Source organism: Struthio camelus, chromosome 5, assembly GCF_040807025.1.
Source record: "Struthio camelus isolate bStrCam1 chromosome 5, bStrCam1.hap1, whole genome shotgun sequence".
In the NCBI taxonomy this organism is placed as follows: domain Eukaryota; kingdom Metazoa; phylum Chordata; class Aves; order Struthioniformes; family Struthionidae; genus Struthio; species Struthio camelus.
This window is the reverse complement of record NC_090946.1, coordinates 13,009,998-13,145,011: the sequence shown is the minus strand read 5'-3', so window position 1 is coordinate 13,145,011 and position 135,014 is coordinate 13,009,998.

Sequence of the window (135,014 nt, the reverse complement as noted above, 5' to 3'; positions counted from 1 at the left end):
AGGTAGAGGAGCTCTGGGAAATGGCCAGCTTCTCTGGGCCTGCCGGGGCTCTTGCTATGGCCCGCACTGGTGGAGGGCTGTAGGGAGGGAGCGGGGCTGTGAGGGGACCTCAGCTCTCTGTCCATCTGTGCAGGAAGAGGCATGGCAGGAGGATGAAGGCAGGGCAGTGGGTGGCTTGGTAGAGACAGGGAGGAGGCTCTGTGCCCTGCTCAGGGCCTCCGGAGGTTGGGCCTCAAGGTAACACCCATTCAAAGGGAGCGACTGCCGGCAGCCTTTGCTCTTGATGCTGAGGCCCAGCCAAGGTGGGGAGGGGGTCAGCATTGCCCTCCCGCAATGACTGGTCAGGTCAGAAATCCACACCTGGGCCACGCTCTGGACCTGGTCGTGCAAGTGGAAGAGGAGGAGGAGCAGGCTCCTCTGCACTTGCTTCCTCATCAGTTTTCTTGTGGTGCCCGCTACCATTGTCATCGTATCTTTCAGGAGGTTGATGGAGAGGTTTCTGACGCAGCCGGACTCCTGGTGGGAAGGAAGAGGAGAGGAGCTCAGCCGTGGCTGCTCTCAAACCACAATGGGCAAGGGGCTCAATGTGGCTGGAGCAGCCTGGGCTGGCCATCCGCATCAGATCCCGGGGGACCCAGCGGGTGCCCGACTGTCCCCCGAGCCTTACATCATCGAAGAGTGGCAAGAGTTTCTCAGCCAGCTGCGGAACGATGAGGCTGGCCCTCTGCCCGTCCAGGAGATGGATCATGCTGCTGAGCAGAGCTAGGGCCTTCTCGCGGATGTCCGTGTCTGCGTCCTGCAGGCTCTCCATGAGGGCTGGCAAGAGGGCCTGCATTTTCCTTGCCTGTGGGAAAGGCAACTTCCTTAAGCACAGCATTCCTGTGACTGAGGTGGTTTGGAGGTGGCTTGCTTGGTGCAGGGCTGGGGTCTGCCGCCGGCACCGGTGCCTTTCTCCTTGTGCAGCAGAGCCAGGGCCCTGTCCCAAAGGACTCCCAAAGTGGGCAGAGGAAGAGGACAGCTCCTGAGTTGTAAGCTACTGAGTTACCCAGCCCCTCCTGCCCAGCCCCAGGCCTCTGGCATGGCTTCAGCTGGCTGTCCCCGCTCGCTCACCATCTCGGGTCTCTCCCACAGCCTGAGGAGGCCCCTGAACACCAGCCTGCGCATCACCGAGCTCTGGCTTTGCAGGTATCTCAGGAAGAGGTTCAGGATGTGATGGTCCTCTCCTCTGAGGTCAGCACAGCCCAGCAGCTGAAACACACACAGCAGTGGCAGACTGACAAAGCTGCAGGACTCCCCATATCCTGCAGTGCTGGATCCAACCACCAGCTGAGGGCAAGGCCACCAGACCCGGGCAAGGGCCAGCCTGAAGGCAGCAGTGGTTGCGAGAGCCCCTGTGGCCCTGTCCTGTGCCTCAGGGCACGCTGTGCAGCTAGCTCGCTTGTTCCTCCAGGCCTGGCCACCAGCTGCAGCCTCTTACTGTCATGCCTCTGAGGAGCAGTTGAGTAGGGAGAGCAGGCACAAAGCAGATAGATGGGAAATACAGGTAGTGGCAAGCATTCCCCCACCAGAAATGCACCGAGGTACTGCTCGGAGTGCACCCACCACCCTACTCCATTCATTGCCACCCACGGTGCAGTGGTGGGCACAAGAGAGCAGAGTGGTTTGAGGCACCCCAGAGATGCACCGCTGGCCGCTGAGCTCACCTCGACGAGGAAAGCCATAGCAGGGATCTCATGGGAGGGCTTCTCCCTGCTGAGCAGCTCTAGCAGGTGGTGGAAGATGTAGGCACGCTGGGGCCTGGGGGCCTTCCTCATCTCTCTGGCAGGGGGAAGAAGGTAGTGTTGGCCTTGAGCAGGGCAGGCCAACCTCTTGTGGGATGGCACTGCCCAGTCTAGGTGTTCTCCCACAGGCCAGGCAGGGTGAGGCCATGTTTGTGCTCAGCTCCAGCAGCATTTGTTTTGCCACCGCACCTTGCCATTAGAAAGGCAGTGCCCAACATGAGGAGGCTTGTTTTGGTGGAGGAGGCTGGAGAAGCTCCCTTCCTGCCCTGAAGTCTGCCTTGCAGCACAGCCCATGTCCTGCGCACTGTGGAGTCATGCCCCGTGCCCCCACCCCGCGGGCTCTTGCAGTGTTCCCCTGTGCCTCCTGCCCCTTCCCTGCTGGGCTGCCCGGGGTGGGGGTGGGGGAGGCGACTGCTGCTGTGCATCACCCTCTTTTGTGCCTGGTAACACCAGCTCTCCTCCAGGAGCTCTCAGAGCTGGGCTGTGACAGAGAGAGACCCCCCCCCCCACACACACACACCCACCCCTTTGTCGTTCCCCTGTGCCATCCCTCAGTGACAAGGGCTGAGAGTGCAGCTCCTTTGTGGAGAGCTGGGGCCGGCCTGTCAGCCACGAGGAAGGGGATTGTATAGGGCGTCCCATCAGTGGGGAGAAGGGCTAGGGGAGAGCGGGGAGGAGGGGGCTCTCACATGGCCAGCAAAGCCACTCCGCAGTGGTGGGTGGCGGCAGTGAGGAGCATGTCCCAGGCGCCCTTGCTCTCCATGGCAAGCACTTGGCTCTTGTAGTTAGCCCAGCAGAGCAGTGCTTTCATGGCCTCTGCTGCGCACCTGCCCGCAGAGGAAAGGCCAGGTCACCCTGGGAGCCCTGGCCTTGGCTCCAGGTGCAGGGCAGAGGTGGGGGAAGTGGGAGGCAGTACCTGGTGGGGCTGGAGGCAGCAGGCTGATGCTGTTGGCATTGCCCCCAGAAGACAGCAACCTCCTCTGGCATCATCTCGAGAGCGAGGGAAATGCGGAAGAGCAGTGCCAGGAGGAGTTGGGGGAAAAAGAGCTTCACCTCCTGGGGGCAGAGGGGCTGATGGAGAATCTCGTGCAGCGCCCTGGTTGCCTGCAACAAACCCCCAGAGACGGTTGTCAATGATGAGACGGTGTTGCCCTGGCCGAGCTTGGGGCGTGAGGCTCAGGCGGTGCCCTGCGCCCCAGCAGATGCAGCGCAGTGTGCGCGTGGCCTGGCTGTCTGGGCAGGGCTAAGTCATGGAAGCTCTTGAGGCTCAGCTCCTGTTTGTGACATGGGCCCATCGAGCCTCCCTGCGTGGGCATGGACATCAACCTGGGGGGGGGGGGCGGCTCTCGCGTATCTCCTGTGTCAGCCCTTGCAGCCTGCTTGGGCTGTGCGTGGGCCCTGCCTGGCCCTGAACCCGGTCCCCACCGCTAAGCCTGCCCCTAACACAAGCTTCCAGCCTGCTGAGGAAGGCCAGGAGATGCAGAGACCCAGGAGGCCAGAGAGCTGCCCAGGCAGGCCTCGTGCTTGTGCGCGCAGGGCTCCAGGCGGTGCTTGGCAGCCCAGTGCACTGGCCCAGCAGAGGCTAGACGCTGGGCAGAGCCCTGCTGGCCATGGCCCTGAGGTGTGTGTGCCCTGTGGGAGGTGCCAGCTTGGGGAGCAGATGGGGAAGGCGAAAGGGAGCGCTGCCTCTTGCCTGGGGAGGCAAGCGCAGCCCTGAAGGTGATGGAGGCCTCGCCTGGAAACTCACAGCCCACGAAAGGATGCCCGCGTTGTTGCTGATGCAGGCGGATGTCTTGTCCACTGGCGAGTCCTCCAGCAGCCTCAGTAGTTCGGGCAGCACCTTCTCTGCAGCGCCGGGCTCCGAGACCATCACCCGCCACATGGCCTTGGCAGCGCTGTAGGCCCCGAGCGCTCTGTCAGCAGGCTGCCTTGGGTGCGCCGTGGCCTGGCTGCCCTGGAGGGCCCAGGCTGGCCACCAGCCCTGCCTCTGCCCGCTGCCCTTTGCTAGCAACAGCCAGTGCGCCCTGCCCTACCAGCAGCACGTGGCCGAGCTGCAGTTCCTTATGGGGCAGGCAGGCACCAAGGTAGCCAGGCTCTGCGGCTCACTCGAGCAGCGCTCCAGGCAGGCCTGATCACCTCTGCCTGCTGCAGCCCTGGCTCATGCACCAGCACTGGGGCCAGTCCCTCAGCAGGGGTCCTGGAGATCTCCACCGCTCTGGTAGCCCCCATGGCATGAGCTCCCAAGGCTGCTGGGCCCCAAGCCCTGCAGGCAGCTGAGCCCCGTACCTGTTGCATGCTGGCGAACAGTACAAGAGGCTCAGGACTGCCTCGTGAGGGTGTGCGCAGGTCAGCTCCAGAAGAGCCCTGTTCACGCTGTGCCGGGCAGACGCCTCTTTGATGGCCATCAGGCAGCTGCACATGCACCTCATGATGTTGGCCACCTGCAGGGCACATGGCATGGAGGGAGGCATTTCTCCAGCTCCCACCGACAACTGCTTCCCTTCCCACCGCTCCGTGCTGGCCTCAAAGGCTGTTAGGTGCCTGGGAGGGAGACCTGCGTTCAGAGGAAAAACAATGCCCTGCAGGGCTCGAGCCCCGGCCATGCCAGCCGCAGGCGACTTACGTGCTTCAGCTGAGAGGCGTCCTCTGTCACCAGCACATCCAGCATGTGAGCGGCTGCCTGTGTGACAAAGGCACTCGAGCAGCTCATGGCCCTGATGGCTACGACAATGAGATCTGCTCTCTCCGAGGCCTGGAGGTATTTTGCAAACATCTAGAGCAGAAAGGAGGCAGGGAAGAGAGAGGCATCACACGCAGTGCCCTCGTGCTGCTGGCTGCTGCTCAGCTGAGCAGTGAGAGCGGCTCTGGAGAGAAGCGTGTGGCAGTGCTGGCTCTGTGCTGCCAGGAGAGCCAGGAGCAGGGGTTGAGCTGGGCTGGGTGATGGCCCCAGGCAGGAAGTGGGCGGCTGGGCTCAGGGTGCCCCTCTGCTGCTGCTGTGGGGAAGCAGAGCTCTGGTGGGGGGGGAGGGGGCCAGGCCACAAACTTGTGGCTAGTCCATGCTCAAGAACAAGGCGAGCCCCCTGCCCGATGACGGCAAGCACCCGTTAGTCCCCCTGTCAAAGGGTCCCTCTGTCCATCTGAGCATCGTGCTGACCCCACGGCTGGCAGTCCCAGCAACGGAGACGCTCCTTACCGCGGTGATTTCCCTAACGTCGTTGGGCGGTGAAAGGCGGCTTTTTGCCTCTTCCCTTTCCTTTTGGATCTGCAGGTGCTTTGGGCTATCGTGGGACAGCTCCATGCCTGGACAGGAGGGGAGACACAGGGCAATTAGGAGGGAGGATGGTGACTCAGAGGTGGTACCCTGCAGGCCTCAGCGAGAAACGTTGCTGGCAGAGAAAGCAGGCGTGCCAGAAATGGATGGGGAGCAGGCTTTCCAGGGAAGTCCTGGGCCTATCGCAAGGCAGGTGGGAGGGGAAACGGCTTTTAAGACTACCACAAGGCAGATGCGTTTGAGCAGCCGTTCTAGTAGGAAGCGAGACAGAAGCCCTAAGAGGAGCAGGGGCTGCTGAAGGTTTTCCAGCCCGTTGGTAAGCAGGCGAGGGATTCCAGCAAGGCAGCTGACGGCCCTGCGTGAAGTCTAGGAGGTGGCTGCTGTTTATTAAGTAGTGTGTGCATGCCCCCTCTCTCCCCAGAGAGCTGGCTGCAGGTCACATCCCCCATGGCCTCCTGCTTACGGGCCCGCTACACCGAGCCTGGGCTCTGTGGGCCCTGGCCTTTACGCAGTGCTTGCCCTGCGCCTACAATGCAGGAGTTTCTGGCGCTTTGCTGCTGCTGCGGAGAGTGGCTGAGGCAGCACGGTGTCTTGCCTGCCCTTGCCTGGCTCTGTGCGTGTGTGGAAGGACTCAGCCTGCGGCCGCTTCTCTTACTTTCTTCCTGTAGGATGAACATGTACAGGTGATGAAGAGCTTCTGCAGCTCCGTGACTGGTGCCTTGGTCCTGGCAGGCACAGCACAGGATGACGTGTCCCACCAGCCCGCCCAGGATGGAGAACTGCTTCCTTCTGCAGTCGTCAGGGCCGTCACTGCTTCTTTCCAAGGGCGAGCGGACCTGGGGGAGGGAGGCAGGGCTGAAGGGTGCTGCTTGCCACCAAAGCCCCGAGGCCACGTTTAAGCCGTGACTGGACTGCAGGTGAGCGGGAGCTGTGGCGGGCCTACCAAAGGGGCTGGGCAGGGAGGGCTGCCAGAGCTGTTGGGCCCACAGCGTGTGCCCAGGGCAGTGCTGCCCTGCCCAGGGCTGTGAGCAGAGGTGGCGTCTGAGAGAGCAGGGCCTGCAGAAGGAAGGCCACCGAGGCATGGCCAAGAGCATAGCTTCAGGGCAGGGCCTTGCTGAGTGCCCTACCTTGTAGCCAGGCTTCCCTTGGAGGCAGCGCGGAGCTGCAGAAGGCTCCGGAGCACCATGGAGGGGTGATGGAGTGGCTGGAGGTTGCCTGGACCTGAGGCGGCTTACCTTGAGCAAGGGAGGGATGACCAGGAGCTGCATGAGCTCGGCAATGCGCCCCACAGCCCTCTGGCGCGTGGCTGCTTGCTTGGACCGGAGGAAGGGCAGCAGGACCTGGGAGGAGAAAAGCTGCTGGTCTGCGCGGTGACCTGCCAGCTGCTGCAAGTGAGGCAGCTCTGCTGATGCCCGGTCGGCTTTGCCCTTCAGCTCCTGGGAGCAGGAGCAAAGCCTGTAAGTGGGTTCTTGCCTTGCGAGTCCCCCCCAACTAGGGACAAGTCCCCTCGGCTGAGCGGCTGGAGCCGGGCAGGCAGCAGGCTCCCGTGGCTCCTGCAGCCTCTGCTGCTTGCCAGAAAGGGCCCGCTGGGCCCTCCTGTCGCGGAGGGCCAGGGGTTAGGGCTTTGCCTTCCCCTGCAGGAGTCGGGTGGGCAAGAAAGGACTCTTGACTGCAGCCAGGAGACACTGGGCTTGCAGAAGAGCACGGTGGGGAAGCCTCGCTCCCCCGAGGGAGACGCTCCTCTCCCTGCAGCATGCTCTCTGCCCCTAGCGCTGCGGGGCCGAGCAGAGGGAGGTCCCCTCCAGAGAGTCCCTTTGTTTTGGGGTGAGAAACAGTCAGTCCCTGTGAAGGCCACTCTTTGCGTAAATGCCACACCTGCAGGATGTTCTGCAGCTCCAGGAGAGCAGGCGAGAGACATGTGAGCACCAGCGCCTGCAGCATGCTGTCCAGGGCAGCCAGCGTCTGCAAGGAAGACAGAGGCTTGTGGCACTTCTTCCCTGGAGCCCCCTGCCTGCAGGAGAGGGGCTTGAATCCCTGCAGCCTGAGGGGGACACCCGGGGGCCCTGCGGTGCCCGGGGAGAGGCTTAGGGCAGAGGAGCTGCCGCACGAGGACCAGCTCGGCGACACTACACGGGGCCATCGGCAGGGCAAGGGGGAAAAGGCACGAGGGTGGGGAAGCCGCGCTGCAGTGCTGCTCTGGCTTGGAGCTTGCGTTCATCTCTCGGCACAGAGCAGCCGGGGACCAGCCCAGGGGGACTGTCGGGCTCTGCAGCCCTCGGCCAGGGCGTACCTTGGAGTAGAGGGCAGCCTGCAGGCTCTGCATGTGCTCTGTGGGAGGAAGGAAGAAGACCGCGCAGAAGCAGGACTGGAGGAGGCTTGTCTTCTGGTTGCCATCTAGCACCAGCTTCGCTTTGCTGCAAGGAGGGAGAGGCGCTGCTCAGAGCCGGGGGCTGACAGTGGCACCTCCAGAGCTCGTGGGTGGCAGAGCCTATGCTGCTAGGGGTGCGAGGTGGGGAGGCCCCTGGGGAGGCGCCTCTTCCTCCTGTGATGCTGGCCCAGGGACAGAGGACGGGCCAGCAGCATGTGCCCGATACCCTCTGCAGCTCCTGCCTCAGCCTTCGTGAGCAAAGTCCAGAGACACTGGACAGGGCCCCGGGGCCCTCTCTGCCCTCCCGTCTCCAGCACTGTCAAGGCCCGTGCAGGGGAGAGCAGAGGCCCCGCAGACGCCTCGCTCAGACTGCCCCCGAACGGGAGATGCCGCCCAGCTGCAGCTGGTGCTGTCAGGTCCGTAGGCTGTGGAGGCCTTGAGCAAGGCAGGGGCTGGGGCAGCTACCTCATTGCAGCGATGGCGAGGAAGGCTTGCTGCCGCACCGCAGTGCTCAGCTGCTCCACGGGCTCCTCTCGCAACAGCACCTGGAGAGCGCAGCGAGGACACGGCGTGGGAGCTGTCAGCAGCCAGCGAGGAGCCTGCCAGGCTGGCAGAGCCCAGGTGCCCCCGTCGCACCCCAGCGCTGGCACCCAGGGCAGCCCCCTCGTCGCCCCGCTCTCGGTGGCTTCTGGAGCCCTGCAGTGGGCAGCGCTGCGCTCACGAGCAAGGGCTCCCCACCTTCCCACGCTCACGCACCCCAGTCCTGGCCTCCCTGGTGTGCCAGTGCCCGGCTAGGCTTGCCCACTCCCCCAGGCCCCGGCCTGCGCCCTCACCTCGATTGCCTTTGCCAGATCCACCCTGCACAGGAAAAGCAGGACCCGCAGCAAGACATCGGTGCTGGCGCCTCTGCAGAGGGTGCAGACGTCGGCCAGAAACTGCAGCTTCTCGGCCTCTTCCTGGCAGCAGCAGGACGAGAGAGACGGAGAGCATAAGTGCGCCAGAGGCATGGGCAGCAGCACCGGAGCGTTTGCGGCCACGCAGTGGTGCGTGGCGTGCCTCTACGGGAGCAGCTCTGCACAGCCAGCAGCCCTTGCGGGGCCGCCTGAGCGTTGCACGTGCAGGGGCCACCCACCAGGAGATGCAGGCACAGCCCAGGCACAAGTGCCTGCCGTTACCTTGCCTCCGCTTCGCAGAAAGGTGCGCATGCTTCCCAGGGCTTCCTCCTCTCCTGGCAGAAGCTGCCCTAGATGTGACCAAGAAAGAGAGTGGGCAGAGCTGTCGGGGCTGGCAGGAGACAGGGACCAGTTGAGGCCTGTGCCCAGCTATGGGCTCGCAGCCCCCGGTCCTGCCCAGCCCAGGGGTGCCCACTCACTCACCTGGCTGCAATGGCTGGAGCGAGCACTGCTCCGGCTGCGAGCTGCTCCCTGAAGGGCCTCCATCCTCCTCCTCCTCCTCCCAGGCAACCCTAGTGGAGGTGGAGGGTCCACCCTCCTCCTCGTCCTCGTCCTCCTCCTCCTCCTCCTCCTCCTCCTCCTCCTCCTCTTCCTTCTCCTCCTCTTCCCAGGCCCTCCTGGGGTGGCTCTCTGAAGGGCCTCCGTCCTCCTCCTCCTCCTCCAAGGCTTCCTTTGGGTGCCTGGGAGGTCCATCCTCCTCCTCCTCCTTCAAAGCCACCCTAGGGAAGCTGATGGAGCCATCCTTCTCATCCTTCTCCCAGGCCACCCTGGGGTGCCTGGGGGGTCCATCCGCCTCCTCCTTCAAAGCTGCCCTAGGGCAGCTGATGGAGCCATCCTTCTTCTCCTTCTCCCAGGCCACCCTGGGGTGCCTGGGGGGTCCATCCTCCTCCTCCTCCTTCAAAGCCACCCTAGGGCGGCGGACGGAGCCTTCCTTCTTCTCCCAGGCCACCCTGGGGTGCCTGGGGGGTCCATCCTCCTCCTCCTCCTTCAAAGCCACCCTAGGGCGGCGGACGGAGCCATCCTTCTTCTCCCAGGCCACCCGGGGGTGCCTGGGAGGTCTCCTCTCCATCCTGCAGGGAGGAAGAAAAGGGGGACGTTGGGAATGGAGGAGCCTAAGGCCAGGCCTGGCACCTGGAAACAGTTGCACTGTCCCCCTGGGCTTAGCAGACAGCCTGGCTGGAGAAGTCCGAGCCCACGGCTGTGGCTTTTCCATGCGAAAGGTGTCATTTGGAAAATGCCCGCAGGCTTTGCCAAGATGTTCTTGGAAGGAAAACCTTTCGCTAACGCCACCAGCAGAGGGTGGTTCCCTGCGGGACATTGGCGTCCCCCTGCCTGCTGCAGGTGTGCTGGGCCCTGGCGCCAGCTCTCCTGCACCTTAGCTCCAGCCCCACCCCATCACCCTGCCTGCTCCTTCCTCTCCTGGCCATGGCCATGGCCAAGGGCCCCCTTGAGGCCCTGGGGAGCTGCTCAGCCCCAGCCCCAGCCCTCTTACCCAGGTCTGAGCTGGGGGTGCCTTGGGGAAACGCCTCGCACTGCGGGGCTGCCCGGGACGACAGGGAAAGACATCGCGCGCTCAAGGGCTCCTTCAGCAGCCCTGCGTGCTCCTTCCTTTCCTGTTGCCATCCTCCCGGACACTGCCTTGCTCATGCCATAGTGGTGCCCAACAACACCATGGGGCGCCATGGGGTCACAAAGGCCCCTGCTGTGACCCGCCGCCCTAGGGAGGGGCAGGGCACATCCCTTCAGGCCCGCACGGCTGCCTGCCCCTCGGCCACCTCTGTCTGCCTCTGCACCTCCATGGGGCTCTGGTCACAGACTCACAGAGCGGTGGAGGTTGGACGGGACCTCTGGAGATCATCTAGTCCAACCCCTCTGCTCCAGCAGGGTCACCTAGAGCGGGTTGCCCAGCACCCTAGCCAGATGCCTTTTGACTATGGCCACGGATGGGGACTGCACGACCTCGCTGGGCAGCCTGTTCCAGCGCTCCGTCACTCCCACAGCAAAGACGTTTGTCCTCATGGTCCGACGGACCTGACTGTGCTTCAGTTTGTGCTCACTGCCTCTCCTCCTGTCAGTGGGCCCCTCTGACAAGGCTCTGGCCCCATCCTCTTGACACCCTCCCTTCAGATATTTCTACCCATTGGTCAGATTCCGCCCCCCCCCCAAGTCTTCTCTTCTCCACGCTGAACAGGCCCAGCTCTCGCAGCCTTTCCTCCTATGCCCCCATCCCTTCAGCATCTGAGGAACCCTCAGCTGCACTCACTGCACTAGCTCCATGTTTCTCTTGTATTGGGGAGCCCACCCCTGCACCCGGGACTCCAGGCGAGGCCTCACCAGGGCTGAGGAGAGGGAGAGGATGACCGCCCTCAACCTGCTGCCAATGCTTTGCCTACTGCAGCCCGGGAGATCGTTGGCCTTCTTGGCCACAAGGGCACGTTGCTGCCTCGTGCTCAACTTGCTGGCCACCTGCACTCCCAGCACCTCACTCCCCAGCCTGTACTGCTGCACCAGGGTGTTTCTCCTGCAGGGCAGGACTCTGCCCTTCCTTGGCTTGAACTTCATGAGCTTCCCCTCTGCCCATCTCTCCAGCCTGTCGAGCTCCCACTGAACGGCGCTACAACCCTCCAGGGTTGCAACCGTACCTCCCAGTTCAGAACAGCCGCAAACTCGCTGAGGGTGCACGCTGTCCCTTCAGCCAAGTTTCTGAGGAACAACTTGAACACGATTGAAGCCAGTATCGACCCCTGGGGTACCCCACTCGCTATGATGCACTAAGGCATCCAAAATAACTGTAGCTGTCTGCCATGCAGATAATTAAGATGATCCCCTAGGATAGGATTTAAGATTTACATCTTAATTTGGGGGGGTGTGCGTGTGTAAAACCGCGTGGGAGCAGGAGCCCTTTTCTATTCACTAGGGACATAGTCGTTAAGGTCAGTGTTATCTCGAGAGCTATTCACAACGTGCCAAGTGGACACACACTGTTTGGTCAGCTTGGTCTGCCATTTTCCTGATGTACCAAAGCCAATACACAGCCTAAATAAGACCCCCCCCATCTCCAATCATTAAAGGAACAAATGCAGTAAATACCGGTGTTTTTTCTTGGGGAATGTGATGTCATTTTTTCCTACTATTCCTAATTAGGCTCGAAGCAAAAAGAAGAAGAGAGAGTGTTTCCAAAATAAAAGGAGTGTGTTTATTTTATGTTTTTCTTGAGGGAGTAGTCAAAGAAGCTGTTGTTCTCCTCACTAGGCAATGACTTCTTCGTGTCACCGTGCCTCACCTGAGGGGATCTGTTTCTAGCACCAACAACAACAACAACAGCACAAGTTAGAGCAGCAATTCTACTTCGCTCTCCTGTCTCCACGTGGCCACAAATCAAGCATGCCCTTTAATTTGCTTCCATTCTCCAACCCTTTGGGGCTGAAAGAATACCTCCTTTTCTTCTCTCTTCAAGTATGGCACCTCCTAGCTCCAGCTGCTGTTGAAGGACACTGAGACTTGCCTTGTTCCCCTTTCCCACAGCACTTTGTTCCAGGGAGCTCTCTCTCCTACCTCTCTCAGCTGTCTCTTTTTCTTCCTGAAGAGCCCTCCTCCAGGCTCCCGTTCCTTTAACGGAAAGGGTCATCTCTTTGACTAGTCTGGTCATGCTTTTCTACATCCTTCTCAGTTCCAGGAAATCCTCTGGCACCCCAGTATTTCACAGAGTCACAATTGGAATTCGGGATTTCGGCTCACCACGTGGTGAGAGTCCTTTCCAGATGCTTTGATACACTCCTAGCACACCTGAGACTACATTCAGACAGGATTATCATTTTCCTCCGGTGGCAGACATAACGGCTAGAGACGTGCAGTCCTTCTGCAGTGCCACCGCTCTCTGGGATCGATTGGGTGAAGGGCTCTCTGGAAGGGCCCGTTTTTCTCCACAGCCTAGGGAGGGAGCCCGGAGAACCAGGTCAGACCTTAAGTTTGGCTTCCTAAAGTTAGATGAGATAACTCCACCCCAGTTACTAGCCTAATGGGTTTTAAGACTGTCGACTTCCTATCAAAAAGCCGCTTTTTTTCCTTTTGCCTTCCTTTCCTGCTGTCTGCCTTCCTTTCGAGCCTCAGTTACGGGCACAGAAGATGGGGTTAACATGTCTTGGAAACCACACAGGACGTGTCTAAGGGGAGGAAGGGAAAGGAGAAAGACTGCAACGAGGAGGCCTAAGGCAGATGTAAGGCAGCAAAGATAACGGCAAACTGATACTAGCTCAGCGAGCCCGACACGGGCCTGTACGAACTCAGAGCGGTCCCGTAGGAGCCCGTAGGGCCCAGCACGAGTCCGTTGGAGCCCCTAGGGCCCAGTGCGGGCCCGTACCAGCCCACAGGGCCTGGCACAAGTCTGTATGAGCACGCAGAGCCTGGCGTGGGCTCGTACGAGCCCGTAGAGCGCTGTGCAGGACCGTACAGAATCACAGAATCACAGAATCGTTTAGGTTGGAAGGGACCTCTGGAGATCATCTAGTCCAACCTCCCTGTTCAAGCAGGGTCACCTAGAGCATATTGCCCAGGATCACACCCAGACGGCTTTTGAAGATCTCCAGCGAAGGAGACTCCAGCACCTCTCTGGGCAACCTGTTCCAATGCTCTGTCACCCTCACAGTGAAGAAGTTTTTTCTCAGGTACCAGCCCACAGAGCTCGGCACGGGCCCATATGTGCTCAGCATGGGGGTGTACAAGCCTGTAGAGCCCCAAACAGCTCTGTAGGAGTCCACAGAGCCCCGTGCAGGCCCATGGAAGTCCATAGAGCCCGGCAAGGGCCCACCCGAGCTTGGCGGGGACGGGGGGACAGCGAGGGGGACACTGAGGGGGGACAGCGGGGACCGCGTCCCTGGCGCCGGCAGACCCCGCCCCGCCGCCCGCCCGCTCGGCGGCGCCCACGGCCGCCGGACGCCATCTCCGGCCTCTCTCCGCTCCCTCCCGCCCTCCGCCCGGGCCGCCGCGGGGATTGGCCGGCCGGGCCAGCTGCCTCTCGGCCATTGGAGGGCGCCTGCGCGCCGCCCGCCGCTGATTGGCGCCCCGCTCCCGCCTCTGGCCGGGGGAGGGGGGAGCGAGCGGCCGGCGGCGAAGATGGCGGCGGGGTGGCCGGCTGTGTGGTGGCGCCTGGCGGCGGCGGCCGGGTCCCGTCGCGTCGCGTCGCGTCGCGTCCTGTCTGGTGCGGTGGCGCGGCGCTGCTGGAGAGCGGCAGGCTGCGGGACGCGCGGCGGGTCGTGGCGCAGCCGGGCTCGGGGGCGGCGGGGGGGCCGGGCCGGGCGCGGGGAGGCGGTCGGGGCGGCCGGTCGCTCTCGCCTGGGCAACGCGCAACGGTTGTGGCAGCGCCGTTGGCAGCGCGGCGGGACCGAGCGGGACGTGCGCGATGGTGCCGGCCGCGAGCTGCTGGCAGCACCGGCGGGCGCCGCGGAGGAGCGAGCGCCGGCAGCGGAGCGCTGGGTGTCTGCGGGCGCTGTTTGCCGGCCCGTGCAGCGAGTGCCCGGCGGGCTGCGGTCGGCGCCGGGGGAGGGAGCGTTGGCAGCCGGCAGCCGGGCTGTCCGGAGCGCCGGGGAGGGGGCAGCGCTCGGGCAAGGGCTTCCCTGGCGGCCCCGAGGCGGCCGGGTGGCGCTTCCCGCCCCGCCGGGGGCTCGTCTGCTGCCGGGGGCGGCAGGTTTCCAGCGCGGCTGCCGCCCTCCCTCGGGCTTTCTTCGGGGGCGGGTGTTGGCAGGCTGGTTCCCAGCCCTGTGGGAGCCGCTGGAGCCTGGTGGTGGCTCGGCGTGTGGTGGCGCTGGCGCGGGGTCCTTCCTTGTCTGTCTGTCTGCCCGTGCAGAGCTTTCAGCCTTTGCTGTAGAAAGTGGAATCAGAGCGTATCATTTGGCCAGGGGGAAAAACCATCTCCTTGCCTGTGAAGCGTATAAGTAGAAGATGTGTTTTACTGGCGAGGCTGTTTTGGGGTTTCAGCTGCCTGGGGAGCTGAGAAGCGTAGTGGGAGCTGTGTCCTGTCTCTGCAAGATCTCTGTCTGCTTCCTTTGTGGCCGCTGGGAGCTGATGTGCTCACTGAGAGCTCGGTTGTGTTTCTCGGTTGTGTTTTCTGTTGCCTGGGTCAGCTCAACGTGGCCGCTTTGTCTGTCTGCGGGGGCAACTGGGGCGTGCAGCTCCCGCTGCCGGAGGGCTGTGGGGTGTTTCAGTCCCCAGTAGGTCATGACCAACTGGGTTTCGCTCCCCGGGGCTCCTCTCCGCAGGTAAGGCCAGTGGGAATGTCTTGTGCCAGGGGAAGGGGCTCTCTGGGACAGCTCTGGCTGGGCTGCAGTGTCCTGGAGCGTACGAGGGGCTGGAGGACTTTGGACTTGCTTCTCTTTGGCTTTGCTTTTTGGAGTTGTTTAGCAAGCTCCCGGCCTGGGCTTCCCAGCAACCTGTGCTTGTGGCTGCCCCTTTTTGGGGAGCTGTTGGGCAGTTGCTGCGAAAGGCAGCCCGGAGAGTCTTGGTGTTGCGGAGAGTTGAATTGTGCAACTGTTTCTTGCAGAGTAGAGAACGTGGCGCTGGAAAACGAGGTGGGACATGTCTGCGAGCTTTTAGCTAAGGAGGAAAGCAGTGATTTGGGGCAGAACCTCAAGAGCTCCCTTGCCTTTTCAGGGAAGCCACGGGCACTAATACAGGAGAGGGAGTGTGAGTTGTGTGCAAGAGCTGCTGTTGCTGTGTTGTGGTGCAGTGCCAGACTCGAGAGAGGGTCTCTCCTTTTCTAGGTGTCTGGGCGTCCCCTGCAGCCCACGCAGTAGGAACGATGTGTCCCCTCGGCATTTCTGTACTGTGCCGGCGCCTTCTCCCTGAAGGGAGGCCTCTTGGTGTTCAGCGCTGTCGCCTTGCACACGAAGGAGGAGGAGAAATGGGCCTGAGCTGCGTATGGGAGGAAGAGGCTTTTTGCCCATCCCTGGCACCGCGCAGAGAGCAGCGGCGCTCGGGCTCCTTCCGAGACCTTTGAGGCCTGGTAGGTGCCAGACAAGCTATGGCTCTGGTTTTGATTTATTTCATTATTGTTTTTTCATATTTGGGGCCACTAGTTGTGTGCGTTTCTGCTCTGTTTTCAGCAGGAGCCGTGCTCTGTGGATGCGCTGAAGGCCAGAAGGCAGAGCCGCAGCGCGCAGAGCCCCAGCACCTGCTCCTCGGGGGGGGACGCGGGGTCGGGCCCGAGTGTTGAGAGAGGGGAAAGTGCCTGGTCCTGCTCTTTCTTAAGAGCTCTGTTTTGTTTTCCTAGGTGCTGGTTGCTGGCAAGAGCTGCTCTTTCGTCTCTTGCCCACCCCTCCCGCAGCTCTTTGGGGCCCCAGCTTCAGACTCCAGCTGCACTGAGGAAGTGACCTGCTTTCCCAGAGACCCCCCCCGCCACCCAAAGGAGCAAGAATCCGGCTTTGGCCTTCACGCACCCCTCCAGGAGCTGCCGCAGCAGGAAGGCGGCCTGCGCCTGCCAGCTCGTCCCGCTCCCCAGGAAGCGCCAAGTGGGACTCGGGCACGGTGGCACCGCGCGAAGGTGTTTGGGCTCTGGGCAATAAAACTTGGCGCGAGCCCCAGCTGAGGCGAGGTGCCACGTGCTGTGTTCTGTGCGCGGTCTCTGTTCACGCCTGCTCGCAGCTTGCCGAAGGCTGCGTTCTCCCTGCTCGGGGAAGAGCTCCTGGCTGCAGCGCTGGAGCGGAGAGGGGGCAGCCGGCAGCCGGGGCCATCTCGCTGCAGTAGGTGAGAGCTCCTGTCCCAAGGGGCTGTTTCTCCTGGCCCCCAGGTTGGCCCTTCCTTTGAGCAGGGGCCCTGGCAGCCCAGCTCCAGCCCGGGAGGCAGCGGGGAAGGCCGGGGCGATGAGGGAGCAGCGAGCGCTCCTTGGCCTCAGGGCTTTGTGTGGGGGCAGCTGCTGGGCAGGGCTTTTTTGTGCCCCCACCAAAGCCCTGAGGCTGGGGAGTGGGGGGGTCTGGGCTGAGGCCTGCCCCTGCTGCCCTTAAAGGCAAGGTTGAGAGGCTTTAAGGCTCTTCAAGTCTCTGGGGGCTCTTCAGGGAACTGAAGGAGCCCCCAGAGACTTGCAGAGCCTTAAAGCCTCTCCACCTTGCCTTTAAGGGCAGTGGGGGGCGTGGGGGCCAGGCCTGGCCCCCATTGGGCCACACCCCCCCCCCGGGAGCCAATGGGGGCCCTGGAGGCCCCTGGGCTCCCTAGCCTAAGAGACTTGTGTGGGGGCAAAAAAGCCTTGCTGAATTTCTGTCCCCACACAAGTCTCTTAGGCTAGGGAGCCCAGGGGCCTCCAGGGCCCCCATTGGGCCAGGCCGGCCCCTGCCCCCCGGGGGAGCCAATCGGGTCCAGGCCTGCCCCCGATGCCCACCACTGCCCTTAAAGGCAGGGCTGGGAGACTTTCAGAGTCTTCAAGTCTCTGGGGGCTCTCCAAGTTACTGGAAGAACCACCTCAGGGACTCAGCCCAACTGGGAGACCTGAAGAAGAAAGGTCTCCCAGGTGGGCGGACTCCCTGAGGTTGGTCTTCCAGGTACTTGGAGCTCCTTACTGTCTTCCTCAGTGCCTCCTGGTTCCCTTCAGAGCCCCCAGAGACTTTAAGACTCTGACAGCCCCTAGGGACTTGTAAGGAACGCAGCTGACCTGGGAGCCCTGCAGAAGAGAGGTCTCCCAGGTGGGCTGAGTCCCTGAGGTTGGTCTTCCAGTTACACTGAGGGACTTGGGAAGAAATTAAGGACCTCCAAGCTACTTGAAGAGCACCCTGAGGCTTGAAGACTCTGACAGTCTCCCAAGCCTGCCTTTAAGGGCAGGGGTGGGTGTCGGGGGCCGGCCTCGACCCGCCCGGCTCCCCCGGGGGGCAGGGGCAGGCCTGGCCCCACTGGAGCCGCTCCCACTCCAGGGAGCTGCTCGGGGCAAAAAAGCGCCGCGGCCTCGCTGTGCCTGGGGCGCCCTCGCTGCTCGGCCACGTGCCCCCAGCCGAGTTGACGCCCAAACCTTGGCTGTCACGAGGAACGCCCACGTCCAGCCGCGGAAAGGTCGGGGCCCCGGGGACCTAGATGGCCCCACAGCGGCTGTGGCTGCTTTCTCCACCGCCTGGGGGCCCGGCCGGGCCGGCAACGCTGCTCTCCCTGGAGAGGAGGCTGCTCTCCCCCTTGGGCTCCGGGATCGGGTCCCCGGGGGCCGGGGGCCGGGGGCCGGGCCCGGCCGTCTCGCTGACTCCGCTGGCGCTGCCGCAGGGCCGGGCGGGCTGCAAGGGAAAGACAAGAGCCCTTGGTGGCCCGTCCTCTGCCCGGCTGCTGACGGCTGAGCTGCCGGGCGCTGCCCGGCCGGAGAGGGCTCCGCGGGCACAGGACCGCGGCTCCCTCCTCTTCCTCCTCCTGGTGCTGGGCAGGGCAAGGGGATCGCTGCCAAACTCCTCTGCCTCCTGCCTGCCTGCAGGTGCTGCACGAGCCCCTCCCCGCCTGGCTGGGGTGAAGCCAGCGGGGTGCAGTGTTGGGGGGGGGGGGCTCTGGGGTGCCCCACAAGACAATCCAAGCATCGAGGGCGCTCCGAAAGGCAAACCGAGGAGCCTGGGGCGCACGGAGAAGCGAGCGGCGGGCCGAGGAACCAAACGGAGGGCTCCGAGGTGCTCTGGAAGGGGAAAAACACAAACAAACAAACAAACAAACAACCCACCCCCAAGGCTCTGGGGAGCCAAAAAGCAAACCCCAGGGCTCCAGCACATCCCCACAGGCGAGCAGAAACATCTCAGACGCTTCAAAAGGCAAACCGAAGCCTAGAGAGCTCTCAAAGAGCTACAGCGGGGCTCCAGGAAAAGCACCCGAGGTGGCTAGAGCACCCTGCAGAGCACCCCAAGTGCTCTGGGGTGCCCCAAAAGGCATCTCCTAGGGGTGCAGGGTGCCCCAAAAGGCATCTCCTAGGGGTGCAGGGGCACCCTGAAAGGCAACTCGAGGGGTCAGGGGCACCCTGAAAGGCACTTGGGGGAAGCAGAGCACCACACAAGGCACCCCCCCCATTGCTCTGGGGTGCAAGGAAAGGCACTCCGAGGGGGCTAAGACACCCCAAAATACACACCAACAGGCCCAGGACGTACCTAAAACGACAAGAAATGGGTCTGCGGTGCCCCAAAAGCCGCATCCCGAGCCCTGGGGCGCACCAAAAGGCACAGCAAGGGGACCAGCAGGCACTGAGAAGCACACCAAGGGGTCTAGTGGCCCCCAAAAAGCACACCAAGGGGCCCCGGGCACCCCGGACGGCACACCGAGGGGCTGAGGCACTCCGAAAGAAACACCGGGGGGTCCGCGTGGCCCGAGCAACACAGCGAGAGGCCAGGAAAGCCCTGAAAGACGCGGCAAACACTGCGGGGCGCCAAAAGTGACACCGAGGGCTCCAGGGCAGCCCCAAACGTGCAACGGGGGCACCGAGGAGCACCCACAGCCCCACTCGGGGCTCAGGCTGCACCGAAACGCCCACCGAGGAGCCCGGGGCAGCAGGAGAAAACTGCTGAGGGCGCCAGGCCTCTCCGAAAGGCCCAACGCGGGGCCAGGGGCACCCCAAAAGCCACAACAACCCGCCTGGGACCTACCAACAAGCACACGACATGGCTCTGCGGTGCCCCAAAAGCCACATCCACAGCCCTGGGCTGCCCCAAAAGCCACACCAAGGGGCCCAGCGCACACCAAAAGGCACCCTCAGCACCTCTAAGCACCCCAAAAGGCCCACCAGACATCTCCACGGCACACCCACACGCACCCCGAGGGCCCTGGGCGCACCAAAAGGCACGGGCAGGCACCCGCGACGCACCAACACGCCCACCGAGCTCCCTGGGCCACCAGGAGAGCCACAACCAGGGGCCGCAGAGGCACCACAAGGCACAGCCAGGCCTCTGCGAGCAACCACACGCACCTCACAAGCCCTGGCCAGCACCAAAAGACACCCCCGAGGGCCCAGGACACCCCCAAAGGGGCCACGAGGCCTCCGACGAGCGCCCCAACCCCCTTCCAAGGGCCACCGGCAACCCTAACGGCACCACAAACGCCTCCAGGCAGCCACCGACCCCACACCAAGGCACCCAGCGGACACCACAAAGCACACCCAGGGCTCCCGCTGCCCTCCCAGAGCACACCCATACGGCCGGGCCACCCCCAAAGGCCCCCAAGACGCCAGCGCAGCACCCAGAGGCACACCGAATGCCCTGGGGAGCACCAGCGGGCACCACGAGGGCTCTGGGGCGTCCCCAGAGGGGCAGCGACGGGTCTGGGCAGCACCACGGGGCACCTGAAGAGCCCTGCGGAGGGCACAAACGCACACCGAGGGGTCACGGACGACACAAAAGCACAACATGGGGTCTGGGCACCCCCCAAAGCCACCCCGAGGGGTCGCAGGTGCCCCAAAAGGCACCAAATGACTCAGAGGCACCACAACAGACAGACCAAGGGGGCTGGGATGGGGCCAAAAACCACCCCCAGGAGTGTGCGGCACCCCAGAGGGCACACGGAGGGCCTCGGCCGGGCCACCTCCAAAAGAGCCCCAATGAGACCGCAGAGCCCCTCCAAGCTCGCCCAAGCCTGCAGAGCCTGCCACAAGGCCGTCCGAGCACGCAGAGCCTGATACGAAGCTGTCCAGGCCGCACCCAAAGGCACGCGGAGGCTCCACGGCCGCACTCGAAGGCGCGCGGAGGATCCCCAACTCACCAGAACGACACTCTGACGCTCCCCCATCTTGTAGAACGACACTCGGAGGCTCCCTGGCCGCACCCAAAGGCAGTCGGAGGCTCCTCAGCCTCCTACAACGACACTCCGAGGCTGCCCGGTCTCCTACGACGATCCTCGGAAGCTGCCCGGTCTCCTACGACGACACGCGGATGCTCCCCTGACTCGAAGGCGACACTCGGATGCTGCCCACTCTCCTAGAACGACATGCACAGGCTCCCCGGCTGCACCGAAAGGGACGAGGAGGCTCCCTGGCCGCACCCAAAGGCACACGGAGGATACCCGGCTTCCTAGAACAAAACTAGATGCTCCCCGGCTGCTCCAAAAAGCACACAGAGGATCCTCCGCTTCCTAGAACAACGCTCCGAGGCTCCCCGGTCTCTAGAACGAAGTTCAGAGGCTGCACGGCCGCACCCAAAGGCACGCGGAGCCGGACCGGTCGACTGAAATGACACTCGGAGGCTGCCTGGCTTCCAAGAATGACGCTCCGAGGCTGCCCGGTCTCCTAGAACAACACTCGCAGGTTGCCCAGCTGCACCCAAACGCACGTGCACGTTTCCTGGCTTCCTAGAACGACACGCGGAGGCTCCTCAGCTTCCTAGAACGACACGTGGAGGCTCCCTGGTCGCACCCAAAGGCACACGGAGGCTCCCTGGTCTCCTAGAACGACACTCGGAGGCTCCTCAGCTTCCTAGAACGACATTTAGAGGCTCCTCGGCCTCTTAGGATGACACTCGCAGGCTCCCTGGCCGCACTGAAAGGCAGGCAGAGGCTCCCCAGCCGCACCAAAAGGAACGCGGAGGCTGCCCGGCCTCCTCGAACGACACGCGGAGGCTGCCTGGCCGCACCCAAGGGCACGCGGATGCTGCCCGCTCTCCTACAACGATACTCGGACGCTCCCTGGCCACACTGCAAGGTTCGTGGACGCTGCTCGGTTTCCTGCAACGACACGCGGAGGCTCCCCACTCTCCTAGAACAACACGCCGAGGCTGCTCGGCCTCCTACAACGACACGCCGAGGCTGCTTGGACGTCCCCAAAGGCACACGGAGGTTGTCCGCTCTCCTACAATGACGCTCAAAGGCTGCCCGGACGTACCGAAACATATGCGGAGCCTCCCCGGCCACACCTAAAGACACGCACAGGATCTCTGGCCACACCCAAAGGCACGGGGAGGCTCCCCGGCCTCCTCGAACGACACTCCGAGGCTGCCCGGCCGTACCCAAAGGTAGGAGGAGGCTCCCCGGCTGCACAGAAAGGCACGCGGAGGCTCCCCGGCCTCCCCGAACGATACTCGGAGGCTGCCCGCTCTCCTGGAATCACACTGGCAGGCTGCCTGGCCGGACCGAAAGACAAGTGGAGGCTCCCTAGTCTCCTGCAACCACACTCAGAGGCTGCCCGGCCGCACCCAAAGGCACACGGAGGCCGCCCAGCTGCACCCAAAGGCACGTGAAGCTTCCCCGGCCTCCTACAACCACACTGCGAGGCTGCCCGCTCTCCTACAACCACACTGCGAGGCTGCCCGCTCTCCTAGAAAGACACGTGGAGGCTCCCCAGCCTGCTAGAACGACACTCCGAGGCTGCCCGGCCGCACCCAAAGGCCTGCGGAGGCTGCCCGGACGCTCACAAAGGCACGCGGAGGCTGCCTGGCCGAACCAAAAGGCACGCGGAGGCTCTCCGGCCTCCTACAACCACACTGCGAGGCTGCCCCGACGCACCAAAAGGCACACGGATGTTCCCCAGTCTCCTATACCGACACGCGCAGGTTGTCCGTTCTCAGCTCGGTGGAGTGGTTTCTGCCCCGATGGAGTGGTTTTCGGCCTGATGCAGTAGTTTTGGCCCCGACGCAGTGGTTTTAGGCTCGGCGGAGTGGTTTTCGCCCCGGCGGAGTGGTTTCAGGCTCGGCGGAGTGGTTTTCAGCCTGACGGAGCAGTTTCAGCACCGACGCACTGCTTTTAGGCTTGATGGAGTGGTTTTAGGGTCAGCCAAGTGCTTTGGGCCCTGGTGGAGTGGTTTCAGCCCCGACGCAGTGGTTTTAGGCTTGATGGAGTGGTTTCAGCCCCAACGCAGTGGTTTTCGGCTTCATGGAGGGGTTTCAGCCCCGACAGAGTGCTTTTCGGGTTCGCGGAGTGGTTTCAGCCCCGACGGAGTGGTTTCAGCACTGGTGGAGTGGTTTCAGCCCCGACGGAGTTGTTTTAGGCTCGGCGGAGTGGTTTCAGCCCCGATGCAGTGCTTTTAGGCTCGGCGGAGTGGTTTTAAGGTCAGACGAGTGGTTTTGGCCCTGGCAGAGTGGTGTCAACCCTGACGCAGTGGTTTTTGGCTTGGCGGAGTGGTTTTGGCCCCGACACAGTGGTTTCAGGCTTGGGGGAGTGGTTTCAGCCCTGACGGAGTTGTTTTGGGCCTGACGCACTAGTTTCAGCCCCGACGGAGTGGTTTTAGGCTTGATGGAGTGCTTTTAGCCCTGACGCAGTGGTTTTGGCCCTGGCGGAGTGGTTTCAGCCCCGGCGGAGTGGTTTTGGCCCTGGCGGAGTGGTTTCAGCCCCGACGCACGGCTTTTCGGCTTGGCGGAGTGGTTTCAGCCCCGACGCAGTGCTTTTGGCCCTGGCGGAGTGGTTTCAGCCCCGACGCAGTGCTTTTAGGCTTGGTGGAGTGGTTTCAGCCCCGACGGAGAGGTTTTAGGCTCGGCGGAGTGGTTCCAGCCCCGACGGAATGGTTTTCATGTCAGCGGTGTGGTTTTGGCCCTGGCGGAGTGGTTTTCCACCTGATGCAGTGGTTTTAGGCTTGGCGGAGTGGTTTCAGCCCTGACGCACTGCTTTTAGGCTCGGCGGAGTGGTTTTCGCCTCGGTGGAGTGGTTTTAGGCTTGGCGGAGTGGTTTCAGCCCCGACACAGTGCTTTTCGGCTTCACGGAGGGGTTTCAGCCCCGACACAGTGCTTTTCTGCTTGGCGGAGTGGTTTCAGCCCTGACACAGTGCTTTTCGGCTTCACCGAGGGGTTTCAGCCCCGACACAGTGCTTTTCGGCTTCACGGAGGGGTTTCAGCCCCGACACAGTGCTTTTCGGCTTCACGCAGGGGTTTCAGCCCCGACACAGTGCTTTTCGGCTTCACGCAGGGGTTTCAGCCCCGACACAGTGCTTTTCGGCTTGGCGGAGTGGTTTCAACCCCGACACAGTGCTTTTCGGCTTCGCGGAGGGGTTTCAGCCCCGACATAGTGCTTTTCGGCTTCACGGACGGGTTTCAGCGCCGACGGAGCGGTTTCAGCCCCGACGGAGCGGTTTCAGCCCCGACGGAGCGGTTTCAGCCCCGACGGAGCGGTTTCAGCCCCGACGGAGCGGTTTCAGCACTGGTGGAGTGGTTTTGGCCCCGACAGAGTTGTTTTAGGCTCGGCAGAGTGGTTTTAGGCCTGACGGAGTGGTTTCAGGCTCGGCGGAGTGGTTTCAGGCCTGACGCGGTGGTTTCAGGCTCGGCGGAGTGGTTTCAGCCCCGACGCAGTGCTTTTAGGCTTGATGGAGTGGTTTTAAGGTCAGACGAGTGGTTTTGGCCCTGCCGGAGTGGTTTCAGCCCCGACGCAGTGGTTTCAGGCTTGGCGCAGTGGTTTCAGCACTGCTGGAGTGGTTTGGGCCCTGACGGAGTTGTTTTGGGCCTGACGCACTAGGTTCAGCCCCGACGCAGTGGTTTTAGGCTCGGCGGAGTGGTTTCAGCCCCGACGCAGTGGTTTTGGCCCTGGTGGAGTGGTTTCAGCCCCGACGCAGTGGTTTTTGACTTTGGCGGAGTGGTTTTAAGGTCAGACGAGTGGTTTTGGCCCTGGCGGAGGGGTTTCAGCCCCGACACAGTGCTTTTCGGCTTCCCGGAGGGGTTTCAGCCCCGACACAGTGCTTTTCGGCTTCCCGGAGGGGTTTCAGCCCCGACACAGTGCTTTTCGGCTTCCCGGAGGGGTTTCAGCCCCGACACAGTGCTTTTCGGCTTGGCGGAGGGGTTTCAGCCCCGACACAGTGGTTTTCGGCTTCACGGAGGGGTTTCAGCCCCGACACAGTGCTTTTCGGCTTCACGGAGGGGTTTCAGCCCTGACGGAGTGGTTTCAGCACTGGTGGAGTGGTTTTGGCCCGAACGGAGTTGTTTTCGGCCCTGGCGGAGTGGTTTCAGGCCTGACGCAGTGGTTTCAGGCTCGGCGGAGTGGTTTCAGCCCCGACGCAGTGCTTTTCGGCTTCACGGAGGGGTTTCAGCCCCGACACAGTGCTTTTCGGCTTCACGGAGGGGTTTCAGCCCCGACACAGTGCTTTTCGGCTTCACGGAGGGGTTTCAGCCCCGACACAGTGCTTTTCGGCTTCACGGAGGGGTTTCAGCCCCGACACAGTGCTTTTCGGCTTCACCGAGGGGTTTCAGCCCCGACACAGTGCTTTTCGGCTTCACGGAGGGGTTTCAGCCCCGACACAGTGCTTTTCGGCTTCACGGAGGGGTTTCAGCCCTGACGGAGTGGTTTCAGCCCCGACGGAGTGGTTTTGGCCCGAACGGAGTTGTTTTCGGCCCTGGCGGAGTGGTTTCAGGCCTGACGCAGTAGTTTCAGGCTCGGCGGAGTGGTTTCAGCCCCGACGCAGTGGTTTTCACCTCTGTGGAGTGCTTTTAGGCTTCGGCGGAGTGGTTTCAGCCCTGACGCAGTGGTTTCAGGCTCGGCGGAGTGGTTTCAGCCCCGACGGAGTGGTTTTTGCCACGGCGGAGTGGTTTTAGGCTTGGCATAGTGGTTTCAGCCCCGACGCACTGCTTTTAGGCTCGGCGGAGGGGTTTCTGCCCCGACGCAGTGGTTTCAGGCTTGGCGGAATGGTTTTAGGCTTGGCAGAGTGGTTTTGGCCCTGGCGGAGTGGTTTCAGCCCCAACGCAGTGGTTTCAGGCTTGGCGCAGTGGTTTCAGCACTGGTGGAGTGGTTTGGGCCCTGACGGAGTTGTTTTGGGCCTGACGCACTAGTTTCAGCCCCGACGGAGTGGTTTTAGGCTCGGCGGAGTGGTTTCAGCAACGACCGAGTGGCTTCTGCCCTGTCGCAGTGGTTTCAGGCTTGGCGGAGTGGTTTCAGCCCCGACGCAGTGCTTTTAGGCTTGGCGCAGTGGTTTTAATGGCGACGGAGTGGTTTTAGCCCTGGTGGAATGCTTTCAGCCCCGACGCAGTGGTTTTGGCCCTGGTGGAGTGCTTTTCGGCCTGACGCAGTGGTTTACAGCCTGACAGCGCAGTTTCTGCCCCAGCACAGTGGTCTCAGCCCTGACGCAGTGGTTTTATGCTCAGCGGAGTGGTTCCGGCCCTGACGGAATGGTTTTAATGTCAGCGGAGGGGTTTTGGCCCCGGCGGAGTGGTTTTCCACCTGACGCACTGCTTTTCGCCTCGGCGGAGTGGTTTCAGCCCTGACGCACTGCTTTTAGGCTCGGCGGAGGGGTTTCAGCCCCGACGGAGGGGTTTTCGCCACGGCGGAGTGGTTTTAGGCTTGGCAGAGTGGTTTCAGCCCTGACGCACTGCTTTTAGGCTCGGCGGAGTGGTTTCAGCCCCGACGCAGTGGTTTTCGCCCCGGTGGAGTGGTTTTAGGCTTGGCAGAGTGGTTTTGGCCCTGGCGGAGTGGTTTCAGCCCTGACGCAGTGGTTTTCGCCTCGGCAGAGTGGTTTCAGCCCCGACGCAGTGGTTTTAGGCTCGACGGAGTGGTTTCCGCCTCAACGGAAGAGTTTTGGCCTTGGCGGAGTGGTTTTCAGCCTGACGGAGCAGTTTCCGCCCCAGCACAGTGCTTTCAGCCCCGACGCACTGCTTTTCGCCTCGGCGGAGTGGTTTCAGCCCCGATGGAGTGGTTTTTGCCTCGGCGGAGTGGTTTCAGCCCCAACGGAGTGGTTTTAGGCTCGGCGGAGTGGTTTCAGCCCCGGCGGAGTGGTTTTCGCCTCGGCAGAGTGGTTTCAGCACCGACGCAGTGCTTTTCGCCTCGGCGGAGTGGTTTTAGGCTTGGCGGAGTGGTTTCAGCCCTGACGCACTGCTTTTAGGCTCGGCGGAGTGGTTTCAGCCCCGACGGAGGGGTTTTCGGCTCGGCGGAGTGGTTTCAGCCCCGACGGAGGGGTTTTCGGCTCGGCGGAGTGGTTTCAGCCCCCACGGAGGGGTTTTCGGCTCGGCGGAGTGGTTTCAGCCCCCACGGAGGGGTTTTCGGCTCGGCGGAGTGGTTTCAGCCCCGAGGCACTGCTTTTCGGCTCGGCTGAGTGGTTTTCCACCTGACGCAGTGGTTTTAGGCTTGGCGGAGTGGTTTCAGCCCTGACGCACTGCTTTTAGGCTCGGCGGAGGGGTTTCAGCCCCGACGGAGTGGTTTCAGCCCCGACGGAGTGGTTTCAGCCCCGACGGAGTGGCTTCTGCCCTGACGCAGTGGTTTCAGGCTCGGCGGAGTGGTTTTCAGCCTGACGAAGTGGTTTCAGCCCCGACGCAGTGCTTTTAGGCTTGATCGAGTGGTTTTAAGGTCAGACGAGTGGTTTTGGCCCTGGCGGAGTGGTTTCAGCCCCGACGCAGTGGTTTCAGGCTTGGCGCAGTGGTTTCAGCACTGCTGGAGTCGTTTGGGCCCTGACAGAGTTGTTTTGGGGCCTGACGCACTAGTTTCAGCCCCGACGGAGTGGTTTTAGGCCTGATGGAGTGGTTTCAGCCCTGACGGAGTGGATTTGGCCCTGGCACTGTGGTTTCAGCCCCGACAGAGTGCTTTTCGGCTTCACGGAGGGGTTTCAGCCCCGACACAGTGCTTTTCGGCTTCACGGAGGGGTTTCAGCCCCGACACAGTGCTTTTCGGCTTGGCGGAGGGGTTTCAGCCCCGACACAGTGCTTTTTGGCTTCACGGAGGGGTTTCAGCCCCGACGGAGCGGTTTCAGCACTGGTGGAGTGGTTTTGGCCCCGACGGAGGGGTTTTAGGCTCGGCGGAGTGGTTTTAGGCCTGACGCAGTGGTTTTGGCTCAGCGGAGTGGTTTCAGCCCCGACGCAGTGGTTTCAGGCCTGACGCACTAGTTTCAGCCCCGACGGAGTGGTTTTAGGCTTGATGGAGTGGTTTTAGCCCTGACAGAGTGGATTTGGCCCTGGCACTGTGGTTTCAGCCCCGACAGAGTGGTTTTCGGCTTCACGGAGTGGTTTCAGCCCCGACACACTGCTTTTCGGCTTCACGGAGGGGTTTCAGCCCCGACACAGTGCTTTTCGGCTTCCCGGAGGGGTTTCAGCCCCGACACAGTGCTTTTCGGCTTCCCGGAGGGGTTTCAGCCCCGACACAGTGCTTTTCGGCTTCCCGGAGGGGTTTCAGCCCCGACACAGTGCTTTTCGGCTTCCCGGAGGGGTTTCAGCCCCGACACAGTGCTTTTCGGCTTCCCGGAGGGGTTTCAGCCCCGACACAGTGGTTTCAGGCTTGGCGCAGTGGTTTCAGCCCCGGCGGAGTGGTTTTCGCCTCGGCAGAGTGGTTTCAGCCCCGGCGGAGTGGTTTTCGCCTCGGCAGAGTGGTTTCAGCACCGACGCAGTGCTTTTCGCCTCGGCAGAGTGGTTTTAGGCTTGGCGGAGTGGTTTCAGCCCTGACGCACTGCTTTTAGGCTCGGCGGAGTGGTTTCAGCCCCGACGGAGGGGTTTTCGGCTCGGCGGAGTGGTTTCAGCCCCGACGGAGGGGTTTTCGGCTCGGCGGAGTGGTTTCAGCCCCCACGGAGGGGTTTTCGGCTCGGCGGAGTGGTTTCAGCCCCGAGGCACTGCTTTTCGGCTCGGATGAGTGGTTTTCCACCTGACGCAGTGGTTTTAGGCTTGGCGGAGTGGTTTCAGCCCTGACGCACTGCTTTTAGGCTTGGCGGAGTGGTTTCAGCCCCGACGGAGGGGTTTCAGCCCCGACGGAGTGGTTTCAGCCCCGACGGAGTGGCTTCTGCCCCGACGGAGTGGCTTCTGCCCCGACGGAGTGGCTTCTGCCCCGACGCAGTGGTTTCAGGCTCGGCGGAGTGGTTTTCAGCCTGACGAAGTGGTTTCAGCCCCGACGCAGTGCTTTTAGGCTTGATCGAGTGGTTTTAAGGTCAGACGAGTGGTTTTGGCCCTGCCGGAGTGGTTTCAGCCCCGACGCACTGGTTTCAGGCTTGGCGCAGTGGTTTCAGCACTGGTGGAGTGGTTTGGGCCCTGACAGAGTTGTTTTGGGCCTGACGCACTAGTTTCAGCCCTGACGGAGTGGTTTTAGGCCTGATGGAGTGGTTTCAGCCCTGACGGAGTGGATTTGGCCCTGGAACTGTGGTTTCAGCCCCGACAGAGTGCTTTTCGGCTTCACGGAGGGGTTTCAGCCCCGACACAGTGCTTTTCGGCTTCACGGAGGGCTTTCAGCCCCGACACAGTGCTTTTCGGCTTCACGGAGGGGTTTCAGCCCCGACGCAGTGCTTTTCGGCTTGGCGGAGGGGTTTCAGCCCCGACGCAGTGCTTTTCGGCTTGGCGGAGTGGTTTCAGCCCCGACGCAGTGGTTTCAGGCTTGGCGCAGTGGTTTCAGTCCCGACGCAGTGGTTTCAGGCTTGGCGCAGTGGTTTCAGCCCCGACACAGTGCTTTTCGGCTTCACGGAGGGGTTTCAGCCCCGACACAGTGCTTTTCGGCTTGGCGGAGGGGTTTCAGCCCCGACACAGTGCTTTTCGGCTTCACGGAGGGGTTTCAGCCCCGACGGAGCGGTTTCAGCACTGGTGGAGTGGTTTTGGCCCCGACGGAGGGATTTTAGGCTCGGCGGAGTGCTTTCAGCCCCGACACAGTGCTTTTCGGCTTCACGGAGAGGTTTCAGCCCCGACACAGTGCTTTTCGGCTTCCCGGAGGGGTTTCAGCCCCGACACAGTGGTTTCAGGCTTGGCGCAGTGGTTTCAGCCCCGGCGGAGTGGTTTTCGCCTCGGCAGAGTGGTTTCAGCCCCGACGCAGTGGTTTTCGCCTCGGCGGAGTGGTTTTAGGCTTGGCATAGTGGTTTCAGCCCCGACGCACTGCTTTTAGGCTCGGCGGAGTGGTTTCAGCCCCGACGCAGTGGTTTCAGGCTTGGCGCAGTGGTTTCAGCACTGGTGGAGTGGTTTGGGCCCTGACGGAGTTGTTTTGGGCCTGACGCACTAGTTTCAGCCCCGACGGAGTGGTTTTAGGCTCGGCGGAGTGGTTTCAGCAACGACCGAGTGGCTTCTGCCCTGTCGCAGTGGTTTCAGGCTTGGCGGAGTGGTTTCAGCCCCGACGCAGTGCTTTTAGGCTTGGCGCAGTGGTTTTAATGGCGACGGAGTGGTTTTAGCCCTGGTGGAATGCTTTCAGCCCCGACGCAGTGGTTTTGGCCCTGGTGGAGTGCTTTTCGGCCTGACGCAGTGGTTTACAGCCTGACAGCGCAGTTTCTGCCCCAGCACAGTGGTCTCAGCCCTGACGCAGTGGTTTTATGCTCAGCGGAGTGGTTCCGGCCCTGACGGAATGGTTTTAATGTCAGCGGAGGGGTTTTGGCCCCGGCGGAGTGGTTTTCCACCTGACGCACTGCTTTTCGCCTCGGCGGAGTGGTTTCAGCCCTGACGCACTGCTTTTAGGCTCGGCGGAGGGGTTTCAGCCCCGACGGAGGGGTTTTCGCCACGGCGGAGTGGTTTTAGGCTTGGCAGAGTGGTTTCAGCCCTGACGCACTGCTTTTAGGCTCGGCGGAGTGGTTTCAGCCCCGACGCAGTGGTTTTCGCCCCGGTGGAGTGGTTTTAGGCTTGGCAGAGTGGTTTTGGCCCTGGCGGAGTGGTTTCAGCCCTGACGCAGTGGTTTTCGCCCCGGTGGAGTGGTTTCAGCCCCGACGCAGTGGTTTTAGGCTCGACGGAGTGGTTTCCGCCTCAACGGAAGAGTTTTGGCCTTGGCGGAGTGGTTTTCAGCCTGACGGAGCAGTTTCCGCCCCAGCACAGTGCTTTCAGCCCCGACGCACTGCTTTTCGCCTCGGCGGAGTGGTTTCAGCCCCGATGGAGTGGTTTTCGCCTCGGCGGAGTGGTTTCAGCCCCAACGGAGTGGTTTTAGGCTCGGCGGAGTGGTTTCAGCCCCGGCGGAGTGGTTTTCGCCTCGGCAGAGTGGTTTCAGCACCGACGCAGTGCTTTTCGCCTTGGCGGAGTGTTTTTAGGCTTGGCGGAGTGGTTTCAGCCCTGACGCACTGCTTTTAGGCTCGGCGGAGTGGTTTCAGCCCCGACGGAGGGGTTTTCGGCTCGGCGGAGTGGTTTCAGCCCCGACGGAGGGGTTTTCGGCTCGGCGGAGTGGTTTCAGCCCCCACGGAGGGGTTTTCGGCTCGGCGGAGTGGTTTCAGCCCCGAGGCACTGCTTTTCGGCTCGGCTGAGTGGTTTTCCACCTGACGCAGTGGTTTTAGGCTTGGCGGAGTGGTTTCAGCCCTGACGCACTGCTTTTAGGCTCGGCGGAGGGGTTTCAGCCCCGACGGAGTGGTTTCAGGCCCGACGGAGTGGTTTCAGCCCCGACGGAGTGGTTTCAGCCCCGACGGAGTGGTTTCAGCCCCGACGGAGTGGCTTCTGCCCTGACGCAGTGGTTTCAGGCTCGGCGGAGTGGTTTTCAGCCTGACAAAGTGGTTTCAGCCCCGACGCAGTGCTTTTAGGCTTGATCGAGTGGTTTTAAGGTCAGACGAGTGGTTTTGGCCCTGCCGGAGTGGTTTCAGCCCCGACGCACTGGTTTCAGGCTTGGCGCAGTGGTTTCAGCACTGGTGGAGTCGTTTGGGCCCTGACAGAGTTGTTTTGGGCCTGACGCACTAGTTTCAGCCCCGACGGAGTGGTTTTAGGCCTGATGGAGTGGTTTCAGCCCTGACGGAGTGGATTTGGCCCTGGAACTGTGGTTTCAGCCCCGACACAGTGCTTTTCGGCTTCACGGAGGGCTTTCAGCCCCGACACAGTGCTTTTCGGCTTCACGGAGGGCTTTCAGCCCCGACACAGTGCTTTTCGGCTTCACGGAGGGCTTTCAGCCCCGACACAGTGCTTTTCGGCTTGGCGGAGGGGTTTCAGCCCCGACGCAGTGCTTTTCGGCTTGGCGGAGGGGTTTCAGCCCCGACGCAGTGCTTTTCGGCTTGGCGGAGTGGTTTCAGCCCCGACGCAGTGGTTTCAGGCTTGGCGCAGTGGTTTCAGTCCCGACGCAGTGGTTTCAGGCTTGGCGCAGTGGTTTCAGCCCCGACACAGTGCTTTTCGGCTTCACGGAGGGGTTTCAGCCCCGACACAGTGCTTTTCGGCTTGGCGGAGGGGTTTCAGCCCCGACACAGTGCTTTTCGGCTTCACGGAGGGGTTTCAGCCCCGACGGAGCGGTTTCAGCACTGGTGGAGTGGTTTTGGCCCCGACGGAGGGATTTTAGGCTCGGCGGAGTGCTTTCAGCCCCGACACAGTGCTTTTCGGCTTCACGGAGGGGTTTCAGCCCCGACACAGTGCTTTTCGGCTTCCCGGAGGGGTTTCAGCCCCGAAACAGTGGTTTCAGGCTTGGCGCAGTGGTTTCAGCCCCGGCGGAGTGGTTTTCGCCTCGGCAGAGTGGTTTCAGCCCCGACGCAGTGGTTTTCGCCTCGGCGGAGTGGTTTTAGGCTTGGCGGAGTGGTTTCAGCCCTGACGCACTGCTTTTAGGCTTGGCGGAGTGGTTTCAGCCCCGACGGAGGGGTTTTCGGCTCGGCGGAGTGGTTTCAGCCCCGACGGAGGGGTTTTCGGCTCGGCGGAGTGGTTTCAGCCCCCACGGAGGGGTTTTCGGCTCGGCGGAGTGGTTTCAGCCCCGAGGCACTGCTTTTCGGCTCGGATGAGTGGCTTTCCACCTGACGCAGTGGTTTTAGGCTTAGCGGAGTGGTTTCAGCCCTGACGCACTGCTTTTAGGCTCGGCGGAGGGGTTTCAGCCCCGACGGAGTGGTTTCAGGCCCGACGGAGTGGTTTCAGGCCCGACGGAGTGGTTTCAGCAACCACGGAGGGGCTTCTGCCCTGACGCAGTGGTTTCAGGCTCGGCGGAGTGGTTTTCAGCCTGACGAAGTGGTTTCAGCCCCGACGCAGTGCTTTTAGGCTTGATCGAGTGGTTTTAAGGTCAGACGAGTGGTTTAGGCCCTGGCGGAGTGGTTTCAGCCCTGACGGAGTGGATTTGGCCCTGGCACTGTGGTTTCAGCCCCGACACAGTGCTTTTCGGCTTCACGGAGGGGTTTCAGCCCCGACACAGTGCTTTTCGGCTTCACGGAGGGGTTTCAGCCCCGACACAGTGCTTTTCGGCTTCACGGAGGGGTTTCAGCCCCGACACAGTGCTTTTCGGCTTCACGCAGGGGTTTCAGCCCCGACACAGTGCTTTTCGGCTTCACGGAGGGGTTTCAGCCCCGACACAGTGCTTTTCGGCTTCACGGAGGGGTTTCAGCCCCGACACAGTGCTTTTCGGCTTCACGGAGGGGTTTCAGCCCCGACACACTGCTTTTCGGCTTCACGCAGGGGTTTCAGCCCCGACACAGTGCTTTTCGGCTTCACCGAGGGGTTTCAGCCCCGACACAGTGCTTTTCGGCTTCACCGAGGGGTTTCAGCCCCGACACAGTGCTTTTCGGCTTCACGCAGGGGTTTCAGCCCCGACACAGTGCTTTTCGGCTTCCCGGAGGGGTTTCAGCCCCGACACAGTGCTTTTCGGCTTCCCGGAGGGGTTTCAGCCCCGACACAGTGCTTTTCGGCTTCCCGGAGGGGTTTCAGCCCCGACACAGTGGTTTCAGGCTTGGCGCAGTGGTTTCAGCCCCGGCGGAGTGGTTTTCGCCTCGGCAGAGTGGTTTCAGCCCCGACGCAGTGGTTTTCGCCTCGGCGGAGTGGTTTTAGGCTTGGCGGAGTGGTTTCAGCCCTGACGCACTGCTTTTAGGCTCGGCGGAGTGGTTTCAGCCCCGACGGAGGGGTTTTCGGCTCGGCGGAGTGGTTTCAGCCCCGACGGAGGGGTTTTCGGCTCGGCGGAGTGGTTTCAGCCCCGACGGAGGGGTTTTCGGCTCGGCGGAGTGGTTTCAGCCCCGAGGCACTGCTTTTCGGCTCGGATGAGTGGTTTTCCACCTGACGCAGTGGTTTTAGGCTCGGCGGAGGGGTTTCAGCCCCGACGGAGTGGTTTCAGGCCCGACGGAGAGGTTTCAGCACTGGTGGAGTGGTTTTGGCCCCGACAGAGTTGTTTTAGGCTCGGCAGAGTGGTTTTAGGCCTGACGCAGTGGTTTCAGGCTCGGCGGAGTGGTTTCAGGCCTGACGCGGTGGTTTCAGGCTCGGCGGAGTGGTTTCAGCCCCGACGCAGTGCTTTTAGGCTTGATCGAGTGGTTTTAAGGTCAGACGAGTGGTTTTGGCCCTGGCGGAGTGGTTTCAGCCCCGACGCAGTGGTTTCAGGCTTGGCGCAGTGGTTTCAGCACTGCTGGAGTGGTTTGGGCCCTGACGGAGTTGTTTTGGGCCTGACGCACTAGTTTCAGCCCCGACGGAGTGGTTTTAGGCTTGATGGAGTGGTTCCAGCCCCGACGGAATGGTTTTAGGCTCGGCGGAGTGGTTTCAGCCCCGACGCAGTGGTTTTGGCCCTGGTGGAGTGGTTTCAGCCCCGACGCAGTGGTTTTTGACTTTGGCGGAGTGGTTTTAAGGTCAGACGAGTGGTTTTGGCCCTGGCGGAGGGGTTTCAGCCCCGACACAGTGCTTTTCGGCTTCACGGAGGGCTTTCAGCCCCGACACAGTGCTTTTCGGCTTCACGGAGGGGTTTCAGCCCCGACACAGTGCTTTTCGGCTTCACGGAGGGGTTTCAGCCCCGACACAGTGCTTTTCGGCTTCACGGAGGGGTTTCAGCCCCGACACAGTGCTTTTCGGCTTGGCGGAGGGGTTTCAGCCCCGACACAGTGGTTTTCGGCTTCACGGAGGGGTTTCAGCCCCGACACAGTGCTTTTCGGCTTCACGGAGGGGTTTCAGCCCTGACGGAGTGGTTTCAGCACTGGTGGAGTGGTTTTGGCCCGAACGGAGTTGTTTTCGGCCCTGGCGGAGTGGTTTCAGGCCTGACGCAGTGGTTTCAGGCTCGGCGGAGTGGTTTCAGCCCCGACGCAGTGCTTTTAGGCTCGGCGGAGGGGTTTCAGCCCCGACACAGTGCTTTTCGGCTTCACGGAGGGGTTTCAGCCCCGACACAGTGCTTTTCGGCTTCACGCAGGGGTTTCAGCCCTGACGCAGTGCTTTTCGGCTTCACGGAGGGGTTTCAGCCCCGATGCAGTGCTTTTCGGCTTCACGGAGGGGTTTCAGCCCCGACACAGTGCTTTTCGGCTTCACCGAGGGGTTTCAGCCCCGACACAGTGCTTTTCGGCTTCACGGAGGGGTTTCAGCCCCGACACAGTGCTTTTCGGCTTCACGGAGGGGTTTCAGCCCTGACGGAGTGGTTTCAGCCCCGACGGAGTGGTTTTGGCCCGAACGGAGTTGTTTTCGGCCCTGGCGGAGTGGTTTCAGGCCTGACGCAGTAGTTTCAGGCTCGGCGGAGTGGTTTCAGCCCCGACGCAGTGGTTTTCACCTCTGTGGAGTGCTTTTAGGCTTCGGCGGAGTGGTTTCAGCCCTGACGCAGTGGTTTCAGGCTCGGCGGAGTGGTTTCAGCCCCGACGGAGTGGTTTCAGCCCCGACGGAGTGGTTTTAGGCTTGGCATAGTGGTTTCAGCCCCGACGCACTGCTTTTAGGCTCGGCGGAGGGGTTTCAGCCCCGACGCAGTGGTTTGAGGCTTGGCGGAATGGTTTTAGGCTTGGCAGAGTGGTTTTGGCCCTGGCGGAGTGGTTTCAGCCCCGACGCAGTGGTTTCAGGCTTGGCGCAGTGGTTTCAGCACTGCTGGAGTGGTTTGGGCCCGGACGGAGTTGTTTTGGGCCTGACGCACTAGTTTCAGCCCCGACGGAGTGGTTTTAGGCTCGGCGGAGTGGTTTCAGCAACGACCGAGTGGCTTCTGCCCTGTCGCAGTGGTTTCAGGCTTGGCGGAGTGGTTTCAGCCCCGACGCAGTGCTTTTAGGCTTGGCGCAGTGGTTTTAATGGCGACGGAGTGGTTTTAGCCCTGGTGGAATGCTTTCAGCCCCGACGCAGTGGTTTTGGCCCTGGTGGAGTGCTTTTCGGCCTGACGCAGTGGTTTACAGCCTGACAGCGCAGTTTCTGCCCCAGCACAGTGGTCTCAGCCCTGACGCAGTGGTTTTATGCTCAGCGGAGTGGTTCCGGCCCTGACGGAATGGTTTTAATGTCAGCGGAGGGGTTTTGGCCCCGGCGGAGTGGTTTTCCACCTGACGCACTGCTTTTCGCCTCGGCGGAGTGGTTTCAGCCCTGACGCACTGCTTTTAGGCTCGGCGGAGGGGTTTCAGCCCCGACGGAGGGGTTTTCGCCACGGCGGAGTGGTTTTAGGCTTGGCAGAGTGGTTTCAGCCCTGACGCACTGCTTTTAGGCTCGGCGGAGTGGTTTCAGCCCCGACGCAGTTGTTTTCGCCCCGGTGGAGTGGTTTTAGGCTTGGCAGAGTGGTTTTAGGCTCGACGGAGTGGTTTCCGCCTCAACGGAAGAGTTTTGGCCTTGGCGGAGTGGTTTTCAGCCTGACGGAGCAGTTTCCGCCCCAGCACAGTGCTTTCAGCCCCGACGCACTGCTTTTCGCCTCGGCGGAGTGGTTTCAGCCCCGATGGAGTGGTTTTCGCCTCGGCGGAGTGGTTTCAGCCCCAACGGAGTGGTTTTAGGCTCGGCGGAGTGGTTTCAGCCCCGGCGGAGTGGTTTTCGCCTCGGCAGAGTGGTTTCAGCACCGACGCAGTGCTTTTCGCCTTGGCGGAGTGTTTTTAGGCTTGGCGGAGTGGTTTCAGCCCTGACGCACTGCTTTTAGGCTTGGCGGAGTGGTTTCAGCCCCGACGGAGGGGTTTTCGGCTCGGCGGAGTGGTTTCAGCCCCGACGGAGGGGTTTTCGGCTCGGCGGAGTGGTTTCAGCCCCCACGGAGGGGTTTTCGGCTCGGCGGAGTGGTTTCAGCCCCGAGGCACTGCTTTTCGGCTCGGCTGAGTGGTTTTCCACCTGACGCAGTGGTTTTAGGCTTGGCGGAGTGGTTTCAGCCCTGACGCACTGCTTTTAGGCTCGGCGGAGGGGTTTCAGGCCCGACGGAGTGGTTTCAGCCCCGACGGAGTGGTTTCAGCCCCGACGGAGTGGTTTCAGCCCCGACGGAGTGGTTTCAGCCCCGACGGAGTGGCTTCAGCCCCGACGGAGTGGCTTCAGCCCCGACGGAGTGGTTTTCAGCCTGACGAAGTGGTTTCAGCCCCGACGCAGTGCTTTTAGGCTTGATCGAGTGGTTTTAAGGTCAGACGAGTGGTTTAGGCCCTGGCGGAGTGGTTTCAGCCCCGACGCACTGGTTTCAGGCTTGGCGCAGTGGTTTCAGCACTGGTGGAGTCGTTTGGGCCCTGACAGAGTTGTTTTGGGCCTGACGCACTAGTTTCAGCCCCGACGGAGTGGTTTTAGGCCTGATGGAGTGGTTTCAGCCCTGACGGAGTGGATTTGGCCCTGGCACTGTGGTTTCAGCCCCGACAGAGTGCTTTTCGGCTTCACGGAGGGGTTTCAGCCCCGACACAGTGCTTTTCGGCTTCACGGAGGGGTTTCAGCCCCGACACAGTGCTTTTCGGCTTGGCGGAGGGGTTTCAGCCCCGACACAGTGCTTTTCGGCTTGGCGGAGGGGTTTCAGCCCCGACACAGTGCTTTTCGGCTTCACGGAGGGGTTTCAGCCCCGACGGAGCGGTTTCAGCACTGGTGGAGTGGTTTTGGCCCCGACGGAGGGGTTTTAGGCTCGGCGGAGTGGTTTTAGGCCTGACGCAGTGGTTTTGGCTCAGCGGAGTGGTTTCAGCCCCGACGCAGTGGTTTCAGGCCTGACGCACTAGTTTCAGCCCCGACGGAGTGGTTTTAGGCTTGATGGAGTGGTTTCAGCCCTGACAGAGTGGATTTGGCCCTGGCACTGTGGTTTCAGCCCCGACAGAGTGGTTTTCGGCTTCACGGAGTGGTTTCAGCCCCGACACAGTGCTTTTCGGCTTCCCGGAGGGGTTTCAGCCCCGACACAGTGCTTTTCGGCTTCACGGAGGGGTTTCAGCCCCGACACAGTGCTTTTCGGCTTCCCGGAGGGGTTTCAGCCCCGACACAGTGCTTTTCGGCTTCCCGGAGGGGTTTCAGCCCCGACACAGTGGTTTCAGGCTTGGCGCAGTGGTTTCAGCCCCGGCGGAGTGGTTTTCGCCTCGGCAGAGTGGTTTCAGCACCGACGCAGTGCTTTTCGCCTCGGCGGAGTGGTTTTAGGCTTGGCGGAGTGGTTTCAGCCCTGACGCACTGCTTTTAGGCTCGGCGGAGTGGTTTCAGCCCCGACGGAGGGGTTTTCGGCTCGGCGGAGTGGTTTCAGCCCCGACGGAGGGGTTTTCGGCTCGGCGGAGTGGTTTCAGCCCCCACGGAGGGGTTTTCGGCTCGGCGGAGTGGTTTCAGCCCCGAGGCACTGCTTTTCGGCTCGGATGAGTGGTTTTCCACCTGACGCAGTGGTTTTAGGCTTGGCGGAGTGGTTTCAGCCCTGACGCACTGCTTTTAGGCTTGGCGGAGTGGTTTCAGCCCCGACGGAGGGGTTTCAGCCCCGACGGAGTGGTTTCAGCCCCGACGGAGTGGCTTCTGCCCCGACGGAGTGGCTTCTGCCCCGACGCAGTGGTTTCAGGCTCGGCGGAGTGGTTTTCAGCCTGACGAAGTGGTTTCAGCCCCGACGCAGTGCTTTTAGGCTTGATCGAGTGGTTTTAAGGTCAGACGAGTGGTTTTGGCCCTGCCGGAGTGGTTTCAGCCCCGACGCACTGGTTTCAGGCTTGGCGCAGTGGTTTCAGCACTGGTGGAGTCGTTTGGGCCCTGACAGAGTTGTTTTGGGCCTGACGCACTAGTTTCAGCCCCGACGGAGTGGTTTTAGGCCTGATGGAGTGGTTTCAGCCCTGACGGAGTGGATTTGGCCCTGGAACTGTGGTTTCAGCCCCGACACAGTGCTTTTCGGCTTCACGGAGGGCTTTCAGCCCCGACACAGTGCTTTTCGGCTTCACGGAGGGCTTTCAGCCCCGACACAGTGCTTTTCGGCTTCACGGAGGGGTTTCAGCCCCGACGCAGTGCTTTTCGGCTTGGCGGAGGGGTTTCAGCCCCGACGCAGTGCTTTTCGGCTTGGCGGAGTGGTTTCAGCCCCGACGCAGTGGTTTCAGGCTTGGCGCAGTGGTTTCAGTCCCGACGCAGTGGTTTCAGGCTTGGCGCAGTGGTTTCAGCCCCGACACAGTGCTTTTCGGCTTCACGGAGGGGTTTCAGCCCCGACACAGTGCTTTTCGGCTTCACGGAGCGGTTTCAGCCCCGACACAGTGCTTTTCGGCTTCACGGAGGGCTTTCAGCCCCGACGGAGCGGTTTCAGCACTGGTGGAGTGGTTTTGGCCCCGACGGAGGGATTTTAGGCTCGGCGGAGTGCTTTCAGCCCCGACACAGTGCTTTTCGGCTTCACGGAGGGGTTTCAGCCCCGACACAGTGCTTTTCGGCTTCCCGGAGGGGTTTCAGCCCCGAAACAGTGGTTTCAGGCTTGGCGCAGTGGTTTCAGCCCCGGCGGAGTGGTTTTCGCCTCGGCAGAGTGGTTTCAGCCCCGACGCAGTGGTTTTCGCCTCGGCGGAGTGGTTTTAGGCTTGGCGGAGTGGTTTCAGCCCTGACGCACTGCTTTTAGGCTTGGCGGAGTGGTTTCAGCCCCGACGGAGGGGTTTTCGGCTCGGCGGAGTGGTTTCAGCCCCGACGGAGGGGTTTTCGGCTCGGCGGAGTGGTTTCAGCCCCCACGGAGGGGTTTTCGGCTCGGCGGAGTGGTTTCAGCCCCGAGGCACTGCTTTTCGGCTCGGATGAGTGGCTTTCCACCTGACGCAGTGGTTTTAGGCTTAGCGGAGTGGTTTCAGCCCTGACGCACTGCTTTTAGGCTCGGCGGAGTGGTTTCAGGCCCGACGGAGTGGTTTCAGCCCCGACGGAGTGGTTTCAGCCCCGACGGAGTGGTTTCAGCCCCGACGGAGTGGCTTCTGCCCTGACGCAGTGGTTTCAGGCTCGGCGGAGTGGTTTTCAGCCTGACGAAGTGGTTTCAGCCCCGACGCAGTGCTTTTAGGCTTGATCGAGTGGTTTTAAGGTCAGACGAGTGGTTTAGGCCCTGGCGGAGTGGTTTCAGCCCTGACGGAGTGGATTTGGCCCTGGCACTGTGGTTTCAGCCCCGACACAGTGCTTTTCGGCTTCACGGAGGGGTTTCAGCCCCGACACAGTGCTTTTCGGCTTCACGGAGGGGTTTCAGCCCCGACACACTGCTTTTCGGCTTCACGCAGGGGTTTCAGCCCCGACACAGTGCTTTTCGGCTTCACCGAGGGGTTTCAGCCCCGACACACTGCTTTTCGGCTTCACCGAGGGGTTTCAGCCCCGACACACTGCTTTTCGGCTTCACCGAGGGGTTTCAGCCCCGACACAGTGCTTTTCGGCTTCACCGAGGGGTTTCAGCCCCGACACAGTGCTTTTCGGCTTCACCGAGGGGTTTCAGCCCCGACACAGTGCTTTTCGGCTTCACGCAGGGGTTTCAGCCCCGACACAGTGCTTTTCGGCTTCCCGGAGGGGTTTCAGCCCCGACACAGTGCTTTTCGGCTTCACCGAGGGGTTTCAGCCCCGACACAGTGCTTTTCGGCTTCCCGGAGGGGTTTCAGCCCCGACACAGTGCTTTTCGGCTTCCCGGAGGGGTTTCAGCCCCGACACAGTGGTTTCAGGCTTGGCGCAGTGGTTTCAGCCCCGGCGGAGTGGTTTTCGCCTCGGCAGAGTGGTTTCAGCCCCGGCGGAGTGGTTTTCGCCTCGGCGGAGTGGTTTTAGGCTTGGCGGAGTGGTTTCAGCCCTGACGCACTGCTTTTAGGCTCGGCGGAGTGGTTTCAGCCCCGACGGAGGGGTTTTCGGCTCGGCGGAGTGGTTTCAGCCCCGACGGAGGGGTTTTCGGCTCGGCGGAGTGGTTTCAGCCCCCACGGAGGGGTTTTCGGCTCGGCGGAGTGGTTTCAGCCCCGAGGCACTGCTTTTCGGCTCGGCTGAGTGGTTTTCCACCTGACGCAGTGGTTTTAGGCTCGGCGGAGGGGTTTCAGCCCCGACGGAGTGGTTTCAGGCCCGACGGAGTGGTTTCAGCCCCGACGGAGTGGTTTTAGGCTCGGCGGAGTGGTTTTCAGCCTGACGAAGTGGTTTCAGCCCCGACGCAGTGCTTTTAGGCTTGATCGAGTGGTTTTAAGGTCAGTCGAGTGGTTTAGGCCCTGGCGGAGTGGTTTCAGCCCTGACAGAGTGGATTTGGCCCTGGCACTGTGGTTTCAGCCCCGACAGAGTGGTTTTCGGCTTCACGGAGGGGTTTCAGCCCCGACACAGTGCTTTTCGGCTTCACGGAGGGGTTTCAGCCCCGACAGAGTGCTTTTCGGCTTCACCGAGGGGTTTCAGCCCCGACACAGTGCTTTTCGGCTTCCCGGAGGGGTTTCAGCCCCGACACAGTGCTTTTCGGCTTCACCGAGGGGTTTCAGCCCCGACACAGTGCTTTTCGGCTTCACGCAGGGGTTTCAGCCCCGACACAGTGCTTTTCGGCTTCACCGAGGGGTTTCAGCCCCGACACAGTGCTTTTCGGCTTCACCGAGGGGTTTCAGCCCCGACACAGTGCTTTTCGGCTTCACCGAGGGGTTTCAGCCCCGACACAGTGCTTTTCGGCTTCACCGAGGGGTTTCAGCCCCGACACTGTGCTTTTCGGCTTCACGGAGGCGTTTCAGCCCCGACGGAGTGGTTTCCGCACTGGTGGAGTGGTTTTGGCCCCGACAGAGTTGTTTTAGGCTCGGCAGAGAGGTTTTAGGCCTGACGCAGTGGTTTTGGCCCTGGCGGAGTGGTTTCAGGCCTGACGCGGTGGTTTCAGGCTCGGCGGAGTGGTTTCAGCCCCGACGCAGTGCTTTTAGGCTTGGCGCAGTGGTTTCAGCACTGGTGGAGTGGTTTGGGCCCTGACGGAGTTGTTTTGGGCCTGACGCACTAGTTTCAGCCCCGACGGAGTGGTTTTAGGCTTGATGGAGTGGTTTCAGCCCCGACGAAGTGGTTTTAGGCTCGGCGGAGTGGTTCCAGCCCTGACGGAATGGTTTTAGGCTCGGCGGAGTGGTTTCAGCCCCGACACAGTGGTTTTGGCCCTGGCGGAGTGGTTTCAGCCCCGACGCAGTGGTTTTTGACTTTGGCGGAGTGGTTTTAAGGTCAGACGAGTGGTTTTGGCCCTGGCGGAGTGGTTTCAGCCCCGACACAGTGCTTTTCGGCTTCACCGAGGGGTTTCAGCCCCGACACAGTGCTTTTCGGCTTCACGCAGGGGTTTCAGCCCCGACACAGTGCTTTTCGGCTTCACGGACGGGTTTCAGCCCCGACACAGTGCTTTTCGGCTTCACGCAGGGGTTTCAGCCCCGACACAGTGCTTTTCGGCTTCACGGACGGGTTTCAGCCCTGACGGAGTGGTTTCAGCACTGGTGGAGTGGTTTTGGCCCGAACGGAGTTGTTTTCGGCTCGGCGGAGTGGTTTTAGGCCTGACACAGTGGTTTCGGCCCTGGAGGAGTGGTTTCAGGCCTGACGCAGTGGTTTCAGGCTCGGCGGAGTGGTTTCAGCCCCGACGCAGTGGTTTCAGGCTCGGCGGAGTGGTTTCAGCACTGCTGGAGTGGTTTGGGCCCTGACGGAGTTGTTTTGGGCCTGACGCACTAGTTTCAGCCCCGACGGAGTGGTTTTAGGCTCGGCGGAGTGGTTTCAGCAACCACGGAGTGGCTTCTGCCCTGTCGCAGTGGTTTCAGGCTTGGCGGAGTGGTTTCAGCCCCGACGCAGTGCTTTTAGGCTTGGCGCAGTGGTTTTAATGGCGACGGAGTGGTTTTAGCCCTGGTGGAACGCTTTCAGCCCCGACGCAGTGGTTTTGGCCCTGGTGGAGTGCTTTTCGGCCTGACGCAGTGGTTTACAGCCTGACAGCGCAGTTTCTGCCCCAGCACAGTGGTTTCAGCCCTGACGCAGTGGTTTTATGCTCAGCGGAGTGGTTCCGGCCCTGACGGAATGGTTTTAATGTCAGCGGAGGGGTTTTGGCCCCGGCGGAGTGGTTTTCCACCTGACGCACTGCTTTTCGCCTCGGCGGAGTGGTTTCAGCCCTGACGCACTGCTTTTCGCCTCGGCGGAGTGGTTTCAGCCTCAACGCTGTGGTTTTGGCCCTGGCGGAGTGGTTTCAGCCCCGACGGAGTGGTTTTAGGCTTGATGGAGTGGTTTCAGCCCTGACGCACTGCTTTTAGGCTCGGCGGAGTGCTTTCAGCAACCACGGAGTGGTTTTCGCCCCGGCGGAGTGGTTTTAGGCTTGGCAGAGTGGTTTCAGCAACCACGGAGTGGTTTCAGCCCCGACGGAGGGGTTTTAGGCTCGGCAGAGTGGTTTCAGCAACGACGGAGTGGCTTCTGCCCTGACGCAGTGCTTTTAGGCTTGATGGAGTGGTTTTAAGGTCAGACGAGTGGTTTTGGCCCTGGCGGAGTGGTTTCAGCCCCGACGCAGTGGTTTCAGGCTTGGCAGAGTGGTTTCAGCCCTGACGCACTGCTTTTAGGCTCGGCGGAGTGGTTTTCCACCTGACGCAGTGGTTTTAGGCTTGGCGGAGTGGTTTCAGCCCTGACGGAATGGTTTTAGGCTTGATGGAGCGGTTTTACTGTCGGCGGAGTGCTTTTGGCCCTGGCACAGTGGTTTCAGCCCCAACGGAGTGGTTTTAGGCTTGATGGAGTGGTTTAGAGCCTGACGGAGCAGTTTCCGCCCCAGCACAGTGGTTTCAGCCCCGACGGAGTGGTTTTAGGCTCGGCGGACTGGTTCCGGCCCTGACGGAATGGTTTTAATGTCAGCGGAGGGGTTTTGGCCCCGGCGGAGTGGTTTTAGGCTTGGCGCAGTGGTTTCAGCCCCGATGCAGTGTTTTTCGCCTCGGCGGAGTGGTTTCAGCCCCGACGCAGTGGTTTTCGGCTTCACGGAGGGGTTTCAGCCCCGACACAGTGCTTTTCGGCTTCACGGAGGGGTTTCAGCCCCGACGCAGTGGTTTTCGGCTTCACGGAGGGGTTTCAGCCCCGACACAGTGCTTTTCGGCTTCACGGAGGGGTTTCAGCCCCGACGCAGTGGTTTTCAGCTTCACGGAGGGGTTTCAGCCCCGACGCAGTGGTTTTCGCCTCGGTGGAGTCGTTTTAGGCTTGGCGGAGTGGTTTCAGCCCTGACGCACTGCTTTTAGGCTCGGCGGAGGGGTTTCAGCCCCGACAGAGGGGTTTTCGCCCCGGCGGAGTGGTTTTAGGCTTGGTAGAGTGGTTTCAGGACTGACGCACTGCTTTTAGGCTCGGCAGAGGGGTTTCAGCCCCGACGGAGGGGTTTTCACCCCGGCGGAGTGGTTTTTGGCTTGGCAGAGTGGTTTTGGCCCTGGCGGAGTGGTTTTAGGCTCGGCGGAGTGGTTTCAGCAACCACGGAGTGGTTTCAGGCTCGGCGGAGTGGTTTTCAGCCTGACGGAGCAGTTTCAGCCCCGACGCAGTGCTTTTAGGCTTGATGGAGTGGTTTTAAGGTCAGACGAGTGGTTTTGGCCCTGCCGGAGTGGTTTCAGCCCCGACGCAGTGGTTTCAGGCTCGGCGGAGTGGTTTCAGCACTGCTGGAGTGGTTTTGGCCCTGACAGAGTTGTTTTGGGCCTGACGCACTAGTTTCAGCCCCGACGGAGTGGTTTTAGGCTTGATGGAGTGGTTTCAGCCCTGACGGAGTGGATTTCGCCCTGGCACTGTGGTTTCAGCCCCGATGCAGTGCTTTTAGGCTCGGCGGAGTGCTTTCAGCCCCGACACAGTGCTTTTCGGCTTCCCGGAGGGGTTTCAGCCCCGACACAGTGCTTTTCGGCTTCACGGAGGGGTTTCAGCCCCGACACAGTGCTTTTCGGCTTCACGGAGGGGTTTCAGCCCCGACACAGTGCTTTTCGGCTTCACGGAGGGGTTTCAGCCCCGACACTGTGCTTTTCGGCTTCACGGAGGGGTTTCAGCCCCGACACAGTGCTTTTCGGCTTCACGGAGGGGTTTCAGCCCCGACAGAATGCTTTTCGGCTTCACGGAGGGGTTTCAGCCCCGACACAGTGCTTTTCGGCTTCACGGAGGGGTTTCAGCCCCGGCGGAGTTGTTTTAGGCTCAGCAGAGTGGTTTTAGGCCTGATGCAGTGGTTTTCGTCTTGGCGGAGCAGTTTCAGCCCTGACGCAGTGGTTTTAGGCTCGGCGGAGTGGTTTCAGCCCCGACGGAGTGGTTTTAGGCTCGGTGCAGTGGTTTTAATATCGGCGGAGTGTTTTTGGCCCTGGTGGAATCCTTTTCGGCCTGATGGAGCAATTTCCACCCTGACGGAGTGGTTTTGGTCCTGGCACAGTGGTTTCAGCCCCAACGGAGTGGTTTTAGGCTCGGCGGAGTGGTTTCAGGCTTGGCGGAGTCGTTTCAGGTCCGACGCAGTGGTTTCAGCACTGGTGGAGTGGTTTCAGGTCCGACGCAGTGGTTTCAGCACTGGTGGAGTGGTTTCAGCCCCGACGCAGTGGTTTTAGGCTTGATGGAGCCGTTTCAGCCCCGACGCAGTGGTTTTAGGCTTGATGGAGCCGTTTCAGCCCCGACGCAGTGGTTTTAGGCTTGATGGAGCGGTTTCCGCCCCGACGGAGTCGTTTCCGCCCCGACGGAGTCGTTTCCGCCCCGACGGAGTCGTTTCCGCCCCGACGGAGTCGTTTCCGCCCCGACGGAGTCGTTTCAGGCTTGGTGGAGTGGTTTCAGGTCCGACGGAGTGGTTTCGGCACTGGTGGAGCGGTTTCCGCCCCGACGGAGTCGTTTCAGGCTTGGCGGAGTTGTTTCAGGCTTGGTGGAGTGCTTTTCGGCTTGGTGGAGTGGTTTCAGGTCCGACAGAGTGGTTTCGGCACTGGTGGAGTGGTTTCAGCCCAGACGAAGTGGTTTTTGACCTGATGCAGTGGTTTTAGGCTTGACAGAGTGGTTTCAGCCCCATCGCAGTGGTTTTAGGCTCGGCGCAGTGGTTTCAGCCCGACAGAGTGGTTTTAGGCTCGGCGCAGTGGTTTCAGCCCCGACGGAGTGGTTTTCGGCTTGGTGGAGTGGTTTCAGCCCCCACGCAGTGGTTTTAGGGCTGATGCAGTGGTTTCAGGCTTGGCGGAGTGGTTTCAGCCCCGACGGAGTGGTTTTCGACCTCATGGAGTGGTTTTAGGCTCGGCGGAGTGGTTTCGGCCCCAATGGAGTGGTTTCGGCCCCGACGGAGTGGTTTCAGGCTTGGCGGAGTGATTTCACCTCCGACGCAGTGGTTTGAGCTCCAACGCAGTAGTTTCAGGCTTGATGGAGTGGTTTCAAGGTCAGCCGAGTGCTTTTGGCCCTGGCGGAGTGGTTTCAGCTCCGACGGAGTGGTTTTCGGCCTGGCGGAGTGGTTTCAGCTCCGACGGAGTGGTTTTCGGCCTGGCGGAGTGGTTTCAGCTCCGTCGGAGTGGTTTTCGGCCTGGCGGAGTGGTTTCAGCCCCGACGCAGTGGTTTTCGGCCTGGCGGAGTGGTTTCAGCCCCGACGCAGTGGTTTTCGGCCTGGCGGAGTGGTTTCAGCTCCGACGCAGTGGTTTTCGGCCTGGCGGAGTGGTTTCAGCTCCGACGGAGTGGTTTTCGGCCTGGCGGAGTGGTTTCAGCTCCGACGGAGTGGTTTTCGGCCTGGCGGAGTGGCTTTCGGCCCCGACGGAGTGGTTTTAGGCTCGGCAGAGTGGTTTCATCCCCAACGGAGTGCTTTTCAGCCTGGCAGAGTGGTTTCAGCCCCGACGCAGAGGTTTTCGACCCCATGGAGTAGTTTTAGGCTTGGCAGAGTGGTTTCAGCCCCAACGCAGTGGTTTTCGGCCTGGCGGAGTGGTTTCAGCTCCGACGGAGTGGTTTTCGACCTCATGGAGTGGTTTCAGCTCCGACGGAGTGGTTTTCGGCCTGGCGGAGTGGTTTCAGCTCCGACGGAGTGGTTTTCGGCCTGGCGGAGTGGTTTCAGCTCCGACGGAGTGGTTTTCGGCCTGGCGGAGTGGTTTCAGCCCCGACGCAGAGGTTTTCGACCCCATGGAGTAGTTTTAGGCTTGGCAGAGTGGTTTCAGCTCCGACGGAGTGGTTTTCGGCCTGGCGGAGTGGTTTCAGCTCCGACGGAGTGGTTTTCGGCCTGGCGGAGTGGTTTCAGCTCCGACGGAGTGGTTTTCGGCCTGGCGGAGTGGTTTCAGCTCCGACGGAGTGGTTTTCGGCCTGGCGGAGTGGTTTCAGCTCCGACGGAGTGGTTTTCGGCCTGGCGGAGTGGTTTCAGCTCCGACGGAGTGGTTTTCGGCCTGGCGGAGTGGTTTCAGCTCCGACGGAGTGGTTTTCGGCCTGGCGGAGTGGTTTTCGGCTCGGCGGAGTGGTTTCAGCCCCGACGGAGTGGTTTTCGGCTCAGCGGAGTGGTTTCATCCCCAACGGAGTGCTTTTCAGCCTGGCAGAGTGGTTTCAGCCCCGACGCAGAGGTTTTCGACCCCATGGAGTAGTTTTAGGCTTGGCAGAGTGGTTTCAGCCCCAACGCAGTGGTTTTCGGCTCAGCGGAGTGGTTTCAGCCCCGACGGAGTGGTTTTTCTGCCTGACGCAGTGGTTTTAGACTCGGCCTGGCGGAGTGGTTTCAGCCCCGACGCAGTGGTTTTCGGCCTGGCGGAGTGGTTTCAGCTCCGACGGAGTGGTTTTCGGCCTGGCGGAGTGGTTTCAGCTCCGACGGAGTGGTTTTCGGCCTGGCGGAGTGGTTTCAGCCCCGACGGAGTGGTTTTCGGCTCGGCGGAGTGGTTTCAGCCCCGACGGAGTGGTTTTCGGCTCAGCGGAGTGGTTTCATCCCCGACGGAGTGCTTTTCAGCCTGGCAGAGTGGTTTCAGCTCCGACGCAGAGGTTTTCGACCCCATGGAGTAGTTTTAGGCTTGGCAGAGTGGTTTCAGCCCCAACGCAGTGGTTTTCGGCCTGGCGGAGTGGTTTCAGCTCCGACGGAGTGGTTTTCGGCCTGGCGGAGTGGTTTCAGCTCCGACGGAGTGGTTTTCGGCCTGGCGGAGTGGTTTCAGCTCCGACGGAGTGGTTTTCGGCCTGGCGGAGTGGTTTCAGCTCCGACGGAGTGGTTTTCGGCCTGGCGGAGTGGTTTCAGCCCCAACGCAGTGGTTTTCGGCCTGGCGGAGTGGTTTTCGGCTCGGCGGAGTGGTTTCAGCCCCGACGGAGTGGTTTTCGGCTCAGCGGAGTGGTTTCATCCCCAACGGAGTGCTTTTCAGCCTGGCAGAGTGGTTTCAGCCCCGACGCAGAGGTTTTCGACCCCATGGAGTAGTTTTAAGCTTGGCAGAGTGGTTTCAGCCCCAACGCAGTGGTTTTCGGCTCAGCGGAGTGGTTTCAGCCCCGACGGAGTGGTTTTTCTGCCTGACGCAGTGGTTTTAGACTCGGCCTGGCGGAGTGGTTTCAGCCCAGAAGGAGGGGTTTTTGACCTGATGGAGTGGTTTCAGGCTAGACAGAGTGGTTTCCGCCCCGACGGAGTGGTTTTCGGCTTTGCGGAGTGGTTTCAGCCCCGACGCAGTGGTTTTCAGCTCAGCGGAGTGGTTTCAGCCCCGATGGACTGGTTTTCGGCTCGGCGGAGTGGTTTCAGCCCCGACGGACTGGTTTTCGGCTCAGTGGAGTGATTTCGGCCCCGACGGAGTGGTTTTAGGCTCGGCGCAGTGGTTTTAATATCGGCGGAGTGTTTTTGGCCCTGGTGGAGTCCTTTTCGGCCTGACGGAGCAATTTCCACCCCGACGGAGTGGTTTTGTTCCTGACACAGTGGTTTCCGCCCTGACAGAGTGGTTTTAGGCTCGGCGGAGTGGTTTCAGCCCTGGCGGAGTGGTTTAGGCCCCCAAGGAGTGCTTTTGGCTCCGACGGAGTGGTTTCAGGCTTGGCGGAGTGATTTCAGCCCTGACAGAGTGGTTTTCGGCTTGGCGGAGTGGTTTCAGGTCCAACGCAGTGGTTTTCGGCTTGGCAGAGTGCTTTAGGCCCCCAAGGAGTGCTTTTGGCCCCGACGGAGTGGTTTCAGGCTTGGCGGAGTGATTTCACCTCCGACGCAGTGGTTTGAGCTCCAACGCAGTAGTTTCAGGCTTGATGGAGTGGTTTCAAGGTCAGCCGAGTGCTTTTGGCCCTGGCGGAGTGGTTTCAGCCCCGACGCAGTGGTTTTCGGCCTGGCGGAGTGGTTTCAGCTCCAACGGAGTGGTTTTCGGCCTGACGCAGTGCTTTCAGCCCCAACGGAGTGGTTTTCGGCTCAGCGGAGTGGTTTCAGCCCCGACGGAGTGGTTTTCGGCCTGGCGGAGTGGTTTCAGCCCCGACGCAGTGGTTTTCGGCTCGGCGGAGTGGTTTCAGCCCCGACGGAGTGGTTTTAGCCTCGGCGGAGTGGTTTTAGGCCTTGCGGAGTGGTTTTGGCACTGGCAGAGTGGTTTCAGGCTTGGCGGAGTGCTTTCGTCCCTGGCGCAGTTTTTTTAGGCTTGATTGAGTGGTTTTAGGCTTCAATGAGTGGTTTTAACGTCGGCCAAGTGGTTTTCAGCTTGGCGGAGTTGTTTCAGTCCCGACGCAGTGGTTTTCGACCTGATGGAGTGGTTTTAGGCTCGGCGCAGTGGTTTCAGCCCCGACGGAGTGCTTTTCGGCTCAGTGGAGTGATTTCGGCCCCGACGGAGTGGTTTTAGGCTCGGCGCAGTGGTTTTAATATCGGCGGAGTGTTTTTGGCCCTGGTGGAGTCCTTTTTGGCCTGACAGAGCAATTTCCACCCCGACGGAGTGGTTTTGGTCCTGGCACAGTGGTTTCCGCCCCGACGGAGTGGTTTTAGGCTCGGCGCAGTGGTTTAGGCCCTCAAGGAGTGCTTTTGGCTCCGACGGAGTGGTTTCAGGCTTGGCGGAGTGATTTCAGCCCTGACAGAGTGGTTTTCGGCTTGGCGGAGTGGTTTCAGGTCCAACGCAGTGGTTTTCGGCTTGGCAGAGTGCTTTAGGCCCCCAAGGAGTGCTTTTGGCCCCGACGGAGTGGTTTCAGGCTTGGCGGAGTGATTTCAGCCCCAACACAGTGGTTTTCGGCTTGATGGAGTGGTTTTAGGCTTGACGGAGTGGTTTTAAGGTGAGCTGGGTGGTTTTCGGCCTGGCGGAGTGGTTTCAGCCCCGACACAGTGGTTTTTGGCCTAACGCAGTGCTTTCAGCCCCGCCGGAGTGGTTTTCGGCTTCGCAGAGTGGTTTCAGGCCCGACGGAGTGGTTTTCGGCTTCGCAGAGTGGTTTCAGCCCTGACGGAGTGGTTTTCGGCTCGGCGGAGTGCTTTCAGCCCTGACGGAGTTGTTTTAGGCTCAGCAGAGTGGTTTTAGGCCTGATGCAGTGGTTTTCGTCTTGGCGGAGCAGTTTCAGCCCCGACGCAGTGGTTTTAGGCTCGGCGGAGTGGTTTCAGCCCCGACGGAGTGGTTTTAGGCTCGGTGCAGTGGTTTTAATATCGGCGGAGTGTTTTTGGCCCTGGTGGAGTCCTTTCGGCCTGACGGAGCAATTTCCACCCTGACGGAGTGGTTTTGGTCCTGGCACAGTGGTTTCAGCCCCAACGGAGTGGTTTTAGGCTCGGCGGAGTCGTTTCAGGCTTGGCGGAGTGGTTTCAGGCTTGGCGGAGTCGTTTCAGCCCCGACGGAGTGGTTTTCAGCTTCGCAGAGTGGTTTCAGCCCCGACGCAGTGGTTTTCGGCTCGGCGGAGTGGTTTCAGCCCCGACGGAGTGGTTTTAGCCTCGGCGGAGTGGTTTTAGGCCTTGCGGAGTGGTTTTGGCACTGGCAGAGTGGTTTCAGGCTTGGCGGAGTGCTTTCGTCCCCGGCACAGTGTTTTTAGGCTTGATTGAGTGGTTTTAGGCTTCAATGAGTGGTTTTAACGTCGGCCAAGTGGTTTTCAGCTTTGCGGAGTTGTTTCAGCCCCAACGCAGTGGTTTTCGACCTGATGGAGTGGTTTTAGGCTCGGCGCAGTGGTTTCAGCCCCGACGGAGTGGTTTCAGGCTTGGCGGAGTGATTTCACCCCCGACGCAGTGGTTTGAACCCCGACGCAGCGGCTTTAGTCTTGACGGAGTGGTTTTAAGGTGAGCTGGGTGGTTTTGGCCCTGGCGGAGTGGTTTTCGACCTGACGGAGTGGTGTTAGGCTTGGCGCAGTGGTTTTGGCCCCGACGGAGTGGTTTCAGGCTTGGCGGAGTGGTTTCCGCCCCAACGCAGTGGTTTTCAACCTCATGGAGTAGTTTAAGGCTCGGCCCAGTGGTTTTGGCCCCGACGGAGTTGTTTTAGGCTCGGCGGAGTGGTTTAGGCCCCCAAGGAGTGCTTTTGGCCCCCAAGGAGTGGTTTCAGGCTTGGCGGAGTGATTTCAGCCCCGACACAGTGGTTTTCGGCTTGATGGAGTGGTTTTAGGCTCGGCGGAGTGGTTTCAGCCCCAACAGAGTGCTTTTCGGCTTCACAGAGGGGTTTCAGCCCCGACACAGTGCTTTTCGGCTTGGCGGAGGGGTTTCAGCCCCGACACAGTGCTTTTCGGCTTCACGGAGGGGTTTCAGCCCCGACGGAGCGGTTTCAGCACTGGTGGAGTGGTTTTGGCCCCGACGGAGGGGTTTTAGGCTCGGCGGAGTGGTTTTAGGCCTGACGCAGTGGTTTTGGCTCAGCGGAGTGGTTTCAGCCCCGACGCAGTGGTTTCAGGCCTGACGCACTAGTTTCAGCCCCGACGGAGTGGTTTTAGGCTTGATGGAGTGGTTTCAGCCCTGACAGAGTGGATTTGGCCCTGGCACTGTGGTTTCAGCCCCGACAGAGTGGTTTTCGGCTTCACGGAGTGGTTTCAGCCCCGACACAGTGCTTTTCGGCTTCCCGGAGGGGTTTCAGCCCCGACACAGTGCTTTTCGGCTTCACGGAGGGGTTTCAGCCCCGACACAGTGCTTTTCGGCTTCCCGGAGGGGTTTCAGCCCCGACACAGTGCTTTTCGGCTTCCCGGAGGGGTTTCAGCCCCGACACAGTGGTTTCAGGCTTGGCGCAGTGGTTTCAGCCCCGGCGGAGTGGTTTTCGCCTCGGCAGAGTGGTTTCAGCACCGACGCAGTGCTTTTCGCCTCGGCGGAGTGGTTTTAGGCTTGGCGGAGTGGTTTCAGCCCTGACGCACTGCTTTTAGGCTCGGCGGAGTGGTTTCAGCCCCGACGGAGGGGTTTTCGGCTCGGCGGAGTGGTTTCAGCCCCGACGGAGGGGTTTTCGGCTCGGCGGAGTGGTTTCAGCCCCCACGGAGGGGTTTTCGGCTCGGCGGAGTGGTTTCAGCCCCGAGGCACTGCTTTTCGGCTCGGATGAGTGGTTTTCCACCTGACGCAGTGGTTTTAGGCTTGGCGGAGTGGTTTCAGCCCTGACGCACTGCTTTTAGGCTTGGCGGAGTGGTTTCAGCCCCGACGGAGGGGTTTCAGCCCCGACGGAGTGGTTTCAGCCCCGACGGAGTGGCTTCTGCCCCGACGGAGTGGCTTCTGCCCCGACGGAGTGGCTTCTGCCCCGACGCAGTGGTTTCAGGCTCGGCGGAGTGGTTTTCAGCCTGACGAAGTGGTTTCAGCCCCGACGCAGTGCTTTTAGGCTTGATCGAGTGGTTTTAAGGTCAGACGAGTGGTTTTGGCCCTGCCGGAGTGGTTTCAGCCCCGACGCACTGGTTTCAGGCTTGGCGCAGTGGTTTCAGCACTGGTGGAGTCGTTTGGGCCCTGACAGAGTTGTTTTGGGCCTGACGCACTAGTTTCAGCCCCGACGGAGTGGTTTTAGGCCTGATGGAGTGGTTTCAGCCCTGACGGAGTGGATTTGGCCCTGGAACTGTGGTTTCAGCCCCGACACAGTGCTTTTCGGCTTCACGGAGGGCTTTCAGCCCCGACACAGTGCTTTTCGGCTTCACGGAGGGCTTTCAGCCCCGACACAGTGCTTTTCGGCTTCACGGAGGGGTTTCAGCCCCGACGCAGTGCTTTTCGGCTTGGCGGAGGGGTTTCAGCCCCGACGCAGTGCTTTTCGGCTTGGCGGAGTGGTTTCAGCCCCGACGCAGTGGTTTCAGGCTTGGCGCAGTGGTTTCAGTCCCGACGCAGTGGTTTCAGGCTTGGCGCAGTGGTTTCAGCCCCGACACAGTGCTTTTCGGCTTCACGGAGGGGTTTCAGCCCCGACACAGTGCTTTTCGGCTTCACGGAGCGGTTTCAGCCCCGACACAGTGCTTTTCGGCTTCACGGAGGGCTTTCAGCCCCGACGGAGCGGTTTCAGCACTGGTGGAGTGGTTTTGGCCCCGACGGAGGGATTTTAGGCTCGGCGGAGTGCTTTCAGCCCCGACACAGTGCTTTTCGGCTTCACGGAGGGGTTTCAGCCCCGACACAGTGCTTTTCGGCTTCCCGGAGGGGTTTCAGCCCCGAAACAGTGGTTTCAGGCTTGGCGCAGTGGTTTCAGCCCCGGCGGAGTGGTTTTCGCCTCGGCAGAGTGGTTTCAGCCCCGACGCAGGTTTTCGCCTCGGCGGAGTGGTTTTAGGCTTGGCGGAGTGGTTTCAGCCCTGACGCACTGCTTTTAGGCTTGGCGGAGTGGTTTCAGCCCCGACGGAGGGGTTTTCGGCTCGGCGGAGTGGTTTCAGCCCCGACGGAGGGGTTTTCGGCTCGGCGGAGTGGTTTCAGCCCCCACGGAGGGGTTTTCGGCTCGGCGGAGTGGTTTCAGCCCCGAGGCACTGCTTTTCGGCTCGGATGAGTGGCTTTCCACCTGACGCAGTGGTTTTAGGCTTAGCGGAGTGGTTTCAGCCCTGACGCACTGCTTTTAGGCTCGGCGGAGTGGTTTCAGGCCCGACGGAGTGGTTTCAGCCCCGACGGAGTGGTTTCAGCCCCGACGGAGTGGTTTCAGCCCCGACGGAGTGGTTTCAGCCCCGACGGAGTGGTTTCAGCCCCGACGGAGTGGCTTCTGCCCTGACGCAGTGGTTTCAGGCTCGGCGGAGTGGTTTTCAGCCTGACGAAGTGGTTTCAGCCCCGACGCAGTGCTTTTAGGCTTGATCGAGTGGTTTTAAGGTCAGACGAGTGGTTTAGGCCCTGGCGGAGTGGTTTCAGCCCTGACGGAGTGGATTTGGCCCTGGCACTGTGGTTTCAGCCCCGACACAGTGCTTTTCGGCTTCACGGAGGGGTTTCAGCCCCGACACAGTGCTTTTCGGCTTCACGGAGGGGTTTCAGCCCCGACACACTGCTTTTCGGCTTCACGCAGGGGTTTCAGCCCCGACACAGTGCTTTTCGGCTTCACCGAGGGGTTTCAGCCCCGACACACTGCTTTTCGGCTTCACCGAGGGGTTTCAGCCCCGACACACTGCTTTTCGGCTTCACCGAGGGGTTTCAGCCCCGACACAGTGCTTTTCGGCTTCACCGAGGGGTTTCAGCCCCGACACAGTGCTTTTCGGCTTCACCGAGGGGTTTCAGCCCCGACACAGTGCTTTTCGGCTTCACGCAGGGGTTTCAGCCCCGACACAGTGCTTTTCGGCTTCCCGGAGGGGTTTCAGCCCCGACACAGTGCTTTTCGGCTTCACCGAGGGGTTTCAGCCCCGACACAGTGCTTTTCGGCTTCACGCAGGGGTTTCAGCCCCGACACAGTGCTTTTCGGCTTCCCGGAGGGGTTTCAGCCCCGACACAGTGGTTTCAGGCTTGGCGCAGTGGTTTCAGCCCCGGCGGAGTGGTTTTCGCCTCGGCAGAGTGGTTTCAGCCCCGGCGGAGTGGTTTTCGCCTCGGCGGAGTGGTTTTAGGCTTGGCGGAGTGGTTTCAGCCCTGACGCACTGCTTTTAGGCTCGGCGGAGTGGTTTCAGCCCCGACGGAGGGGTTTTCGGCTCGGCGGAGTGGTTTCAGCCCCGACGGAGGGGTTTTCGGCTCGGCGGAGTGGTTTCAGCCCCCACGGAGGGGTTTTCGGCTCGGCGGAGTGGTTTCAGCCCCGAGGCACTGCTTTTCGGCTCGGCTGAGTGGTTTTCCACCTGACGCAGTGGTTTTAGGCTCGGCGGAGGGGTTTCAGCCCCGACGGAGTGGTTTCAGGCCCGACGGAGTGGTTTCAGCCCCGACGGAGTGGTTTTAGGCTCGGCGGAGTGGTTTTCAGCCTGACGAAGTGGTTTCAGCCCCGACGCAGTGCTTTTAGGCTTGATCGAGTGGTTTTAAGGTCAGTCGAGTGGTTTAGGCCCTGGCGGAGTGGTTTCAGCCCTGACAGAGTGGATTTGGCCCTGGCACTGTGGTTTCAGCCCCGACAGAGTGGTTTTCGGCTTCACGGAGGGGTTTCAGCCCCGACACAGTGCTTTTCGGCTTCACGGAGGGGTTTCAGCCCCGACAGAGTGCTTTTCGGCTTCACCGAGGGGTTTCAGCCCCGACACAGTGCTTTTCGGCTTCCCGGAGGGGTTTCAGCCCCGACACAGTGCTTTTCGGCTTCACCAAGGGGTTTCAGCCCCGACACAGTGCTTTTCGGCTTCACGCAGGGGTTTCAGCCCCGACACAGTGCTTTTCGGCTTCACCGAGGGGTTTCAGCCCCGACACAGTGCTTTTCGGCTTCACCGAGGGGTTTCAGCCCCGACACAGTGCTTTTCGGCTTCACCGAGGGGTTTCAGCCCCGACACAGTGCTTTTCGGCTTCACCGAGGGGTTTCAGCCCCGACACTGTGCTTTTCGGCTTCACGGAGGCGTTTCAGCCCCGACGGAGTGGTTTCCGCACTGGTGGAGTGGTTTTGGCCCCGACAGAGTTGTTTTAGGCTCGGCAGAGAGGTTTTAGGCCTGACGCAGTGGTTTTGGCCCTGGCGGAGTGGTTTCAGGCCTGACGCGGTGGTTTCAGGCTCGGCGGAGTGGTTTCAGCCCCGACGCAGTGCTTTTAGGCTTGGCGCAGTGGTTTCAGCACTGGTGGAGTGGTTTGGGCCCTGACGGAGTTGTTTTGGGCCTGACGCACTAGTTTCAGCCCCGACGGAGTGGTTTTAGGCTTGATGGAGTGGTTTCAGCCCCGACGAAGTGGTTTTAGGCTCGGCGGAGTGGTTCCAGCCCTGACGGAATGGTTTTAGGCTCGGCGGAGTGGTTTCAGCCCCGACACAGTGGTTTTGGCCCTGGCGGAGTGGTTTCAGCCCCGACGCAGTGGTTTTTGACTTTGGCGGAGTGGTTTTAAGGTCAGACGAGTGGTTTTGGCCCTGGCGGAGTGGTTTCAGCCCCGACACAGTGCTTTTCGGCTTCACCGAGGGGTTTCAGCCCCGACACAGTGCTTTTCGGCTTCACGCAGGGGTTTCAGCCCCGACACAGTGCTTTTCGGCTTCACGGACGGGTTTCAGCCCCGACACAGTGCTTTTCGGCTTCACGCAGGGGTTTCAGCCCCGACACAGTGCTTTTCGGCTTCACGGACGGGTTTCAGCCCTGACGGAGTGGTTTCAGCACTGGTGGAGTGGTTTTGGCCCGAACGGAGTTGTTTTCGGCTCGGCGGAGTGGTTTTAGGCCTGACACAGTGGTTTCGGCCCTGGCGGAGTGGTTTCAGGCCTGACGCAGTGGTTTCAGGCTCGGCGGAGTGGTTTCAGCCCCGACGCAGTGGTTTCAGGCTCGGCGGAGTGGTTTCAGCCCCGACGGAGTGGTTTTTGCCACGGCGGAGTGGTTTTAGGCTTGGCAGACTGGTTTTGGCCTTGGCGGAGTGGTTTCAGCCCCGACGCAGTGGTTTCAGGCTTGGCGCAGTGGTTTCAGCACTGCTGGAGTGGTTTGGGCCCTGACGGAGTTGTTTTGGGCCTGACGCACTAGTTTCAGCCCCGACGGAGTGGTTTTAGGCTCGGCGGAGTGGTTTCAGCAACCACGGAGTGGCTTCTGCCCTGTCGCAGTGGTTTCAGGCTTGGCGGAGTGGTTTCAGCCCCGACGCAGTGCTTTTAGGCTTGGCGCAGTGGTTTTAATGGCGACGGAGTGGTTTTAGCCCTGGTGGAACGCTTTCAGCCCCGACGCAGTGGTTTTGGCCCTGGTGGAGTGCTTTTCGGCCTGACGCAGTGGTTTACAGCCTGACAGCGCAGTTTCTGCCCCAGCACAGTGGTTTCAGCCCTGACGCAGTGGTTTTATGCTCAGCGGAGTGGTTCCGGCCCTGACGGAATGGTTTTAATGTCAGCGGAGGGGTTTTGGCCCCGGCGGAGTGGTTTTCCACCTGACGCACTGCTTTTCGCCTCGGCGGAGTGGTTTCAGCCCTGACGCACTGCTTTTCGCCTCGGCGGAGTGGTTTCAGCCTCAACGCTGTGGTTTTGGCCCTGGCGGAGTGGTTTCAGCCCCGACGGAGTGGTTTTAGGCTTGATGGAGTGGTTTCAGCCCTGACGCACTGCTTTTAGGCTCGGCGGAGTGCTTTCAGCAACCACGGAGTGGTTTTCGCCCCGGCGGAGTGGTTTTAGGCTTGGCAGAGTGGTTTCAGCAACCACGGAGTGGTTTCAGCCCCGACGGAGGGGTTTTAGGCTCGGCAGAGTGGTTTCAGCAACGACGGAGTGGCTTCTGCCCTGACGCAGTGCTTTTAGGCTTGATGGAGTGGTTTTAAGGTCAGACGAGTGGTTTTGGCCCTGGCGGAGTGGTTTCAGCCCCGACGCAGTGGTTTCAGGCTTGGCAGAGTGGTTTCAGCCCTGACGCACTGCTTTTAGGCTCGGCGGAGTGGTTTTCCACCTGACGCAGTGGTTTTAGGCTTGGCGGAGTGGTTTCAGCCCTGACGGAATGGTTTTAGGCTTGATGGAGCGGTTTTACTGTCGGCGGAGTGCTTTTGGCCCTGGCACAGTGGTTTCAGCCCCAACGGAGTGGTTTTAGGCTTGATGGAGTGGTTTAGAGCCTGACGGAGCAGTTTCCGCCCCAGCACAGTGGTTTCAGCCCCGACGGAGTGGTTTTAGGCTCGGCGGACTGGTTCCGGCCCTGACGGAATGGTTTTAATGTCAGCGGAGGGGTTTTGGCCCCGGCGGAGTGGTTTTAGGCTTGGCGCAGTGGTTTCAGCCCCGATGCAGTGTTTTTCGCCTCGGCGGAGTGGTTTCAGCCCCGACGCAGTGGTTTTCGGCTTCACGGAGGGGTTTCAGCCCCGACACAGTGCTTTTCGGCTTCACGGAGGGGTTTCAGCCCCGACGCAGTGGTTTTCGGCTTCACGGAGGGGTTTCAGCCCCGACACAGTGCTTTTCGGCTTCACGGAGGGGTTTCAGCCCCGACGCAGTGGTTTTCAGCTTCACGGAGGGGTTTCAGCCCCGACGCAGTGGTTTTCGCCTCGGTGGAGTCGTTTTAGGCTTGGCGGAGTGGTTTCAGCCCTGACGCACTGCTTTTAGGCTCGGCGGAGGGGTTTCAGCCCCGACAGAGGGGTTTTCGCCCCGGCGGAGTGGTTTTAGGCTTGGTAGAGTGGTTTCAGGACTGACGCACTGCTTTTAGGCTCGGCAGAGGGGTTTCAGCCCCGACGGAGGGGTTTTCACCCCGGCGGAGTGGTTTTTGGCTTGGCAGAGTGGTTTTGGCCCTGGCGGAGTGGTTTTAGGCTCGGCGGAGTGGTTTCAGCAACCACGGAGTGGTTTCAGGCTCGGCGGAGTGGTTTTCAGCCTGACGGAGCAGTTTCAGCCCCGACGCAGTGCTTTTAGGCTTGATGGAGTGGTTTTAAGGTCAGACGAGTGGTTTTGGCCCTGCCGGAGTGGTTTCAGCCCCGACGCAGTGGTTTCAGGCTCGGCGGAGTGGTTTCAGCACTGCTGGAGTGGTTTTGGCCCTGGCGGAGTTGTTTTGGGCCTGACGCACTAGTTTCAGCCCCGACGGAGTGGTTTTAGGCTTGATGGAGTGGTTTCAGCCCTGACGGAGTGGATTTCGCCCTGGCACTGTGGTTTCAGCCCCGATGCAGTGCTTTTAGGCTCGGCGGAGTGCTTTCAGCCCCGACACAGTGCTTTTCGGCTTCCCGGAGGGGTTTCAGCCCCGACACAGTGCTTTTCGGCTTCACGGAGGGGTTTCAGCCCCGACACAGTGCTTTTCGGCTTCACGGAGGGGTTTCAGCCCCGACACAGTGCTTTTCGGCTTCACGGAGGGGTTTCAGCCCCGACACTGTGCTTTTCGGCTTCACGGAGGGGTTTCAGCCCCGACACAGTGCTTTTCGGCTTCACGGAGGGGTTTCAGCCCCGACAGAATGCTTTTCGGCTTCACGGAGGGGTTTCAGCCCCGACACAGTGCTTTTCGGCTTCACGGAGGGGTTTCAGCCCCGGCGGAGTTGTTTTAGGCTCAGCAGAGTGGTTTTAGGCCTGATGCAGTGGTTTTCGTCTTGGCGGAGCAGTTTCAGCCCTGACGCAGTGGTTTTAGGCTCGGCGGAGTGGTTTCAGCCCCGACGGAGTGGTTTTAGGCTCGGTGCAGTGGTTTTAATATCGGCGGAGTGTTTTTGGCCCTGGTGGAATCCTTTTCGGCCTGATGGAGCAATTTCCACCCTGACGGAGTGGTTTTGGTCCTGGCACAGTGGTTTCAGCCCCAACGGAGTGGTTTTAGGCTCGGCGGAGTGGTTTCAGGCTTGGCGGAGTCGTTTCAGGTCCGACGCAGTGGTTTCAGCACTGGTGGAGTGGTTTCAGGTCCGACGCAGTGGTTTCAGCACTGGTGGAGTGGTTTCAGCCCCGACGCAGTGGTTTTAGGCTTGATGGAGCCGTTTCAGCCCCGACGCAGTGGTTTTAGGCTTGATGGAGCCGTTTCAGCCCCGACGCAGTGGTTTTAGGCTTGATGGAGCGGTTTCCGCCCCGACGGAGTCGTTTCCGCCCCGACGGAGTCGTTTCCGCCCCGACGGAGTCGTTTCCGCCCCGACGGAGTCGTTTCCGCCCCGACGGAGTCGTTTCAGGCTTGGTGGAGTGGTTTCAGGTCCGACGGAGTGGTTTCGGCACTGGTGGAGCGGTTTCCGCCCCGACGGAGTCGTTTCAGGCTTGGCGGAGTTGTTTCAGGCTTGGTGGAGTGCTTTTCGGCTTGGTGGAGTGGTTTCAGGTCCGACAGAGTGGTTTCGGCACTGGTGGAGTGGTTTCAGCCCAGACGAAGTGGTTTTTGACCTGATGCAGTGGTTTTAGGCTTGACAGAGTGGTTTCAGCCCCATCGCAGTGGTTTTAGGCTCGGCGCAGTGGTTTCAGCCCGACAGAGTGGTTTTAGGCTCGGCGCAGTGGTTTCAGCCCCGACGGAGTGGTTTTCGGCTTGGTGGAGTGGTTTCAGCCCCCACGCAGTGGTTTTAGGGCTGATGCAGTGGTTTCAGGCTTGGCGGAGTGGTTTCAGCCCCGACGGAGTGGTTTTCGACCTCATGGAGTGGTTTTAGGCTCGGCGGAGTGGTTTCGGCCCCAATGGAGTGGTTTCGGCCCCGACGGAGTGGTTTCAGGCTTGGCGGAGTGATTTCACCTCCGACGCAGTGGTTTGAGCTCCAACGCAGTAGTTTCAGGCTTGATGGAGTGGTTTCAAGGTCAGCCGAGTGCTTTTGGCCCTGGCGGAGTGGTTTCAGCTCCGACGGAGTGGTTTTCGGCCTGGCGGAGTGGTTTCAGCTCCGACGGAGTGGTTTTCGGCCTGGCGGAGTGGTTTCAGCTCCGTCGGAGTGGTTTTCGGCCTGGCGGAGTGGTTTCAGCCCCGACGCAGTGGTTTTCGGCCTGGCGGAGTGGTTTCAGCCCCGACGCAGTGGTTTTCGGCCTGGCGGAGTGGTTTCAGCTCCGACGCAGTGGTTTTCGGCCTGGCGGAGTGGTTTCAGCTCCGACGGAGTGGTTTTCGGCCTGGCGGAGTGGTTTCAGCTCCGACGGAGTGGTTTTCGGCCTGGCGGAGTGGCTTTCGGCCCCGACGGAGTGGTTTTAGGCTCGGCAGAGTGGTTTCATCCCCAACGGAGTGCTTTTCAGCCTGGCAGAGTGGTTTCAGCCCCGACGCAGAGGTTTTCGACCCCATGGAGTAGTTTTAGGCTTGGCAGAGTGGTTTCAGCCCCAACGCAGTGGTTTTCGGCCTGGCGGAGTGGTTTCAGCTCCGACGGAGTGGTTTTCGACCTCATGGAGTGGTTTCAGCTCCGACGGAGTGGTTTTCGGCCTGGCGGAGTGGTTTCAGCTCCGACGGAGTGGTTTTCGGCCTGGCGGAGTGGTTTCAGCTCCGACGGAGTGGTTTTCGGCCTGGCGGAGTGGTTTCAGCCCCGACGCAGAGGTTTTCGACCCCATGGAGTAGTTTTAGGCTTGGCAGAGTGGTTTCAGCTCCGACGGAGTGGTTTTCGGCCTGGCGGAGTGGTTTCAGCTCCGACGGAGTGGTTTTCGGCCTGGCGGAGTGGTTTCAGCTCCGACGGAGTGGTTTTCGGCCTGGCGGAGTGGTTTCAGCTCCGACGGAGTGGTTTTCGGCCTGGCGGAGTGGTTTCAGCTCCGACGGAGTGGTTTTCGGCCTGGCGGAGTGGTTTCAGCTCCGACGGAGTGGTTTTCGGCCTGGCGGAGTGGTTTTCGGCTCGGCGGAGTGGTTTCAGCCCCGACGGAGTGGTTTTCGGCTCAGCGGAGTGGTTTCATCCCCAACGGAGTGCTTTTCAGCCTGGCAGAGTGGTTTCAGCCCCGACGCAGAGGTTTTCGACCCCATGGAGTAGTTTTAGGCTTGGCAGAGTGGTTTCAGCCCCAACGCAGTGGTTTTCGGCTCAGCGGAGTGGTTTCAGCCCCGACGGAGTGGTTTTTCTGCCTGACGCAGTGGTTTTAGACTCGGCCTGGCGGAGTGGTTTCAGCCCCGACGCAGTGGTTTTCGGCCTGGCGGAGTGGTTTCAGCTCCGACGGAGTGGTTTTCGGCCTGGCGGAGTGGTTTCAGCTCCGACGGAGTGGTTTTCGGCCTGGCGGAGTGGTTTCAGCCCCGACGGAGTGGTTTTCGGCTCGGCGGAGTGGTTTCAGCCCCGACGGAGTGGTTTTCGGCTCAGCGGAGTGGTTTCATCCCCGACGGAGTGCTTTTCAGCCTGGCAGAGTGGTTTCAGCTCCGACGCAGAGGTTTTCGACCCCATGGAGTAGTTTTAGGCTTGGCAGAGTGGTTTCAGCCCCAACGCAGTGGTTTTCGGCCTGGCGGAGTGGTTTCAGCTCCGACGGAGTGGTTTTCGGCCTGGCGGAGTGGTTTCAGCTCCGACGGAGTGGTTTTCGGCCTGGCGGAGTGGTTTCAGCTCCGACGGAGTGGTTTTCGGCCTGGCGGAGTGGTTTCAGCTCCGACGGAGTGGTTTTCGGCCTGGCGGAGTGGTTTCAGCTCCGACGGAGTGGTTTTCGGCCTGGCGGAGTGGTTTTCGGCTCGGCGGAGTGGTTTCAGCCCCGACGGAGTGGTTTTCGGCTCAGCGGAGTGGTTTCATCCCCAACGGAGTGCTTTTCAGCCTGGCAGAGTGGTTTCAGCCCCGACGCAGAGGTTTTCGACCCCATGGAGTAGTTTTAAGCTTGGCAGAGTGGTTTCAGCCCCAACGCAGTGGTTTTCGGCTCAGCGGAGTGGTTTCAGCCCCGACGGAGTGGTTTTTCTGCCTGACGCAGTGGTTTTAGACTCGGCCTGGCGGAGTGGTTTCAGCCCAGAAGGAGGGGTTTTTGACCTGATGGAGTGGTTTCAGGCTAGACAGAGTGGTTTCCGCCCCGACGGAGTGGTTTTCGGCTTTGCGGAGTGGTTTCAGCCCCGACGCAGTGGTTTTCAGCTCAGCGGAGTGGTTTCAGCCCCGATGGACTGGTTTTCGGCTCGGCGGAGTGGTTTCAGCCCCGACGGACTGGTTTTCGGCTCAGTGGAGTGATTTCGGCCCCGACGGAGTGGTTTTAGGCTCGGCGCAGTGGTTTTAATATCGGCGGAGTGTTTTTGGCCCTGGTGGAGTCCTTTTCGGCCTGACGGAGCAATTTCCACCCCGACGGAGTGGTTTTGTTCCTGACACAGTGGTTTCCGCCCTGACAGAGTGGTTTTAGGCTCGGCGGAGTGGTTTCAGCCCTGGCGGAGTGGTTTAGGCCCCCAAGGAGTGCTTTTGGCTCCGACGGAGTGGTTTCAGGCTTGGCGGAGTGATTTCAGCCCTGACAGAGTGGTTTTCGGCTTGGCGGAGTGGTTTCAGGTCCAACGCAGTGGTTTTCGGCTTGGCAGAGTGCTTTAGGCCCCCAAGGAGTGCTTTTGGCCCCGACGGAGTGGTTTCAGGCTTGGCGGAGTGATTTCACCTCCGACGCAGTGGTTTGAGCTCCAACGCAGTAGTTTCAGGCTTGATGGAGTGGTTTCAAGGTCAGCCGAGTGCTTTTGGCCCTGGCGGAGTGGTTTCAGCCCCGACGCAGTGGTTTTCGGCCTGGCGGAGTGGTTTCAGCTCCAACGGAGTGGTTTTCGGCCTGACGCAGTGCTTTCAGCCCCAACGGAGTGGTTTTCGGCTCAGCGGAGTGGTTTCAGCCCCGACGGAGTGGTTTTCGGCCTGGCGGAGTGGTTTCAGCCCCGACGCAGTGGTTTTCGGCTCGGCGGAGTGGTTTCAGCCCCGACGGAGTGGTTTTAGCCTCGGCGGAGTGGTTTTAGGCCTTGCGGAGTGGTTTTGGCACTGGCAGAGTGGTTTCAGGCTTGGCGGAGTGCTTTCGTCCCTGGCGCAGTTTTTTTAGGCTTGATTGAGTGGTTTTAGGCTTCAATGAGTGGTTTTAACGTCGGCCAAGTGGTTTTCAGCTTGGCGGAGTTGTTTCAGTCCCGACGCAGTGGTTTTCGACCTGATGGAGTGGTTTTAGGCTCGGCGCAGTGGTTTCAGCCCCGACGGAGTGCTTTTCGGCTCAGTGGAGTGATTTCGGCCCCGACGGAGTGGTTTTAGGCTCGGCGCAGTGGTTTTAATATCGGCGGAGTGTTTTTGGCCCTGGTGGAGTCCTTTTTGGCCTGACAGAGCAATTTCCACCCCGACGGAGTGGTTTTGGTCCTGGCACAGTGGTTTCCGCCCCGACGGAGTGGTTTTAGGCTCGGCGCAGTGGTTTAGGCCCTCAAGGAGTGCTTTTGGCTCCGACGGAGTGGTTTCAGGCTTGGCGGAGTGATTTCAGCCCTGACAGAGTGGTTTTCGGCTTGGCGGAGTGGTTTCAGGTCCAACGCAGTGGTTTTCGGCTTGGCAGAGTGCTTTAGGCCCCCAAGGAGTGCTTTTGGCCCCGACGGAGTGGTTTCAGGCTTGGCGGAGTGATTTCAGCCCCAACACAGTGGTTTTCGGCTTGATGGAGTGGTTTTAGGCTTGACGGAGTGGTTTTAAGGTGAGCTGGGTGGTTTTCGGCCTGGCGGAGTGGTTTCAGCCCCGACACAGTGGTTTTTGGCCTAACGCAGTGCTTTCAGCCCCGCCGGAGTGGTTTTCGGCTTCGCAGAGTGGTTTCAGGCCCGACGGAGTGGTTTTCGGCTTCGCAGAGTGGTTTCAGCCCTGACGGAGTGGTTTTCGGCTCGGCGGAGTGCTTTCAGCCCTGACGGAGTTGTTTTAGGCTCAGCAGAGTGGTTTTAGGCCTGATGCAGTGGTTTTCGTCTTGGCGGAGCAGTTTCAGCCCCGACGCAGTGGTTTTAGGCTCGGCGGAGTGGTTTCAGCCCCGACGGAGTGGTTTTAGGCTCGGTGCAGTGGTTTTAATATCGGCGGAGTGTTTTTGGCCCTGGTGGAGTCCTTTCGGCCTGACGGAGCAATTTCCACCCTGACGGAGTGGTTTTGGTCCTGGCACAGTGGTTTCAGCCCCAACGGAGTGGTTTTAGGCTCGGCGGAGTCGTTTCAGGCTTGGCGGAGTGGTTTCAGGCTTGGCGGAGTCGTTTCAGCCCCGACGGAGTGGTTTTCAGCTTCGCAGAGTGGTTTCAGCCCCGACGCAGTGGTTTTCGGCTCGGCGGAGTGGTTTCAGCCCCGACGGAGTGGTTTTAGCCTCGGCGGAGTGGTTTTAGGCCTTGCGGAGTGGTTTTGGCACTGGCAGAGTGGTTTCAGGCTTGGCGGAGTGCTTTCGTCCCCGGCACAGTGTTTTTAGGCTTGATTGAGTGGTTTTAGGCTTCAATGAGTGGTTTTAACGTCGGCCAAGTGGTTTTCAGCTTTGCGGAGTTGTTTCAGCCCCAACGCAGTGGTTTTCGACCTGATGGAGTGGTTTTAGGCTCGGCGCAGTGGTTTCAGCCCCGACGGAGTGGTTTCAGGCTTGGCGGAGTGATTTCACCCCCGACGCAGTGGTTTGAACCCCGACGCAGCGGCTTTAGTCTTGACGGAGTGGTTTTAAGGTGAGCTGGGTGGTTTTGGCCCTGGCGGAGTGGTTTTCGACCTGACGGAGTGGTGTTAGGCTTGGCGCAGTGGTTTTGGCCCCGACGGAGTGGTTTCAGGCTTGGCGGAGTGGTTTCCGCCCCAACGCAGTGGTTTTCAACCTCATGGAGTAGTTTAAGGCTCGGCCCAGTGGTTTTGGCCCCGACGGAGTTGTTTTAGGCTCGGCGGAGTGGTTTAGGCCCCCAAGGAGTGCTTTTGGCCCCCAAGGAGTGGTTTCAGGCTTGGCGGAGTGATTTCAGCCCCGACACAGTGGTTTTCGGCTTGATGGAGTGGTTTTAGGCTCGGCGGAGTGGTTTCAGCCCCAACAGAGTGCTTTTCGGCTTTACGGAGGGGTTTAAGCTCCGACGGAGCGGTTTCAGCACTGGTGGAGTGGTTTTGGCCCTGACGGAGTTGTTTTAGGCTCGGCGGAGTGGTTTTAGGCCTGACGCAGTGGTTTCAGGCTCGGCGGAGTGGTTTCAGCCCCGACGCAGTGCTTTTAGGCTCAGCGCAGTGGTTTTAATGTCGGCGGAGTGGTTTCAGCCCTGGTGGAACGCTTTCAGCCCCGACGCAGTGGTTTTGGCCCCGGTGGAGTGCTTTTCGGCCTGACGCAGTGGTTTACAGCCTGACGGAGCAGTTTCCGCCCCAGCACAGTGGTTTCAGCCCCGACCGAGTGGTTTTAGGCTCGGCAGAGTGATTCCAGCCCTGACAGAAAGGTTTTAGGCTTGATGGAGTGGTGTTAATGTCGGCGGAGTGGTTTTGGCTTGGTGGAGTGGTTTCGGCCCCGACGCAGTGGTTTCAGGCTTGGCACAGTGGTTACAGCCCCGGCGGATTGGTTTTAGGCCCTGGCGGAGTGGTTTCAGCCCCGACACAGTGCTTTTAGGCTCGGCGGAGTGGTTTTAAGGTCAGACGAGTGGTTTTCGGCCTGGCGGAGTGGTTTCAGCCCCGACGCAGTGGTTTTCGGCCTGGCGGAGTGGTTTCAGCCCCGACGCAGTGGTTTTCGGCCTGGCGGAGTGGTTTCAGCCCCGACGCAGTGGTTTTCGGCCTGGCGGAGTGGTTTCAGCCCCGACGCAGTGGTTTTCGGCCTGGCGGAGTGGTTTCAGCCCCGACGGAGTGGTTTTCGGCCTGGCGGAGTGGTTTCAGCTCCGACGGAGTGGTTTTCGGCCTGGCGGAGTGGTTTCAGCTCCGACGGAGTGGTTTTCGGCCTGGCGGAGTGGCTTTCGGCCCCGACGGAGTGGTTTTCGGCTTCGCAGAGTGGTTTCAGTCCCAACGCAGTGGTTTTCGGCTCGGCGGAGTGGTTTCAGCCCCGACGGAGTGGTTTTCGGCTCAGCGGAGTGGTTTCATCCCCGACGGAGTGCTTTTCAGCCTGGCAGAGTGGTTTCAGCCCCGACGCAGAGGTTTTCGACCCCATGGAGTAGTTTTAGGCTTGGCAGAGTGGTTTCAGCTCCGACGGAGTGGTTTTCGGCCTGGCGGAGTGGTTTCAGCTCCGACGGAGTGGTTTTCGGCCTGGCGGAGTGGTTTCAGCTCCGACGGAGTGGTTTTCGGCCTGGCGGAGTGGTTTCAGCTCCGACGGAGTGGTTTTCGGCCTGGCGGAGTGGTTTCAGCTCCGACGGAGTGGTTTTCGACCTGATGGAGTGGTTTTAGGCTCGGCGCAGTGGTTTCAGCCCCGACGGAGTGCTTTTCGGCTCAGTGGAGTGATTTCGGCCCCGACGGAGTGGTTTTAGGCTCGGCGCAGTGGTTTTAATATCGGCGGAGTGTTTTTGGCCCTGGTGGAGTCCTTTTCGGCCTGACAGAGCAATTTCCACCCCGACGGAGTGGTTTTGGTCCTGGCACAGTGGTTTCCGCCCCGACGGAGTGGTTTTAGGCTCGGCGCAGTGGTTTAGGCCCTCAAGGAGTGCTTTTGGCTCCGACGGAGTGGTTTCAGGCTTGGCGGAGTGATTTCAGCCCTGACAGAGTGGTTTTCGGCTTGGCGGAGTGGTTTCAGGTCCAACGCAGTGGTTTTCGGCTTGGCAGAGTGCTTTAGGCCCCCAAGGAGTGCTTTTGGCCCCGACGGAGTGGTTTCAGGCTTGGCGGAGTGATTTCAGCCCCAACACAGTGGTTTTCGGCTTGATGGAGTGGTTTTAGGCTTGACGGAGTGGTTTTAAGGTGAGCTGGGTGGTTTTCGGCCTGGCGGAGTGGTTTCAGCCCCGACACAGTGGTTTTTGGCCTAACGCAGTGCTTTCAGCCCCGCCGGAGTGGTTTTCGGCTTCGCAGAGTGGTTTCAGGCCCGACGGAGTGGTTTTCGGCTTCGCAGAGTGGTTTCAGCCCCAACGGAGTGGTTTTCGGCTCGGCGGAGTGCTTTCAGCCCTGACGGAGTTGTTTTAGGCTCAGCAGAGTGGTTTTAGGCCTGATGCAGTGGTTTTCGTCTTGGCGGAGCAGTTTCAGCCCCGACGCAGTGGTTTTAGGCTCGGCGGAGTGGTTTCAGCCCCGACGGAGTGGTTTTAGGCTCGGTGCAGTGGTTTTAATATCGGCGGAGTGTTTTTGGCCCTGGTGGAGTCCTTTCGGCCTGACGGAGCAATTTCCACCCTGACGGAGTGGTTTTGGTCCTGGCACAGTGGTTTCAGCCCCAACGGAGTGGTTTTAGGCTCGGCGGAGTCGTTTCAGGCTTGGCGGAGTGGTTTCAGGCTTGGCGGAGTGGTTTCAGCCCCGACGGAGTGGTTTTCAGCTTCGCAGAGTGGTTTCAGCCCCGACGCAGTGGTTTTCGGCTCGGCGGAGTGGTTTCAGCCCCGACGGAGTGGTTTTAGCCTCGGCGGAGTGGTTTTAGGCCTTGCGGAGTGGTTTTGGCACTGGCAGAGTGGTTTCAGGCTTGGCGGAGTGCTTTCGTCCCCGGCACAGTGTTTTTAGGCTTGATTGAGTGGTTTTAGGCTTCAATGAGTGGTTTTAACGTCGGCCAAGTGGTTTTCAGCTTTGCGGAGTTGTTTCAGCCCCAACGCAGTGGTTTTCGACCTGATGGAGTGGTTTTAGGCTCGGCGCAGTGGTTTCAGCCCCGACGGAGTGGTTTCAGGCTTGGCGGAGTGATTTCACCCCCGACGCAGTGGTTTGAACCCCGACGCAGCGGCTTTAGTCTTGACAGAGTGGTTTTAAGGTGAGCTGGGTGGTTTTGGCCCTGGCGGAGTGGTTTTCGACCTGACGGAGTGGTGTTAGGCTTGGCGCAGTGGTTTTGGCCCCGACGGAGTGGTTTCAGGCTTGGCGCAGTGGTTTTGGCCCCGACGGAGTGGTTTCAGGCTTGGCGGAGTGGTTTCCGCCCCAACGCAGTGGTTTTCAACCTCATGGAGTAGTTTAAGGCTCGGCCCAGTGGTTTTGGCCCCGACGGAGTTGTTTTAGGCTCGGCGGAGTGGTTTAGGCCCCCAAGGAGTGCTTTTGGCCCCCAAGGAGTGGTTTCAGGCTTGGCGGAGTGATTTCAGCCCCGACACAGTGGTTTTCGGCTTGATGGAGTGGTTTTAGGCTCGGCGGAGTGGTTTCAGCCCCGACAGAGTGCTTTTCGGCTTTACGGAGGGGTTTAAGCTCCGACGGAGCGGTTTCAGCACTGGTGGAGTGGTTTTGGCCCTGACGGAGTTGTTTTAGGCTCGGCGGAGTGGTTTTAGGCCTGACGCAGTGGTTTCAGGCTCGGCGGAGTGGTTTCAGCCCCGACGCAGTGCTTTTAGGCTCAGCGCAGTGGTTTTAATGTCGGCGGAGTGGTTTCAGCCCTGGTGGAACGCTTTCAGCCCCGACGCAGTGGTTTTGGCCCCGGTGGAGTGCTTTTCGGCCTGACGCAGTGGTTTACAGCCTGACGGAGCAGTTTCCGCCCCAGCACAGTGGTTTCAGCCCCGACCGAGTGGTTTTAGGCTCGGCAGAGTGATTCCAGCCCTGACAGAAAGGTTTTAGGCTTGATGGAGTGGTGTTAATGTCGGCGGAGTGGTTTTGGCTTGGTGGAGTGGTTTCGGCCCCGACGCAGTGGTTTCAGGCTTGGCACAGTGGTTACAGCCCCGGCGGATTGGTTTTAGGCCCTGGCGGAGTGGTTTCAGCCCCGACGCAGTGCTTTTAGGCTCGGCGGAGTGGTTTTAAGGTCAGACGAGTGGTTTTCGGCCTGGCGGAGTGGTTTCAGCCCCGACGCAGTGGTTTTCGGCCTGGCGGAGTGGTTTCAGCCCCGACGGAGTGGTTTTCGGCCTGGCGGAGTGGTTTCAGCCCCGACGCAGTGGTTTTCGGCCTGGCGGAGTGGTTTCAGCCCCGACGGAGTGGTTTTCGGCCTGGCGGAGTGGTTTCAGCCCCGACGGAGTGGTTTTCGGCCTGGCGGAGTGGTTTCAGCCCCGACGGAGTGGTTTTCGGCCTGGCGGAGTGGTTTCAGCTCCGACGGAGTGGTTTTCGGCCTGGCGGAGTGGCTTTCGGCCCCGACGGAGTGGTTTTCGGCTTCGCAGAGTGGTTTCAGCCCCGACGCAGTGGTTTTCGGCTCGGCGGAGTGGTTTCAGCCCCGACGGAGTGGTTTTCGGCTCAGCGGAGTGGTTTCATCCCCGACGGAGTGCTTTTCAGCCTGGCAGAGTGGTTTCCGCCCCGACGCAGAGGTTTTCGACCCCATGGAGTAGTTTTAGGCTTGGCAGAGTGGTTTCAGCCCCAACGCAGTGGTTTTCGGCCTGGCGGAGTGGTTTCAGCTCCGACGGAGTGGTTTTCGGCCTGGCGGAGTGGTTTCAGCTCCGACGGAGTGGTTTTCGGCCTGGCGGAGTGGTTTCAGCTCCGACGGAGTGGTTTTCGGCCTGGCGGAGTGGTTTCAGCTCCGACGGAGTGGTTTTCGGCCTGGCGGAGTGGTTTCAGCTCCGACGGAGTGGTTTTCGGCCTGGCGGAGTGGTTTCAGCTCCGACGGAGTGGTTTTCGGCCTGGCGGAGTGGTTTCAGCTCCGACGGAGTGGTTTTCGGCCTGGCGGAGTGGTTTCAGCTCCGACGGAGTGGTTTTCGGCCTGGCGGAGTGGTTTCAGCTCCGACGGAGTGGTTTTCGGCCTGGCGGAGTGGTTTCAGCCCCAACGCAGTGGTTTTCGGCCTGGCGGAGTGGTTTCAGCTCCGACGGAGTGGTTTTCGGCCTGGCGGAGTGGTTTCAGCTCCGACGGAGTGGTTTTCGGCCTGGCGGAGTGGTTTTCGGCTCGGCGGAGTGGTTTCAGCCCCGACGCAGTGCTTTTCGGCTCAGCGGAGTGGTTTCATCCCCAACGGAGTGCTTTTCAGCCTGGCAGAGTGGTTTCAGCCCCGACGCAGAGGTTTTCGACCCCATGGAGTAGTTTTAGGCTTGGCAGAGTGGTTTCAGCCCCAACGCAGTGGTTTTCGGCTCAGCGGAGTGGTTTCAGCTCCGACGGAGTGGTTTTCGGCTCAGCGGAGTGGTTTCAGCTCCGACGGAGTGGTTTTCGGCCTGGCGGAGTGGTTTCAGCTCCGACGGAGTGGTTTTCGGCCTGGCGGAGTGGTTTCAGCTCCGACGGAGTGGTTTTCGGCCTGGCGGAGTGGTTTCAGCTCCGACGGAGTGGTTTTCGGCCTGGCGGAGTGGTTTCAGCTCCGACGGAGTGGTTTTCGGCCTGGCGGAGTGGTTTCAGCCCCAACGGAGTGGTTTTCGGCCTGGCGGAGTGGTTTCAGCTCCGACGGAGTGGTTTTCGGCCTGGCGGAGTGGTTTCAGCCCCAACGCAGTGGTTTTCGGCCTGGCGGAGTGGTTTCAGCTCCGACGGAGTGGTTTTCGGCCTGGCGGAGTGGTTTCAGCTCCGACGGAGTGGTTTTCGGCCTGGCGGAGTGGTTTTCGGCTCGGCGGAGTGGTTTCAGCCCCGACGCAGTGCTTTTCGGCTCAGCGGAGTGGTTTCATCCCCAACGGAGTGCTTTTCAGCCTGGCAGAGTGGTTTCAGCCCCGACGCAGAGGTTTTCGACCCCATGGAGTAGTTTTAGGCTTGGCAGAGTGGTTTCAGCCCCAACGCAGTGGTTTTCGGCTCAGCGGAGTGGTTTCAGCTCCGACGGAGTGGTTTTCGGCTCAGCGGAGTGGTTTCAGCCCCGACGGAGTGGTTTTAGCCTCGGCGGAGTGGTTTTAGGCCTTGCGGAGTGGTTTTGGCACTGGCAGAGTGGTTTCAGGCTTGGCGGAGTGCTTTCGTCCCCGGCACAGTGTTTTTAGGCTTGATTGAGTGGTTTTAGGCTTCAATGAGTGGTTTTAACGTCGGCCAAGTGGTTTTCAGCTTTGCGGAGTTGTTTCAGCCCCAACGCAGTGGTTTTCGACCTGATGGAGTGGTTTTAGGCTCGGCGCAGTGGTTTCAGCCCCGACGGAGTGGTTTCAGGCTTGGCGGAGTGATTTCACCCCCGACGCAGTGGTTTGAACCCCGACGCAGCGGCTTTAGTCTTGACAGAGTGGTTTTAAGGTGAGCTGGGTGGTTTTGGCCCTGGCGGAGTGGTTTTCGACCTGACGGAGTGGTGTTAGGCTTGGCGCAGTGGTTTTGGCCCCGACGGAGTGGTTTCAGGCTTGGCGCAGTGGTTTTGGCCCCGACGGAGTGGTTTCAGGCTTGGCGGAGTGGTTTCCGCCCCAACGCAGTGGTTTTCAACCTCATGGAGTAGTTTAAGGCTCGGCCCAGTGGTTTTGGCCCCGACGGAGTTGTTTTAGGCTCGGCGGAGTGGTTTAGGCCCCCAAGGAGTGCTTTTGGCCCCCAAGGAGTGGTTTCAGGCTTGGCGGAGTGATTTCAGCCCCGACACAGTGGTTTTCGGCTTGATGGAGTGGTTTTAGGCTCGGCGGAGTGGTTTCAGCCCCGACAGAGTGCTTTTCGGCTTTACGGAGGGGTTTAAGCTCCGACGGAGCGGTTTCAGCACTGGTGGAGTGGTTTTGGCCCTGACGGAGTTGTTTTAGGCTCGGCGGAGTGGTTTTAGGCCTGACGCAGTGGTTTCAGGCTCGGCGGAGTGGTTTCAGCCCCGACGCAGTGCTTTTAGGCTCAGCGCAGTGGTTTTAATGTCGGCGGAGTGGTTTCAGCCCTGGTGGAACGCTTTCAGCCCCGACGCAGTGGTTTTGGCCCCGGTGGAGTGCTTTTCGGCCTGACGCAGTGGTTTACAGCCTGACGGAGCAGTTTCCGCCCCAGCACAGTGGTTTCAGCCCCGACCGAGTGGTTTTAGGCTCGGCAGAGTGATTCCAGCCCTGACAGAAAGGTTTTAGGCTTGATGGAGTGGTGTTAATGTCGGCGGAGTGGTTTTGGCTTGGTGGAGTGGTTTCGGCCCCGACGCAGTGGTTTCAGGCTTGGCACAGTGGTTACAGCCCCGGCGGATTGGTTTTAGGCCCTGGCGGAGTGGTTTCAGCCCCGACGCAGTGCTTTTAGGCTCGGCGGAGTGGTTTTAAGGTCAGACGAGTGGTTTTCGGCCTGGCGGAGTGGTTTCAGCCCCGACGCAGTGGTTTTCGGCCTGGCGGAGTGGTTTCAGCCCCGACGGAGTGGTTTTCGGCCTGGCGGAGTGGTTTCAGCCCCGACGCAGTGGTTTTCGGCCTGGCGGAGTGGTTTCAGCCCCGACGGAGTGGTTTTCGGCCTGGCGGAGTGGTTTCAGCCCCGACGGAGTGGTTTTCGGCCTGGCGGAGTGGTTTCAGCTCCGACGGAGTGGTTTTCGGCCTGGCGGAGTGGCTTTCGGCCCCGACGGAGTGGTTTTCGGCTTCGCAGAGTGGTTTCAGCCCCAACGCAGTGGTTTTCGGCTCGGCGGAGTGGTTTCAGCCCCGACGGAGTGGTTTTCGGCTCAGCGGAGTGGTTTCATCCCCGACGGAGTGCTTTTCAGCCTGGCAGAGTGGTTTCCGCCCCGACGCAGAGGTTTTCGACCCCATGGAGTAGTTTTAGGCTTGGCAGAGTGGTTTCAGCCCCAACGCAGTGGTTTTCGGCCTGGCGGAGTGGTTTCAGCTCCGACGGAGTGGTTTTCGGCCTGGCGGAGTGGTTTCAGCTCCGACGGAGTGGTTTTCGGCCTGGCGGAGTGGTTTCAGCTCCGACGGAGTGGTTTTCGGCCTGGCGGAGTGGTTTCAGCTCCGACGGAGTGGTTTTCGGCCTAGCGGAGTGGTTTCAGCTCCGACGGAGTGGTTTTCGGCCTGGCGGAGTGGTTTCAGCTCCGACGGAGTGGTTTTCGGCCTGGCGGAGTGGTTTCAGCTCCGACGGAGTGGTTTTCGGCCTGGCGGAGTGGTTTCAGCTCCGACGGAGTGGTTTTCGGCCTGGCGGAGTGGTTTCAGCTCCGACGGAGTGGTTTTCGGCCTGGCGGAGTGGTTTCAGCCCCAACGCAGTGGTTTTCGGCCTGGCGGAGTGGTTTCAGCTCCGACGGAGTGGTTTTCGGCCTGGCGGAGTGGTTTCAGCTCCGACGGAGTGGTTTTCGGCCTGGCGGAGTGGTTTTCGGCTCGGCGGAGTGGTTTCAGCCCCGACGCAGTGCTTTTCGGCTCAGCGGAGTGGTTTCATCCCCAACGGAGTGCTTTTCAGCCTGGCAGAGTGGTTTCAGCCCCGACGCAGAGGTTTTCGACCCCATGGAGTAGTTTTAGGCTTGGCAGAGTGGTTTCAGCCCCAACGCAGTGGTTTTCGGCTCAGCGGAGTGGTTTCAGCTCCGACGGAGTGGTTTTCGGCTCAGCGGAGTGGTTTCAGCTCCGACGGAGTGGTTTTCGGCCTGGCGGAGTGGTTTCAGCTCCGACGGAGTGGTTTTCGGCCTGGCGGAGTGGTTTCAGCTCCGACGGAGTGGTTTTCGGCCTGGCGGAGTGGTTTCAGCTCCGACGGAGTGGTTTTCGGCCTGGCGGAGTGGTTTCAGCTCCGACGGAGTGGTTTTCGGCCTGGCGGAGTGGTTTCAGCCCCAACGGAGTGGTTTTCGGCCTGGCGGAGTGGTTTCAGCTCCGACGGAGTGGTTTTCGGCCTGGCGGAGTGGTTTCAGCCCCGACGCAGTGGTTTTCGGCCTGGCGGAGTGGTTTTCGGCTCGGCGGAGTGGTTTCAGCCCCGACGGAGTGGTTTTCGGCTCAGCGGAGTGGTTTCATCCCCAACGGAGTGCTTTTCAGCCTGGCAGAGTGGTTTCAGCCCCGACGCAGAGGTTTTCGACCCCATGGAGTAGTTTTAGGCTTGGCAGAGTGGTTTCAGCCCCAACGCAGTGGTTTTCGGCTCAGCGGAGTGGTTTCAGCTCCGACGGAGTGGTTTTCGGCCTGGCGGAGTGGTTTCAGCCCCAACGCAGTGGTTTTCGGCCTGGCGGAGTGGTTTCAGCTCCGACGGAGTGGTTTTCGGCCTGGCGGAGTGGTTTCAGCTCCGACGGAGTGGTTTTCGGCCTGGCGGAGTGGTTTCAGCTCCGACGGAGTGGTTTTCGGCCTGGCGGAGTGGTTTCAGCTCCGACGGAGTGGTTTTCGGCCTGGCGGAGTGGTTTCAGCCCCAACGGAGTGGTTTTCGGCCTGGCGGAGTGGTTTCAGCTCCGACGGAGTGGTTTTCGGCCTGGCGGAGTGGTTTCAGCCCCGACGCAGTGGTTTTCGGCCTGGCGGAGTGGTTTTCGGCTCGGCGGAGTGGTTTCAGCCCCGACGGAGTGGTTTTCGGCTCAGCGGAGTGGTTTCATCCCCAACGGAGTGCTTTTCAGCCTGGCAGAGTGGTTTCAGCCCCGACGCAGAGGTTTTCGACCCCATGGAGTAGTTTTAGGCTTGGCAGAGTGGTTTCAGCCCCAACGCAGTGGTTTTCGGCTCAGCGGAGTGGTTTCAGCCCCGACGGAGTGGTTTTTCTGCCTGACGCAGTGGTTTTAGACTCGGCCTGGCGGAGTGGTTTCAGCCCAGAAGGAGGGGTTTTTGACCTGATGGAGTGGTTTCAGGCTAGACAGAGTGGTTTCCGCCCCGACGGAGTGGTTTTCGGCTTTGCGGAGTGGTTTCAGCCCCGACGCAGTGGTTTTCAGCTCAGCGGAGTGGTTTCAGCCCCGATGGACTGGTTTTCGGCTCGGCGGAGTGGTTTCAGCCCCGACGGACTGGTTTTCGGCTCAGTGGAGTGATTTCGGCCCCGACAGAGTGGTTTTAGGCTCGGCGCAGTGGTTTTAATATCGGCGGAGTGTTTTTGGCCCTGGTGGAGTCCTTTTCGGCCTGACGGAGCAATTTCCACCCCGACGGAGTGGTTTTGTTCCTGACACAGTGGTTTCCGCCCTGACAGAGTGGTTTTAGGCTCGGCGGAGTGGTTTCAGCCCCGGCGGAGTGGTTTAGGCCCCCAAGGAGTGCTTTTGGCTCCGACGGAGTGGTTTCAGGCTTGGCGGAGTGATTTCAGCCCTGACAGAGTGGTTTTCGGCTTGGCGGAGTGGTTTCAGGTCCAACGCAGTGGTTTTCGGCTTGGCAGAGTGCTTTAGGCCCCCAAGGAGTGCTTTTGGCCCCGACGGAGTGGTTTCAGGCTTGGCGGAGTGATTTCAGCCCCAACACAGTGGTTTTCGGCTTGATGGAGTGGTTTTAGGCTTGACGGAGTGGTTTTAAGGTGAGCTGGGTGGTTTTCGGCCTGGCGGAGTGGTTTCAGCCCCGACGCAGTGGTTTTTGGCCTAACGCAGTGCTTTCAGCCCCGCCGGAGTGGTTTTCGGCTTCGCAGAGTGGTTTCAGCCCCAACGGAGTGGTTTTCGGCTCGGCGGAGTGGTTTCAGCCCTGACGGAGTGGTTTTCGGTTTGGCGGAGTGGTTTCAGCCCCGGCGGAGTTGTTTTAGGCTCAGCAGAGTGGTTTTAGGCCTGATGCAGTGGTTTTCATCTTGGCGGAGCAGTTTCAGCCCTGACGCAGTGGTTTTAGGCTCGGTGCAGTGGTTTTAATATCGGCGGAGTGTTTTTGGCCCTGGTGGAGTCCTTTTCGGCCTGATGGAGCAATTTCCACCCTGACGGAGTGGTTTTGGTCCTGGCACAGTGGTTTCAGCCCCAACGGAGTGGTTTTAGGCTCGGCGGAGTCGTTTCAGGCTTGGCGGTGTGCTTTTCGGCTTGGTGGAGTGGTTTCAGGTCCGACGGAGTGGTTTCGGCACTGGTGGAGTGGTTTCAGCCCAGACAAAGTGGTTTTTGACCTGATGCAGTGGTTTTAGGCTAGACAGAGTGGTTTCAGCCCCGTCGCAGTGGTTTTAGGCTCGGCGCAGTGGTTTCAGCCCCGACGGAGTGGTTTTCGGCTTGGTGGAGTGGTTTCAGCCCCCACGCAGTGGTTTTAGGGCTGATGCAGTGGTTTCAGGCTTGGCGGAGTGGTTTCAGCCCCGACGGAGTGGTTTTCGACCTCATGGAGTGGTTTTAGGCTCGGCGGAGTGGTTTCGGCCCCAATGGAGTGGTTTTGGCCCCGACGGAGTGGTTTCAGGCTTGGCGGAGTGATTTCACCTCCGACGCAGTGGTTTGAGCTCCAACGCAGTAGTTTCAGGCTTGATGGAGTGGTTTCAAGGTCAGCCGAGTGCTTTTGGCCCTGGCGGAGTGGTTTCAGCCCCGACGCAGTGGTTTTCGGCCTGGCGGAGTGGTTTCAGCTCCAACGGAGTGGTTTTCGGCCTGACGCAGTGCTTTCAGCCCCAACGGAGTGGTTTTCGGCTCAGCGGAGTGGTTTCAGCCCCGACGGAGTGGTTTTCGGCTTCGCAGAGTGGTTTCAGCCCCGACGCAGTGGTTTTCGGCTCGGCGGAGTGGTTTCAGCCCCGACGGAGTGGTTTTAGCCTCGGCGGAGTGGTTTTAGGCCTTGCGGAGTGGTTTTGGCACTGGCAGAGTGGTTTCAGGCTTGGCGGAGTGCTTTCGTCCCTGGCGCAGTTTTTTTAGGCTTGATTGAGTGGTTTTAGGCTTCAATGAGTGGTTTTAACGTCGGCCAAGTGGTTTTCAGCTTGGCGGAGTTGTTTCAGTCCCGACGCAGTGGTTTTCGACCTGATGGAGTGGTTTTAGGCTCGGCGCAGTGGTTTCAGCCCCGACGGAGTGCTTTTCGGCTCAGTGGAGTGATTTCGGCCCCGACGGAGTGGTTTTAGGCTCGGCGCAGTGGTTTTAATATCGGCGGAGTGTTTTTGGCCCTGGTGGAGTCCTTTTCGGCCTGACAGAGCAATTTCCACCCCGACGGAGTGGTTTTGGTCCTGGCACAGTGGTTTCCGCCCCGACGGAGTGGTTTTAGGCTCGGCGCAGTGGTTTAGGCCCTCAAGGAGTGCTTTTGGCTCCGACGGAGTGGTTTCAGGCTTGGCGGAGTGATTTCAGCCCTGACAGAGTGGTTTTCGGCTTGGCGGAGTGGTTTCAGGTCCAACGCAGTGGTTTTCGGCTTGGCAGAGTGCTTTAGGCCCCCAAGGAGTGCTTTTGGCCCCGACGGAGTGGTTTCAGGCTTGGCGGAGTGATTTCAGCCCCAACACAGTGGTTTTCGGCTTGATGGAGTGGTTTTAGGCTTGACGGAGTGGTTTTAAGGTGAGCTGGGTGGTTTTCGGCCTGGCGGAGTGGTTTCAGCCCCGACACAGTGGTTTTTGGCCTAACGCAGTGCTTTCAGCCCCGCCGGAGTGGTTTTCGGCTTCGCAGAGTGGTTTCAGGCCCGACGGAGTGGTTTTCGGCTTCGCAGAGTGGTTTCAGCCCTGACGGAGTGGTTTTCGGCTCGGCGGAGTGGTTTCAGCCCTGACGGAGTTGTTTTAGGCTCAGCAGAGTGGTTTTAGGCCTGATGCAGTGGTTTTCGTCTTGGCGGAGCAGTTTCAGCCCCGACGCAGTGGTTTTAGGCTCGGCGGAGTGGTTTCAGCCCCGACGGAGTGGTTTTAGGCTCGGTGCAGTGGTTTTAATATCGGCGGAGTGTTTTTGGCCCTGGTGGAGTCCTTTCGGCCTGACGGAGCAATTTCCACCCTGACGGAGTGGTTTTGGTCCTGGCACAGTGGTTTCAGCCCCAACGGAGTGGTTTTAGGCTCGGCGGAGTCGTTTCAGGCTTGGCGGAGTGGTTTCAGGCTTGGCGGAGTCGTTTCAGCCCCGACGGAGTGGTTTTCAGCTTCGCAGAGTGGTTTCAGCCCCGACGCAGTGGTTTTCGGCTCGGCGGAGTGGTTTCAGCCCCGACGGAGTGGTTTTAGCCTCGGCGGAGTGGTTTTAGGCCTTGCGGAGTGGTTTTGGCACTGGCAGAGTGGTTTCAGGCTTGGCGGAGTGCTTTCGTCCCCGGCACAGTGTTTTTAGGCTTGATTGAGTGGTTTTAGGCTTCAATGAGTGGTTTTAACGTCGGCCAAGTGGTTTTCAGCTTTGCGGAGTTGTTTCAGCCCCAACGCAGTGGTTTTCGACCTGATGGAGTGGTTTTAGGCTCGGCGCAGTGGTTTCAGCCCCGACGGAGTGGTTTCAGGCTTGGCGGAGTGATTTCACCCCCGACGCAGTGGTTTGAACCCCGACGCAGCGGCTTTAGTCTTGACAGAGTGGTTTTAAGGTGAGCTGGGTGGTTTTGGCCCTGGCGGAGTGGTTTTCGACCTGACGGAGTGGTGTTAGGCTTGGCGCAGTGGTTTTGGCCCCGACGGAGTGGTTTCAGGCTTGGCGGAGTGGTTTCCGCCCCAACGCAGTGGTTTTCAACCTCATGGAGTAGTTTAAGGCTCGGCCCAGTGGTTTTGGCCCCGACGGAGTTGTTTTAGGCTCGGCGGAGTGGTTTAGGCCCCCAAGGAGTGCTTTTGGCCCCCAAGGAGTGGTTTCAGGCTTGGCGGAGTGATTTCAGCCCCGACACAGTGGTTTTCGGCTTGATGGAGTGGTTTTAGGCTCGGCGGAGTGGTTTCAGCCCCGACAGAGTGCTTTTCGGCTTTACGGAGGGGTTTAAGCTCCGACGGAGCGGTTTCAGCACTGGTGGAGTGGTTTTGGCCCTGACGGAGTTGTTTTAGGCTCGGCGGAGTGGTTTTAGGCCTGACGCGGTGGTTTCAGGCTCGGCGGAGTGGTTTCAGCCCCGACGCAGTGCTTTTAGGCTCAGCGCAGTGGTTTTAATGTCGGCGGAGTGGTTTCAGCCCTGGTGGAACGCTTTCAGCCCCGACGCAGTGGTTTTGGCCCCGGTGGAGTGCTTTTCGGCCTGACGCAGTGGTTTACAGCCTGACGGAGCAGTTTCCGCCCCAGCACAGTGGTTTCAGCCCCGACCGAGTGGTTTTAGGCTCGGCAGAGTGATTCCAGCCCTGACAGAAAGGTTTTAGGCTTGATGGAGTGGTGTTAATGTCGGCGGAGTGGTTTTGGCTTGGTGGAGTGGTTTCGGCCCCGACGCAGTGGTTTCAGGCTTGGCACAGTGGTTACAGCCCCGGCGGATTGGTTTTAGGCCCTGGCGGAGTGGTTTCAGCCCCGACGCAGTGCTTTTAGGCTCGGCGGAGTGGTTTTAAGGTCAGACGAGTGGTTCTGGCCTGGCGGAGTGGTTTCAGCCCCGACGCAGTGGTTTCAGGCTCGGCGGAGTGGTTTTAAGGTCAGAGGAGTGGTTTTGGCCCTGGCGGAGTGGTTTAAACCCCGACGCAGTGGTTTTGGCCGTGGCGGAATGTTTTCAGCCCCCACGGAATGGTTTCAGCAATGACGGAGTGGTTTCAGGCTCGACGGAGTGGTTTCAGCCCTGACGCACTGCTTTTAGGCTCGGCGGAGTGGTTTCAAACCCGACGGAGTGGTTTTTGCATCGGTGGAGTGGTTTCAGGCTTGGCAGAGTGGTTTCAGCCCTGACGCACTGCTTTTAGGCTCGGTGGAGTGGTTTTCCACCTGACTCAGTGGTTTTAGGCTTGGCAGAGTGGTTTCAGCCCTGACGCACTGCTTTTAGGCTCGGCGGAGTGGTTTTGGGCTTGGCAGAGTGGTTTTGGCCCTGGCGGAGTGGTTTCAGGCCTGGCGCAGTGGTTTTAGGCTCGGCGGAGTGGTTTCAGCAACGATGGAGTGGCTTCTGCCCCGACGCAGTGGTTTTGGCCCCGACACAGTGGTTTTAGGCTTGATGGAGAGGTTTTAAGGTCAGCCGAGTGGTTTTGGCCCTGGCGGAGTGGTTTCAGCCCCGACGCAGTGGTTTTAGGCTTGATGGAGCCGTTTCAGCCCCGACGCAGTGGTTTTAGGCTTGATGGAGCCGTTTCCGCCCCGACGCAGTGGTTTTAGGCTTGATGGAGCCGTTTCAGCCCCGACGCAGTGGTTTTAGGCTTGATGGAGCCGTTTCCGCCCCGACGCAGTGGTTTTAGGCTTGATGGAGCCGTTTCAGCCCCGACGCAGTGGTTTCCGCCCCGACGGAGTCGTTTCCGCCCCGACGGAGTCGTTTCCGCCCCGACGGAGTCGTTTCCGCCCCGACGGAGTCGTTTCCGCCCCGACGGAGTCGTTTCCGCCCCGACGGAGTCGTTTCCGCCCCGACGGAGTCGTTTCCGCCCCGACGGAGTCGTTTCCGCCCCGACGGAGTCGTTTCAGGCTTGGTGGAGTCGTTTCAGGCTTGGTGGAGTGGTTTCAGGTCCGACGGAGTCGTTTCAGGCTTGGTGGAGTGGTTTCAGGTCCGACGGAGTCGTTTCAGGCTTGGTGGAGTGGTTTCAGGTCCGACGGAGTCGTTTCAGGCTTGGTGGAGTGGTTTCAGGTCCGACGGAGTGGTTTCGGCACTGGTGGAGCGGTTTCCGCCCCGACGGAGTCGTTTCAGGCTTGGCGGAGTTGTTTCAGGCTTGGTGGAGTGCTTTTCGGCTTGGTGGAGTGGTTTCAGGTCCGACGGAGTGGTTTCGGCACTGGTGGAGTGGTTTCAGCCCAGACGAAGTGGTTTTTGACCTGATGCAGTGGTTTTAGGCTTGACAGAGTGGTTTCAGCCCCATCGCAGTGGTTTTAGGCTCGGCGCAGTGGTTTCAGCCCGACAGAGTGGTTTTAGGCTCGGCGCAGTGGTTTCAGCCCCGACGGAGTGGTTTTCGGCTTGGTGGAGTGGTTTCAGCCCCCACGCAGTGGTTTTAGGGCTGATGCAGTGGTTTCAGGCTTGGCGGAGTGGTTTCAGCCCTGACGGAGTGGTTTTCGACCTCATGGAGTGGTTTTAGGCTCGGCGGAGTGGTTTCGGCCCCAATGGAGTGGTTTCGGCCCCGACGGAGTGGTTTCAGGCTTGGCGGAGTGATTTCACCTCCGACGCAGTGGTTTGAGCTCCAACGCAGTAGTTTCAGGCTTGATGGAGTGGTTTCAAGGTCAGCCGAGTGCTTTTGGCCCTGGCGGAGTGGTTTCAGCTCCGACGGAGTGGTTTTCGGCCTGGCGGAGTGGTTTCAGCTCCGATGGAGTGGTTTTCGGCCTGGCGGAGTGGTTTCAGCTCCGTCGGAGTGGTTTTCGGCCTGGCGGAGTGGTTTCAGCCCCGACGCAGTGGTTTTCGGCCTGGCGGAGTGGTTTCAGCCCCGACGCAGTGGTTTTCGGCCTGGCGGAGTGGTTTCAGCCCCGACGGAGTGGTTTTCGGCCTGGCGGAGTGGTTTCAGCTCCGACGGAGTGGTTTTCGGCCTGGCGGAGTGGTTTCAGCTCCGACGGAGTGGTTTTCGGCCTGGCGGAGTGGTTTCAGCTCCGACGGAGTGGTTTTCGGCCTGGCGGAGTGGCTTTCGGCCCCGACGGAGTGGTTTTCGGCTTCGCAGAGTGGTTTCAGCCCCGACGGAGTGGTTTTCGGCTCGGCGGAGTGGTTTCAGCCCCGACGGAGTGGTTTTCGGCTCAGCGGAGTGGTTTCATCCCCGACGGAGTGCTTTTCAGCCTGGCAGAGTGGTTTCAGCCCCGACGGAGTGGTTTTCGACCCCATGGAGTAGTTTTAGGCTTGGCAGAGTGGTTTCAGCCCCAACGCAGTGGTTTTCGGCCTGGCGGAGTGGTTTCAGCTCCGACGGAGTGGTTTTCGGCCTGGCGGAGTGGTTTCAGCTCCGACGGAGTGGTTTTCGGCCTGGCGGAGTGGTTTCAGCTCCGACGGAGTGGTTTTCGGCCTGGCGGAGTGGTTTCAGCTCCGACGGAGTGGTTTTCGGCCTGGCGGAGTGGTTTTCGGCTCGGCGGAGTGGTTTCAGCCCCGACGGAGTGGTTTTCGGCTCAGCGGAGTGGTTGCATCCCCAACGGAGTGCTTTTCAGCCTGGCAGAGTGGTTTTCGGCCCCGACGCAGAGGTTTTCGACCCCATGGAGTAGTTTTAGGCTTGGCAGAGTGGTTTCAGCCCCAACGCAGTGGTTTTCGGCTCAGCGGAGTGGTTTCAGCCCCGACGGAGTGGTTTTTCTGCCTGACGCAGTGGTTTTAGACTCGGCCTGGCGGAGTGGTTTCAGCCCAGAAGGAGGGGTTTTTGACCTGATGGAGTGGTTTCAGGCTAGACAGAGTGGTTTCCGCCCCGACGGAGTGGTTTTCGGCTTTGCGGAGTGGTTTCAGCCCCGACGCAGTGGTTTTCAGCTCAGCGGAGTGGTTTCAGCCCCGATGGACTGGTTTTCGGCTCGGCGGAGTGGTTTCAGCCCCGACGGACTGGTTTTCGGCTCGGCGGAGTGATTTCGGCCCCGACGGAGTGGTTTTAGGCTCGGCGCAGTGGTTTTAATATCGGCGGAGTGTTTTTGGCCCTGGTGGAGTCCTTTTCGGCCTGACGGAGCAATTTCCACCCCGACGGAGTGGTTTTGTTCCTGGCACAGTGGTTTCCGCCCTGACAGAGTGGTTTTAGGCTCGGCGGAGTGGTTTCAGCCCCGGCGGAGTGGTTTAGGCCCCCAAGGAGTGCTTTTGGCTCCGACGGAGTGGTTTCAGGCTTGGCGGAGTGATTTCAGCCCTGACAGAGTGGTTTTCGGCTTGGCGGAGTGGTTTCAGGTCCAACGCAGTGGTTTTCGGCTTGGCAGAGTGCTTTAGGCCCCCAAGGAGTGCTTTTGGCCCCGACGGAGTGGTTTCAGGCTTGGCGGAGTGATTTCACCTCCGACGCAGTGGTTTGAGCTCCAACGCAGTAGTTTCAGGCTTGATGGAGTGGTTTCAAGGTCAGCCGAGTGCTTTTGGCCCTGGCGGAGTGGTTTCAGCCCCGACGCAGTGGTTTTCGGCCTGGCGGAGTGGTTTCAGCTCCAACGGAGTGGTTTTCGGCCTGACGCAGTGCTTTCAGCCCCAACGGAGTGGTTTTCGGCTCAGCGGAGTGGTTTCAGCCCCGACGGAGTGGTTTTCGGCTTCGCAGAGTGGTTTCAGCCCCGACGCAGTGGTTTTCGGCTCGGCGGAGTGGTTTCAGCCCCGACGGAGTGGTTTTAGCCTCGGCGGAGTGGTTTTAGGCCTTGCGGAGTGGTTTTGGCACTGGCAGAGTGGTTTCAGGCTTGGCGGAGTGCTTTCGTCCCTGGCGCAGTTTTTTTAGGCTTGATTGAGTGGTTTTAGGCTTCAATGAGTGGTTTTAACGTCGGCCAAGTGGTTTTCAGCTTGGCGGAGTTGTTTCAGTCCCGACGCAGTGGTTTCAGCCCCGACGGAGTGCTTTTCGGCTCAGTGGAGTGATTTCGGCCCCGACGGAGTGGTTTTAGGCTCGGCGCAGTGGTTTTAATATCGGCGGAGTGTTTTTGGCCCTGGTGGAGTCCTTTTCGGCCTGACAGAGCAATTTCCACCCCGACGGAGTGGTTTTGGTCCTGGCACAGTGGTTTCCGCCCCGACGGAGTGGTTTTAGGCTCGGCGCAGTGGTTTAGGCCCTCAAGGAGTGCTTTTGGCTCCGACGGAGTGGTTTCAGGCTTGGCGGAGTGATTTCAGCCCTGACAGAGTGGTTTTCGGCTTGGCGGAGTGGTTTCAGGTCCAACGCAGTGGTTTTCGGCTTGGCAGAGTGCTTTAGGCCCCCAAGGAGTGCTTTTGGCCCCGACGGAGTGGTTTCAGGCTTGGCGGAGTGATTTCAGCCCCAACACAGTGGTTTTCGGCTTGATGGAGTGGTTTTAGGCTTGACGGAGTGGTTTTAAGGTGAGCTGGGTGGTTTTCGGCCTGGCGGAGTGGTTTCAGCCCCGACACAGTGGTTTTTGGCCTAACGCAGTGCTTTCAGCCCCGCCGGAGTGGTTTTCGGCTTCGCAGAGTGGTTTCAGGCCCGACGGAGTGGTTTTCGGCTTCGCAGAGTGGTTTCAGCCCTGACGGAGTGGTTTTCGGCTCGGCGGAGTGGTTTCAGCCCTGACGGAGTTGTTTTAGGCTCAGCAGAGTGGTTTTAGGCCTGATGCAGTGGTTTTCGTCTTGGCGGAGCAGTTTCAGCCCCGACGCAGTGGTTTTAGGCTCGGCGGAGTGGTTTCAGCCCCGACGGACTGGTTTTAGGCTCGGTGCAGTGGTTTTAATATCGGCGGAGTGTTTTTGGCCCTGGTGGAGTCCTTTCGGCCTGACGGAGCAATTTCCACCCTGACGGAGTGGTTTTGGTCCTGGCACAGTGGTTTCAGCCCCAACGGAGTGGTTTTAGGCTCGGCGGAGTCGTTTCAGGCTTGGCGGAGTGGTTTCAGGCTTGGCGGAGTCGTTTCAGCCCCGACGGAGTGGTTTTCAGCTTCGCAGAGTGGTTTCAGCCCCGACGCAGTGGTTTTCGGCTCGGCGGAGTGGTTTCAGCCCCGACGGAGTGGTTTTAGCCTCGGCGGAGTGGTTTTAGGCCTTGCGGAGTGGTTTTGGCACTGGCAGAGTGGTTTCAGGCTTGGCGGAGTGCTTTCGTCCCCGGCACAGTGTTTTTAGGCTTGATTGAGTGGTTTTAGGCTTCAATGAGTGGTTTTAACGTCGGCCAAGTGGTTTTCAGCTTTGCGGAGTTGTTTCAGCCCCAACGCAGTGGTTTTCGACCTGATGGAGTGGTTTTAGGCTCGGCGCAGTGGTTTCAGCCCCGACGGAGTGGTTTCAGGCTTGGCGGAGTGATTTCACCCCCGACGCAGTGGTTTGAACCCCGACGCAGCGGCTTTAGTCTTGACGGAGTGGTTTTAAGGTGAGCTGGGTGGTTTTGGCCCTGGCGGAGTGGTTTTCGACCTGACGGAGTGGTGTTAGGCTTGGCGCAGTGGTTTTGGCCCCGACGGAGTGGTTTCAGGCTTGGCGGAGTGGTTTCCGCCCCAACGCAGTGGTTTTCAACCTCATGGAGTAGTTTAAGGCTCGGCCCAGTGGTTTTGGCCCCGACGGAGTTGTTTTAGGCTCGGCGGAGTGGTTTAGGCCCCCAAGGAGTGCTTTTGGCCCCCAAGGAGTGGTTTCAGGCTTGGCGGAGTGATTTCAGCCCCGACACAGTGGTTTTCGGCTTGATGGAGTGGTTTTAGGCTCGGCGGAGTGGTTTCAGCCCCGACAGAGTGCTTTTCGGCTTTACGGAGGGGTTTAAGCTCCGACGGAGCGGTTTCAGCACTGGTGGAGTGGTTTTGGCCCTGACGGAGTTGTTTTAGGCTCGGCGGAGTGGTTTTAGGCCTGACGCAGTGGTTTCAGGCTCGGCGGAGTGGTTTCAGCCCCGACGCAGTGCTTTTAGGCTCAGCGCAGTGGTTTTAATGTCGGCGGAGTGGTTTCAGCCCTGGTGGAACGCTTTCAGCCCCGACGCAGTGGTTTTGGCCCCGGTGGAGTGCTTTTCGGCCTGACGCAGTGGTTTACAGCCTGACGGAGCAGTTTCCGCCCCAGCACAGTGGTTTCAGCCCCGACCGAGTGGTTTTAGGCTCGGCAGAGTGATTCCAGCCCTGACAGAAAGGTTTTAGGCTTGATGGAGTGGTGTTAATGTCGGCGGAGTGGTTTTGGCTTGGTGGAGTGGTTTCGGCCCCGACGCAGTGGTTTCAGGCTTGGCACAGTGGTTACAGCCCCGGCGGATTGGTTTTAGGCCCTGGCGGAGTGGTTTCAGCCCCGACGCAGTGCTTTTAGGCTCGGCGGAGTGGTTTTAAGGTCAGACGAGTGGTTTTCGGCCTGGCGGAGTGGTTTCAGCCCCGACGCAGTGGTTTTCGGCCTGGCGGAGTGGTTTCAGCCCCAACGCAGTGGTTTTCGGCTCGGCGGAGTGGTTTCAGCCCCGACGGAGTGGTTTTCGGCTCAGCGGAGTGGTTTCATCCCCAACGGAGTGCTTTTCAGCCTGGCAGAGTGGTTTCAGCCCCGACGCAGAGGTTTTCGACCCCATGGAGTAGTTTTAGGCTTGGCAGAGTGGTTTCAGCCCCAACGCAGTGGTTTTCGGCCTGGCGGAGTGGTTTCAGCCCCGACGCAGTGGTTTTCGGCCTGGCGGAGTGGTTTCAGCTCCGACGGAGTGGTTTTCGGCCTGGCGGAGTGGTTTCAGCTCCGACGGAGTGGTTTTCGGCCTGGCGGAGTGGTTTCAGCTCCGACGGAGTGGTTTTCGGCCTGGCGGAGTGGTTTCAGCCCCGACGCAGTGGTTTTCGGCCTGGCGGAGTGGTTTCAGCCCCGACGCAGTGGTTTTTGGCCTGGCGGAGTGGTTTCAGCTCCGACGGAGTGGTTTTCGGCCTGGCGGAGTGGTTTTCGGCTCGGCGGAGTGGTTTTCGGCTCGGCGGAGTGGTTTTCGGCTCGGCGGAGTGGTTTTCGGCTCGGCGGAGTGGTTTCATCCCCGACGGAGTGCTTTTCAGCCTGGCAGAGTGGTTTCAGCCCCGACGCAGAGGTTTTCGACCCCATGGAGTAGTTTTAGGCTTGGCAGAGTGGTTTCAGCCCCAACGCAGTGGTTTTCGGCTCAGCGGAGTGGTTTCAGCTCCGACGGAGTGGTTTTCGGCCTGGCGGAGTGGTTTCAGCTCCGACGGAGTGGTTTTCGGCCTGGCGGAGTGGTTTCAGCTCCGACGGAGTGGTTTTCGGCCTGGCGGAGTGGTTTCAGCTCCGACGGAGTGGTTTTCGGCCTGGCGGAGTGGTTTCAGCTCCGACGGAGTGGTTTTCGGCCTGGCGGAGTGGTTTCAGCTCCGACGGAGTGGTTTTCGGCTCGGCGGAGTGGTTTCAGCCCCAACGCAGTGGTTTTCGGCCTGGCGGAGTGGTTTCAGCTCCGACGGAGTGGTTTTCGGCCTGGCGGAGTGGTTTCAGCTCCGATGGAGTGGTTTTCGGCCTGGCGGAGTGGTTTCAGCTCCGACGGAGTGGTTTTCGGCCTGGCGGAGTGGTTTCAGCTCCGACGGAGTGGTTTTCGGCTTCGCAGAGTGGTTTCAGCCCCGACGGAGTGGTTTTCGGCCTGGCGGAGTGGTTTTCGGCTCGGCGGAGTGGTTTCAGCCCCGACGGAGTGGTTTTCGGCTCAGCGGAGTGGTTTCATCCCCAACGGAGTGCTTTTCAGCCTGGCAGAGTGGTTTCAGCCCCGACGCAGAGGTTTTCGACCCCATGGAGTAGTTTTAGGCTTGGCAGAGTGGTTTCAGCCCCAACGCAGTGGTTTTCGGCTCAGCGGAGTGGTTTCAGCCCCGACGGAGTGGTTTTTCTGCCTGACGCAGTGGTTTTAGACTCGGCCTGGCGGAGTGGTTTCAGCCCAGAAGGAGGGGTTTTTGACCTGATGGAGTGGTTTCAGGCTAGACAGAGTGGTTTCCGCCCCGACGGAGTGGTTTTCGGCTTTGCGGAGTGGTTTCAGCCCCGACGCAGTGGTTTTCAGCTCAGCGGAGTGGTTTCAGCCCCGATGGACTGGTTTTCGGCTCGGCGGAGTGGTTTCAGCCCCGACGGACTGGTTTTCGGCTCAGTGGAGTGATTTCGGCCCCGACGGAGTGGTTTTAGGCTCGGCGCAGTGGTTTTAATATCGGCGGAGTGTTTTTGGCCCTGGTGGAGTCCTTTTCGGCCTGACGGAGCAATTTCCACCCCGACGGAGTGGTTTTGTTCCTGACACAGTGGTTTCCGCCCTGACAGAGTGGTTTTAGGCTCGGCGGAGTGGTTTCAGCCCCGGCGGAGTGGTTTAGGCCCCCAAGGAGTGCTTTTGGCTCCGACGGAGTGGTTTCAGGCTTGGCGGAGTGATTTCAGCCCTGACAGAGTGGTTTTCGGCTTGGCGGAGTGGTTTCAGGTCCAACGCAGTGGTTTTCGGCTTGGCAGAGTGCTTTAGGCTCCCAAGGAGTGCTTTTGGCCCCCAAGGAGTGGTTTCAGGCTTGGCGGAGTGATTTCAGCCCCAACACAGTGGTTTTCGGCTTGATGGAGTGGTTTTAGGCTTGACGGAGTGGTTTTAAGGTGAGCTGGGTGGTTTTCGGCCTGGCGGAGTGGTTTCAGCCCCGACACAGTGGTTTTTGGCCTAACGCAGTGCTTTCAGCCCCGCCGGAGTGGTTTTCGGCTTCGCAGAGTGGTTTCAGCCCCAACGGAGTGGTTTTCGGCTCGGCGGAGTGGTTTCAGCCCTGACGGAGTGGTTTTCGGTTTGGCGGAGTGGTTTCAGCCCCGGCGGAGTTGTTTTAGGCTCAGCAGAGTGGTTTTAGGCCTGATGCAGTGGTTTTCGTCTTGGCGGAGCAGTTTCAGCCCTGACGCAGTGGTTTTAGGCTCGGTGCAGTGGTTTTAATATCGGCGGAGTGTTTTTGGCCCTGGTGGAGTCCTTTTCGGCCTGATGGAGCAATTTCCACCCTGACGGAGTGGTTTTGGTCCTGGCACAGTGGTTTCAGCCCCAACGGAGTGGTTTTAGGCTCGGCGGAGTCGTTTCAGGCTTGGCGGAGTGGTTTCAGGCTTGGCGGAGTCGTTTCAGGTCCGACGCAGTGGTTTCAGCACTGGTGGAGTGGTTTCAGGTCTGACGCAGTGGTTTCAGCACTGGTGGAGTGGTTTCAGCCCCGACGGAGTGGTTTTAGGCTTGATGGAGTGGTTTCAGCCCCGACGCAGTGGTTTTCGGCTTGATGGAGCCGTTTCAGCCCCGACGCAGTGGTTTTAGGCTTGATGGAGCGGTTTCAGCCCCGACACAGTGGTTTTAGGCTTGATGGAGCGGTTTCCGCCCCGACGCAGTGGTTTTAGGCTTGATGGAGCGGTTTCCGCCCCGACGGAGTCGTTTCAGGCTTGGCGGAGTGCTTTTCGGCTTGGTGGAGTGGTTTCAGCTCCGACGGAGTGGTTTCGGCACTGGTGGAGTGGTTTCAGCCCAGACGAAGTGGTTTTTGACCTGATGGAGTGGTTTTAGGCTAGACAGAGTGGTTTCAGCCCCGTCGCAGTGGTTTTAGGCTCGGCGCAGTGGTTTCAGCCCCGACGGAGTGGTTTTCGGCTTGGTGGAGTGGTTTCAGCCCCCACGCAGTGGTTTTAGGGCTGATGCAGTGGTTTCAGGCTTGGCGGAGTGGTTTCAGCCCCGACGGAGTGGTTTTCGACCTCATGGAGTGGTTTTAGGCTCGGCGGAGTGGTTTCGGCCCCAATGGAGTGGTTTTGGCCCCGACGGAGTGGTTTCAGGCTTGGCGGAGTGATTTCACCTCCGACGCAGTGGTTTGAGCTCCAACGCAGTAGTTTCAGGCTTGATGGAGTGGTTTCAAGGTCAGCCGAGTGCTTTTGGCCCTGGCGGAGTGGTTTCAGCCCCGACGCAGTGGTTTTCGGCCTGGCGGAGTGGTTTCAGCTCCAACGGAGTGGTTTTCGGCCTGACGCAGTGCTTTCAGCCCCAACGGAGTGGTTTTCGGCTCAGCGGAGTGGTTTCAGCCCCGACGGAGTGGTTTTCGGCCTGGCGGAGTGGTTTCAGCCCCGACGCAGTGGTTTTCGGCTCGGCAGAGTGGTTTCAGCTCCGACGGAGTGGTTTTAGCCTCGGCGGAGTGGTTTTAGGCCTTGCGGAGTGGTTTTGGCACTGGCAGAGTGGTTTCAGGCTTGGCGGAGTGCTTTCGTCCCTGGCGCAGTTTTTTTAGGCTTGATTGAGTGGTTTTAGGCTTCAATGAGTGGTTTTAACGTCGGCCAAGTGGTTTTCAGCTTGGCGGAGTTGTTTCAGTCCCGACGCAGTGGTTTTCGACCTGATGGAGTGGTTTTAGGCTCGGCGCAGTGGTTTCAGCCCCGACGGAGTGCTTTTCGGCTCAGTGGAGTGATTTCGGCCCCGACGGAGTGGTTTTAGGCTCGGCGCAGTGGTTTTAATATCGGCGGAGTGTTTTTGGCCCTGGTGGAGTCCTTTTCGGCCTGACAGAGCAATTTCCACCCTGACGGAGTGGTTTTGGTCCTGGCACAGTGGTTTCCGCCCCGACGGAGTGGTTTTAGGCTCGGCGCAGTGGTTTAGGCCCTCAAGGAGTGCTTTTGGCTCCGACGGAGTGGTTTCAGGCTTGGCGGAGTGATTTCAGCCCTGACAGAGTGGTTTTCGGCTTGGCGGAGTGGTTTCAGGTCCAACGCAGTGGTTTTCGGCTTGGCAGAGTGCTTTAGGCCCCCAAGGAGTGCTTTTGGCCCCGACGGAGTGGTTTCAGGCTTGGCGGAGTGATTTCAGCCCCAACACAGTGGTTTTCGGCTTGATGGAGTGGTTTTAGGCTTGACGGAGTGGTTTTAAGGTGAGCTGGGTGGTTTTCGGCCTGGCGGAGTGGTTTCAGCCCCGACGCAGTGGTTTTTGGCCTAACGCAGTGCTTTCAGCCCCGCCGGAGTGGTTTTCGGCTTCGCAGAGTGGTTTCAGGCCCGACGGAGTGGTTTTCGGCTTCGCAGAGTGGTTTCAGCCCTGACAGAGTGGTTTTCGGCTCGGCGGAGTGGTTTCAGCCCTGACGGAGTTGTTTTAGGCTCAGCAGAGTGGTTTTAGGCCTGATGCAGTGGTTTTCGTCTTGGCGGAGCAGTTTCAGCCCCGACGCAGTGGTTTTAGGCTCGGCGGAGTGGTTTCAGCCCCGACGGAGTGGTTTTAGGCTCGGTGCAGTGGTTTTAATATCGGCGGAGTGTTTTTGGCCCTGGTGGAGTCCTTTCGGCCTGACGGAGCAATTTCCACCCTGACGGAGTGGTTTTGGTCCTGGCACAGTGGTTTCAGCCCCAACGGAGTGGTTTTAGGCTCGGCGGAGTCGTTTCAGGCTTGGCGGAGTGGTTTCAGGCTTGGCGGAGTCGTTTCAGCCCCGACGGAGTGGTTTTCAGCTTCGCAGAGTGGTTTCAGCCCCGACGCAGTGGTTTTCGGCTCGGCGGAGTGGTTTCAGCCCCGACGGAGTGGTTTTAGCCTCGGCGGAGTGGTTTTAGGCCTTGCGGAGTGGTTTTGGCACTGGCAGAGTGGTTTCAGGCTTGGCGGAGTGCTTTCGTCCCCGGCACAGTGTTTTTAGGCTTGATTGAGTGGTTTTAGGCTTCAATGAGTGGTTTTAACGTCGGCCAAGTGGTTTTCAGCTTTGCGGAGTTGTTTCAGCCCCAACGCAGTGGTTTTCGACCTGATGGAGTGGTTTTAGGCTCGGCGCAGTGGTTTCAGCCCCGACGGAGTGGTTTCAGGCTTGGCGGAGTGATTTCACCCCCGACGCAGTGGTTTGAACCCCGACGCAGCGGCTTTAGTCTTGACAGAGTGGTTTTAAGGTGAGCTGGGTGGTTTTGGCCCTGGCGGAGTGGTTTTCGACCTGACGGAGTGGTGTTAGGCTTGGCGCAGTGGTTTTGGCCCCGACGGAGTGGTTTCAGGCTTGGCGGAGTGGTTTCCGCCCCAACGCAGTGGTTTTCAACCTCATGGAGTAGTTTAAGGCTCGGCCCAGTGGTTTTGGCCCCGACGGAGTTGTTTTAGGCTCGGCGGAGTGGTTTAGGCCCCCAAGGAGTGCTTTTGGCCCCCAAGGAGTGGTTTCAGGCTTGGCGGAGTGATTTCAGCCCCGACACAGTGGTTTTCGGCTTGATGGAGTGGTTTTAGGCTCGGCGGAGTGGTTTCAGCCCCGACAGAGTGCTTTTCGGCTTTACGGAGGGGTTTAAGCTCCGACGGAGCGGTTTCAGCACTGGTGGAGTGGTTTTGGCCCTGACGGAGTTGTTTTAGGCTCGGCGGAGTGGTTTTAGGCCTGACGCAGTGGTTTCAGGCTCGGCGGAGTGGTTTCAGCCCCGACGCAGTGCTTTTAGGCTCAGCGCAGTGGTTTTAATGTCGGCGGAGTGGTTTCAGCCCTGGTGGAACGCTTTCAGCCCCGACGCAGTGGTTTTGGCCCCGGTGGAGTGCTTTTCGGCCTGACGCAGTGGTTTACAGCCTGACGGAGCAGTTTCCGCCCCAGCACAGTGGTTTCAGCCCCGACCGAGTGGTTTTAGGCTCGGCAGAGTGATTCCAGCCCTGACAGAAAGGTTTTAGGCTTGATGGAGTGGTGTTAATGTCGGCGGAGTGGTTTTGGCTTGGTGGAGTGGTTTCGGCCCCGACGCAGTGGTTTCAGGCTTGGCACAGTGGTTACAGCCCCGGCGGATTGGTTTTAGGCCCTGGCGGAGTGGTTTCAGCCCCGACGCAGTGCTTTTAGGCTCGGCGGAGTGGTTTTAAGGTCAGACGAGTGGTTTTGGCCCTGGCGGAGTGGTTTCAGCCCCGACGCAGTGGTTTCAGGCTCGGCGGAGTGGTTTTAAGGTCAGAGGAGTGGTTTTGGCCCTGGCGGAGTGGTTTAAACCCCGACGCAGTGGTTTTGGCCGTGGCGGAATGTTTTCAGCCCCCACGGAATGGTTTCAGCAATGACGGAGTGGTTTCAGGCTCGACGGAGTGGTTTCAGCCCTGACGCACTGCTTTTAGGCTCGGCGGAGTGGTTTCAAACCCGACGGAGTGGTTTTTGCATCGGTGGAGTGGTTTCAGGCTTGGCAGAGTGGTTTCAGCCCTGACGCACTGCTTTTAGGCTCGGTGGAGTGGTTTTCCACCTGACTCAGTGGTTTTAGGCTTGGCAGAGTGGTTTCAGCCCTGACGCACTGCTTTTAGGCTCGGCGGAGTGGTTTTGGGCTTGGCAGAGTGGTTTTGGCCCTGGCGGAGTGGTTTCAGGCCTGGCGCAGTGGTTTTAGGCTCGGCGGAGTGGTTTCAGCAACGATGGAGTGGCTTCTGCCCCGACGCAGTGGTTTCGGCCCCGACACAGTGGTTTTAGGCTTGATGGAGAGGTTTTAAGGTCAGCCGAGTGGTTTTGGCCCTGGCGGAGTGGTTTCAGCCCCGACGCAGTGGTTTCAGGCTCGGCGGAGTGGTTTCAGCCCTGACGGAATGGTTTCAGCAATGACGGAGTGGTTTCAGCCCTGACGCCCTGCTTTTAGGGTCGGCGGAGTGGTTTCAACCCCGACGGAGTGGTTTTCGCATCGGTGGAGTGGTTTCAGGCTTGGCAGAGTGGTTTCATCCCCAACACACTGCTTTTAGGCTCGGCGGAGTGGTTTCGGCCCCGGCGGAGTGGTTTCGGCCCCGGCGGAGTGGTTTCGGCCCCGATGCAGTGCTTTTAGGCTTGATGGAGTGGCTTTAAGGCCAGCCGAGTGCTTTCGGCCCTGGCGGAGTGGTTTCAGCACTGGTGGAGTGGTTTTCGCCCTGACGGAGTTGTTTTGGGCCTGACGCACTAGTTTCAACCCCGACGCAGTGGTTTTAGGCTTGATGGAGTGGTTTCAGCCCCGACACAGTGGTTTTGTCCCTGGTGGAGTGGTTCCAGCCCTGACGGAATGGTTTTAGGCTCGGCAGAGTGGTTTCAGCCCTGACGCAGTGGTTTTAGGCTTGGTGGAGTGGTTTCAGCCCCGACGGAGTGGTTTTAGGCTTGGCGGAATGGTTTCAGCCCCGACGCAGTGGTTTTAGGCTTGGCGGAATGGTTTTAATGTCGGCGCAGTGGTTTTAGGCTTGGCAGAGTGGTTTCAGCCCTGACGCACTGCTTTTAGGCTCGGCGGAGTGGTTTCAGCCCCGGCGGAGTGGTTTCAGCACTGGTGGAGTGGTTTTGGCCCCGACGGAGTTGTTTTAGGCTCGGCGGAGTGGTTTTAGGCCTCACGCAGTGGTTTTGGCCCTGGCGGAGTGGTTTCAGCCCCGACGGAGTGGTTTTAGGCTTGGCGGAATGGTTTTAATGTCGGCACAGTGGTTTTAGGCTTGGCAGAGTGGTTTCAGCCCTGACGCACTGCTTTTAGGCTTGGCGGAGTGGTTTCCCAGCTGACGCAGTGGTTTTAGCCTTGGAGGAGTGGTTTTAGGCTCGGCAGAGTGGTTTTAGGCCTGACGCACTGCTTTTAGGCTCGGCAGAGTGGTTTCAGCCCTGACGCAGTGCTTTTGGCCCCGGCAGAGTGGTTTTAGGCTTGGCAGAGTGGTTTTGGCCCTGGCAGACTGGTTTTGGCCCTGGCGGAGTGGTTTCAGCCCCAACGCAGTGCTTTTAGGCTCAGCGGAGTGGTTTTAAGGTCAGACGAGTGGTTTTGGCCCTGGCAGAGTGGTTTCAGCCCTGACGCACTGCTTTTAGGCTCGGTGGAGTGGTTTCAGCCCCGACGCAGTGGCTTTCGGCTTGGCAGAGTGGTTTCAGCCCTGACGCACTGCTTTTAGGCTCGGCGGAGTGGTTTTCCACCTGACGCAGTGGTTTTAGGCTTGGCGGAGTGGTTTCAGCCCTGACGGAATGGTTTTAGGCTTGATGGAGCGGTTTTACTGTCGGCGGAGTGCTTTTGGCCCTGGCACAGTGGTTTCAGCCCCAACGGAGTGGTTTTAGGCTTGATGGAGTGGTTTAGAGCCTGACGGAGCAGTTTCCGCCCCAGCACAGTGGTTTCAGCCCCGACGGAGTGGTTTTAGGCTCGGCGGAGTGGTTCCGGCCCTGACGGAATGGTTTTAATGTCAGCGGAGGGGTTTTGGCCCTGGCGGAGTGGTTTCAGCCCCGATGCAGTGCTTTTAGGCTCGGCGGAGTGGTTTTAAGGTCAGACGAGTCGTTTTGGCCCTGGCGGAGTGGTTTTGGCCCCGACGCAGTGCTTTTAGGCTTCACGGAGGGGTTTCAGCACTGGTGGAGTGGTTTTGGCCCTGACGGAGTTGTTTTGGGCCTGACGCACTAGTTTCAGCCCCGACGCAGTGGTTTTAGGCTTGATGGAGCGGTTTCAGCCCCGACGCAGTGGTTTTAGGCTTGATGGAGCCGTTTCAGCCCCGACGCAGTGGTTTTAGGCTTGATGGAGCCGTTTCAGCCCCGACGCAGTGGTTTTAGGCTTGATGGAGCCGTTTCAGCCCCGACGCAGTGGTTTTAGGCTTGATGGAGCCGTTTCAGCCCCGACGCAGTGGTTTTAGGCTTGATGGAGCCGTTTCCGCCCCGACGGAGTCGTTTCCGCCCCGACGGAGTCGTTTCCGCCCCGACGGAGTCGTTTCCGCCCCGACGGAGTCGTTTCCGCCCCGACGGAGTCGTTTCCGCCCCGACGGAGTCGTTTCCGCCCCGACGGAGTCGTTTCCGCCCCGACGGAGTCGTTTCCGCCCCGACGGAGTCGTTTCCGCCCCGACGGAGTCATTTCAGGCTTGGTGGAGTGGTTTCAGGTCCGACGGAGTCGTTTCAGGCTTGGTGGAGTGGTTTCAGGTCCGACGGAGTCGTTTCAGGCTTGGTGGAGTGGTTTCAGGTCCGACGGAGTCGTTTCAGGCTTGGTGGAGTGGTTTCAGGTCCGACGGAGTCGTTTCAGGCTTGGTGGAGTGGTTTCAGGTCCGACGGAGTGGTTTCGGCACTGGTGGAGCGGTTTCCGCCCCGACGGAGTCGTTTCAGGCTTGGTGGAGTGGTTTCAGGCTTGGCGGAGTGCTTTTCGGCTTGGTGGAGTGGTTTCAGGTCCGACGGAGTGGTTTCGGCACTGGTGGAGTGGTTTCAGCCCAGACAAAGTGGTTTTTGACCTGATGCAGTGGTTTTAGGCTAGACAGAGTGGTTTCAGCCCCGTCGCAGTGGTTTTAGGCTCGGCGCAGTGGTTTCAGCCCCGACGGAGTGGTTTTCGGCTTGGTGGAGTGGTTTCAGCCCCCACGCAGTGGTTTTAGGGCTGATGCAGTGGTTTCAGGCTTGGCGGAGTGGTTTCAGCCCCGACGGAGTGGTTTTCGACCTCATGGAGTGCTTTTAGGCTCGGCGGAGTGGTTTCGGCCCCGACGGAGTGGTTTTGGCCCCGACGGAGTGGTTTCAGGCTTGGCGGAGTGATTTCACCTCCGACGCAGTGGTTTGAGCTCCAACGCAGTAGTTTCAGGCTTGATGGAGTGGTTTCAAGGTCAGCCGAGTGCTTTTGGCCCTGGCGGAGTGGTTTCAGCCCCGACGCAGTGGTTTTCGGCCTGGCGGAGTGGTTTCAGCTCCGACGGAGTGGTTTTCGGCCTGGCGGAGTGGTTTCAGCCCCGACGCAGTGGTTTTCGGCCTGGCGGAGTGGTTTCAGCCCCGACGGAGTGGTTTTCGGCCTGGCGGAGTGGTTTCAGCCCCGACGCAGTGGTTTTCGGCCTGGCGGAGTGGTTTCAGCTCCGACGGAGTGGTTTTCGGCCTGGCGGAGTGGTTTCAGCTCCGACGGAGTGGTTTTCGGCCTGGCGGAGTGGTTTCAGCTCCGACGGAGTGGTTTTCGGCCTGGCGGAGTGGTTTCAGCTCCGACGGAGTGGTTTTCGGCCTGGCGGAGTGGTTTCAGCTCCGACGGAGTGGTTTTCGGCCTGGCGGAGTGGTTTCAGCTCCGACGGAGTGGTTTTCGGCCTGGCGGAGTGGTTTCAGCTCCGACGGAGTGGTTTTCGGCCTGGCGGAGTGGTTTTCGGCTCGGCGGAGTGGTTTCCGCCCCGACGGAGTGGTTTTCGGCTCAGCGGAGTGGTTTCATCCCCAACGGAGTGCTTTTCAGCCTGGCAGAGTGGTTTCAGCCCCGACGCAGAGGTTTTCGACCCCATGGAGTAGTTTTAGGCTTGGCAGAGTGGTTTCAGCCCCAACGCAGTGGTTTTCGGCTCAGCGGAGTGGTTTCAGCCCCGACGGAGTGGTTTTTCTGCCTGACGCAGTGGTTTTAGACTCGGCCTGGCGGAGTGGTTTCAGCCCAGAAGGAGGGGTTTTTGACCTGATGGAGTGGTTTCAGGCTAGACAGAGTGGTTTCCGCCCCAACGGAGTGGTTTTCGGCTTTGCGGAGTGGTTTCAGCCCCGACGCAGTGGTTTTCAGCTCAGCGGAGTGGTTTCAGCCCCGATGGACTGGTTTTCGGCTCGGCGGAGTGGTTTCAGCCCCGACGGACTGGTTTTCGGCTCAGTGGAGTGATTTCGGCCCCGACAGAGTGGTTTTAGGCTCGGCGCAGTGGTTTTAATATCGGCGGAGTGTTTTTGGCCCTGGTGGAGTCCTTTTCGGCCTGACGGAGCAATTTCCACCCCGACGGAGTGGTTTTGTTCCTGGCACAGTGGTTTCCGCCCTGACAGAGTGGTTTTAGGCTCGGCGGAGTGGTTTCAGCCCCGGCGGAGTGGTTTAGGCCCCCAAGGAGTGCTTTTGGCTCCGACGGAGTGGTTTCAGGCTTGGCGGAGTGATTTCAGCCCTGACAGAGTGGTTTTCGGCTTGGCGGAGTGGTTTCAGGTCCAACGCAGTGGTTTTCGGCTTGGCAGAGTGCTTTAGGCCCCCAAGGAGTGCTTTTGGCCCCGACGGAGTGGTTTCAGGCTTGGCGGAGTGATTTCAGCCCCAACACAGTGGTTTTCGGCTTGATGGAGTGGTTTTAGGCTTGACGGAGTGGTTTTAAGGTGAGCTGGGTGGTTTTCGGCCTGGTGGAGTGGTTTCAGCCCCGACACAGTGGTTTTTGGCCTAACGCAGTGCTTTCAGCCCCGCCGGAGTGGTTTTCGGCTTCGCAGAGTGGTTTCAGCCCCGACGGAGTGGTTTTCGGCTCGGCGGAGTGGTTTCAGCCCTGACGGAGTGGTTTTCGGTTTGGCGGAGTGGTTTCAGCCCCGGCGGAGTTGTTTTAGGCTCAGCAGAGTGGTTTTAGGCCTGATGCAGTGGTTTTCGTCTTGGCGGAGCAGTTTCAGCCCTGACGCAGTGGTTTTAGGCTCGGTGCAGTGGTTTTAATATCGGCGGAGTGTTTTTGGCCCTGGTGGAGTCCTTTTCGGCCTGATGGAGCAATTTCCACCCTGACGGAGTGGTTTTGGTCCTGGCACAGTGGTTTCAGCCCCAACGGAGTGGTTTTAGGCTCGGCGGAGTCGTTTCAGGCTTGGCGGAGTGGTTTCAGGCTTGGCGGAGTGGTTTCAGGTCCGACGCAGTGGTTTCAGCACTGGTGGAGTGGTTTCAGGTCTGACGCAGTGGTTTCAGCACTGGTGGAGTGGTTTCAGCCCCGACGGAGTGGTTTTAGGCTTGATGGAGTGGTTTCAGCCCCGACGCAGTGGTTTTCGGCTTGATGGAGCCGTTTCAGCCCCGACGCAGTGGTTTTAGGCTTGATGGAGCGGTTTCAGCCCCGACACAGTGGTTTTAGGCTTGATGGAGCGGTTTCCGCCCCGACGCAGTGGTTTTAGGCTTGATGGAGCGGTTTCCGCCCCGACGGAGTCGTTTCAGGCTTGGCGGAGTGCTTTTCGGCTTGGTGGAGTGGTTTCAGGTCCGACGGAGTGGTTTCGGCACTGGTGGAGTGGTTTCAGCCCAGACAAAGTGGTTTTTGACCTGATGCAGTGGTTTTAGGCTAGACAGAGTGGTTTCAGCCCCGTCGCAGTGGTTTTAGGCTCGGCGCAGTGGTTTCAGCCCCGACGGAGTGGTTTTCGGCTTGGTGGAGTGGTTTCAGCCCCGACACAGTGGTTTTAGGGCTGATGCAGTGGTTTCAGGCTTGGCGGAGTGGTTTCAGCCCCGACGGAGTGGTTTTCGGCCTGACGCAGTGCTTTCAGCCCCAACGGAGTGGTTTTCGGCTCAGCGGAGTGGTTTCAGCCCCGACGGAGTGGTTTTCGGCTTCGCAGAGTGGTTTCAGCCCCGACGCAGTGGTTTTCGGCTCGGCGGAGTGGTTTCAGCCCCGACGGAGTGGTTTTAGCCTCGGCGGAGTGGTTTTAGGCCTTGCGGAGTGGTTTTGGCACTGGCAGAGTGGTTTCAGGCTTGGCGGAGTGCTTTCGTCCCCGGCACAGTGTTTTTAGGCTTGATTGAGTGGTTTTAGGCTTCAATGAGTGGTTTTAACGTCGGCCAAGTGGTTTTCAGCTTTGCGGAGTTGTTTCAGCCCCAACGCAGTGGTTTTCGACCTGATGGAGTGGTTTTAGGCTCGGCGCAGTGGTTTCAGCCCCGACGGAGTGGTTTCAGGCTTGGCGGAGTGATTTCACCCCCGACGCAGTGGTTTGAACCCCGACGCAGCGGCTTTAGTCTTGACAGAGTGGTTTTAAGGTGAGCTGGGTGGTTTTGGCCCTGGCGGAGTGGTTTTCGACCTGACGGAGTGGTGTTAGGCTTGGCGCAGTGGTTTTGGCCCCGACGGAGTGGTTTCAGGCTTGGCGGAGTGGTTTCCGCCCCAACGCAGTGGTTTTCAACCTCATGGAGTAGTTTAAGGCTCGGCCCAGTGGTTTTGGCCCCGACGGAGTTGTTTTAGGCTCGGCGGAGTGGTTTAGGCCCCCAAGGAGTGCTTTTGGCCCCCAAGGAGTGGTTTCAGGCTTGGCGGAGTGATTTCAGCCCCGACACAGTGGTTTTCGGCTTGATGGAGTGGTTTTAGGCTCGGCGGAGTGGTTTCAGCCCCGACAGAGTGCTTTTCGGCTTTACGGAGGGGTTTAAGCTCCGACGGAGCGGTTTCAGCACTGGTGGAGTGGTTTTGGCCCTGACGGAGTTGTTTTAGGCTCGGCGGAGTGGTTTTAGGCCTGACGCAGTGGTTTCAGGCTCGGCGGAGTGGTTTCAGCCCCGACGCAGTGCTTTTAGGCTCAGCGCAGTGGTTTTAATGTCGGCGGAGTGGTTTCAGCCCTGGTGGAACGCTTTCAGCCCCGACGCAGTGGTTTTGGCCCCGGTGGAGTGCTTTTCGGCCTGACGCAGTGGTTTACAGCCTGACGGAGCAGTTTCCGCCCCAGCACAGTGGTTTCAGCCCCGACCGAGTGGTTTTAGGCTCGGCAGAGTGATTCCAGCCCTGACAGAAAGGTTTTAGGCTTGATGGAGTGGTGTTAATGTCGGCGGAGTGGTTTTGGCTTGGTGGAGTGGTTTCGGCCCCGACGCAGTGGTTTCAGGCTTGGCACAGTGGTTACAGCCCCGGCGGATTGGTTTTAGGCCCTGGCGGAGTGGTTTCAGCCCCGACACAGTGCTTTTAGGCTCGGCGGAGTGGTTTTAAGGTCAGACGAGTGGTTTTCGGCCTGGCGGAGTGGTTTCAGCCCCGACGCAGTGGTTTCAGGCTTGGCACAGTGGTTACAGCCCCGGCGGATTGGTTTTAGGCCCTGGCGGAGTGGTTTCAGCCCCGACGCAGTGCTTTTAGGCTCGGCGGAGTGGTTTTAAGGTCAGACGAGTGGTTTTGGCCCTGGCGGAGTGGTTTCAGCCCCGACGCAGTGGTTTCAGGCTCGGCGGAGTGGTTTTAAGGTCAGAGGAGTGGTTTTGGCCCTGGCGGAGTGGTTTAAACCCCGACGCAGTGGTTTTGGCCGTGGCGGAATGTTTTCAGCCCCCACGGAATGGTTTCAGCAATGACGGAGTGGTTTCAGGCTCGACGGAGTGGTTTCAGCCCTGACGCACTGCTTTTAGGCTCGGCGGAGTGGTTTCAAACCCGACGGAGTGGTTTTTGCATCGGTGGAGTGGTTTCAGGCTTGGCAGAGTGGTTTCAGCCCTGACGCACTGCTTTTAGGCTCGGTGGAGTGGTTTTCCACCTGACTCAGTGGTTTTAGGCTTGGCAGAGTGGTTTCAGCCCTGACGCACTGCTTTTAGGCTCGGCGGAGTGGTTTTGGGCTTGGCAGAGTGGTTTTGGCCCTGGCGGAGTGGTTTCAGGCCTGGCGCAGTGGTTTTAGGCTCGGCGGAGTGGTTTCAGCAACGATGGAGTGGCTTCTGCCCCGACGCAGTGGTTTCGGCCCCGACACAGTGGTTTTAGGCTTGATGGAGAGGTTTTAAGGTCAGCCGAGTGGTTTTGGCCCTGGCGGAGTGGTTTCAGCCCCGACGCAGTGGTTTCAGGCTCGGCGGAGTGGTTTCAGCCCTGACGGAATGGTTTCAGCAATGACGGAGTGGTTTCAGCCCTGACGCCCTGCTTTTAGGGTCGGCGGAGTGGTTTCAACCCCGACGGAGTGGTTTTCGCATCGGTGGAGTGGTTTCAGGCTTGGCAGAGTGGTTTCATCCCCAACACACTGCTTTTAGGCTCGGCGGAGTGGTTTCGGCCCCGACGCAGTGGTTTTGGCCCCGGCGGAGTGGTTTCGGCCCCGATGCAGTGCTTTTAGGCTTGATGGAGTGGCTTTAAGGCCAGCCGAGTGCTTTCGGCCCTGGCGGAGTGGTTTCAGCACTGGTGGAGTGGTTTTCGCCCTGACGGAGTTGTTTTGGGCCTGACGCACTAGTTTCAACCCCGACGCAGTGGTTTTAGGCTTGATGGAGTGGTTTCAGCCCCGACACAGTGGTTTTGTCCCTGGTGGAGTGGTTCCAGCCCTGACGGAATGGTTTTAGGCTCGGCAGAGTGGTTTCAGCCCTGACGCAGTGGTTTTAGGCTTGGTGGAGTGGTTTCAGCCCCGACGGAGTGGTTCTGGCCCTGGCGGAGTGGTTTCAGCCCCGACGCAGTGGTTTTAGACTCGGCGGAGTGGTTTCAGCCCCGACGCAGTGGTTTTAGGCTTGGCGGAATGGTTTTAATGTCGGCGCAGTGGTTTTAGGCTTGGCAGAGTGGTTTCAGCCCTGACGCACTGCTTTTAGGCTCGGCGGAGTGGTTTCAGCCCCGGCGGAGTGGTTTCAGCACTGGTGGAGTGGTTTTGGCCCCGACGGAGTTGTTTTAGGCTCGGCGGAGTGGTTTTAGGCCTCACGCAGTGGTTTTGGCCCTGGCGGAGTGGTTTCAGCCCCGACGGAGTGGTTTTAGGCTTGGCGGAATGGTTTTAATGTCGGCACAGTGGTTTTAGGCTTGGCAGAGTGGTTTCAGCCCTGACGCACTGCTTTTAGGCTTGGCGGAGTGGTTTCCCAGCTGACGCAGTGGTTTTAGCCTTGGAGGAGTGGTTTTAGGCTCGGCAGAGTGGTTTTAGGCCTGACGCACTGCTTTTAGGCTCGGCAGAGTGGTTTCAGCCCTGACGCAGTGCTTTTGGCCCCGGCAGAGTGGTTTTAGGCTTGGCAGAGTGGTTTTGGCCCTGGCAGACTGGTTTTGGCCCTGGCGGAATGGTTTCAGCCCCAACGCAGTGCTTTTAGGCTCAGCGGAGTGGTTTTAAGGTCAGACGAGTGGTTTTGGCCCTGGCAGAGTGGTTTCAGCCCTGACGCACTGCTTTTAGGCTCGGTGGAGTGGTTTCAGCCCCGACGCAGTGGTTTTCGGCTTGGCAGAGTGGTTTCAGCCCTGACGCACTGCTTTTAGGCTCGGCGGAGTGGTTTTCCACCTGACGTAGTGGTTTTAGGCTTGGCGGAGTGGTTTCAGCCCTGACGGAATGGTTTTAGGCTTGATGGAGCGGTTTTACTGTCGGCGGAGTGCTTTTGGCCCTGGCACAGTGGTTTCAGCCCCGACGGAGTGGTTTTAGGCTTGATGGAGTGGTTTAGAGCCTGACGGAGCAGTTTCCGCCCCAGCACAGTGGTTTCAGCCCCGACGGAGTGGTTTTAGGCTCGGCGGAGTGGTTCCGGCCCTGACGGAATGGTTTTAATGTCAGCGGAGGGGTTTTGGCCCTGGCGGAGTGGTTTCAGCCCCGATGCAGTGCTTTTAGGCTCGGCGGAGTGGTTTTAAGGTCAGACGAGTCGTTTTGGCCCTGGCGGAGTGGTTTTGGCCCCGACGCAGTGCTTTTAGGCTTCACGGAGGGGTTTCAGCACTGGTGGAGTGGTTTTGGCCCTGACGGAGTTGTTTTGGGCCTGACGCACTAGTTTCAGCCCCGACGCAGTGGTTTTAGGCTTGATGGAGCGGTTTCAGCCCCGACGCAGTGGTTTTAGGCTTGATGGAGCCGTTTCAGCCCCGACGCAGTGGTTTTAGGCTTGATGGAGCCGTTTCAGCCCCGACGCAGTGGTTTTAGGCTTGATGGAGCCGTTTCAGCCCCGACGCAGTGGTTTTAGGCTTGATGGAGTCGTTTCCGCCCCGACGGAGTCGTTTCCGCCCCGACGGAGTCGTTTCCGCCCCGACGGAGTCGTTTCCGCCCCGACGGAGTCGTTTCCGCCCCGACGGAGTCGTTTCCGCCCCGACGGAGTCGTTTCCGCCCCGACGGAGTCGTTTCCGCCCCGACGGAGTCGTTTCCGCCCCGACGGAGTCGTTTCAGGCTTGGTGGAGTGGTTTCAGGTCCGACGGAGTCGTTTCAGGCTTGGTGGAGTGGTTTCAGGTCCGACGGAGTCGTTTCAGGCTTGGTGGAGTGGTTTCAGGTCCGACGGAGTGGTTTCGGCACTGGTGGAGCGGTTTCCGCCCCGACGGAGTCGTTTCAGGCTTGGCGGAGTCGTTTCAGGCTTGGCGGAGTGCTTTTCGGCTTGGTGGAGTGGTTTCAGGTCCGACGGAGTGGTTTCGGCACTGGTGGAGTGGTTTCAGCCCAGACAAAGTGGTTTTTGACCTGATGCAGTGGTTTTAGGCTAGACAGAGTGGTTTCAGCCCCGTCGCAGTGGTTTTAGGCTCGGCGCAGTGGTTTCAGCCCGACAGAGTGGTTTTAGGCTCGGGGCAGTGGTTTCAGCCCCGACGGAGTGGTTTTCGGCTTGGTGGAGTGGTTTCAGCCCCCACGCAGTGGTTTTAGGGCTGATGCAGTGGTTTCAGGCTTGGCGGAGTGGTTTCAGCCCCGACGGAGTGGTTTTCGACCTCATGGAGTGGTTTTAGGCTCGGCGGAGTGGTTTCGGCCCCAATGGAGTGGTTTTGGCCCCGACGGAGTGGTTTCAGGCTTGGCGGAGTGATTTCACCTCCGACGCAGTGGTTTGAGCTCCAACGCAGTAGTTTCAGGCTTGATGGAGTGGTTTCAAGGTCAGCCGAGTGCTTTTGGCCCTGGCGGAGTGGTTTCAGCCCCGACGCAGTGGTTTTCGGCCTGGCGGAGTGGTTTCAGCCCCGACGCAGTGGTTTTCGGCCTGGCGGAGTGGTTTCAGCTCCGACGGAGTGGTTTTCGGCCTGGCGGAGTGGTTTCAGCCCCGACGCAGTGGTTTTCGGCCTGGCGGAGTGGTTTCAGCCCCGACGCAGTGGTTTTCGGCCTGGCGGAGTGGTTTCAGCTCCGACGGAGTGGTTTTCGGCCTGGCGGAGTGGTTTCAGCTCCGACGGAGTGGTTTTCGGCCTGGCGGAGTGGTTTCAGCTCCGACGGAGTGGTTTTCGGCCTGGCGGAGTGGTTTCAGCTCCGACGGAGTGGTTTTCGGCCTGGCGGAGTGGCTTTCGGCCCCGACGGAGTGGTTTTCGGCTTCGCAGAGTGGTTTCAGCCCCAACGCAGTGGTTTTCGGCTCGGCGGAGTGGTTTCAGCCCCGACGCAGTGCTTTTCGGCTCAGCGGAGTGGTTTCATCCCCAACGGAGTGCTTTTCAGCCTGGCAGAGTGGTTTCAGCCCCGACGCAGAGGTTTTCGACCCCATGGAGTAGTTTTAGGCTTGGCAGAGTGGTTTCAGCCCCAACGCAGTGGTTTTCGGCTCAGCGGAGTGGTTTCAGCCCCGACGGAGTGGTTTTCGGCCTGGCGGAGTGGTTTCAGCTCCGACGGAGTGGTTTTCGGCCTGGCGGAGTGGTTTCAGCTCCGACGGAGTGGTTTTCGGCCTGGCAGAGTGGTTTTCGGCTCGGCGGAGTGGTTTCAGCCCCGACGGAGTGGTTTTCGGCTCAGCGGAGTGGTTTCATCCCCAACGGAGTGCTTTTCAGCCTGGCGGAGTGGTTTCAGCCCCGACGCAGAGGTTTTCGACCCCATGGAGTAGTTTTAGGCTTGGCAGAGTGGTTTCAACCCCAACGCAGTGGTTTTCGGCTCAGCGGAGTGGTTTCAGCCCCGACGGAGTGGTTTTCGGCTCGGCGGAGTGGTTTTAGACTCGGCCTGGCGGAGTGGTTTCAGCCCAGAAGGAGGGGTTTTTGACCTGATGGAGTGGTTTCAGGCTAGACAGAGTGGTTTCCGCCCCGACGCAGTGGTTTTCGGCTTTGCGGAGTGTTTTCAGCCCCGACGCAGTGGTTTTCAGCTCAGCGGAGTGGTTTCAGCCCCGATGGACTGGTTTTCGGCTCGGCGGAGTGGTTTCAGCCCCGACGGACTGGTTTTCGGCTCAGTGGAGTGATTTCGGCCCCGACGGAGTGGTTTTAGGCTCGGCGCAGTGGTTTTAATATCGGCGGAGTGTTTTTGGCCCTGGTGGAGTCCTTTTCGGCCTGACGGAGCAATTTCCACCCCGACGGAGTGGTTTTGTTCCTGGCACAGTGGTTTCCGCCCTGACAGAGTGGTTTTAGGCTCGGCGGAGTGGTTTCAGCCCCGGCGGAGTGGTTTAGGCCCCCAAGGAGTGCTTTTGGCTCCGACGGAGTGGTTTCAGGCTTGGCGGAGTGATTTCAGCCCTGACAGAGTGGTTTTCGGCTTGGCGGAGTGGTTTCAGGTCCAACGCAGTGGTTTTCGGCTTGGCAGAGTGCTTTAGGCCCCCAAGGAGTGCTTTTGGCCCCGACGGAGTGGTTTCAGGCTTGGCGGAGTGATTTCAGCCCCAACACAGTGGTTTTCGGCTTGATGGAGTGGTTTTAGGCTTGACGGAGTGGTTTTAAGGTGAGCTGGGTGGTTTTCGGCCTGGTGGAGTGGTTTCAGCCCCGACGCAGTGGTTTTTGGCCTAACGCAGTGCTTTCAGCCCCGCCGGAGTGGTTTTCGGCTTCGCAGAGTGGTTTCAGCCCCAACGGAGTGGTTTTCGGCTCGGCGGAGTGGTTTCAGCCCTGACGGAGTGGTTTTCGGTTTGGCGGAGTGGTTTCAGCCCCGGCGGAGTTGTTTTAGGCTCAGCAGAGTGGTTTTAGGCCTGATGCAGTGGTTTTCGTCTTGGCGGAGCAGTTTCAGCCCTGACGCAGTGGTTTTAGGCTCGGTGCAGTGGTTTTAATATCGGCGGAGTGTTTTTGGCCCTGGTGGAGTCCTTTTCGGCCTGACGGAGCAATTTCCACCCTGACGGAGTGGTTTTGGTCCTGGCACAGTGGTTTCAGCCCCAACGGAGTGGTTTTAGGCTCGGCGGAGTCGTTTCAGGCTCGGCGGAGTCGTTTCAGGCTTGGCGGAGTGGTTTCAGGCTTGGCGGAGTCGTTTCAGGTCCGACGCAGTGGTTTCAGGTCTGACGCAGTGGTTTCAGGTCTGACGCAGTGGTTTCAGGCTTGGCGGAGTCGTTTCAGGTCCGACGCAGTGGTTTCAGCACTGGTGGAGTGGTTTCAGGTCCGACGCAGTGGTTTCAGCACTGGTGGAGTGGTTTCAGGTCTGACGCAGTGGTTTCAGCACTGGTGGAGTGGTTTCAGCCCCGACGGAGTGGTTTTAGGCTTGATGGAGTGGTTTCAGCCCCGACGCAGTGGTTTTCGGCTTGATGGAGCCGTTTCAGCCCCGACGCAGTGGTTTTAGGCTTGATGGAGCGGTTTCAGCCCCGACGCAGTGGTTTTAGGCTTGATGGAGCGGTTTCAGCCCCGACGCAGTGGTTTTAGGCTTGATGGAGCGGTTTCCGCCCCGACGGAGTGGTTTTAGGCTTGGCGGAGTGATTTCAGCCCCAACACAGTGGTTTTCGGCTTGATGGAGTGGTTTTAGGCTTGACGGAGTGGTTTTAAGGTGAGCTGGGTGGTTTTCGGCCTGGCGGAGTGGTTTCAGCCCCGACGCAGTGGTTTTTGGCCTAACGCAGTGCTTTCAGCCCCGCCGGAGTGGTTTTCGGCTTCGCAGAGTGGTTTCAGGCCCGACGGAGTGGTTTTCGGCTTTGCAGAGTGGTTTCAGCCCTGACGGAGTGGTTTTCGGCTCGGCGGAGTGGTTTCAGCCCTGACGGAGTTGTTTTAGGCTCAGCAGAGTGGTTTTAGGCCTGATGCAGTGGTTTTCGTCTTGGCGGAGCAGTTTCAGCCCCGACGCAGTGGTTTTAGGCTCGGCGGAGTGGTTTCAGCCCCGACGGAGTGGTTTTAGGCTCGGTGCAGTGGTTTTAATATCGGCGGAGTGTTTTTGGCCCTGGTGGAGTCCTTTTCGGCCTGACGGAGCAATTTCCACCCTGACGGAGTGGTTTTGGTCCTGGCACAGTGGTTTCAGCCCCAACGGAGTGGTTTTAGGCTCGGCGGAGTCGTTTCAGGCTTGGCGGAGTGGTTTCAGGCTTGGCGGAGTCGTTTCAGCCCCGACGGAGTGGTTTTCAGCTTCGCAGAGTGGTTTCAGCCCCGACGCAGTGGTTTTCGGCTCGGCGGAGTGGTTTCAGCCCCGACGGAGTGGTTTTAGCCTCGGCGGAGTGGTTTTAGGCCTTGCGGAGTGGTTTTGGCACTGGCAGAGTGGTTTCAGGCTTGGCGGAGTGCTTTCGTCCCCGGCACAGTGTTTTTAGGCTTGATTGAGTGGTTTTAGGCTTCAATGAGTGGTTTTAACGTCGGCCAAGTGGTTTTCAGCTTTGCGGAGTTGTTTCAGCCCCAACGCAGTGGTTTTCGACCTGATGGAGTGGTTTTAGGCTCGGCGCAGTGGTTTCAGCCCCGACGGAGTGGTTTCAGGCTTGGCGGAGTGATTTCACCCCCGACGCAGTGGTTTGAACCCCGACGCAGCGGCTTTAGTCTTGACAGAGTGGTTTTAAGGTGAGCTGGGTGGTTTTGGCCCTGGCGGAGTGGTTTTCGACCTGACGGAGTGGTGTTAGGCTTGGCGCAGTGGTTTTGGCCCCGACGGAGTGGTTTCAGGCTTGGCGGAGTGGTTTCCGCCCCAACGCAGTGGTTTTCAACCTCATGGAGTAGTTTAAGGCTCGGCCCAGTGGTTTTGGCCCCGACGGAGTTGTTTTAGGCTCGGCGGAGTGGTTTAGGCCCCCAAGGAGTGCTTTTGGCCCCCAAGGAGTGGTTTCAGGCTTGGCGGAGTGATTTCAGCCCCGACACAGTGGTTTTCGGCTTGATGGAGTGGTTTTAGGCTCGGCGGAGTGGTTTCAGCCCCGACAGAGTGCTTTTCGGCTTTACAGAGGGGTTTAAGCTCCGACGGAGCGGTTTCAGCACTGGTGGAGTGGTTTTGGCCCCGACGGAGTTGTTTTAGGCTCGGCGGAGTGGTTTTAGGCCTGACGCAGTGGTTTCAGGCTCGGCGGAGTGGTTTCAGCCCCGACGCAGTGCTTTTAGGCTCAGCGCAGTGGTTTTAATGTCGGCGGAGTGGTTTCAGCCCTGGTGGAACGCTTTCAGCCCCGACACAGTGGTTTTGGCCCCGGTGGAGTGCTTTTCGGCCTGACGCAGTGGTTTACAGCCTGACGGAGCAGTTTCCGCCCCAGCACAGTGGTTTCAGCCCCGACCGAGTGGTTTTAGGCTCGGCAGAGTGATTCCAGCCCTGACAGAAAGGTTTTAGGCTTGATGGAGTGGTGTTAATGTCGGCGGAGTGGTTTTGGCTTGGTGGAGTGGTTTCGGCCCCGACGCAGTGGTTTCAGGCTTGGCACAGTGGTTACAGCCCCGGCGGATTGGTTTTAGGCCCTGGCGGAGTGGTTTCAGCCCCGACGCAGTGCTTTTAGGCTCGGCGGAGTGGTTTTAAGGTCAGACGAGTGGTTTTGGCCCTGGCGGAGTGGTTTCAGCCCCGACGCAGTGGTTTCAGGCTCGGCGGAGTGGTTTTAAGGTCAGAGGAGTGGTTTTGGCCCTGGCGGAGTGGTTTAAACCCCGACGCAGTGGTTTTGGCCGTGGCGGAATGTTTTCAGCCCCCACGGAATGGTTTCAGCAATGACGGAGTGGTTTCAGGCTCGACGGAGTGGTTTCAGCCCTGACGCACTGCTTTTAGGCTCGGCGGAGTGGTTTCAAACCCGACGGAGTGGTTTTTGCATCGGTGGAGTGGTTTCAGGCTTGGCAGAGTGGTTTCAGCCCTGACGCACTGTTTTTAGGCTCGGTGGAGTGGTTTTCCACCTGACTCAGTGGTTTTAGGCTTGGCAGAGTGGTTTCAGCCCTGACGCACTGCTTTTAGGCTCGGCGGAGTGGTTTTGGGCTTGGCAGAGTGGTTTTGGCCCTGGCGGAGTGGTTTCAGGCCTGGCGCAGTGGTTTTAGGCTCGGCGGAGTGGTTTCAGCAACGATGGAGTGGCTTCTGCCCCGACGCAGTGGTTTCGGCCCCGACACAGTGGTTTTAGGCTTGATGGAGAGGTTTTAAGGTCAGCCGAGTGGTTTTGGCCCTGGCGGAGTGGTTTCAGCCCCGACGCAGTGGTTTCAGGCTCGGCGGAGTGGTTTCAGCCCTGACGGAATGGTTTCAGCAATGACGGAGTGGTTTCAGCCCTGACGCCCTGCTTTTAGGGTCGACGCAGTGGTTTTGGCCCCGGCGGAGTGGTTTCGGCCCCGATGCAGTGCTTTTAGGCTTGATGGAGTGGCTTTAAGGCCAGCCGAGTGCTTTCGGCCCTGGCGGAGTGGTTTCAGCACTGGTGGAGTGGTTTTCGCCCTGACGGAGTTGTTTTGGGCCTGACGCACTAGTTTCAACCCCGACGCAGTGGTTTTAGGCTTGATGGAGTGGTTTCAGCCCCGACACAGTGGTTTTGTCCCTGGTGGAGTGGTTCCAGCCCTGACGGAATGGTTTTAGGCTCGGCAGAGTGGTTTCAGCCCTGACGCAGTGGTTTTAGGCTTGGTGGAGTGGTTTCAGCCCCGACGGAGTGGTTCTGGCCCTGGCGGAGTGGTTTCAGCCCCGACGCAGTGGTTTTAGACTCGGCGGACTGGTTTCAGCCCCGACGCAGTGGTTTTAGGCTTGGCGGAATGGTTTTAATGTCGGCGCAGTGGTTTTAGGCTTGGCAGAGTGGTTTCAGCCCTGACGCACTGCTTTTAGGCTCGGCGGAGTGGTTTCAGCCCCGGCGGAGTGGTTTCAGCACTGGTGGAGTGGTTTTGGCCCCGACGGAGTTGTTTTAGGCTCGGCGGAGTGGTTTTAGGCCTCACGCAGTGGTTTTGGCCCTGGCGGAGTGGTTTCAGCCCCGACGGAGTGGTTTTAGGCTTGGCGGAATGGTTTTAATGTCGGCACAGTGGTTTTAGGCTTGGCAGAGTGGTTTCAGCCCTGACGCACTGCTTTTAGGCTTGGCGGAGTGGTTTCCCAGCTGACGCAGTGGTTTTAGCCTTGGAGGAGTGGTTTTAGGCTCGGCAGAGTGGTTTTAGGCCTGACGCACTGCTTTTAGGCTCGGCAGAGTGGTTTCAGCCCTGACGCAGTGCTTTTGGCCCCGGCAGAGTGGTTTTAGGCTTGGCAGAGTGGTTTTGGCCCTGGCAGACTGGTTTTGGCCCTGGCGGAATGGTTTCAGCCCCAACGCAGTGCTTTTAGGCTCAGCGGAGTGGTTTTAAGGTCAGACGAGTGGTTTTGGCCCTGGCAGAGTGGTTTCAGCCCTGACGCACTGCTTTTAGGCTCGGCGGAGTGGTTTCAGCCCCGGCGGAGTGGTTTAGGCCCCCAAGGAGTGCTTTTGGCTCCGACGGAGTGGTTTCAGGCTTGGCGGAGTGATTTCAGCCCTGACAGAGTGGTTTTCGGCTTGGCGGAGTGGTTTCAGGTCCAACGCAGTGGTTTTCGGCTTGGCAGAGTGCTTTAGGCCCCCAAGGAGTGCTTTTGGCCCCGACGGAGTGGTTTCAGGCTTGGCGGAGTGATTTCAGCCCCAACACAGTGGTTTTCGGCTTGATGGAGTGGTTTTAGGCTTGACGGAGTGGTTTTAAGGTGAGCTGGGTGGTTTTCGGCCTGGTGGAGTGGTTTCAGCCCCGACGCAGTGGTTTTTGGCCTAACGCAGTGCTTTCAGCCCCGCCGGAGTGGTTTTCGGCTTCGCAGAGTGGTTTCAGCCCCAACGGAGTGGTTTTCGGCTCGGCGGAGTGGTTTCAGCCCTGACGGAGTGGTTTTCGGTTTGGCGGAGTGGTTTCAGCCCCGGCGGAGTTGTTTTAGGCTCAGCAGAGTGGTTTTAGGCCTGATGCAGTGGTTTTCGTCTTGGCGGAGCAGTTTCAGCCCTGACGCAGTGGTTTTAGGCTCGGTGCAGTGGTTTTAATATCGGCGGAGTGTTTTTGGCCCTGGTGGAGTCCTTTTCGGCCTGACGGAGCAATTTCCACCCTGACGGAGTGGTTTTGGTCCTGGCACAGTGGTTTCAGCCCCAACGGAGTGGTTTTAGGCTCGGCGGAGTCGTTTCAGGCTCGGCGGAGTCGTTTCAGGCTCGGCGGAGTCGTTTCAGGTCCGACGCAGTGGTTTCAGGTCCGACGCAGTGGTTTCAGGTCCGACGCAGTGGTTTCAGGTCTGACGCAGTGGTTTCAGGCTTGGCGGAGTCGTTTCAGGTCCGACGCAGTGGTTTCAGCACTGGTGGAGTGGTTTCAGGTCCGACGCAGTGGTTTCAGCACTGGTGGAGTGGTTTCAGGTCTGACGCAGTGGTTTCAGCACTGGTGGAGTGGTTTCAGCCCCGACGGAGTGGTTTTAGGCTTGATGGAGTGGTTTCAGCCCCGACGCAGTGGTTTTCGGCTTGATGGAGCCGTTTCAGCCCCGACGCAGTGGTTTTAGGCTTGATGGAGCGGTTTCAGCCCCGACGCAGTGGTTTTAGGCTTGATGGAGCGGTTTCAGCCCCGACGCAGTGGTTTTAGGCTTGATGGAGCGGTTTCCGCCCCGACGGAGTGGTTTTAGGCTTGGCGGAGTGATTTCAGCCCCAACACAGTGGTTTTCGGCTTGATGGAGTGGTTTTAGGCTTGACGGAGTGGTTTTAAGGTGAGCTGGGTGGTTTTCGGCCTGGCGGAGTGGTTTCAGCCCCGACGCAGTGGTTTTTGGCCTAACGCAGTGCTTTCAGCCCCGCCGGAGTGGTTTTCGGCTTCGCAGAGTGGTTTCAGGCCCGACGGAGTGGTTTTCGGCTTTGCAGAGTGGTTTCAGCCCTGACGGAGTGGTTTTCGGCTCGGCGGAGTGGTTTCAGCCCTGACGGAGTTGTTTTAGGCTCAGCAGAGTGGTTTTAGGCCTGATGCAGTGGTTTTCGTCTTGGCGGAGCAGTTTCAGCCCCGACGCAGTGGTTTTAGGCTCGGCGGAGTGGTTTCAGCCCCGACGGAGTGGTTTTAGGCTCGGTGCAGTGGTTTTAATATCGGCGGAGTGTTTTTGGCCCTGGTGGAGTCCTTTTCGGCCTGACGGAGCAATTTCCACCCTGACGGAGTGGTTTTGGTCCTGGCACAGTGGTTTCAGCCCCAACGGAGTGGTTTTAGGCTCGGCGGAGTCGTTTCAGGCTTGGCGGAGTGGTTTCAGGCTTGGCGGAGTCGTTTCAGCCCCGACGGAGTGGTTTTCAGCTTCGCAGAGTGGTTTCAGCCCCGACGCAGTGGTTTTCGGCTCGGCGGAGTGGTTTCAGCCCCGACGGAGTGGTTTTAGCCTCGGCGGAGTGGTTTTAGGCCTTGCGGAGTGGTTTTGGCACTGGCAGAGTGGTTTCAGGCTTGGCGGAGTGCTTTCGTCCCCGGCACAGTGTTTTTAGGCTTGATTGAGTGGTTTTAGGCTTCAATGAGTGGTTTTAACGTCGGCCAAGTGGTTTTCAGCTTTGCGGAGTTGTTTCAGCCCCAACGCAGTGGTTTTCGACCTGATGGAGTGGTTTTAGGCTCGGCGCAGTGGTTTCAGCCCCGACGGAGTGGTTTCAGGCTTGGCGGAGTGATTTCACCCCCGACGCAGTGGTTTGAACCCCGACGCAGCGGCTTTAGTCTTGACAGAGTGGTTTTAAGGTGAGCTGGGTGGTTTTGGCCCTGGCGGAGTGGTTTTCGACCTGACGGAGTGGTGTTAGGCTTGGCGCAGTGGTTTTGGCCCCGACGGAGTGGTTTCAGGCTTGGCGGAGTGGTTTCCGCCCCAACGCAGTGGTTTTCAACCTCATGGAGTAGTTTAAGGCTCGGCCCAGTGGTTTTGGCCCCGACGGAGTTGTTTTAGGCTCGGCGGAGTGGTTTAGGCCCCCAAGGAGTGCTTTTGGCCCCCAAGGAGTGGTTTCAGGCTTGGCGGAGTGATTTCAGCCCCGACACAGTGGTTTTCGGCTTGATGGAGTGGTTTTAGGCTCGGCGGAGTGGTTTCAGCCCCGACAGAGTGCTTTTCGGCTTTACGGAGGGGTTTAAGCTCCGACGGAGCGGTTTCAGCACTGGTGGAGTGGTTTTGGCCCCGACGGAGTTGTTTTAGGCTCGGCGGAGTGGTTTTAGGCCTGACGCAGTGGTTTCAGGCTCGGCGGAGTGGTTTCAGCCCCGACGCAGTGCTTTTAGGCTCAGCGCAGTGGTTTTAATGTCGGCGGAGTGGTTTCAGCCCTGGTGGAACGCTTTCAGCCCCGACGCAGTGGTTTTGGCCCCGGTGGAGTGCTTTTCGGCCTGACGCAGTGGTTTACAGCCTGACGGAGCAGTTTCCGCCCCAGCACAGTGGTTTCAGCCCCGACCGAGTGGTTTTAGGCTCGGCAGAGTGATTCCAGCCCTGACAGAAAGGTTTTAGGCTTGATGGAGTGGTGTTAATGTCGGCGGAGTGGTTTTGGCTTGGTGGAGTGGTTTCGGCCCCGACGCAGTGGTTTCAGGCTTGGCACAGTGGTTACAGCCCCGGCGGATTGGTTTTAGGCCCTGGCGGAGTGGTTTCAGCCCCGACGCAGTGCTTTTAGGCTCGGCGGAGTGGTTTTAAGGTCAGACGAGTGGTTTTGGCCCTGGCGGAGTGGTTTCAGCCCCGACGCAGTGGTTTCAGGCTCGGCGGAGTGGTTTTAAGGTCAGAGGAGTGGTTTTGGCCCTGGCGGAGTGGTTTAAACCCCGACGCAGTGGTTTTGGCCGTGGCGGAATGTTTTCAGCCCCCACGGAATGGTTTCAGCAATGACGGAGTGGTTTCAGGCTCGACGGAGTGGTTTCAGCCCTGACGCACTGCTTTTAGGCTCGGCGGAGTGGTTTCAAACCCGACGGAGTGGTTTTTGCATCGGTGGAGTGGTTTCAGGCTTGGCAGAGTGGTTTCAGCCCTGACGCACTGCTTTTAGGCTCGGTGGAGTGGTTTTCCACCTGACTCAGTGGTTTTAGGCTTGGCAGAGTGGTTTCAGCCCTGACGCACTGCTTTTAGGCTCGGCGGAGTGGTTTTGGGCTTGGCAGAGTGGTTTTGGCCCTGGCGGAGTGGTTTCAGGCCTGGCGCAGTGGTTTTAGGCTCGGCGGAGTGGTTTCAGCAACGATGGAGTGGCTTCTGCCCCGACGCAGTGGTTTCGGCCCCGACACAGTGGTTTTAGGCTTGATGGAGAGGTTTTAAGGTCAGCCGAGTGGTTTTGGCCCTGGCGGAGTGGTTTCAGCCCCGACGCAGTGGTTTCAGGCTCGGCGGAGTGGTTTCAGCCCTGACGGAATGGTTTCAGCAATGACGGAGTGGTTTCAGCCCTGACGCCCTGCTTTTAGGGTCGGCGGAGTGGTTTCAACCCCGACGGAGTGGTTTTCGCATCGGTGGAGTGGTTTCAGGCTTGGCAGAGTGGTTTCATCCCCAACACACTGCTTTTAGGCTCGGCGGAGTGGTTTCGGCCCCGACGCAGTGGTTTCGGCCCCGGCGGAGTGGTTTCGGCCCCGATGCAGTGCTTTTAGGCTTGATGGAGTGGCTTTAAGGCCAGCCGAGTGCTTTCGGCCCTGGCGGAGTGGTTTCAGCACTGGTGGAGTGGTTTTCGCCCTGACGGAGTTGTTTTGGGCCTGACGCACTAGTTTCAACCCCGACGCAGTGGTTTTAGGCTTGATGGAGTGGTTTCAGCCCCGACACAGTGGTTTTGTCCCTGGTGGAGTGGTTCCAGCCCTGACGGAATGGTTTTAGGCTCGGCAGAGTGGTTTCAGCCCTGACGCAGTGGTTTTAGGCTTGGTGGAGTGGTTTCAGCCCCGACGGAGTGGTTCTGGCCCTGGCGGAGTGGTTTCAGCCCCGACGCAGTGGTTTTAGACTCGGCGGACTGGTTTCAGCCCCGACGCAGTGGTTTTAGGCTTGGCGGAATGGTTTTAATGTCGGCGCAGTGGTTTTAGGCTTGGCAGAGTGGTTTCAGCCCTGACGCACTGCTTTTAGGCTCGGCGGAGTGGTTTCAGCCCCGGCGGAGTGGTTTCAGCACTGGTGGAGTGGTTTTGGCCCCGACGGAGTTGTTTTAGGCTCGGCGGAGTGGTTTTAGGCCTCACGCAGTGGTTTTGGCCCTGGCGGAGTGGTTTCAGCCCCGACGGAGTGGTTTTAGGCTTGGCGGAATGGTTTTAATGTCGGCACAGTGGTTTTAGGCTTGGCAGAGTGGTTTCAGCCCTGACGCACTGCTTTTAGGCTTGGCGGAGTGGTTTCCCAGCTGACGCAGTGGTTTTAGCCTTGGAGGAGTGGTTTTAGGCTCGGCAGAGTGGTTTTAGGCCTGACGCACTGCTTTTAGGCTCGGCAGAGTGGTTTCAGCCCTGACGCAGTGCTTTTGGCCCCGGCAGAGTGGTTTTAGGCTTGGCAGAGTGGTTTTGGCCCTGGCAGACTGGTTTTGGCCCTGGCGGAATGGTTTCAGCCCCAACGCAGTGCTTTTAGGCTCAGCGGAGTGGTTTTAAGGTCAGACGAGTGGTTTTGGCCCTGGCAGAGTGGTTTCAGCCCTGACGCACTGCTTTTAGGCTCGGTGGAGTGGTTTCAGCCCCGACGCAGTGGTTTTCGGCTTGGCAGAGTGGTTTCAGCCCTGACGCACTGCTTTTAGGCTCGGCGGAGTGGTTTTCCACCTGACGTAGTGGTTTTAGGCTTGGCGGAGTGGTTTCAGCCCTGACGGAATGGTTTTAGGCTTGATGGAGCGGTTTTACTGTCGGCGGAGTGCTTTTGGCCCTGGCACAGTGGTTTCAGCCCCGACGGAGTGGTTTTAGGCTTGATGGAGTGGTTTAGAGCCTGACGGAGCAGTTTCCGCCCCAGCACAGTGGTTTCAGCCCCGACGGAGTGGTTTTAGGCTCGGCGGAGTGGTTCCGGCCCTGACGGAATGGTTTTAATGTCAGCGGAGGGGTTTTGGCCCTGGCGGAGTGGTTTCAGCCCCGATGCAGTGCTTTTAGGCTCGGCGGAGTGGTTTTAAGGTCAGACGAGTCGTTTTGGCCCTGGCGGAGTGGTTTTGGCCCCGACGCAGTGCTTTTAGGCTTCACGGAGGGGTTTCAGCACTGGTGGAGTGGTTTTGGCCCTGACGGAGTTGTTTTGGGCCTGACGCACTAGTTTCAGCCCCGACGCAGTGGTTTTAGGCTTGATGGAGCGGTTTCAGCCCCGACGCAGTGGTTTTAGGCTTGATGGAGCCGTTTCAGCCCCGACGCAGTGGTTTTAGGCTTGATGGAGCCGTTTCAGCCCCGACGCAGTGGTTTTAGGCTTGATGGAGCCGTTTCCGCCCCGACGGAGTGGTTTCCGCCCCGACGGAGTCGTTTCCGCCCCGACGGAGTCGTTTCCGCCCCGACGGAGTCGTTTCCGCCCCGACGGAGTCGTTTCAGGCTTGGTGGAGTGGTTTCAGGTCCGACGGAGTCGTTTCAGGCTTGGTGGAGTGGTTTCAGGTCCGACGGAGTCGTTTCAGGCTTGGTGGAGTGGTTTCAGGTCCGACGGAGTCGTTTCAGGCTTGGTGGAGTGGTTTCAGGTCCGACGGAGTGGTTTCGGCACTGGTGGAGCGGTTTCCGCCCCGACGGAGTCGTTTCAGGCTTGGCGGAGTCGTTTCAGGCTTGGCGGAGTGCTTTTCGGCTTGGTGGAGTGGTTTCAGGTCCGACGGAGTGGTTTCGGCACTGGTGGAGTGGTTTCAGCCCAGACAAAGTGGTTTTTGACCTGATGCAGTGGTTTTAGGCTAGACAGAGTGGTTTCAGCCCCGTCGCAGTGGTTTTAGGCTCGGCGCAGTGGTTTCAGCCCGACAGAGTGGTTTTAGGCTCGGGGCAGTGGTTTCAGCCCCGACGGAGTGGTTTTCGGCTTGGTGGAGTGGTTTCAGCCCCCACGCAGTGGTTTTAGGGCTGATGCAGTGGTTTCAGGCTTGGCGGAGTGGTTTCAGCCCCGACGGAGTGGTTTTCGACCTCATGGAGTGGTTTTAGGCTCGGCGGAGTGGTTTCGGCCCCAATGGAGTGGTTTTGGCCCCGACGGAGTGGTTTCAGGCTTGGCGGAGTGATTTCACCTCCGACGCAGTGGTTTGAGCTCCAACGCAGTAGTTTCAGGCTTGATGGAGTGGTTTCAAGGTCAGCCGAGTGCTTTTGGCCCTGGCGGAGTGGTTTCAGCCCCGACGCAGTGGTTTTCGGCCTGGCGGAGTGGTTTCAGCCCCGACGCAGTGGTTTTCGGCCTGGCGGAGTGGTTTCAGCTCCGACGGAGTGGTTTTCGGCCTGGCGGAGTGGTTTCAGCCCCGACGCAGTGGTTTTCGGCCTGGCGGAGTGGTTTCAGCCCCGACGCAGTGGTTTTCGGCCTGGCGGAGTGGTTTCAGCTCCGACGGAGTGGTTTTCGGCCTGGCGGAGTGGTTTCAGCTCCGACGGAGTGGTTTTCGGCCTGGCGGAGTGGTTTCAGCTCCGACGGAGTGGTTTTCGGCCTGGCGGAGTGGTTTCAGCTCCGACGGAGTGGTTTTCGGCCTGGCGGAGTGGCTTTCGGCCCCGACGGAGTGGTTTTCGGCTTCGCAGAGTGGTTTCAGCCCCAACGCAGTGGTTTTCGGCTCGGCGGAGTGGTTTCAGCCCCGACGCAGTGCTTTTCGGCTCAGCGGAGTGGTTTCATCCCCAACGGAGTGCTTTTCAGCCTGGCAGAGTGGTTTCAGCCCCGACGCAGAGGTTTTCGACCCCATGGAGTAGTTTTAGGCTTGGCAGAGTGGTTTCAGCCCCAACGCAGTGGTTTTCGGCTCAGCGGAGTGGTTTCAGCCCCGACGGAGTGGTTTTCGGCCTGGCGGAGTGGTTTCAGCTCCGACGGAGTGGTTTTCGGCCTGGCGGAGTGGTTTCAGCTCCGACGGAGTGGTTTTCGGCCTGGCAGAGTGGTTTTCGGCTCGGCGGAGTGGTTTCAGCCCCGACGGAGTGGTTTTCGGCTCAGCGGAGTGGTTTCATCCCCAACGGAGTGCTTTTCAGCCTGGCGGAGTGGTTTCAGCCCCGACGCAGAGGTTTTCGACCCCATGGAGTAGTTTTAGGCTTGGCAGAGTGGTTTCAACCCCAACGCAGTGGTTTTCGGCTCAGCGGAGTGGTTTCAGCCCCGACGGAGTGGTTTTCGGCTCGGTGGAGTGGTTTTAGACTCGGCCTGGCGGAGTGGTTTCAGCCCAGAAGGAGGGGTTTTTGACCTGATGGAGTGGTTTCAGGCTAGACAGAGTGGTTTCCGCCCCGACGCAGTGGTTTTCGGCTTTGCGGAGTGTTTTCAGCCCCGACGCAGTGGTTTTCAGCTCAGCGGAGTGGTTTCAGCCCCGATGGACTGGTTTTCGGCTCGGCGGAGTGGTTTCAGCCCCGACGGACTGGTTTTCGGCTCAGTGGAGTGATTTCGGCCCCGACGGAGTGGTTTTAGGCTCGGTGCAGTGGTTTTAATATCGGCGGAGTGTTTTTGGCCCTGGTGGAGTCCTTTTCGGCCTGACGGAGCAATTTCCACCCCGACGGAGTGGTTTTGTTCCTGGCACAGTGGTTTCCGCCCTGACAGAGTGGTTTTAGGCTCGGCGGAGTGGTTTCAGCCCCGGCGGAGTGGTTTAGGCCCCCAAGGAGTGCTTTTGGCTCCGACGGAGTGGTTTCAGGCTTGGCGGAGTGATTTCAGCCCTGACAGAGTGGTTTTCGGCTTGGCGGAGTGGTTTCAGGTCCAACGCAGTGGTTTTCGGCTTGGCAGAGTGCTTTAGGCCCCCAAGGAGTGCTTTTGGCCCCGACGGAGTGGTTTCAGGCTTGGCGGAGTGATTTCAGCCCCAACACAGTGGTTTTCGGCTTGATGGAGTGGTTTTAGGCTTGACGGAGTGGTTTTAAGGTGAGCTGGGTGGTTTTCGGCCTGGTGGAGTGGTTTCAGCCCCGACGCAGTGGTTTTTGGCCTGACGCAGTGCTTTCAGCCCCGCCGGAGTGGTTTTCGGCTTCGCAGAGTGGTTTCAGCCCCAACGGAGTGGTTTTCGGCTCGGCGGAGTGGTTTCAGCCCTGACGGAGTGGTTTTCGGTTTGGCGGAGTGGTTTCAGCCCCGGCGGAGTTGTTTTAGGCTCAGCAGAGTGGTTTTAGGCCTGATGCAGTGGTTTTCGTCTTGGCGGAGCAGTTTCAGCCCTGACGCAGTGGTTTTAGGCTCGGTGCAGTGGTTTTAATATCGGCGGAGTGTTTTTGGCCCTGGTGGAGTCCTTTTCGGCCTGACGGAGCAATTTCCACCCTGACGGAGTGGTTTTGGTCCTGGCACAGTGGTTTCAGCCCCAACGGAGTGGTTTTAGGCTCGGCGGAGTCGTTTCAGGCTTGGCGGAGTGGTTTCAGGCTTGGCGGAGTCGTTTCAGGTCCGACGCAGTGGTTTCAGGTCTGACGCAGTGGTTTCAGGCTTGGCGGAGTCGTTTCAGGTCCGACGCAGTGGTTTCAGCACTGGTGGAGTGGTTTCAGGTCTGACGCAGTGGTTTCAGCACTGGTGGAGTGGTTTCAGCCCCGACGGAGTGGTTTTAGGCTTGATGGAGTGGTTTCAGCCCCGACGCAGTGGTTTTCGGCTTGATGGAGCCGTTTCAGCCCCGACGCAGTGGTTTTAGGCTTGATGGAGCGGTTTCAGCCCCGACGCAGTGGTTTTAGGCTTGATGGAGCGGTTTCAGCCCCGACGCAGTGGTTTTAGGCTTGATGGAGCGGTTTCCGCCCCGACGGAGTGGTTTTAGGCTTGATGGAGCGGTTTCCGCCCCGACGGAGTCGTTTCAGGCTTGGCGGAGTCGTTTCAGGCTTGGCAGAGTGCTTTTCGGCTTGGTGGAGTGGTTTCAGGTCCGACAGAGTGGTTTCGGCACTGGTGGAGTGGTTTCAGCCCAGACAAAGTGGTTTTTGACCTGATGCAGTGGTTTTAGGCTAGACAGAGTGGTTTCAGCCCCGTCGCAGTGGTTTTAGGCTCGGGGCAGTGGTTTCAGCCCCGACGGAGTGGTTTTCGGCTTGGTGGAGTGGTTTCAGCCCCCACGCAGTGGTTTTAGGGCTGATGCAGTGGTTTCAGGCTTGGCGGAGTGGTTTCAGCCCCGACGGAGTGGTTTTCGACCTCATGGAGTGGTTTTAGGCTCGGCGGAGTGGTTTCGGCCCCAATGGAGTGGTTTTGGCCCCGACGGAGTGGTTTCAGGCTTGGCGGAGTGATTTCACCTCCGACGCAGTGGTTTGAGCTCCAACGCAGTAGTTTCAGGCTTGATGGAGTGGTTTCAAGGTCAGCCGAGTGCTTTTGGCCCTGGCGGAGTGGTTTCAGCCCCGACGCAGTGGTTTTCGGCCTGGCGGAGTGGTTTCAGCTCCAACGGAGTGGTTTTCGGCCTGACGCAGTGCTTTCAGCCCCAACGGAGTGGTTTTCGGCTCAGCGGAGTGGTTTCAGCCCCGACGGAGTGGTTTTCGGCCTGGCGGAGTGGTTTCAGCCCCGACGCAGTGGTTTTCGGCTCGGCGGAGTGGTTTCAGCTCCGACGGAGTGGTTTTAGCCTCGGCGGAGTGGTTTTAGGCCTTGCGGAGTGGTTTTGGCACTGGCAGAGTGGTTTCAGGCTTGGCGGAGTGCTTTCGTCCCTGGCGCAGTTTTTTTAGGCTTGATTGAGTGGTTTTAGGCTTCAATGAGTGGTTTTAACGTCGGCCAAGTGGTTTTCAGCTTGGCGGAGTTGTTTCAGTCCCGACGCAGTGGTTTTCGACCTGATGGAGTGGTTTTAGGCTCGGCGCAGTGGTTTCAGCCCCGACGGAGTGCTTTTCGGCTCAGTGGAGTGATTTCGGCCCCGACGGAGTGGTTTTAGGCTCGGCGCAGTGGTTTTAATATCGGCGGAGTGTTTTTGGCCCTGGTGGAGTCCTTTTCGGCCTGACAGAGCAATTTCCACCCCGACGGAGTGGTTTTGGTCCTGGCACAGTGGTTTCCGCCCCGACGGAGTGGTTTTAGGCTCGGCGCAGTGGTTTAGGCCCTCAAGGAGTGCTTTTGGCTCCGACGGAGTGGTTTCAGGCTTGGCGGAGTGATTTCAGCCCTGACAGAGTGGTTTTCGGCTCGGCGGAGTGGTTTCAGGTCCAACGCAGTGGTTTTCGGCTTGGCAGAGTGCTTTAGGCCCCCAAGGAGTGCTTTTGGCCCCGACGGAGTGGTTTCAGGCTTGGCGGAGTGATTTCAGCCCCAACACAGTGGTTTTCGGCTTGATGGAGTGGTTTTAGGCTTGACGGAGTGGTTTTAAGGTGAGCTGGGTGGTTTTCGGCCTGGCGGAGTGGTTTCAGCCCCGACGCAGTGGTTTTTGGCCTAACGCAGTGCTTTCAGCCCCGCCGGAGTGGTTTTCGGCTTCGCAGAGTGGTTTCAGCCCTGACGGAGTGGTTTTCGGTTTGGCGGAGTGGTTTCAGCCCTGACGGAGTTGTTTTAGGCTCAGCAGAATGGTTTTAGGCCTGATGCAGTGGTTTTCGTCTTGGCGGAGCAGTTTCAGCCCCGACGCAGTGGTTTTAGGCTCGGCGGAGTGGTTTCAGCCCCGACGGAGTGGTTTTAGGCTCGGTGCAGTGGTTTTAATATCGGCGGAGTGTTTTTGGCCCTGGTGGAGTCCTTTTCGGCCTGACGGAGCAATTTCCACCCTGACGGAGTGGTTTTGGTCCTGGCACAGTGGTTTCAGCCCCAACGGAGTGGTTTTAGGCTCGGCGGAGTCGTTTCAGGCTTGGCGGAGTGGTTTCAGGCTTGGCGGAGTCGTTTCAGCCCCGACGGAGTGGTTTTCAGCTTCGCAGAGTGGTTTCAGCCCCGACGCAGTGGTTTTCGGCTCGGCGGAGTGGTTTCAGCCCCGACGGAGTGGTTTTAGCCTCGGCGGAGTGGTTTTAGGCCTTGCGGAGTGGTTTTGGCACTGGCAGAGTGGTTTCAGGCTTGGCGGAGTGCTTTCGTCCCCGGCACAGTGTTTTTAGGCTTGATTGAGTGGTTTTAGGCTTCAATGAGTGGTTTTAACGTCGGCCAAGTGGTTTTCAGCTTTGCGGAGTTGTTTCAGCCCCAACGCAGTGGTTTTCGACCTGATGGAGTGGTTTTAGGCTCGGCGCAGTGGTTTCAGCCCCGACGGAGTGGTTTCAGGCTTGGCGGAGTGATTTCACCCCCGACGCAGTGGTTTGAACCCCGACGCAGCGGCTTTAGTCTTGACAGAGTGGTTTTAAGGTGAGCTGGGTGGTTTTGGCCCTGGCGGAGTGGTTTTCGACCTGACGGAGTGGTGTTAGGCTTGGCGCAGTGGTTTTGGCCCCGACGGAGTGGTTTCAGGCTTGGCGGAGTGGTTTCCGCCCCAACGCAGTGGTTTTCAACCTCATGGAGTAGTTTAAGGCTCGGCCCAGTGGTTTTGGCCCCGACGGAGTTGTTTTAGGCTCGGCGGAGTGGTTTAGGCCCCCAAGGAGTGCTTTTGGCCCCCAAGGAGTGGTTTCAGGCTTGGCGGAGTGATTTCAGCCCCGACACAGTGGTTTTCGGCTTGATGGAGTGGTTTTAGGCTCGGCGGAGTGGTTTCAGCCCCGACAGAGTGCTTTTCGGCTTTACGGAGGGGTTTAAGCTCCGACGGAGCGGTTTCAGCACTGGTGGAGTGGTTTTGGCCCCGACGGAGTTGTTTTAGGCTCGGCGGAGTGGTTTTAGGCCTGACGCAGTGGTTTCAGGCTCGGCGGAGTGGTTTCAGCCCCGACGCAGTGCTTTTAGGCTCAGCGCAGTGGTTTTAATGTCGGCGGAGTGGTTTCAGCCCTGGTGGAACGCTTTCAGCCCCGACGCAGTGGTTTTGGCCCCGGTGGAGTGCTTTTCGGCCTGACGCAGTGGTTTACAGCCTGACGGAGCAGTTTCCGCCCCAGCACAGTGGTTTCAGCCCCGACCGAGTGGTTTTAGGCTCGGCAGAGTGATTCCAGCCCTGACAGAAAGGTTTTAGGCTTGATGGAGTGGTGTTAATGTCGGCGGAGTGGTTTTGGCTTGGTGGAGTGGTTTCGGCCCCGACGCAGTGGTTTCAGGCTTGGCACAGTGGTTACAGCCCCGGCGGATTGGTTTTAGGCCCTGGCGGAGTGGTTTCAGCCCCGACGCAGTGCTTTTAGGCTCGGCGGAGTGGTTTTAAGGTCAGACGAGTGGTTTTGGCCCTGGCGGAGTGGTTTCAGCCCCGACGCAGTGGTTTCAGGCTCGGCGGAGTGGTTTTAAGGTCAGAGGAGTGGTTTTGGCCCTGGCGGAGTGGTTTAAACCCCGACGCAGTGGTTTTGGCCGTGGCGGAATGTTTTCAGCCCCCACGGAATGGTTTCAGCAATGACGGAGTGGTTTCAGGCTCGACGGAGTGGTTTCAGCCCTGACGCACTGCTTTTAGGCTCGGCGGAGTGGTTTCAAACCCGACGGAGTGGTTTTTGCATCGGTGGAGTGGTTTCAGGCTTGGCAGAGTGGTTTCAGCCCTGACGCACTGCTTTTAGGCTCGGTGGAGTGGTTTTCCACCTGACTCAGTGGTTTTAGGCTTGGCAGAGTGGTTTCAGCCCTGACGCACTGCTTTTAGGCTCGGCGGAGTGGTTTTGGGCTTGGCAGAGTGGTTTTGGCCCTGGCGGAGTGGTTTCAGGCCTGGCGCAGTGGTTTTAGGCTCGGCGGAGTGGTTTCAGCAACGATGGAGTGGCTTCTGCCCCGACGCAGTGGTTTCGGCCCCGACACAGTGGTTTTAGGCTTGATGGAGAGGTTTTAAGGTCAGCCGAGTGGTTTTGGCCCTGGCGGAGCGGTTTCAGCCCCGACGCAGTGGTTTCAGGCTCGGCGGAGTGGTTTCAGCCCTGACGGAATGGTTTCAGCAATGACGGAGTGGTTTCAGCCCTGACGCCCTGCTTTTAGGGTCGGCGGAGTGGTTTCAACCCCGACGGAGTGGTTTTCGCATCGGTGGAGTGGTTTCAGGCTTGGCAGAGTGGTTTCATCCCCAACACACTGCTTTTAGGCTCGGCGGAGTGGTTTCGGCCCCGACGCAGTGGTTTCGGCCCCGGCGGAGTGGTTTCGGCCCCGATGCAGTGCTTTTAGGCTTGATGGAGTGGCTTTAAGGCCAGCCGAGTGCTTTCGGCCCTGGCGGAGTGGTTTCAGCACTGGTGGAGTGGTTTTCGCCCTGACGGAGTTGTTTTGGGCCTGACGCACTAGTTTCAACCCCGACGCAGTGGTTTTAGGCTTGATGGAGTGGTTTCAGCCCCGACACAGTGGTTTTGTCCCTGGTGGAGTGGTTCCAGCCCTGACGGAATGGTTTTAGGCTCGGCAGAGTGGTTTCAGCCCTGACGCAGTGGTTTTAGGCTTGGTGGAGTGGTTTCAGCCCCGACGGAGTGGTTCTGGCCCTGGCGGAGTGGTTTCAGCCCCGACGCAGTGGTTTTAGACTCGGCGGAGTGGTTTCAGCCCCGACGCAGTGGTTTTAGGCTTGGCGGAATGGTTTTAATGTCGGCGCAGTGGTTTTAGGCTTGGCAGAGTGGTTTCAGCCCTGACGCACTGCTTTTAGGCTCGGCGGAGTGGTTTCAGCCCCGGCGGAGTGGTTTCAGCACTGGTGGAGTGGTTTTGGCCCCGACGGAGTTGTTTTAGGCTCGGCGGAGTGGTTTTAGGCCTCACGCAGTGGTTTTGGCCCTGGCGGAGTGGTTTCAGCCCCGACGGAGTGGTTTTAGGCTTGGCGGAATGGTTTTAATGTCGGCACAGTGGTTTTAGGCTTGGCAGAGTGGTTTCAGCCCTGACGCACTGCTTTTAGGCTTGGCGGAGTGGTTTCCCAGCTGACGCAGTGGTTTTAGCCTTGGAGGAGTGGTTTTAGGCTCGGCAGAGTGGTTTTAGGCCTGACGCACTGCTTTTAGGCTCGGCAGAGTGGTTTCAGCCCTGACGCAGTGCTTTTGGCCCCGGCAGAGTGGTTTTAGGCTTGGCAGAGTGGTTTTGGCCCTGGCAGACTGGTTTTGGCCCTGGCGGAATGGTTTCAGCCCCAACGCAGTGCTTTTAGGCTCAGCGGAGTGGTTTTAAGGTCAGACGAGTGGTTTTGGCCCTGGCAGAGTGGTTTCAGCCCTGACGCACTGCTTTTAGGCTCGGTGGAGTGGTTTCAGCCCCGACGCAGTGGTTTTCGGCTTGGCAGAGTGGTTTCAGCCCTGACGCACTGCTTTTAGGCTCGGCGGAGTGGTTTTCCACCTGACGTAGTGGTTTTAGGCTTGGCGGAGTGGTTTCAGCCCTGACGGAATGGTTTTAGGCTTGATGGAGCGGTTTTACTGTCGGCGGAGTGCTTTTGGCCCTGGCACAGTGGTTTCAGCCCCGACGGAGTGGTTTTAGGCTTGATGGAGTGGTTTAGAGCCTGACGGAGCAGTTTCCGCCCCAGCACAGTGGTTTCAGCCCCGACGGAGTGGTTTTAGGCTCGGCGGAGTGGTTCCGGCCCTGACGGAATGGTTTTAATGTCAGCGGAGGGGTTTTGGCCCTGGCGGAGTGGTTTCAGCCCCGATGCAGTGCTTTTAGGCTCGGCGGAGTGGTTTTAAGGTCAGACGAGTCGTTTTGGCCCTGGCGGAGTGGTTTTGGCCCCGACGCAGTGCTTTTAGGCTTCACGGAGGGGTTTCAGCACTGGTGGAGTGGTTTTGGCCCTGACGGAGTTGTTTTGGGCCTGACGCACTAGTTTCAGCCCCGACGCAGTGGTTTTAGGCTTGATGGAGCAGTTTCAGCCCCGACGCAGTGGTTTTAGGCTTGATGGAGCCGTTTCAGCCCCGACGCAGTGGTTTTAGGCTTGATGGAGCCGTTTCAGCCCCGACGCAGTGGTTTTAGGCTTGATGGAGCCGTTTCCGCCCCGACGGAGTGGTTTCCGCCCCGACGGAGTGGTTTCCGCCCCGACGGAGTGGTTTCCGCCCCGACGGAGTCGTTTCCGCCCCGACGGAGTCGTTTCCGCCCCGACGGAGTCGTTTCCGCCCCGACGGAGTCGTTTCCGCCCCGACGGAGTCGTTTCCGCCCCGACGGAGTCGTTTCCGCCCCGACGGAGTCGTTTCAGGCTTGGTGGAGTGGTTTCAGGTCCGACGGAGTCGTTTCAGGCTTGGTGGAGTGGTTTCAGGTCCGACGGAGTCGTTTCAGGCTTGGTGGAGTGGTTTCAGGTCCGACGGAGTCGTTTCAGGCTTGGTGGAGTGGTTTCAGGTCCGACGGAGTGGTTTCGGCACTGGTGGAGCGGTTTCCGCCCCGACGGAGTCGTTTCAGGCTTGGCGGAGTCGTTTCAGGCTTGGCGGAGTGCTTTTCGGCTTGGTGGAGTGGTTTCAGGTCCGACGGAGTGGTTTCGGCACTGGTGGAGTGGTTTCAGCCCAGACAAAGTGGTTTTTGACCTGATGCAGTGGTTTTAGGCTAGACAGAGTGGTTTCAGCCCCGTCGCAGTGGTTTTAGGCTCGGCGCAGTGGTTTCAGCCCGACAGAGTGGTTTTAGGCTCGGGGCAGTGGTTTCAGCCCCGACGGAGTGGTTTTCGGCTTGGTGGAGTGGTTTCAGCCCCCACGCAGTGGTTTTAGGGCTGATGCAGTGGTTTCAGGCTTGGCGGAGTGGTTTCAGCCCCGACGGAGTGGTTTTCGACCTCATGGAGTGGTTTTAGGCTCGGCGGAGTGGTTTCGGCCCCAATGGAGTGGTTTCGGCCCCGACGGAGTGGTTTCAGGCTTGGCGGAGTGATTTCACCTCCGACGCAGTGGTTTGAGCTCCAACGCAGTAGTTTCAGGCTTGATGGAGTGGTTTCAAGGTCAGCCGAGTGCTTTTGGCCCTGGCGGAGTGGTTTCAGCCCCGACGCAGTGGTTTTCGGCCTGGCGGAGTGGTTTCAGCCCCGACGCAGTGGTTTTCGGCCTGGCGGAGTGGTTTCAGCTCCGACGGAGTGGTTTTCGGCCTGGCGGAGTGGTTTCAGCCCCGACGCAGTGGTTTTCGGCCTGGCGGAGTGGTTTCAGCCCCGACGCAGTGGTTTTCGGCCTGGCGGAGTGGTTTCAGCTCCGACGGAGTGGTTTTCGGCCTGGCGGAGTGGTTTCAGCTCCGACGGAGTGGTTTTCGGCCTGGCGGAGTGGTTTCAGCTCCGACGGAGTGGTTTTCGGCCTGGCGGAGTGGTTTCAGCTCCGACGGAGTGGTTTTCGGCCTGGCGGAGTGGCTTTCGGCCCCGACGGAGTGGTTTTCGGCTTCGCAGAGTGGTTTCAGCCCCGACGGAGTGGTTTTCGGCTCGGCGGAGTGGTTTCAGCCCCGACGCAGTGCTTTTCGGCTCAGCGGAGTGGTTTCATCCCCAACGGAGTGCTTTTCAGCCTGGCAGAGTGGTTTCAGCCCCGACGCAGAGGTTTTCGACCCCATGGAGTAGTTTTAGGCTTGGCAGAGTGGTTTCAGCCCCAACGCAGTGGTTTTCGGCTCAGCGGAGTGGTTTCAGCCCCGATGGAGTGGTTTTCGGCCTGGCGGAGTGGTTTCAGCTCCGACGGAGTGGTTTTCGGCCTGGCGGAGTGGTTTCAGCTCCGACGGAGTGGTTTTCGGCCTGGCAGAGTGGTTTTCGGCTCGGCGGAGTGGTTTCAGCCCCGACGGAGTGGTTTTCGGCTCAGCGGAGTGGTTTCATCCCCAACGGAGTGCTTTTCAGCCTGGCGGAGTGGTTTCAGCCCCGACGCAGAGGTTTTCGACCCCATGGAGTAGTTTTAGGCTTGGCAGAGTGGTTTCAACCCCAACGCAGTGGTTTTCGGCTCAGCGGAGTGGTTTCAGCCCCGACGGAGTGGTTTTCGGCTCGGCGGAGTGGTTTTAGACTCGGCCTGGCGGAGTGGTTTCAGCCCAGAAGGAGGGGTTTTTGACCTGATGGAGTGGTTTCAGGCTAGACAGAGTGGTTTCCGCCCCGACGGAGTGGTTTTCGGCTTTGCGGAGTGTTTTCAGCCCCGACGCAGTGGTTTTCAGCTCAGCGGAGTGGTTTCAGCCCCGATGGACTGGTTTTCGGCTCGGCGGAGTGGTTTCAGCCCCGACGGACTGGTTTTCGGCTCAGTGGAGTGATTTCGGCCCCGACGGAGTGGTTTTAGGCTCGGCGCAGTGGTTTTAATATCGGCGGAGTGTTTTTGGCCCTGGTGGAGTCCTTTTCGGCCTGACGGAGCAATTTCCACCCCGACGGAGTGGTTTTGTTCCTGGCACAGTGGTTTCCGCCCTGACAGAGTGGTTTTAGGCTCGGCGGAGTGGTTTCAGCCCCGGCGGAGTGGTTTAGGCCCCCAAGGAGTGCTTTTGGCTCCGACGGAGTGGTTTCAGGCTTGGCGGAGTGATTTCAGCCCTGACAGAGTGGTTTTCGGCTTGGCGGAGTGGTTTCAGGTCCAACGCAGTGGTTTTCGGCTTGGCAGAGTGCTTTAGGCCCCCAAGGAGTGCTTTTGGCCCCGACGGAGTGGTTTCAGGCTTGGCGGAGTGATTTCAGCCCCAACACAGTGGTTTTCGGCTTGATGGAGTGGTTTTAGGCTTGACGGAGTGGTTTTAAGGTGAGCTGGGTGGTTTTCGGCCTGGTGGAGTGGTTTCAGCCCCGACGCAGTGGTTTTTGGCCTAACGCAGTGCTTTCAGCCCCGCCGGAGTGGTTTTCGGCTTCGCAGAGTGGTTTCAGCCCCAACGGAGTGGTTTTCGGCTCGGCGGAGTGGTTTCAGCCCTGACGGAGTGGTTTTCGGTTTGGCGGAGTGGTTTCAGCCCCGGCGGAGTTGTTTTAGGCTCAGCAGAGTGGTTTTAGGCCTGATGCAGTGGTTTTCGTCTTGGCGGAGCAGTTTCAGCCCTGACGCAGTGGTTTTAGGCTCGGTGCAGTGGTTTTAATATCGGCGGAGTGTTTTTGGCCCTGGTGGAGTCCTTTTCGGCCTGACGGAGCAATTTCCACCCTGACGGAGTGGTTTTGGTCCTGGCACAGTGGTTTCAGCCCCAACGGAGTGGTTTTAGGCTCGGCGGAGTCGTTTCAGGCTTGGCGGAGTGGTTTCAGGCTTGGCGGAGTCGTTTCAGGTCCGACGCAGTGGTTTCAGGTCTGACGCAGTGGTTTCAGGCTTGGCGGAGTCGTTTCAGGTCCGACGCAGTGGTTTCAGCACTGGTGGAGTGGTTTCAGGTCTGACGCAGTGGTTTCAGCACTGGTGGAGTGGTTTTCGCCACGACGGAGCGGTTTTTGGCTTGGCAGAGTGGTTTTGGCCCTGGCGGAGTGGTTTCAGCCCCGACGGAGTGGTTTCAGCAACGACGGAACAGTTTTGGCCTTGGCGGAGTGGTTTCAGGCTCGGCGGAGTGGTTTTAGGCCTGACGCAGTGGTTTTGGCCCTGGCGGAGTGGTTTCAGCCCTGACGCAGTGGTTTCAGGCTTGGCGCAGTGGTTTCAGCACTGGTGGAGTGGTTTTGGCCCCGACGGAGTTGTTTTGGGCCTGACGCAGTAGTTTCAGCCCCGACGCAGTGGTTTTAGGCTTGATGGAGTGGTTTCAGCCCCGACGCAGTCGTTTTAGCCCTGGCAGAGTGGTTTCAGCCCCAATGCAGTGCTTTTAGGCTCAGTGGAGTGGTTCTAGGCTCGGTGGAGTGGTTTTCCACCTGACGCACTGCTTTTAGGCTTGGCGGAGTGGTTTCAGCCCCGACGCAGTGGTTTTGGCCCTGGCGGAGTGGTTTCAGCCCCGACGCACTGCTTTTAGGCTTGATGGAGTGGTTTTAAGGTCAGATGAGTGGTTCTGGCCCTGGCGGAGTGGTATCAGCCCCGACGCAGTGCTTTTAGGCTCAGCGGAGTGTTTTTAAGGTCAGACGAGTGGTTTTGCCCTGGCGGAGTGGTTTCAACCCTGAACGCAGTGGTTTTTGGCTTGGCGGAGTGGTTTCAACCCCGACAGAGTGCTTTTCGGCTTCACAGAGGGGTTTCAGCCCTGACAGAGTGCTTTTCGGCTTCCCGGAGGGGTTTCAGCCCCGACACAGTGCTTTTCGGCTTCACGGAGGGGTTTCAGCCCCGACACAGTGCTTTTCGGCTTCGCAGAGGGGTTTCAGCCCCGACACAGTGCTTTTCGGCTTCACGGAGGCGTTTCAGCCCCGACGGAGCGGTTTCAGCACTGGTGGAGTGGTTTTGGCCCCGACGGAGTTGTTTTAGGCTCGGCGGAGTGGTTTTAGGCCTGACGCAGTGGTTTTGGCCCTGGCGGAGTGGTTTCAGCCCCGACGGAGTGATTTTGGCCCTGGCCGACTGGTTTTAGGCTCGGCGGAGTGGTTTCAGCAACCACGGAGTGGTTTTGGCCCCGGCGGAGTGGTTTTAGGCTCGGCGGAGTGGTTTCAGCAACCACGGAGTGGCTTCTGCCCTGACGCAGTGGTTCCAGGCTCGGCGGAGTGATTTCAGGCCTGACGCAGTGGTTTCAGGCTCGGCGGAGTGGTTTCAGCCCCGACGGAGTGGTTTTCGCCCCGGAGGAGTGGTTTTAGGCTTGGCAGAGGGGTTTTGGCCCCGGCGGAGATGTTTCAGCCCTGACGCACTGCTTTTAGGCTCGACGGAGTGGTTTCCGCCGCGATGGAACAGTTTTGGCCTTGGCGGAGTGGTTTTCAGCCTGACGGAGCAGTTTCTGCCCCGACGCAGTGCTTTTAGGCTTGATGGAGTGGTTTTAAGGTCAGACGAGTGGTTTTGGCCCCGACGGAGTGGTTTCAGCAACCACGGAGTGGCTTCTGCCCTGACGCAGTGGTTTCAGCACTGCTGGAGTGGTTTGGGCCCTGATGGAGTTGTTTTGGGCATGACGCACTAGTTTCAGCCCCGACGGAGTGGTTTTAGGCTTGATGGAGTGGTTTCAGCCCCGACGCAGTGGTTTCAGCCCTGACGCAGTGCTTTTAGGCTCGGCGGAGTGGTTTTAAGGTCAGACGAGTGGTTTTCGGCCCTGGCGGAGTGGTTTCAACCCCGACACAGTCCTTTTCGGCTTCACGGAGGGGTTTCAACCCCGACACAGTCCTTTTCGGCTTCACGGTGGGGTTTCAGCCCCGACGGAGCGGTTTCAGCACTGCTGGAGTGCTTTTGGCCCCGACGGAGTTGTTTTAGGCTCGGCGGAGTGGTTTTAGGCCTGACGCAGTGGTTTCAGGCTCGGCGGAGTGGTTTTCGGCCTGACGCAGTGGTTTCAGGCTTGGCGCAGTGGTTTTAATGTCGGCGCAGTGGTTTTAGCCCTGGTGGAATGCTTTCAGCCCCGACGCAGTGGTTTTGGCCCTGGTGGAGTGCTTTTTGGCCTGACGCAGTGGTTTACAGCCTGAAGGAGCAGTTTCCGCCCCAGCACAGTGGTTTTGGCCCTGACGGAGTGGTTTTCGGCTCGGCGGAGTGGTTTTAGGCCTGATGCAGTGGTTTTGGCCCTGGCGGAGTGGTTTCAGGCCTGACGCAGTGCTTTTAGGCTCGGCGGAGTGGTTTCAGCCCTGACGCAGTGGTTTCAGGCTTGGCACAGTGGTTTCAGCACTGTTGGAGTGGTTTGGGCCCTGACGCACTAGTTTCAGCCCCGGCGGAGTGGTTTTAGGCTTGATGGAGTGGTTTCAGCCCCGACGCAGTGCTTTTAGGCTTGGCGGAGGGGTTTCAGCCCCGACGCAGTGCTTTTCGGCTTCACGGAGGGGTTTCAGCCCCGACACAGTGCTTTTCGGCTTCACGGAGGGGTTTCAGCCCCGACACAGTGCTTTTCGGCTTCACGGAGGGGTTTCAGCCCCGACGGAGTGGTTTTCGCCTCGGTGGAGTGGTTTTAGGCTTGGCAGAGTGGTTCCGGCCCTGACGGAATGGTTTTAATGTCAGCGGAGTGGTTTTCCACCTGACGCAGTGGTTTTAGGCTTGGCGGAGTGGTTCCAGCCCTGACGCACTGCTTTTAGGCTCGGCAGAGTGGTTTCCGCCCCGACAGAGTAGTTTTCGTCCCGGCGGAGTGGCTTTAGGCTTGGCAGAGTGGTTTTGGCCCTGGCGGAGTGGTTTCAGCCCCGGTGCAGTGGTTTTAGGCTCGGCGGAGTGGTTTCAGCAACGACGGAGTGGCTTCTGCCCTGACGCAGTGGTTTCAGGCTCGGCGGAGTGGTTTAGAGCCTGACGTAGCAGTTTCTGCCCCGACGCAGTGCTTTTAGGCTTGATGGAGTGGTTTTAAGGTCAGACGAGTGGTTTTGGCCCTGGCGGAGTGGTTTCAGCCCCGACGCAGGGGTTTCAGGCTTGGCGGCGTGGTTTTGGCCCCGACGGAGTTGTTTTGGGCCTGACGCAGTAGTTTCAGCCCCGACGGAGTGGTTTTGGCCCTGGTGGAGTGGTTTCATCCCCGACGCAGTGCTTTTAGGCTTGGTGGAGTGGTTTCAGCCCCGACGGAGAGGTTTTAGGCTCGGCGGAGTGGTTCCAGCCCTGACGGAATGGTTTTAATGTCAGCGGTGTGGTTTTGGCCCTGGCGGAGTGGTTTTCCACCTGATGCAGTGGTTTTAGGCTCGGCGGAGTGGTTTCAGCCCCGACGCAGTGGTTTCAGGCTTGGCGCAGTGGTTTTAATGTCGGCGGAGTGGTTTTAGCCGTGGTGGAACGCTTTCAGTCCCGATTGAGTGGTTTTGGCACTGGTGGAGTGCTTTTTGGCCTGACGCAGTGCTTTTAGCCTTGGTGGAGTGGTTTCAACCCCGACGCAGTGCTTTTAGGCTTGGCGCAGTGGTTTTAATGTCAGCGGAGTGGTTTTAGGCTCGGCGGAGTGGTTTCAGCCCTGATGCACTGCTTTTAGGCTCGGCGGAGTGGTTTCAGCCCCAACGCAGTGGTTTTCGCCTCGGTGGAGTGGTTTTAGGCTTGGCAGAGTGGTTTCAGCCCCGACGCACTGCTTTTAGGCTCGGCGGAGGGGTTTTCCACCTGACGCAGTGGTTTTAGGCTTGGCGGAGTGGTTTCAGCCCTGACGCACTGCTTTTAGGCTCGGCGGAGTGGTTTCAGCCCCGACGGAGTGGTTTTTGCCCCGGCGAAGTGGTTTTAGGCTTGGCAGAGTGGTTTTGCCCCTGGCGGAGTGGTTTCAGCCCTGACGCACTGCTTTTAGGCTTGATGGAGTGGTTTTAGGCTTGGCAGAGTGGTTTCAGCACTGGTGGAGTGTTTTCAGCCCCGACGCACTGCTTTTAGGCTTGATGGAGTGGTTTTAGGCTCGGCGGAGTGGTTTCAGCAACCACGGAGTGGCTTCTGCCCTGATGCAGTGGGTTCAGGCTCGGCGGAGTGTTTTTCAGCCTGACGGAGCAGTTTCAGCCCCGACGCAGTGCTTTTAGGCTTGATGGAGCGTTTTTAAGGTCAGACGAGTGGTTTTGGCCCTGGCGGAGTGGTTTCAGCCCCGACGCACTGGTTTCAGGCTTGGCGCAGTGGTTTCAGCACTGGTGGAGTGGTTTTGGCCCCGACGGAGTTATTTTGGGCCTGACGCAGTAGTTTCAGCCCCAACGCAGTGGTTTTAGGCTTGATGGAGTGGTTTCAGCCCTGACGCAGTCGTTTTAGCCCTGGCAGAGTGGTTTCAGCCCCAATGCAGTGCTTTTAGGCTCAGTGGAGTGGTTCTAGGCTCGGCGGAGTGGTTTCCCACCTGACGCAATGCTTTTAGGCTCGGCGGAGTGGTTTCAGCCCTGACGCACTGCTTTTAGGCTCGGTGGAGTGGTTTCAGCCCCGACGCAGTGGTTTTCGCCCCGACGGAGTGGTTTTGCCCCTGGCGGAGTGGTTTCAGCCCCGATGCAGTGCTTTTAGGCTCGGCGGAGTGGTTTTAAGGTCAGACAAGTGGTTTTGGCCCTGGCAGAGTGGTTTCAGCCCCGACGCACTGGTTTCAGGCTTGGCGCAGTGGTTTCAGCACTGCTGGAGTGGTTTTGGCCCTGACGGAGTTGTTTTGGGCCTGACGCACTAGTTTCAGCCCCGACGGAGTGGTTTTAGGCTCGGCGGAGTGGTTCCAGCCCCGACGCAGTGGTTTTGGCCTCGGCGGAGTGGTTCTAGCCCCGACGCAGTGGTTTTGGCCTCGGCGGAGTGGTTCCAGCCCCGACGCACTGGTTTTGGCCCTGGCGGAGTGGTTTCAGCCCCGATGCAGTGCTTTTAGGCTCGGAGGAGTGGTTTTAAGGTCAGACGAGTGGTTTTGGCCTCAGCGGAGTGGTTTCAACCCCGACACAGTCCTTTTTGGCTTGGCGGAGTGGTTTCAACCCCGACACAGTCCTTTTCGGCTTAGCGGAGTGGTTTCAACCCCGACACAGTGCTTTTCGGCTCGGCGGAGGGGTTTCAGCCCCGACACAGTGCTTTTCGGCTCGGCGGAGGGGTTTCAGCCCCGACACAGTGCTTTTCGGCTCGGCGGAGGGGTTTCAGCCCCGACACAGTGCTTTTCGGCTCGGCGGAGGGGTTTCAGCCCCGACGCAGTGCTTTTCGGCTCGGCGGAGGGGTTTCAGCCCCGACGCAGTGCTTTTCGGCTCGGCGGAGGGGTTTCAGCCCCGACGCAGTGCTTTTCGGCTCGGCGGAGGCGTTTCAGCCCCGACGCAGTGCTTTTCGGCTCGGCGGAGGGGTTTCAGCCCCGACGCAGTGCTTTTCGGCTCGGCGGAGGGGTTTCAGCCCCGACGCAGTGCTTTTCGGCTCGGCGGAGGGGTTTCAGCCCCGACGCAGTGGTTTTCGGCTCGGCGGAGGCGTTTCAGCCCCGACGCAGTGCTTTTCGGCTCGGCGGAGGCGTTTCAGCCCCGACGCAGTGCTTTTCGGCTCGGCGGAGGGGTTTCAGCCCCGACGCAGTGCTTTTCGGCTTCACGGAGGGGTTTCAGCCCCGACACAGTGCTTTTCGGCTTCACGGAGGGGTTTCAGCCCCGACACAGTGCTTTTCGGCTTCACGGAGGGGTTTCAGCCCCGACACAGTGCTTTTAGGCTCGGCGGAGGGGTTTCAGCCCCGACACAGTGCTTTTCGGCTTCACGGAGGGGTTTCAGCCCCGACGCACTGCTTTTAGGGTCGGCGGAGTGGTTTCAGCCCCGACGCAGTGGTTTCAGGCTCGGCGGAGTGGTTTCAGCCCCGACACAGTGCTTTTAGGCTCGGCGGAGTGGTTTCAGCCCCGACGCAGTGCTTTTAGGCTCGGCGGAGTGGTTTCAGGCCTGACGCAGTGCTTTTAGGCTCGGCGGAGTGGTTTCAGCCCCGACGCAGTGCTTTTAGGCTCGGCGGAGTGGTTTCAGCCCCGACACAGTGCTTTTAGGCTCGGCGGAGGGGTTTCAGCCCCGACACAGTGCTTTTCGGCTTCACGGAGGGGTTTCAGCCCCGACGCAGTGCTTTTCGGCTTCACGGAGGGGTTTCAGCCCCGACGCAGTGCTTTTCGGCTTCACGCAGGGGTTTCAGCCCCGACACAGTGCTTTTCGGCTTCACGCAGGGGTTTCAGCCCCGACACAGTGCTTTTCGGCTTCACGGAGGGGTTTCAGCCCCGACACAGTGCTTTTCGGCTTCACGGAGGGGTTTCAGCCCCGACACAGTGCTTTTCGGCTTCACGGAGGGGTTTCAGCCCCAACACAGTGCTTTTCGGCTTCACGGACGGGTTTCAGCCCCGACGGAGCGGTTTCAGCACTGGTGGAGTGGTTTTGGCCCCGACGGAGGGGTTTTAGGCTCGGCGGAGTGGTTTTAGGCCTGACGCAGTGGTTTTGGCCCTGGCGGTGTGGTTTCGGCCCCGGCGGAGTGGTTTCAGCCCCGATGGAGTGGTTTTGGCCCTGGCGGAGTGGTTTCAGCAACCACGGGGTGGTTTCAGCCCCGACGGAGTGGTTTTAGGCTCGGCGGAGTGGTTTCAGCAACCACGGAGTGGCTTCTGCAATGACACAGTGGTTTCAGGCGCGGCGGAGTGGTTTTCAGCCTGACGGAGCAGTTTCTGCCCCGACGCAGTGCTTTTAGGCTTGATGGAGTGGTTTTAAGGTCAGCCGAGTGGTTTTGGCCCCGACGGAGTTGTTTTAGGCTCGGCGGAGTGGTTTTAGGCCTGACGCAGTGGTTTTGGCCCTGGCGGTGTGGTTTCAGCCCCGACGGAGTGGTTTTGGCCCTGGCGGAGTGGTTTTAAACTTGGCGGAATGGTTTCAGCAACCGCGGAGGGGTTTCAGCTCCGACGGAGTGGTTTTGGCCCTGGCGGAGTGGTTTTAGGCTCGGCGGAGTGTTTTCAGCAACGACTGAGTGGCTTCTGCCCTGACGCAGTGGTTTCAGGCGCGGCGGAGTGGTTTTCAGCCTGACGGAGCAGTTTCTGCCCCGACGCAGTGCTTTTATGCTTGATGGAGTGGTTTTAAGGTCAGCCGAGTGGTTTTGGCCCCGACGGAGTTGTTTTAGGCTCGGCGGAGTGCTTTTAGGCCTGACGTAGTGGTTTCAGCCTCGGCAGAGTGATTTCAGGCCTGACGCAGTGGTTTCAGGCTCGGCGGAGTGGTTTCAGGCCTGACGCAGTGGTTTCAGGCTCGGCGGAGTGGTTTCAGCCCCGACGCAGTGGTTTCAGGCTTGGCACAGTGGTTTCAGCACTGCTGGAGTGGTTTGGGCCCTGACGCACTAGTTTCAGCCCCGGCGGAGTGCTTTTAGGCTTGGCGGAGTGGTTTCAGCCCCGACAGAGTGCTTTTCGGCTTCACGGAGTGGTTTCAGCCCCGACACAGTGCTTTTCGGCTTAGCGGAGTG